A 121,896-nucleotide genomic window follows, 5' to 3' on the forward strand; every position below is an offset into this window, starting at 1 on the left:
TAATATATAGATAAAAAACCTTTGATTTACAACTCATAAGCAATCTGAGGTTGATGCTAAGGAGACAAAGCGCATCTTTAAATTGACATAAGCCAGAAAAGTGGGAAACCCAATGTCTGCGTGACTCTTTACAACAAAATCCATCTTAAATGTCTGCGGGCATTAGTCTGCATTGACTCCAGTGGAATCGCACCCGGCAGTAGAACATGTCCACGGTGTCATTTGCATACAGATGGAGAGTGTGTGAGAGTGTTGTGGAATCACTCGGGCTTAGTTCACCTCAGTGGATCGACTAACTGCAGCGGTGGATCCTGTCCGTCCTTCAAAGGGCAGGTCGCAGCTCCCACCTGTGAATGGAGAGCATTCAGAGTGGAGGGCTGGTAATCCATCTGCTGCCGTGGCCCACTAATCCAGATGGTCTCTGGAGAACACAGACATCCCATGTGTCCTGTTACAACATGAAAGCAGCGGGGACGCAGTTCAAGTAAGCGCTGGTCCACCCATCACCACCACCCCTGTAGAAGTGGACGGGTGGAGGCCAGGGGAGGATGTGTTCGTCGAACAGTTGGTCGGAGACACAATATCTGTAAGAATTTACTTTATTAGAAGCAGAGGAACTTCTCACTATTACCACCTTCATCTTGATGCTGGTTCAAAGTCACTTTCAGCTTCTCTCTAGTGACGGAAAAGTAAATTTATCGAACCCACAGTTTGTTCCAGAGTGAAATATCTCAACAGCCATTGACTGCCCTGTATTTTGGTATAAATGTGCTAACTGTAGTAATTATTACATTAAAGCTGCAGCTGTTAATTGTTTCACATCATGAATGAATAGAACAAAGAGGACAATCACCTGACTCTGCAGTTTGACCACGTTACGGCAAAAAAACGAAGTTAGGAAAACTAAACGAATTTTGTAGCCTACTCAAACTCCTAAGTTTTCAAAAGTTGTGCCAACTAACTATTTTTTGTTCAGGTAAACTACTTCTAATTTTGTTTTACAAGAGGTCTTTGAAGGCTGCATTCTGCAACTTAATTTAGTTAAGTTTGTTCAAATTAAAGTTAGCAAGTTCTTTTAACAAAATTGCAAACTTTAACTTGAAAAAACTTAATTCATTTGTGTGTTACCAATTAAAGTGTAAATAACAATTTTCTTGTCTTATGTCATTATCCCTAAAAAAAACGTTTTGACACCTTAGAAACACTTAAACTTACGTCCGACTTTATTGATTTTAATAGCTGACCCCTTAATTCTCACTGTGAGGTACCAATAAAAAAGAAAGTACATTAACTAAATAGTACAGACAAATTAAAAACACTGATATTCTTCTTAATATAAGTTTGAGTAAATAAACTTAAGACAGAAAAAAAATATTGACGTTTTGGGCATCAAACCCATTTTATTTCAACTTAATGCAATGTCATCCAAGACAGTTAGTGCACATGCAAAGTATCATATTTAAATATATACTGTATGTTTGTACCAAGTGTCATGTTTTAAAAGTTAAACATTTCAACATTAAGGTAATAAATTAACAAAATCCAAACCTTACTGAAATCACTGCCCACAATGAGTATACACTTTTAATAAAGCTTCAAATACATGAGAAATTCAGAAATGTTCGTGTTTGTACTTTTTTTTTTCCTCCAGAAAATATTTTTTTCTTAAAAACACAAATTCAGAGTAAGACACCAGAAAGAAAGAAAAAAATAAAATCACAATTGGACAAATCTCTCCATGTCTTTACGATGAAAAGAAACTAATCGTACTTCTTTCGCTTTAAAGGTATCGTGTGTATTTTCACTAAAATATGAATCGAATAAGATACACGTCATCTTTGCCTCATAGCAGCAAATCTTATAATCATCTTCCTCCTGTTGCTTCTGAATATTCAGCGACCGGTCTGCAAATGAAGAAGCAAACGTGAGCGGACGTCATCCCCAAAATCAAAAGTGCCTTTTTCCAGGATTTTATGAGCAAAGAATCACAAACTGAGCAGATCGCCGGAGGAACCTGTGAACCGTCACATCCTGGGTCCGATATCAATGTAGCAGGATAATACAGCTTCTTTAATTACAGATTACTACACATAGCACCTTTGAATACCCGACATTTTAAAATGATGAATTGTGGTTCAGCTCGTGATCACTGGAAAATACAGTAAGAAATTGTCGAACGGCGCACAAACCATTAACGAAAAAGATAACTAAAAAACAATCACAGTTGAAAAAAAAAAAAAAGCAACTACAGCAGCGCCGTGAGGGGAACGTCTAGAAAAACGTGGTACTGATGGATTTGATTTTCTGTCACAGAGAACCACTGAGCGTTGAGAATTTGATATGTCGATGCTTTAGAAGCGAACGCACACACACACACACGCACGCACACACACACACACAAGTGGTGGAGGTAGAGATGTCCGGTGCTGGGCTAATGGGCCAAATCCAGCATAAGGTAAGAATGAGTCATACGACCATTTACTTACCTCAAATGTTAATCTGCCTTGATATTTAGCACACGGCACAGTCGGACCACGTCACTCTGAACTGGCAAAGGTGCATTTAGTTTTGTCGCGGGGGGGAAAGTTCAACTCGTCACGGAGGGAAAAAGGAAAAGTTCAACATTTTCCATATCAATGTCTATATCTATTTAATTTGTGACACTGGATGTTCACACCTGAACTTGTGATTGGATCCCTCAGGACAGATGTTAACACCAGGTCTGAACAGCTTAACTCTAAAATCTAAAGCTCATTAATTCAAATGGGGTATAAGTTGCCCAAGGGCCCCATGGTAGGGACTCAAACCGTGTAGCATGTAGTCTTAACCCTTTGCTTAGTGGTACGTCTCTATAGCTTCATATTTACTGTACAGACATGGAGGCGGTGTTTGTTTTAACACCCAACTCTTTGCAAAAAGGTGAATTATTGCATTTCTCAAAAATGTTGAACTCTTCCTTTAACTCCTCCATGAACGCTGCCACGATTACTGACTTCTACGTGTCTCGGATTCAACACTATGAGAGTCTGTGGTTTGGGTATTAACTCAAATTTTAGTATTTTATGCAGAAGAACACAAACATTTGAACCTGAATAAGATAATAATAATAAAAAAAACATAACCAGCCACTTTTAAATAGCTTATAAAAGTAATAAAAAAATGTTTGAGTACAAAACAGACTGCGGGTCTGATGAAGTAGATCTCGACTCCACAGCTTGAACTAAAATAAACACACAGACCTATACTTAAATCGACATTTCCATCTTATATTTATTCTGTATAGGCCCTGGTCGAACCGGCTGAACCTGAAGCGCTGCCACACTGGTTGTGTTTCTTTTGGCAACTGAATTCTCTAAAAACAATCGAGCTTCAGTAACAACGTCAGACGTTGGGACTGGATGTTTGTTTTCCTTGTGTCAATCATTAATGCTACTGTGCGTCTTCGCACTCGAACGTTCAGATAATCGCAGGAGGAAAGGCGTGGACCGACGTGCACCTGTGTCGGCTTCCTGGCTGCCGCTGCCCCCAGATGCAGGCGTTAACGTAGAAGAGCAACACGGCCTCGTGATTCTGCGACGACGTTCCACTGAGCAAACGTTTTAGCTCCTAAGGAGAAGTCACACGGCAGCTTTCCACATTTCACAGGCACAAAGTTACAGACTGGCCTCAGAAGTAAAAATGGCTTTTTGTTTGTCACATTTTTAGGTCAAGACGATTCGAAGCAGACGGCCTCATTTCAGCCAACGAAAGTATTTTCATACACGATACACAGGTTTGATTTGTCTCCGTCAACTCTGCAGTGATTATGGCTGACACCTGTAAAATGTGTTCACGTGTGGGCGACAGATAATCAAGAGTCAAACCAAAGACAAGCGGCCACTTTCATCAGTCACAACTCAAACCGGACAAGGACAGGACGATGGAAAACTGGGAGCACCGTTGGAAATCTGTCATCAAACCACTGAGATCCGCGTTAGAAGGAGAGACGGATGAAGGTGGATGAAATAAGGTGGAGGATAAACTGCCCAATAAAAAGACATTTAAACATATTGATTATCACGATGTGATGTGTAGTTAAAAATATTGTTAAAGGACACATACGATTTCTTTCCTCGAGTGTGTTAAAGGTTTTTTGTGTATGTCAAAGTTCAATGGACAGTGAGGAAAGTGGTATTTTCTGAATATTAGAGTGTAAACCATTTTAAGTATTAACCCAAATTAAAACAATAAACATAATATGAGATTAATTTGTCTCGTCTCATTTTCCAAAGGTGCTTTCCACATTTTTCCAAAGTGTCCCGACTCTAAACTTCTAATTCCTGTAGTTTGAAAGTATTTGAAACGTTTGATCTAAATTCACACTTGATACCGACATTTATTCAACAGGCTTGGAAACCTCATTACTCCTGAGAGAATATGGATCAATTTAGCAAATGAGAGTTGTTTTGAAAAAGACAGGAACATAAAATAATGAATAAAAACAATTCAAGCTGCTCCAGTTAAACTAGAAAATCCCACATCGAGGAAATGATCTCCGATGAATAAGAAACTCAATTATTGGGCGTAGAGGGAGATAAATATGGCTTTAAGGGTTGAATGCATATATTCCTACACAGTTTGGGTGGAAATTCATTCTCAAATATTTCTCTCGGTATGTGAAACCAAGCATATTTAGTTCGGTTGATTAATTTCTGATATTTTTGTGAATTTGTGCAGATGAGAACAATCAATTTAGAGCCCGAGTGGCACCAGATAGAGATGAAACGACGCCGAGTCCTCTTCAGAGAGAACTGCTGGGAGATTCAGGAGGGACGAGGACAAACACCGGACAGCGCAACGAAAGAACACGACCAAAAAACAACACGAGGTACGATGGGTCACAGAAGACAAGTGTTGGCGTTTGATTGTCAGCTGTTCCTCAGGCTCAAAAAGCAGAAAAACAAGAAGTTAATTAATTCTCACATCAACCTTGAGTATTTCTTAATGGTCTCACTGGTTGAAGAAAAAAACCCAGTGAGTTTTGGGACCGGAACTTGTTTTAACACTGTTTTGGGATTTTAAGGTGTTATAAACATTGCACTTAAAATCCTTACAAATACTTACAAAAAAAATAATTAAAATTCACCAAACCACCAAGTTATTCAGGCAGGTCAGTTTTTAAACAGCTTCCAGTACAAACCACTGAACTGTGTCACAACTCTGCTGGTGCACGATAAGAAGATCTGAACCCTGGTTTGACGCGAAATCACCGACAAGATCTGCCAGCGTGGTTCTATTCTACTTCTACTTCTATCCGACTCTAGTTATGTAAAAAATAATGAGATGGGGGTTGTGTTGTTTTGTTTTTTTTAGGTGGGCAGTGATTTTCTAAAAACAGCTCTGCTTCAGTACTTGCATATTTTTAACAAAACGAGGAGGTGAGGGGGAATTTGTGTCTTGTCACGTTTTTTTTAAATCATAGATGAAGTACCAGCCCTTTTTGAATGAAGAAAAATACTAATACACACTGTAGTAAGAAGAGTAAGAACCTTGTCGCCTCTAAGCTGCAAGTGATTTTTTGAAATATGATAATATCGTAACATGCTGGTCATCGTCACGCTCAGAGATTTTCCCTGAACGGCCAAACGTTTGATGATTTGGACCTGAGATTTTAGACAAACTGCTGTTGGAGATTAACTTTTGTGAGATTGGTGTAAATGACGATTCCAATATGTATTGCGCTGGAACTCCGGAATGAATTATCGTTCAAGGCAATGTGTCAGAAGGTCGACTGCTTTTAAACATGCTCCTACACCTGCACTACTGTGTTCAAACCTCCAGGCTGTGTCTATATCTCAGAAAGCAACATGTCATACAGGGTACAAAAATAATCCGTCCAAAAAAGTAAAAACTGAAAAGGTATCTTAACTCGATGTCAAAGAGATTTCAGGTTGTTCCCCGACACGTTAGAGCCAAAATATCTGGTTCTCAGGAGCGTTTTCACACCTGAATGTCTTTATTACATTGTTTGATTAGTTTTGGTTTCATATCAGAATTTAGGGAGCGCATTAAATAATTTAACACACGCACGTCCTGTCGTCTTCACCTCTGTGGGCTGCGTCTACCTACACTTGACATCGAGTGGTTAGTAGACGAGCGTGTGTCTGACATCAATTCATCAAAATTAATGAAGAAATTAATTTCGTTAACTTAGTTCCCACTGTTATATCATTATAGTATTACTACCAGCATCGATAACTAGTACTCGATACTAGTTCAAATGTGCCAAATGAACGTCCTTGACAATATTTTGTTGGAGGCAAAGACGGAAGGCAATCCTGCGACTTTTCTTTAAAGTCCAAACGATCCAACAAAGTGTTTTCAGACTGCAAACGAACTGAACCATGGTTCAGTTTGATCCAGACTGAAACCAGCTCTTTCGGTCGGACTGATATTTGGTGAATCGGTCCAGAAACTGGTCCGAGGCTCCTTCGACACCGGTCAGTTTGATTTGGACGACACTGAAAAGTCTGTAGGTCCAGAACAAACAAAGTAGGTTGTGTAAAAGCGCCCTTAAAAAATAAAACCCCTGAAAAACAAAACCCACTGTAGCTTATTTTTTAATCCTATAACCGTGAATACGTGAAATAAAGTTCCGTGCGTCATGTCTTTGACTAACCTAGTACAGTACGCTCAAGATCAGGATTGTGCTCGACTACAATGACTCACTGAGAGTCAGGCCCTCGGTGCAGAGGTAGGCAGATGCTCTGTCTGAGCGGTGAAGACAGTCTGCGGATATGTCGACTGGTTAAACTTAATGAAGGAGCTCAGCAAACACTGAGGGATAGTTCAGCCCCGGGGTGCTGTGATAAGTATTGCTCAAAGGCTGTGGATCAGATAAATTAATTGAGGCATGCCTGAACAAGTGGTGGTTAACAAACACACGCCTGACTTCCCCCCCCCCGTCGATACAAGGCCCCACAATTAAACAGCATAGTCTTTGCAGTACTGGATCATGGCTTAAAGGAATACTCCACTGTTTTGTTATTTTTGCATTAGCGATAAGAACAATGTTGACAAAGCTGATGCTGTAAATTCTAAATGTTAGATTCTAACTTTCAGGTCGGGTTGAGATGTTTGAGCATGAGCGAGACTCCGTTGCAAAAAAACTAGCTCGATAAAAAGTGTCAGCTGACTGGAGGTAACCAGGAGCACGTGGCTGGTGAGTGGCTCGATGCCAAGTTCACATCGTATAGGGTGGATGGTGGAAGAGGAAATTTCCATGTTGATCCTCTTGTGAGTTCACGAAATCAAGATCGTTGTAAGATTCCACTAACACGGCGGTGAAAGAGCGCAGAGTGGAGATTAGTAAACTGTGAGATAACAATGATATAAAAATGTATACATTTATTTAATTTCATCAGAATAAATGTGATTTGAGGTGTATTCAAGGTACTTGACGTCATGTTTCCCTGACGTAACGATGATTTCAAAAGTCAGAAAAATTGTATTTACGATAACTGATGTGACGCGAGAGTTCCCAGTGATTGTGTTTTGCAGGAATGGTCCGAGTCAAGTTTCGAGGAATGATAATATTCTTCTCACAGCCAGCAACAGATTTTTAAAGGTAACATTCAAGATCCTTAATTAGATCAGTGGAGAATTCCTCTAATCAAGGGGCAAGCAAATGAAATCAGTGATATCCAGCCATTTTTTAACAGATGGCACAGTAAATAAAATAATTAACATACATTAAAAAAAAAAGAACGAAAAAAACGTGAAAAACAAAGTGCCAGAGACGACCAGCTATGGCAAATTTCTTTTGAGGGAAATGATTAAGACCACATAAAATTTGAAAAGGTTAAACGGGACAAAACTTAAAGAAACCTGCCGGCATCACGACAAGGGGCCCACCCTCCATCGCGTACCACTTAGCAAAAAGGCAACAGAGGATAAAGAGCCATAAGGGGGAAGAATGGATGTGCTGGGCCAGTGTTTCATTTAATTTGGAATAATTGTTTTGAAAGAAGGTTTTGTAAATACTAGTTACACGTTAGTTGAGATCTTGTACTTGGGAGACATGTTATTATGGAACCAGATGAAGCTAAAAATGACGCCCATGGTTTTGGGTATACGCTCGTCGTAGGCGAACGTCATGGCCTCGTGCAGCGGGACTTTGACCACCTCGATAAGCTCGCCCTCCCGTGGCTCACCTCCGCCCGCGCCCACGCAGTTGTCATCGGACACCTCGGCGTAAAACAGGGTCTGCTTGGCGCCCGTTACACCGACGCCTGACCTGAAAAACACACAGGAGGAAAAATGGTTGGTTTCTATATATATATCCAGTATTTTAAAGATAACATAGGGCTGGGTATTGTTTGAACTTCCTAAAATGACAGAAACCATCACCAGAAAGATATATTTAACTAGAAGTTGGACTTTTTAAGTTTGTCCCACCTGCTAACATGGAGGAGGCAGGGTTTACGACCTATAGTGATCAATACACAGCTGTGGACAATCGATTTGGACGTTATATACACAGTCTATGGGCTGGACAGATATATCTCTCACATTTGACATGTAGCGGGACATGATCAAACTACTCAGTTGAAGATAGAGAGCTTGAGAAGAGCTGATGGACGTATTCTGTCATTGTTTCTTTACCTTTTCACCAACAAGGCTTGAAGGAGTCGTGTATGAAAGCCGTCGCTCGCCATATTTGAATAACAACGTTCAACACACGCCAACACTTTCTCTGCCGTGGAAACCACAGAGTGTTTCTCTGCTGCCGAGACGCGTGACCTCGGTTTGCCTGCTATTAGCAGAGAGCATCCTCACGGCGTCTGCTTCTGTCGGAAACACCCCCATAGGGGTCGTGAGGGTGAAGATGATACCCACCTTCTTAACAGAAGCAGCCCACACATAACAGCAGCCATAGACGACACCAACAAAGCTGGCGGAGGCGTGCCAGTCAAATCAAAAGCAGAGTTATGAGAGGTGTCTGTCAGAGCTGCCCAGGTGCTGCTGTCTCATGTGGGACCTCTCGTCTCCCGACACTTTCAGCTGCCATTTCCCCGTCGGTTGTTAATCATGTCCCGACAAAGATTGATGGTTTCGCCGGGTGCTACTTTATCGGCTCGCTTACATAATGGCGGCACTTTGACGTTATCATTATATAGCTTCCTCCAAAATACTGTCAGCCACTGACTTGAGGGTATATATCTTTTGAAATATGATATATTATCCACCAAAGACTTTTGAAGACTCATTAGATGATTTGGCAGTGAAGCCAGAAAATGTGCAGTAAGACCTGCAATTCAACTTCTTGCATCACAAACTGGAGCCTTGTTTCCTTATTGGCTATTGTTGGACAATGGAGGAGCAGGAGTTGGGTGGTATCACGCTGGACACCTGGACATCTGGATCATACTGACAACATCTGGAATCCTTCCATCAGAAACAAAACAACAAACCTTTTACCTGCCACGCAGACTTGGGTGGAGACTAATTTTAAGACTTTAGAAAGAGGTTTTTAATGTTTCCTGGAATTGAACTTCACACCAGGAAACCAAAATAAAGAAACAAAGCTGCAAATGTTGGTTAATTCTCCCTGAAAATATCTCAGGAAACTGTAACATTACACAGGAATTATACCAAATGGGTTCATAAGAAATTAATTGTTACGGGATATGAAATCCAGAGAGACTAAAACTAAAGAAGATATTTAAAAAACAATGAAAAGCATTGTGCTAAAACATCTTTGTTTTGGGAATGGATACGATTTTTTTTTTTAAAGACCTCTATTTACTTCAGTTCAAAACGACCAGCTCACCTGTAAGAAGAAATCCTCTTCAGCTTAGCGGCAGGTATATCGTAGCCACACTCCTCCAGCACCTCTTGCCGGGCGATCTCCTCCAGCGAGAGGTCGGGTTTGTCCACCAGCCCGGCACACAGCTCGTAGGTGACCCCCGCTGAGGCCGGGGGCCACTGAGAGGAGCTCTCCCCCTCCGAGGCCGACTGGCCCTCCTGAGGCTCGGGGGCCGCGGCTTCGGCAGCGCCCTCCTCGGTTTTCTCAGCAGGCTGAGGCGGCTGCTTCTTGCTCCTTTCCCACTCACACATGTATACGGCTGGTGGTAGAAAAGAGGGGAATTGTTATAAGTGGGTGGAGGCAAGAAAAAATGTTGGCAAATATAACTTTTGTTTCATCCATTTTGCCACAAACTGTCAAAAACACTGCATTTATAATAATTTAAGGACATCCTTAAATCTAGAAAGTCAGAATACTGAAAAATATATATAATACTGACAGATACTATTCAATTTACAGAATTACCACAATGTAGTGTGCAGTTTCCTCCTTTGGGATTTGGCTATTGTACTTTTATCATAATGCTTAGTGCAGAAAATCAGCTGATTAATAAATCAATTAGTGAGAAAGTTTTGAAAATGAATGAAAAATCAAATGAAAAATTAGATCAATCAACACAATCTTGCAACAGATGTAAATAAAAATTAAGAAATTGTCTCTAATCAAGTTTTTAGAAATGTACAGAAAGTAAGACATGAACTTTTGCCTTCGAAACTGACGTCTAACATAATAAAAGAACAAACGTTAAACATAAATCGTACAATGTCCATATTTCACAGTTTTCTGTCCCCATGTACATTTGTTTTCTGGTATCAATAAACACACGAATACATTGTACACTCCCTGTTGAAAAACTCAATGCCATTCTTGGCTGGAGACAAACTGATTTCTTTCAGATAAAAGACATTTTCCTCCCAACAGCAATGAGAGAGGAGAGGAAAAAAATATATATCAGTGCCCAGACTTCCTTGAATTTAGCACAGTGCGCTGTGGAACAGTCCCTGGTGACTCCTGACAAAGGAGGTTAGGCTGCTTTGTAACGGGGCTTCTTGCAGTCTATTTATGAGTCTGCATTGTTACTCAGGGCCCAGTTGAATAAACACGGATTGTAATGCACTGCTTTTTTAGCGAAAGTGCCCACAGGATATACAACAATCTAGATCTGCGTTGGTGACAAGAAGAAAGTGAATACGCTGTACTGAACAGGGCTCTTAGGGTGGGGCGGAGGCTTACCTGGACGGAACTGCTTGACAAGGACAAAACAATGAGAGGTGGTGTTGAAGATCAGCACTGATACACTGAGGAAAAGAGGAAAAAGTTAGATTAACATCATGGTCCAACAACTTTCTCCCTGGAAAAAACGGCAGCAACAATCCACCTTAAACAATATAATAAGGATGTACTTTCATCCAATCCGAATATCAGCTCCTACTTACTTTCATTGGGAAAATGTTATTGGACAGTGACTCAAAACGGGCAGTTATGATCTAAAAATATACGCACACATGGATCTGTTTATACAACACAGCCAAGTTCACATTTGCATGGTCATAAAAGTTTGGGCTGGAACACACAGATTCCCTTTGGATGAAACTTTCATCACACAGACCTTCATGGACACATAGACGCAGAAAAACACAATCCTGGCTTAAACTGGGTCTTAAAATATGACCTAAAATAAACCGTGAGGCTAAATTCCAACTAAAAAGGAAAGAAACTATCGACCCCGGCAGTGAGTCGCGCACGTTATGACATAAACTCCTGTTGTTTTTAATGCCCACTCATACACTGGCAGTAGCATGGACACTATTGGTACTTCACAGCAATGCTCAAGGAAAGAAACGATTGCAAAAACTCTGCTTAAAACTCAAACTCATTTAATAGAAACTCTAGACGAGTCTTCTTGACTCTATCTTCAGTAAATCATCCGGAGTAATCATGCATTAAAACACGTGATCATTAATCGAATTCAAATAAAAAGTGAAGCTTGAATGACCAAGCAATTAACTGATAAGCATCCTCATTGGCAGCCAGTGAATTGTGTGCTTGCTCTCTCTCTCTCTTTGTGTGTGTGTGTGTGTATGTATGTGTGTGACTGTCGCTGCCAGTGGAGACTTGAGACCCGGGGTCTGCGCTGGGAAAGCGGATGTGTCTGAGGCGGCAGGAAGCCCTGCCCTGTCTTTCCCATGGTGAAATCGCCACTGGGTTCTAGCTGCAGCGCCAAGGATACTGATTTAATATCTATTTGCAATACATACAGTTTATTTAAAGTGAAAGTCCACGGCGTGCCTTTCAACAGTATGAAATAATTACAGTATTACAGTGATTACTTGTCATTGTCTGGCAGCTGCTGTCCAGTTGCAGTAAGAGCCTGTTCAACAACTTCCTAGTTTACTCATTCAACATGTTTCCTTTGTCGTTTAACTTTGAGTGAATTAGAGTGATTTAAATTGTCTGCTTGCAACAAGAGAGGAATGAGTCTGTTTCGCCTAAGATGCTCATCTAAAAGTTTAAAGTTTGCTCATCTATCGGTGTCTGAAACCCAATTCTTCTTGGTGGAATCAGGTGTGGAGGTGGGTGTACAACATGATGAACACCTTCAAGGAGAGAACGTGCACCTTCATCCTCCTTTGTACATTTGCAAGAGGCAAAAGAGTTTCTATTGAGAGGCCGTGGAGGCATCACAGACTGGCCTTTCAGAATAAGAGTCAACAACTGAGCCTTCAAGGTCCCACATCTAGAGCCAGTAACAGAAACACTATTTAAAAAAGGTGCTTATCTGCTGCTGAATGTTTTTTTGTCTTGCCAGGTTGTGGTGATGATCATTTTGCTGAGAACAAGACGTTGTGTAATACGCCCCCTGAGGAGCACTACTTCATCTGGGGCAGACTGGAAGCAGCAGTGACTCGCTATCGGGAAGTGAACAGACGGACGAGTTGGGGCGTCAGAAGGTGTCGAACAGAAACAGCATCGTCACAAGTATAGATAAAGTAATGTGGTAAATTTAGCCTAAAAGTGGACCACACACGCCCGAGGCATGAGAGCTGTCCCCGGAGGCAGATCTCGGTCCTGCGGTGCTGTTCCGCACCATTACTGCTGTTCTACAGCTTCCTGCTGAAAGAGAATCTAATGGCTAAACCAAGAAGCAGGCGAAACACACGCTCAGGACTTTTCATGCACTGTTAAGCTTTCTCTGCAGCACTTCTGGCTTGACAGCAAGAAAAAAAACTGGGTTATGGGCAGACATATGTGGAGGAGAGCTCAAGTGAGAACAGGTTCCCCGCCTGAAGACATTTACCGGAACTGTATCATCAGGCTTGTGATGTAAAAACTAGTTCAAATGTCGGAGATTTTCTGAAAACTCCTGTTGCCGATTGAGCATTTCAAGTAAATCGAAACTTATCCTAAAGTGTATTATCTGGCTGGATGAACGCTCAAATTACCGACATGGGAGTGAACGAAACATGAGCCGGATGACACCGAGACTTCAAACTGTGCAAATGACTTCACCGTAAAATGTCTTGCACTGGCAAAAAGCTAAACTCTCATTAGAAGTCACTTCCAGTAATAAACAAGCGTCACTATGCAAACACTCCCATAAACACATAGGTGTCGAAATACCAAAGCACTGGGACTTCAATCTACATGTGTGTGTTTTTGTTTCACATTCAGTGAAGACTCGTGACTGTGTCCCTCTCGATGGCTCGGCAGGTTCTTGGTGGCATTTTGCCTTGTTACCCATTCATGAGCAACACCTCAGGGTATAGCCAGTGTCCAGTATGAAGACTTCAACTAGCATCTCTGCTGTTTTGGCAGTTCTGTTTGTGCAAACCCAAGCGATTGAGGGACAGTATGGTGGTGTTGGCTCTGGTCCCAAAGGGATGTACATGTATCCAGGGTGAGGGTGAGATGTGGTGAGAGGTCGATGGCAAACACATCCTTCCATGGAAGAGCTGAACGTTGGGGTTAAAGAATGTCTGGGTCACCTTGTAATTTTATTAGTGGATTCACAGCCAGACACGTGGTGGGAAATTAAAGGATTGATGGATGGTGTCGAATTAAATCTTTACACCATCTGAATGTCCACTGGGACGTCAACGTTAATGTTCTTCTCCAAAACCTTCAAGGAAGCAGCTCACAGGTAACTGATCTTTGCAAAAACACGAGGATCAAGCCAAAGAATTGTTACCAAATTAAATATTTCTAACTAACTCTCACAACATCGCCACAGCCTCATGTGGTCTTGGCTCAAATCTGTCTTTCACATCTCTTGCTGGTTTATCTTTTTGTACGAAGCCTGCTGAGAAGGAACTGTTACGCACTCTTAACCAAAGAAGCAAAACAGACCTGCATCCATTCAATGCAGGCTAATGGGGAAATAACACATCGGCAGAAGTTCCACCTGAGGAACAGCGGGACGTTCCCATGGGCTGTATTCTTTTTACTGCCTTTGTCTCGGTGGTACCATTTTTCACAGGGACCTCTTCTTGGGGTCAAGGGGTTGAGGGAAGAGGGGTTAAATGACCTGAGACTTACCTCAGGGCATTACGGTACCCTGGGCATAACACAAAGTGTAGTAACCGAGCTTTTGACACAAACGTGTGAGGTTTCTCTTACAGTGTCCCCCCCTGTGAAGCTTGGACATTTATACACATTCCCAAAGAGAATAAGGGGGGAGTAAGAACCCCAAAAGACAAGGTCTGTTTGTGTTGACAGATGTGTAAAAACAACACGAGGAGAAGATGCCAATTACAGCTTCAGGTGAGAACTTGTTCCTACACAACATCGACGTATTGGTTGATCACGTAATTTACTATCTATGCCAAGGAAGCTATGTTTTCATTGGCATTTGTCTGCAGGATAAGTAAAAAACGAGTACTTGTACACGCAAGTATTCAAACAGACCTGTTTCCTATTCTGCATCCTTCTGACTTCCAAATCCACCATTGTTATATCAATCTACCGATACTATGTCTTCTAAAGGGCAGATGGGCGAACACAACTGTGATTATTCAGGAGACCAAGTACAACCCTTCACTGGGAGACATTTTTAGAGCTGTAGGCTTATTCCACATCCATCTGTCTGACATAGTCTGAGTATGCTGGTTGTATTTGTTAGCCCATTAAGAAAAATGTTTTACTGTGTGTGTGTGTGTGTGGACACAAAGAGTGAAGAGGTGCGTTGCTTCCATTCAACAGTAGTGAACAAAATGAGTTTTACCTGTCATGGGTTTGCATGAAGTCCCAGGTTTTCTTTGTGCCATTCTGTAGAAAAGAATAACACAACAATAAACAGCACGAACCAACACAATACAGAACATTGCAACCCTTTAACGACGTGTTTATTCAGTACTTCGGTGGCACTCGGTGTACGACAGCTTCTCCCTCCCTTTGATGCATGCGTTCTGAATGGCGGCATGTCAGATGTTCTGATTTATCTCCTGTGTAAACACAACATCTATTCCATAACTGATGCTTGCTTGGGCACGCGAAGGTAATATCACGAGCCGCACCTAACAGAAACATCTCCGGAAGCACTGCATCACATAACGTTCTTAACTTTGACAACTGCATAGTTCAGTAAGTACAAAACTACAGTACATTGCTTGTGTTGTGTTTAAAACTTGTCAAAAACATGAGGGGGAAAAACAACGTGTGTTGTTCTTCCATCAATTATAGAGATGATATCACTGTGGCTTACAGGGAAACCCATTAACTCACCATCCCTTTCAAACCAAAGAGTCCGACATTACTGGGCTTGTGTGAATTATAACTAATTTAATTAATTCCTAATATCTAATTGATGTTTATAGACCACCAAGGTGTATTGTGGTTGATTTCTGGGAATCTAACTCGTCCTCAGTAAGAAAAGGATGCACACTCCAAACTGTTATGGAACAATTTAGTTGCGGGGAGAGATTCCTGATGACAAATTGCCGAAACACGTCCTGCAATTATTCAGCTTACTCGACAGAAGTTGTAACTAAGTGTTTTTATGCCCTTTGGTCACATCATCGGTGCAAAAAAGCCAAGTACGCCTCCAGTAAGTTTCCAGAAGCACAATCACAATGGAACTGCCGATGCAGGTGTGAGCCCCAGTACAAAAGAGATCATGCAGGGATCTGACATATGAAGGCAGCGGCACACGCTCATCGAGTTGTAGAAAGTGTAAAAGGGACAATCGGGGAACCGCCCTGACAGTCAGGTTCCTTTCCATTCATAACAGGTGAGGGAGGAAAGGTACATACTGTTCAGGGAGCCAAACTCCCATTCAGGAAAATCTGAATCGCATGAAAGTCACAATCTAATTTCACTTTATACAAGTAGTTCTCATCCAATGATGTATACATGTCTGCAGCTGTGGCTCAGTCTGCATGAAAGACCAACAACAGACTTCAGCCCTATTGGTGACTGGTGATGTAGAGAACAAAACCAGTAAGACATCTCTCTCTCTCCCATCGTTTCCTCTCAATTAATCCAAAATAATACGCTGCTGCTCGTCTGAGCCACTGAAACAGAAAAGCATTTTACAGTATTCTTGTGACCTGTGGGCCTGGAGCTGAGACGCAGAGAACAAGGGAGTCAGAGACAAAATAAAAATCCCATTCAATATAATTTGACTTATAATCTTTTATCGTTCACATCAAATCGGCAAAGATGTACGAGTGAGAATGAATCATTAACTCAACACGTATCCCTCTGTGCACATTACATGCATTATAAATATGTTAAAGTTGGCCTATATTCTCTACGCCTGAGGAAATATGGCTTTGATTCAAATTTAGGCTTCGTCTCTTCTCCACCCACCAGATCTTTCAGACACGTACAGTGGATGACAGCTTTTACAACAAAAGGCTCGTTTCACCTACAATGGACGAGCCCCCTCGTGTGCGAGCGAAGCCTCCGCGGCTCCACGAACACCCAAGCAATGGGAGGAGGTGAAAGTGGCCGGCCAATTGCACCGATAGAATCAGACATAACAGAGCCGCTGTTGTAGCAACAGGCTCCATCGGGCCAAACATCGTGTACGTAGAGCTGCAATTGATGATGTTTGGATTTCCAACTGAAAGGAAAACACCCACGCGTGCAGTTTTAATTACATTCAGCAATTTGGCAGGAGTTTCCTTTTTCCTAAGAATTTCTGATGAGTGCAAATATTTTTTTCTTTTCAGTTTAATATTAATATTACAAAAAATAATATGTAGCCTAGTAATGTAGCTCTCTGACACAACCTGATCAAAAACTGAGGATTGCAAGCTGCAGAGGCACATGAGCTCAAACTTACATTTATAGTTTTCTTTATTAATTCATGTTTTTTTCTAATAAATTGACTATTATAAAAAGTCCCAGATCCCTGTTGTCTTTGGTTTTGTAAATAAGCAAATCCTCACATTTTAGGAGCTGTCCCACTAATGTTTTGTTTGATAAACGTCTTAAAAGAGTAATCGATTATAGAAATTGATGAATAAATCGCCAAATATCTTCAGCACTACACTTAACCTTCAAACTGTAGTACTCAAGGAAGGTCTGTTGACGTCCTTTCCTCTTGATGAACCCATAACCAGCTCCTTCCAACAACAAAGAGTTAAACAGCCTCCATATAAATCGGACTCACTCATGAGGTGGTATGATTGATAACACTTTTACAGACGTGTTAGTAGTATAATACAGTCACAAGTGCACTTCAGGAGAACGGCTGGGAAAAGCACTTCACACACTTTGTTTAATTGTATTTCATCTTCTAATGGAGACGGGGTTCATCTCTATCTGTTTCCTCCGGGCACAGAAAGAGAAAGAGAGACGCAGCTGAATGACGACGACTTTAAACCACGTCAACAAACAGTCCAGCGACTGGTGCACGACAGTTCACGACCACATGGCCTCAATGTGAAGCCAAGCTAGAATAATGCTGCGTTCATGCATCATTAACTTTCCTGTTGTGATGTAAAACGAGAGCATGAAGCCAAAGTTTGTGTAGGTTTCATGCTATGGAAATATGAGATCGTCTTTACAGGCTTCAAATGCTGCGTCAGGCTGAGACACTCTGAGAAGACTCCAGTGCAAACAATGGGCTGGAATCCAATTTTCTTGATTTCAAATAATGTATTTGGATTTTTGACATAAGCAATCTGAATGCATCTCCTCAAGTTGTGGGAAAATATAAGACGTTTTCATATTAAAAGTCCTACCAGGTATGAAACTCTTGTTAAAACACAAGAGAATGAAAAGGAAATTGAGCCATATTATTATTTGACATATTGATTTATATCATTGTAATTTAAATGCTTTTTGAGTATTTGAACTTTTGGTCAGAATAATACTGTGATGTTTGATTTATTGGCATTCCATTAATTCAATTTAATCTAACTTAATTAAAGGCTTTAGTTGCAGCCCTCAACACATAATGAAATATATACTGTATCAATAAGGAAATTTGATTTATAGATGATGCATTTTTATCCGAGTGATGACAAGCGATGTTGAGGACAGACGTGAAGCCTCGTCAGTTGTTTTCCTCTCGCTGCGAACCACCAGTGAAGCGTTGACATCGTCGAACCCCCTCGCTGGTGCAGCCGCGTCGTGAAAGATGCTCCGGCTGCGCCGCAAACCGTCGACCGGCCGAATCGCTCTGGCAAAATCCTGTCATGTCAACAAAGTGTGCGAGTCCTACAGCACATACAAGTCATTCCTCCGTGAGGCCACGCCAGCCGCGCCCCTCTCACTTTTCAACGATGAAAGAAGAACGAGTGCGGAGGCAGGCGTGTGTGTGTGTGTGTGTGTGTGTGTGTGTGTGTGTGTGTGTGTGTGTGTGTGTGTGTGTGTGTGTTTCTATGATAAATCACTTGTTACTGAGGCAGTGAAGAGTGCTTGTTGAATGTAGTGTGAGCCAAAGCTTTTTTTTCTCTGTCAATGAAGCTTTTACAGGTAAATTATGGGGTTTTTACTTTAGTAAAAGATCCTTTGTGTCGGCCCTCGTCACCAAAAGCTCTTGAATCCCATCATCTGTCTTTGTCGAGGTCTTTCATGGGGACGTCAACACTTCTTCATTCTTCTAAATGTTTTATTCTTCCAGTTTCGCATCCGTCACGTGTTAGAAACGCCAGAAACTTTTCCTGCTGTGCTCACATTGGCTTATTCAGACAATTCCCGGACATTTTTATGAGGGGCCTGGCAAAAAAATGTCCGGGGGCAACTAACTGGGAAAACGTCCGGACACCAGTGTGTGTGTCTGCAAGCAGCTTGTGGCAGAGGAAAGACAACCAGGGGGATTCCAGGGAGGAGAAACAAAATGAAGTGGAAATGTATAAAAAGCACCAACAATAACAGAGACCTGAAGTTAGTTTACAGTAATCATGTCATAAATATCACAAATAATTTGGCAAAGACGACAATTTCCTTCCTTTGAGGTAAAACCGCTCGGCATCACTGTGCCACACACACACACACACACTCTATAGTATCCTGTCATCACTCACAGATGGTGGGGTTCCCCTCATTACTCAGGCCACTTGCTGAGAGAAGGGGGGCGGGTTCAGCTTGAATGGCCCAGGGGAGATGGGGAATCATGGCCGACATGGATTACGACAGAGAGATTAGCCCATGGGGAGGGAGAGAGAGAGAGAGAGACAGAGAAAGAGAGACAGAGAGAGAGAAAGAGAGAGACAGAGAGAGAGAAAGAGAGAGAGATAGAGAGAGAGAAAGAGAGGAAGGGAAGCAGGAACAGGCTACACAGGACCTTGAAATTAATGTGGTCCCTCTGGCTTTGGGCTTCAGAAACGCTCCTGTGTGAATGGCCATTGTAGGGAGGGATGTATGGTCTTGATCTTTTAGGTGCTTTAAGTCTAATCATCCCACACCCACACACACACACCTCCTGTGCACACTACACTATAAAGCTGGCAGCTGCAGCAGGAAGAGAAAAAAAAAAAAATCAACTACCTCCTCAAATACAATAGCGCTCTTTGATTCTCAACATGCGCTCTCCAGTTTTTTTTGTTTTTTCGCTCTCTGGATTTAGCCACAGTCTCTGGCCTCAACAAAGACAGTATCATACCTGCATTCCAACTAATGATCGGCACGGTCTGGTCGTGACAATGGCAAAAGCAGGTTGCACCTGCAGGAACCGATCAGGCTGAATTACAGGATCTGCAGCATTAGAACGGTCTCGTTAGTGGGACCTATGGTGAAGTGCCAGAGCCAGTGTCAAGGACACACTCTTCAAGTTCACGCCCATGTGACTGTGTCCTCCGGCGAAATCCAGAGAAAGCGTGTACGCCTCAGATCAGATAAAGTCACTTTACATGTTACATGTCCCCACACTCACGGACGACTACGCAGCCGAACTGTCTGCAGCCTATTTCTGATTTAACCTTGTTTGAACACATCTGTCTGAAGCGCTCAAATAATTGAATAGTGATGATGGGTTGGTTAGTTCAAACATACATGATTCAGTTTGTCGCAACATGAAGTATGAGGGTTGGCAAAATGCTGAAATAGTGGATTTAGCTCTTGATTGATTTTTTATTATATTAAAATTGAGTATCTTTAGCTTGGGGCTGATTTGAAGATGAGTTAATTGACTAAATGATAAGCATATTAGTCTATTAACTCAATAATCATCGCAGTTGTAGTTGCAGTTCTCTTCGTTTTTAATTGTTAATGAGTTCTTAGTGAAACCAAAGACCGTGATGCTGTAACTAGGTAACTAACTAAATATTTAATAAAATTACTGAAATAATATATCATGAAAATAAGGATTATTTGCCAGTAGCTGGTAGAGAGAGCTCTGTTCTTTTTAATGTGTGTCAAAAAGCCCAAGTACTGATACACTGAAATATTTAAATTACTATTATCACTTAGCCTGGAAACCCGACCAATCAGCTCATGTTTAGTTTCCCACGTTAAGCATTGAGATAAAAGTTAACTTTCCTTTTGTGGCAATTTTCTTCAGACAAGGTGACTTCTTTGTTCTTCAGGGGGAAAAGTTCAAAACAAGAACTTCAATAACTCACATTTACAATTTGCTTTAAATCACTAAATTCAAACTGATTTTTATAAAACAAGAATCAGTTCCACTGAGAGTTAATAAAATGTCTCTGTGCCCTAAATCAAAGTTTGAAAACCATTATCTCTCCACCTACTGAACATCCTCGCTCTCGTACATATACGTGTCACTTCCATGATTCAGGGTCAAGCCGGTGAATAACTATTCATGAGAGAAAATGGGTTTCAATAATAGATCTCACTCTCATTGGAGGAGTGAGGGGGGGGGGGGGCACTGACAAGATATACACGATAAATAATTCCGAATGAATAATTCAAATCATTATAACGAATAAATGGGAGGCAATTATTCTGCTTTGAGTGTCAACCCGTGATTCAACGTGAGCACGAGGAAGCGGAGATGAGAGGGGTTTCCCGGAGTCAACGAGGGAAAATCACCTGCTTTGTAGAGCGAGGCGAGGGAGACGAGACAAAACACCAATAAAGACTAATGATGAGGAGAGCCTCTCACACATGGCATCTACTTATAGTGTGTGTGTGTCTGGTGTGGGTCTGTGTGGATTCCAGTTAGTGACCAGTGGCCGGGCTGCAGATGTACTCATGCACATAAGAAGGTTTAGGGGAAGAGATGCTCCCTCGGTGCCACTGAAAAGCTTTTGTGTGGAGAGTCCCTGAACCGACCCCTCCTGAGATGCACGGTAGAGAGGACGAGGATGAAAGGGACGGAGAGAGGGACGGAGAGAGGGAGTCCACCGTCATCTCTTTGTTGCCATTCTCCTGGCAAGATTACCCCACCCTCCACCTCACCCTCCACCTCACCCATCACAGGTGTTGGACTTGGTACTTGAGTTTTCAGGCAACACGACAAAAAAAGCTTTGAATCATAGTTTCTTTTATGTTCTCTCACTTCAAGAAATAAACACTGATTGGTCGACTTTGACTTCTTCAGTATCACCAGATCACGGCTGCATCTTTGCTATGTTTTTTGTTTTAAAGCACTGGTTTGAAACCATTACAATCTTCAGTCCACACTAGCGATTAAAAAGTGTGGACGACAGGTGTAATCAGTGAAGCCTTTTCAAATTAAAAACGTAGCCGTGTGGATGAAGCCTGAATAACAACGTATCATCTCCTAAGTACGATTTTCGAATGATTCTCTAATCCTGAGTTTCATCACAGCACTTCCTCTGTGCTGCTGTATTTTTGGTTCTCGCCAGCTCTATAAACCAGGAACAGAGAAAACTGCACAAATATTGTGAAAGCTAAAATTAAATCCATGCTGGACAGCTGCCTTTGTTTGGGTGAGCGAACATTTCTCACTTTGCTGGAGACCATCACAACACACGGGCATCCCACTCTGTTTCCTCCTTCGTCTAAAAACCCACTTCCAATGACAAATTCATACAAAATCAGACAAACTAACCAAGGTGACATCAACAGTTTTAGGAGTTATTGATACCTTTCTATTTCCAATATGCAAAATGTAAATCCTGCTAAACACTGATGCATTTGTCAGGAATTGTGTCGCCTTTAGAAAACAAACTCAGTTCAATCCTTTGTGACGTTTTTTGCGTGTGTTTTCTTAATTTGCAGTGTGTTGAGCTCTCTCTGCCACCGTGGATTTACCTCCGTGAATCAGACAAATGGTTTAAAAAGGCATTGAAGGAACGGTGGATCCAGAAAACGCTTAATTTCCTCGTGGATAATTATCTGCTGTCACTCCTTCAGCTCCTCACCACTCTCTAGACTCTGGGTCTAAATGATGCAGCGTTGGTACATATCGGCACGGAGACGTTCTGGCTTCATTTTCCGGACGGTGGGAGAAAGTGGAGATGCGCCCGTCTACAGTCCATGATTGGCCCAAACCAAACTTTGCAACTAGTGACCAAATAGTTATTCCATCAGATTGTCAACATAAGCAGATTTAAGAAGGACTATAAGACAAAATATATATACTTAAACTCTACTCTACTCATTCTCTCCTCACCACTATGTCGATGGAGGGGTGGTGAAGTGTTTGAAACACTTCTGGAGTCTCGGGGTAAACAGCGTCGCAGCCGAATCCAACACACTCGCTTGCGGACACTTGGACGACGCCACAGAAACAGCATGGCGGCGTCTCGTGTTCTTACTCTGTGGTTTTTGCACGTTTGAGGAATCGGTCCCCCAGTTACTTCCGTCGTATTGGATTCGACTGTAACGCTGTTTACCTCCGAGACTCCAGAAGTGTTTTGTGGACTCAAACACTTTCACCCCCCCTCCCCTCCATAGGCAAAGTGGTGAGGAGACAATGAGTGAACTTTCATTTTTGAGGTGAACCATCCCTTTAAGTAGCATAAATGTCCCCATGTTGTATCTTGTACTTTCATGATAATATGGTTTTTAGGGTTTACAGTTCTCCTTGTGATAAAATTAGCAAGTTAGCTTAATGCAAACCTGACCTGTGGAGACCTCTGACACACACACACACACACACACACACACACACACACACACAGCTCTAAACCACGTTACCCCCCCCACACCTCCTGACGCTAATGTGCAGCATGTGCTAACGTTTACGTGACGCTCCAGCCCATTAGCCTCTGCAGCAGTAGCCACCGTTAGCATGCTAGCTAGCCTGTAGCTGCCTGTTAGCCGAACCACTGGTTGTTTCGCGTCAAATGCAAATTAAAAACAAAACCCAGTCGAACCCTCGCGCGCGGAAACACCGCGAACCCAGCGGAGGTGGACTCGCCAGCGGCCGTTGCTGCGGACGTCAACGGGGGGGGGGGGGGGGGGGGGTGAGGTCGCAGTTGCCCCCATGTTATGCTAACGTGCTAGCCGCAGAATGAATGGAGGGGGAGGGTTGGACTAGCCTCCAGCGTCCGGCGGCTAACGCGCGGGGCAGCGGCGGCGGCGGCTCACCTGGTTGTAGTGCACCCGGAGCGGCTTCAGGTACTCGGACTCCGTGCACGGGCCCACTTCGACGCTGTTGATCTCCTCCATGGTTCTCGCTCGGGGCTCCGGGGAGGCGGTGGTGGTGGTGGTGGTGGCTCAGCGACGGTCACCGCACACTGACAGCGGAGGAATGTCTACGGGAGCCGGGAGAGGACACACAGGGGGGGGGGGGATGGGGATGGGGAGGGGGGGTGAGGAGCAGCGGTGGAGATGAAATCTGCAGAATATTCAAACCGCTGCATGACTGTGATCTGCAGGAGTCTGTGTTAATCATTCATAATTTGGTTTTAAACACATTTATCATCTTTTAATTATATGAGACAGTTATTCATTTATGACTCGTGGAGAAGTGGTGGGATTAAATAAGTTTGTTATATTTCTTCTGACTCCTTTTCGAAGATGTAGGTTAAATCATTTAAAAATATTTCCATGTTCGACATAAATAAAAATGAATGAATGAATTTGTTTTGGGTTTAATTGAAGTGAATAATCTTTTAACTTTCTACTTTATTCATTTTTTCTCTTGCATGCTGTCCAATTTAATGATGTTCTGGTGTTATACACACACACACACACACACACACACACACACACACACACACACACACACACACACACACAAACACACACATGTATATAGCACGCAAGAGAAAAAATGAATAAAGTAGAAAGTTAATATATATATTTGTCATGGTCAAACCCTTATGACAAAGAAATGTAATTGGGACTTGATGTTTTACTATAAACATTATTATAAATGACTACAAGAGAAATACACAATGTGAACAGCACCATTTTAAACAATGTGAACAAAATGAATTCTGTAAGATAAAGGTTTTCATATCGGTGCATGTCGGCAGAAAGAGCTCGACGCACTGCAAATTATGAAAACAACTTCATCAACTTGACGACACAAAAAGTCACAACACATTTTGAATTTGGGACGTGTGTGATGCTGCTTCTAAGACGTAAACAAGCTGTTGGATGGTCTCCACCCTCCTCCAGACTGAGAAGTGAATCATTTGAGTAATGTGGCCCCCACTGTCTGCAGGTTGGTTGTATAAACACCTGGAGCATCTGGATGAGACCCACACCGACAAGGGGAGGAAATGTTCAGCAGGGTTGGATTTTGGGTTCCAGCCCTTTTGACCTTCACGTGTGATGTTTAGTTATGTTTTAAATTACTTGACTGTTTCATTTGGTCTGGTAAAAAAAAAAAAAAAAAAAGAAGCATCACCACTCGCCGGTTTGTTTCATTACGTGTAAGTGGAGCAGGATTGTCCCTGCAGCTGTCGTCCACCTGCAGGTACCAGAGGACGTGCAAAAGAGGACAAAGACCAAAATAAATATCCGGCTTCTCAAAATACAAACGAATCTGAATCCTCGTTGACATAAATTTTAAAAAGAGGAAGTCTACGATCACACATTTTTGTTGAAATATCTGTCTCGCAGCAGAGACAGTCGACAGCTTAGAGACAAAGACGAGCCGTCGTGTTGTGGGAGCTGCGTCTCACTATTGTGGTGCTGGTATTTTTAACCTCCCACTGATTGGCTCAAGGGAAGCGCCAGCAGTAGGTCAAAGAAAGGTGACGTAATTGTTACTAATTAGGAGGAGTGCATTATTCATCAAGGGCATGGTGTTTAGTGTTTGTGTGGATTATTCTGTGTAGGACGGAGCTCAGAGCAGTTTAATATCTTAATCTGCAGGTTTAAGTGAAGCTAATTGAACAAATGAGACAAGAGGGAGTCCAGCGTTTGTTTCTTTTGTCGCTTTAAAGAGCTTTGTGGGAGCTGGGCTGACACGACACAACAACTACATTGTAATGGTTGTTTTTAAGCTGTGGGAGGCTTTACATCACAGATTACGTCTTTAAAAAAAATCGTAGACTGTGTAAAAAGATGGACGACTCGTCTCCAGTTCCTTTCACTATCCAGAAATGAAGCCAAAATATTAAAGATACTAACGTTGTTTCCATTTTGCGTATTTGGAGCCAGAGTCTGTGCAGAAGCAATCAGGGGGTGGAGCCTCGGTGGCGAGTTCCCTCAGCTGTCAATCATGATGTTTCACCCTATTTTTTATAACATCATACAGCTAATTAAAACTAAACTTAGCTTAAAAATGAACACTTGAACAAACATCAGAACAAACATTTTATTGAACGTCTACTTTGACTTTTTAAGTTTGGTCCATCTCCCGTCTGCTAACATGGAGGAGGTGGGAGATTTGACCTAAAGCCAGCCACCAGGGGGCTGCCGAGACGTGTTGGCTTCCCTCTTGGCGAGATGTCCTGTCATCCGTCGTTATGTTGAAACATGATGATGATGATGAGGTTCAGCTTCCTCACCAGGCTGCTGAGTTATGATGATGAAGGTGTCGGAGCTCTTTCTCACCCGTCCCTCCCTGAAGGGTGAGGTCGCATGATGTCACCCCCTCACATCAATAACAGCCTAATAATGGAAAACAATCCTCACAACTCCCAATCTCGACGTGGCTGACTTCCTCCAACAAACGAGCGCCAGTCCACCGCCCACTACACAGGGACAGGACGTAACACGTTTTATCGAGCTGATTTACATCTAAATAAATACAGGCCCAGACGAAACAATGCACCGACCTAAAAGAGGAACCGGCGTCTCTCTTCTGGGCAAACCCAATATAAATTGCCCGATCCGGCCAAGCTGCAGGGCACGATAAGACGGGAGGGACGGCCGAGTCGAAGTATTGTGCAGGAGTCAGCCTGCTCTGGTTTATCGCCATTCTCAGAAGAGTCAACACAAAAAAAAACTAGGGAGGATATAATGACACTGCAAGAATAAAGAAGCGAGCAAATCAAATAAGTGTAAAATGAATAATCGCCATCAGTGTTTGTCTGTGGAGGCTGATGTTGATATAATAATGATTATCTGTGCCGGGAGCTTCACACGTGCCGGATGAGAAGATCAAAAACATACCAGGAGCGTGTTTTTCCAACAACTTGTGTCCTTGATAACGTGGAAACAATCTCTCTCAGCAGCTGTGAACGTGGTTTGTTCTCACGTCTGAGTCAGTGCGGATCCAAGATGGCAACAGGTGTTCACTGCATTGCTTTCATCAGCTGCTTGAGAATGTGCACGTGACTCATTCAGTTTAAGGCCTTTCGCAAGTTTGCATGTGACAAATGCAAACATCATCTCAGTGGGACGTCTTTTATTACCTCCTTCGAGTAGGATATGTTTTCATCTGCGTTTGTTGGATTACGCAAAAACTACAGGACGGATTACCACGGAATTTCTCTTTACACCATCTCTAACATTGCGAAATGTGCGTTTTTTCAACATTTTCATTGATTTCTCAGGAAAACAATTTATGGATCTTGATGTAAAAAGAAATTCCTGAAGAGAAGTTCCCTGAGCGGGAGTCGAACGCAGGCCACGGCAGTGAGAGCTCTGAATCCTCACTGCTAGAGCACCACAGAGATGAAAAATTATTAAAACTTAAATAACAGGAGGAAAGAAAGTGAATCTTAAACTTCGGTGAACATAGAGAGTTACGTGTTCTTGATAATAAAGACATGTCTGACATCACGAGATGAAAACAGTGGATAGTAGCTCATACTTCATGGTGACAGTAAAACTACAGGTCAAAATAAAGCAACATTAACAGTATGTTATTTAGTGGCTGCATGACTGTGTGTGTGTGTGTGTTTGTGATACATTACTTCATTGTGTATTAATAAATTCATCTGAACCTCTTTCAGTGGTAGAACCTGTATTTTAGTCTTCATGGTGAACTCTCCTCACACTCGATCCTCTCCGGGGCCTCATTTGAGCATCACCCACAAAAAGGCCCCAAAAGTCTTATCAGCCTCTCATCCAGGGGCCCAATACGTATTAATCTCTTCCTTCCAGGAACATGGGGCTGCAGGATCCTCACAGTCACAACCAATTACCGCCGGCAGGCCGCTGATGCCGGCCAGACGTCCCTGAGCTTAGTGCAACGTCCAACCTGGAAGCTGCTGAGGCCACCAAACCTTCAGTGGTTGTTACATGAGATAGTGTCGTGAACGTTAAGTGAAACCTCATGTGAAACTACTTCATATCTACAACTTCAGTCTGTTTAACGATAGAAATAATTTAACGATAGAAATAATTTTGATTATCAAATCAAATTATCATGAATACCCCAATTTCTATGGGATGTAGATACATTCTAATACAACTTTGAATGATAATAATTCTTATTTTCAAACTTGGTTTCTTCATTAAGGAACTGTCCTGTTTGATGATATTCACATTATAAAATATAGATATTGCCAGGTTAATTGGATATTTATATTATGTGTATTCTTTGAACGATAACCTGAACCACAGTCTGTTTGTGTAAACTTTTGGACGAATCCTTATTCTAAAAGACGAAGCTCCCCAGTGGTCTATCCATAGCATAGTTTATCAGTCAGGGTCAAGCAGGGATTTGGGCCAGGACCTCGGAGAATGCACTTAGCCAAGGTGGCTGCTGCACCTCTGTTAGCAGGCGCAGGGTGTGGGTCAAGATGGCCGCTATCCGCCCCCGTCCGGCAGTCTGGACGTTGAGCCGCCACCCGCCTGGTCCGGGAGACGCTCCCAAATCCTCCCACGAGAGCTCGGACTTCAAAATAGCGCCACGTGTCAAAAGGGCGCTCGGTATCTCGGCACAGAAATCTGTACGTTGTGTGGCTGAGGTGTGTGAGGTGTCGATAGAGGATCCGTGGTGAAGACACGTCGGACAAGACGGTGACGGACTGAGGTCACCGAGGTCCACAAAGAAGTGATCAGACAGAAGGTCCTCACTCTGTGGCACAATATTTAAGTATCTCAGAGTTGAGACTTGAACACGAGTCGGATTTAAAGCTGCACTGATAAATATGATGATATCAACAGAGGATGAAATGAACCAACTTCATTGCCGATAGTTTCAAAATCGACAGCTCTGCTCAGCAGGCCTCAACTTAACTGTGTTGGTTTAACCTCGCTGCTCTCATCACCCTCATTCCTCGCAACAGGGCAACTATTCAAAGTGAAGAAAGCTCTAAAAATACACAGTGCACCACACAACAGACACACACACACACACACACACACACACACACGCACACACGCACACACGCACGCACATGCAACAAAACGAGTTGAAATCAGTTTAGCAAAAAGCAGTATTGCCATTTTTAAAGTTATTTTAGGGTCGTCTGAGAACTAGGAAGTCTTAACAAAATAAAGCTGGGTGGATGACATGTGTCTCACAAGCTTCACCAGTCCCTCTATTCCAAGAAGGAGCTTAAATAAGTGACTCTCTAACCCTCTGATCATCTCAAGGCCATTGCAATGGAAAACCTCCTGTCGGACCCTTATAATATTTTTAGGAAAAGCGATTGTTGTTCTGTTCCCTTGTGGCTTGCGTGCCCCAGGATGTGTTCTCCCCAGACAAGGTCAGAACTCCTGTTTTGTCATCATTATTCATTTTGCCAGAGAACAAGCACCTTGTACTCTTTATCACAATCATGATACGGTACAAACAGTTTCCAGTCCTCTTTGTAGTATTATAAATGGGAACTAGTATTTCCCTTTTCCCTTTTCCCTTTCTTTCCTTTTTGAATACATCATACTTGAACTTAAAATTTGATTTAACATTATATCCCCACAAACAGAGACTAAGGGAACATTTGAATTATTACTTCGTTTGTATTTTCTTGCTGATGAGGTGTAATTTGTTCCCACCAAATCAAAAAACCAAAGTGCATGGATGTGTTTTCTGGGAAACACTGAAGCTTGATGCTGTGGGACAGCTGCTGCGGCTCCTCCGTCCTCCTGCTGAGAAGGAGACGATTTTAACAAGACAGACCCATTGTCTTTACCCAAGAATGAGAATGTGGGGACAACTTGGGTCACTTAGGTGTGTGTGTGTGTGTGTGTGTGTGTGTGTGTGTGTGTGTGTGTGTGTGTGTGTGTGTGTGTGTGTGTGTGTGTGTGTGTATGTGTTATTGGGGTGAGGGGTGGGATGTGTCCTCGTCATTCGCATCACTATGGGAGCACATGCCACCGGAGCTAATTACCTGCCTGCAGCCAATTAAAACCCCCCGTAACGGCCCTGAACAAGATAACCTGAGCTCCACAGAAGTACGAGACTCTAATGAACATGATGGCAACAAAACTATATACACATATATACACATATTGACTCCAGTAGAATAACACTTTACAGACTTCCATAGTTTTCTTTGCAGTGGCTGATTTAAAGAAGGAATAACTCCTCTGGACCACGGGGGGACACAGTTTCCTTCTTATTCTCAGACTCTCTCATCGACAGTGTTATGTGTTGTGAATGTACAGTTCAGCCTTGAGAATGGATACATTGTGTTTTGGCTTCAATACAAAATCTCTCCCTCTGGACTTGAACTAAACTCCCAACACTGCTTTAACTGTGCTGCCTTTATCTTTCTGCAGCTGTTTGAGTGATGCGGTCACAGCTGGACTCGCCTACTCTCTTTATTCAGATAATTATGATAAAACATAAAGCTGTGAACCAACACGGGCCAAAGGAAGGGACGGACAATGGAGGAGAATGACGACAGACTGAAGGTGTTGGCAGTTACAGTTGTTGGTTTATTCTCTGTTGAACTCCCGACCTTCTTAAAACATGCGACTATGAATGAAACTGCTGCGGATGAGTGTCCGTACAGTCGAAACCTTTTATTCTTGAATAACTCCACGATGGTCTTTCAGTGGTGGGAGACTTCAACACCTCCTCCAACCCAACTGGACATTTTTGAACCGAACCAAACAATGTAGACCCCAGAATCGAGCCCTGCGGGACTCCACGTCATGAGAGTATAATGAGGCAGCTGTATTAAAACCATTATTCAGGTCTCTATTCATTATTACAACTTATCATGATCCACTATTTCAAGCAGAATTGCTGCAGGTCTCATAATGAACAATACATTTAACATTTTGTGTCCATATATAGCAGGTGTGCTTTTAAATATACTCAAAACTCTCTGGTTTACATTTGTTTTTATCACAATCGTGATTCTGTATTAAAGTTTAAAGTCTCATTCCTCAGATTTTATATTGGAACTAATCCTTGCGTATGTTTTCCATGTCTTTCTTTCCTGGATGAAGAACCATGTGCTCTTGGCAGGTGGTTGTGTTTTTACTTCCTCCTGCACAGTCGTCCAAACCCAACATTACCCCCCCCCCCCCCCCCCCCCCCCCCCCCCCCCCCCCTCGGCTGATGTTGGTGAACGACACTGATGATGTTACGCAGGTGAAATACTGCTCCTGTGTCCGAGGATAAACAAATTACAACCAGGTCGCCTGAAGCCAAATGTTCCTCTTTACAGAATTAAATCTTCAGTGCGGTGACAATGTGTCGCCTCCTTATTTCATCAAGATCTCGACTCACGGTTACATCCGTCACTCAGAGGGAAGAACGGGGTTTTATTGTACATCTCGTATGTGATGACACCTTTATGATCTTTACACCATGACAAAACAAAGCTAAATATAAAACTAACCAAAGAAATCTGTCCATATTATCGCTTATGTCGTCACTTGTTCCAGGATGTTTTGATTCATTCCATAGTATCTGTGAGTATTTATATACTGCATAGTAGTATCGATGGCGTATTTTGCATGTATGACTAAAAACACTGTGTAGTAGTTCTTGTATTTTAACCTGCTTTTCTGTACATGATAAATAAATGTCTTAAATTTCCTTTGAGATCAATTAAGCATCCATCTATCTATCCATTTATATATCCATCCATCTATCTATCTATCTATCTATCTATCTATCTATCTATCTATCTATCCATCTATCCATCTATCTATCTATCTATCTATCTATCTATCTATCCATCTATCTATCTATCCATTTAAATATCCATCCATCTATTCCACTTTTTTCACCAGAAATCCGATGTTTTGCTGAGAACCTTCTGATGTTCATGTTCCCCAGAGGATGAACCCTAAAGACGTTGATCCCTTCCCTCTCCATCTATCGACTTGAAGTTGACATTCATGCTTGTGAGTGAAAAGCTGTTATGAACTTTTTGGGTGTTCCCCTCACAGGATGTGGATCCTACAAACTTCTTTCATGTCGTCTAATTAGTCCATTTTCTGTCCACTTTGGCAAAATGCTCTCACGAGTTAAACCCCCGTATTTTCTATTGAGCGTGAAATTACCCTGAAATTACAATGATGAGGAAAACTGCTGCGATTATCATCACAACAGATCATTTAGGAGCCGGTCGTACCTGGTGCAGACACGAACATGACTTGTGACGGGCGTTTGCCACGTTGAGTCAACAGAAAAATCTGGTTGACTGCAAACTGTGGGAGGAACTTGTTGAAAAGGTGTTTAAATAAATAAATGAAGAAATAAATAAAGCCCTGGAATTATTTTTGACTTTGCCAGTGTAATAATTAGATAATTACGTAAGGAAGCATTGAGCTTTTCTCTCAACGGTTATAAAAATGGCACAAACAGGCAAACACTCGTCTACATACCAAACTTTTCACAATTTAGAAAAAACGACCATCACTTTAAAGTAGAGGTGTGTACTGTTGTATTTATGAGCTGATGAATGAGTCAGGTTCACCTAAATGGTGAAAAGTCCCCGAGCGGATCGATTGAAATGAAATGGAGTTGACCCCCCGGGCTGAGGTCAGCACAGCCAAATGTCGGCCCGGTCAAACTTAACCCCGGCCTGGACACCCTGCATGTGTCCTCTGTGTGGAGCGACAGCAGCCGCTGTTCCCGGGGGGAGGGACGGACGGAGAGAATGAGGGAGGAACTCGTCTCCCCTGATGGCTCACTCGAGGGTGACGGTTTGGAAAGTCCACTTTGACCTTTGACGTCAGGGCTTCGGGGAGTGGATAGTCATGCCCCCCCCCCCCCCTGCCTCACACACATCCTCTCAGAGGCTGTTTGACCTTTCCAACGACCCCTGCACACTGTCCATGTCAGTCATGTCTCGGCTGTTGCGGTTCTGCGTTGGACGCAGCAGGATCCTGCCAATGTTTGAATTTTGTTCACCTTTTGTGGAGCAAGATAATCTTGATGTTTAAATCTGAGGAGTTTTCTCTGCAGCTACTCTCTCAAGCTGCTGAGGAATAAACTGAGCTCGTACTTGAACATAGACTGAGGGATCACAAGGACGTCGGTGTTTTGAGAAAACTGAAATCTAAATTTAAATCTATGAATCACTGTTAAAACAATCAAAATTACATGGTGATTAACCTAAAACGATGGGAATGTCTGTTTATATATTTAAGCAAAAAAACCAAACATAAATGTTGACTGTTGCAAAACTGTTGTCTTGAAGATTTAGAAACATGTGAAAACTTTTCTATGTGACTACTATGATTATTTAATGGTTCCCAACTTGAATGTCAGGGTGTTTCTGTGTTTACTTAATAAACTTATTTTAAGTATTGAGAGCCTCTAAAATCATACCCACACAACAGCTACTTCTCTTTTTAAAAGCTGAACATTGAGATGTGGATTTAACGTAAGGATTCAGTTTCCACTGAGATGAGACAGTGGCGTTGGAGTGAGTTGTGTATTTTCTAAGACCACAGCACCATCTTAAGTCTAAAAACAGAACAGCAAGAGAGGAAATTTACACAGACGATTAAATTTGATCTCTAATTTGCAAGAAATGCTTTAAACAAACGTCATGGAAACACTGAATAAAGTTTTAGGTTCTATTATTATAATAAAACAAACACATTATTCACATCATCAATGTTTTTGCTGCAGTTCTTGTAGGGTTGAGGTGAAGAAACACAAACACACATTGATAAGGAAATTCTTTTTAATGAAAATCTTGAAAGAGATTAAAGAGACTGATTTACAGTGAGAACAAAACAACATGAAAAGTATTTACATATGTATACGACAGAACAGAGCTGGAACAACACGTGACAGATGTACAACCTTTTGTATTTCTAACCAACTGTAACGACTTGTTGTAGTAAAACAGTGAAATGTTAAACAGGCGTGTTTGCTCATGACGACCGAACGCACGGTGGAAAACAGCCACTGCTGCCGGTCTCAACACAGAAGGTGATCGTGAATCTTTTTGATGATCTTCGTCAGGAGGTTCTTCGTCGGAATGAACGACGCCACCACCTCTTCGATCTGTTGCATCCTACAAATCATCAAATATGAGTTAGTTGTTTTAAAATTCTTTATGTTAACGCAGCACATGGCTTTGAGGGAGTGCGTGTGCGTGAGTACGAGTCGTAGTGTCGGAGTCGTACTTACCCAGTGCTTCCGATCACGTTGTCGAAGCTCTCGACTTGAACGACACAGAGTTGGTCGATCAAACCGACGGAGAAAACCACCTTGAACTTGGAAAGTTTCTTGAGGCTGCTGAAGACGATGTGCACCCTAGAAGAGGAAAACAGAACATCAAGCATCATTCGAAAAATGAGTTTAACTATTTAAGACTAATCACAAAGTTTTATTCCATCTTGCTGTTGTATAAAAGTCTAAGTTATTGTATTGAACCTGATCCTTAACATATCCTACATAAATTAGTTATTCTAAACAATATGATGATAGATAATGAAAGCAGACCAGGTGCTAGGTGTCTCACCGAGTGTCCTCACAGCTGATGTCCAGAATATCCAGTTGTAGACCCCCCCACATTCTCAGCAGACGCAGCTCTTCTCCCAGCAGACGACAGCGACTCACCACCAGGCCGACGTCATGGAGCAGCTGCGTAAATCCAACACAAAGTTTCAGTCTAACTTGACTGTTGTTTCCTCGATGGTAAAAAACACTGGTTCTTGTTTATCTTTGTCCTTTGGTACAAACCGTTGGCACGTGTCTGCTCGTTGGGTACTTCTCCACCCAGGACGCTTCGCTGTCCACGTAGTGAGCGAGCAGCTTGTGGACGAGGCGGGCGTGGCACCGGGACTTCTCGTCTAGTGGGAAAACAAAATGCACAAAACTGTTTTCAGAAATAACAGGTTACAGCTATTTCCTCTATAGTGAAAAAGACTAAGGAAATGAAATGTGCCATTGCTAATTTACTATTAATACTAATTACTTGAGTAATAGCAGTCAGGTTGATGTTCTCTCAAATGAACAAACATACACAACACAGGTGAACACGGGGAAAATCTTCTCCTGACATCGTTTTCTCTTTCTCACCGTTAAGTTGAAGTTTGAAGTTGATGTGAGATATTTTCCTCTCGGCCTGATGATCAGCATCGGTTCCTTCAAAATCAAGAAAAAAAAGACATAAATAAGCATTTGTAAATGATCATTTGTTATAAATTAAAATATAAATATATACATATCTACAAAGTAAAATTCTATAGAGTTTAGATGGTAATCAATAGTTTTAAGGGCAAATCGTGTGCTGACATAATTGATTAAGGTGTGACTATAGCTACAATTTTCAGTTTACACGAAATCAATAAGTATATTTTTTTTCTCTACAGTTTCTCTACTATTTAAAACCATTAAGTCCTTATTCATTTTCTGATGAAGACCATAATAATAATAAATACCTTTTGATTTTTCATACACCAGCTGCAGATGCATGGTCTCATGGAGAAATGTGTAGACGGAGCCATTCTCCTGCTTCTCTCCAAGCTTCCATTCGTTGACCCTGAAACAAATGATTGAAGAAAAAAGTATAAACATTAACTTTATTTGTGTAGAAATGAAGAAAACAAAAGACAGAAATGAGCTAAATGGCTCATTAACGGACTCTGGAGGACGTGAGTGTGTTGAAATCTTAAAACATAAACTTGAAACCTTGTGTTCAGTCTGGCTTTAGTAGAGTTTATAGACATTATTTAACTGCATCTAGGTGCATTTAATAAAACCTGATGAAACCTACATATGCATCGCGGTGATGTGGCTCTCCAGGTTCCTCGTCTCAGTTTGCAGCCTGTTGAGTTTACTGGAATTCTGCTTCTTCTGCAGCTCCAGTTCAGCCACTTGTCTGTAACAGGCAGAAACAAAAAGAGTAAGAAACAAATCTACATTCAGGTCAAACGTTCAAGAAAGATATTCAATATTCTCAACTCACCTGTCATTGTCGGCCAAAGCTTCAGTGACTTTCTTCATCTCTGAACAAAGAAACACAACATAACTTAATGGTTGATTTAAGATTTAAAAAAACAACAGAGAAAATCAGATCAGTCCTTTACCTTCCTGACGTGATTTCAGACTTGGTTTCCCATCGAAACCTTTTTCTTCAACTGCAGCGAGTTCTAAAGGAGATAAACAAGTCAGGAGTTCAGCTGTTGTTTCAACGCACATGATAAGGAAGCATCCTAAAGGGAACGGCCACAGGAAACACCATACCTGCTTCCATGTCACAAATACAGTCGTCCAGGCTTTTTATCATTTCATCTGCTTCCTCGATGGTTCCTCTCAACTTCTGCTGCTCCTCCTGAAAACATTGAAAATGACAGTTACCATCCACATTAATAACAAGCTCCAATGTTGTCACTCACTATGTCCGTGTGAAGAATCTCACCAGATTCGCCTGCACGAGATTTGAGTAGAGGACCTCCTTCATTTCATGTGACAGAACTTTGCTCGTCTTTCGGAAGAAGCTGTTTCTCTCTTTCAGTGTTAAACCAAAAGATTTGAGCTGTGGATTCAAACAAAGAGTGAAGGTTAGAACCAAATCCTTTTACTACATCCACACAGAGCGAAACTTGAAAAGCTTTAACACAGATCCTGTAAAAAACTGAATTATCAAATAAATAATTTCTTTCTAACCTCTTTCTCTGAAGAATTTCTCATCTCGTCCCACAAAGGTTGATTCATCGTCTTCAGAGGTTTGTCAAGGTCCTGCAATCGAACCTTCAACCTGTGGACAAAAAAACAAATAACAGGCCTGGTTTAGAGCCTCATTCATAATATTTGAGTTTCCAAATGCAGGAAGTTGAGACGGCAACAAATAAAAGTCTTTGCTTCCATCCATATAAAGTTTGAACAAAGAGGACGTTGATTTTGCTGGTAGCAAAAACATGATGATATTACAGTGGTAATGAAATTAACATTGATTCATTCTCTCCATTCAAATGGAAAGACTCCTACTTGCTCTATTGACATGAACATGAATATGATCCTTGGTTCAGACTTTTAGGTGTAAGTAATGCATTAACATGGAAGTCAAGGCACAATATCAATAGATATTAAAGTATTTAATCTCAGTCATGAAAGTATTTCAACCGTCAGACGAGTACGTACCCCTCCACCTTCTCTGTGAGGCTCAGGACGTCTGTCTCGTACACCGTCTGTTTAGGACGACAGATGTGTCTTTCTCTCAGTACGTCCATTTCTGTGCGTTCTGTGTCGGACAAAATCTGCAAAAACAAAATACAAGGTTACATCACGGCATTTATCTCTTAATTAAAAACAATTTTTATTACTTTTTTATAATGAATAAAAGATGAACCCACTCTGCCAGGAAGGATACTTTGCCGAGGATTGTGGATGACAAAGTCTATGTTGAAGAGTTTCAAGAACTCTAACACTGTAATGGTGCCGTCCGCCAATTTCTGTAATTAAAACATAAAAAACTGTTCAATTACTGACATCAAGGAATGAGATTTTACTGATATTTGTTGCTTAATACACTGGAAATGTACCGTTTGTGCATCACTTGTGTAGTCTTCAAGCTGAGACTCATACATACTGTGTTTAAAAGCTGCAAAACAAAGAAGGATAATTGTATAAAAGAAAAACAAGGATGTCAGAAATAAAGCTCCTCGTCCCAACTGAGTGAAACTTACTTGACTCAAATGTAGCTTCACACCGGACGCTGGCTGTGTGGCTGCTGCTGGAGCAGTCGGTGGTGTGTGTCGTCATGGTTGGAGCCGAAGTGAGGTTTCCATCAGACTCCTCAAAATGAGACTGGGATTCCTGAGAAAAACACACAAGAAACCATGCTTTTATTGTGAAATCATGTCAAAAAGGGAGGAAAACCGTGATGGGTATGACATTGGGCGAATTGTACTTTGCTATTTAATTGTAAAAGGATATTTGAGACTCTGCAGAAACCATGATAAAAGGGTGTTTAAGGTTAATAAAAACTAAAGCCATATTTGAGAATTTACAGTAATATTCCAATGTGACTCACCATATCATTGATGTCATCGGCCTCCCCGGTGGAGGCTTTCCTCCTCTTCTCATCCTCCATATTGTTCTCATCATTTGGTAAAGGTCTCTTCTTCCCTTGGACCGCACTGATGAAGTCCTCCTCAAACACGTCTTCCTCTAGAAGCTCCACGTCGGCCTCCTGCTGATGAATCACTTTTTCAGGGATTTTCTTGGGACTTTTCGGGTTCAGCGTATCGGACACATCCTCAGAGCTGTCGAGCTCTTCGTCGAATATATCGCTCACATCGTGGTCAACGTTACTCAGTTGATTGGTGACGTTAACAGTCATGGTCTTCGTGTGCTCTCCTGCACAATTCAGCACCTTTGGATCACTGGGTCTGCCTATTTGAGGGAGTTTGGGTTTGAACCCTCCCATCGACAGTCTCGACATTAGCTGTTTAGTCTTCAAGTTGAACGGAGTGGCAGCAGCTGGGGACTCTCCTCCTCGGGTAAGATACTGATCTTGTGTTTCCTCTTCATTGTTCTCCAAACTCATTTGGAGTTCAGGCTCCACTGCAGGCAGGGGTTTGGTTTTGTCTTTTGAGTCGTCATCAAAATGAGGCAAAGTTTCTGTGCAGCTTTCCACGACGAAAGCGCCGGGAGCCGTGTTTATCATGTGGCTCAATCGCTTGACCTTTGACTGGATATCGGCTAAACTAATTCGTCTAGACTTCCGTGAACCGAACGTATCCAAGTCTTGGTCAACGGCACTGAGGGAACTTCCATCTTCCGTCTTTTGTGATGAAGTGGTGTCATTTCTTGGTTCGGGTTCTTTCCTGGTCACGATTTCGAATGAGTCAACAGATTCTGTTGAGTTTGTGATTTCCACAGACGCAGCTTCATCGCTCTGTCGTGACTTTGCCTCCGTTTGCTGTGAAAGCTCAAACTTGAGGTCCGAGTCTTGTGATGAAGTAAAACATTGAGGGAGTTCATCTGTGCAGCTTTGTCCAAAAATGTGGCCGGTTTGCGCTTCAGTCATTTCCATGCTCTGGTCAATTTCTGTGAAGTCAGTCATGGTTTTGTTTTGTGACTTCTCCATGAAAGCACTTGTGGTATCCACACCAGGCTTCTGTATTTGAAGATGGTCATTTGTATCGGCACCCTCTGGAGGGCGCTGTCCAGCAGGAGTCACTACTCTCACAGGATTAACCCACGGGCAACTCATCCTAGAGAGGGAGTTTTTAAATCCTGGATCCAGACTGCGTGCGGAAAAAGACCGGCCTCTCTTTTTCCCAATTAGATGTAAATCCACGTCCCTGTGGGCAGCTGTAATGTTTGTTTCCTGGTGTGGAAGAACTGAATCCGATGCTGATGAGCTGTCAACAAGTACATCGAGGCAGTCGGTCACATTTGTAGCGGCATCATCTGGAGACGACCTCACAGATTCCTCTCTGCAGTCGTCCTCAGCATCAAACTTGACCTGAGGGAGTAAGACATGAAATACAATAATTTTATGGAGTTCTGAGCCAAACACCATGATTCTATTTTTCTTAAAACATTTACTACACCAGTAGAAGTATAGAACTGTCTTACCTGACCAGCGTACCACAAACTACATTCATTTAAATAATAAAATGAAGAGGAAAGTAAGCAAATGTTTAAGTCACCTGAGATCTTCGCATCGTTGTCTTGAAAGAGGTCCTCAAAGATTTTTCAACACCTAAATGTGAAAATGAAAATTATAAATTATTAAAGTGATTTGAGACACAACATAAGTGTCACAGTTTATTACAATATACAAAATAAAAAAACAAGAAATAAAGCATCATCCCTAGACAGATTGAAAAATGTACTTCCACCAGAAAGCCTTTCTGGATTATATCTGGGCATTTTGTTTATTATGTTATCTTTCTATTTGTTTATTGGTCGTCTTGCTTATTGTGAAGCACTGTGTTTTGAAAAGTATGATATAAATTAGGTTTATTATTATTATTATGGTCCCAAAAGTCTAATTTATTAACAGTTAAATGAGTCAAAACAATCTTTAAGATATGTTGTTACCTGTACGGTCAGATGACCCCAGTGCTCCACTGCTCTTCCGTCCTGAAGTCATCTCTGCTTTCTTCAGATTACCACTTTGGGGGTAGATGTCTTGTGGTGGAAAAAAACACTGAAGAGGCTCGTCTGTATGTGTAATTCCTACAATCCGGCCTGTTTGAGCCTCAGTCATATCCATATCCATGCTAACATCATCTTCGTGGCAGATTGTGCCTCCATCTGATGAGTCTCTCATGTTAGAGAAAGGTGCAGCTGTCGACGTCTTTCTTTCAAACACAGGATCCACACTGGGGACACTGGTGAGGAAACTATTTGACTCTGGATCCAAACCGTGTGCTGATGAAGATCTGTCTCTCAAGGGACCACGTTTCTCACTCTCTTGTTTCTTCTCGGAAAAAAGAATTGAATCCGATCCTAAATTATTGGCAATATTTACCGTGAGGCACTGGGTCATGTCCATACCTGCATCTTTTACATTGAATCTTATCGTTTTATCTTTGAAAGACAAAGAGCCCGAATGTTTGTGACTGAAGTCAGTGCCGATGTTGACGGTGTGACTTCGTGTCACATCCATACAGGCGTCATCTGCAGAGAACCTCACCGTCTTCTCTCTGTGGTCGTCTTCAGGGTCAAACTCATCCTGGGTGTGAAGAAGAAAAGAATAATCAGTGGAAGTGTATAGTGAATAAATAAAGAAAAGCAATTCAATCACTGGGATTCTGCAGCATTCACCAAATGTATTTTTCTAGGAGATTTGATTCAATACATTGTGTATAAATATCGTTCAATTCAAATAAAGCTATAAGAGTCCAAAAACTTAGTATAAACAGGTGACAGGGACTCAATGTCCGTGACGTTGTCCGTCACGACAACAGGGCGTTTACGGCAATGGTTACGAAAACCCGATTATCCAGTTTGGGGTTCTGCGTTCCGAGTCGAGAGCTTCACTGAACTTTGAATAAACAGCTGAATCAGCTCTTTGTGCAGAAGCAGCTTCACATAATTTTCCCGCAGGTCTTTACTTCCTGTTCCTCAATTACTGCAGATCACTTTTGCATTTTCAGAAAAAAAGCTGCATCGGGCATGACCAAAGGCCAAACAAACAGTCCATTGAAAACAGGCACTGTAATAGTTCAACTATATATGAAACACAGTTTGCAGAATGAATTATACAGCTTACTTGCTGTAAATAAACACATGCATTAAAAACCTGAAGCTAATATTAGGCCCACCTGAGGTTTTTGTTCCTTTGTCTTTAAAGATGACTTCAATGAGGTTCCCATACCTAATGTGGAAATTTAAAAAAAGCAAATTAGCAAAAACAATAAAAGCTGTAATTTCCACATTCAGAAATAAACTGAACTATGGCACAAATACAGGTTTTGTGCCATACAACCTGCAGGGTGGTGGTTTACCTGTACGATCAGATGATCCCAGTGCTCCACTGCTCTTCCGTCCTGAAGTCATCTCTGCTTTCTTCAGATTACCACTTTGGGGGTAGATGTCTTGTGGTGGAAAAAAACACTGAAGAGGCTCGTCTGTATGTGTAATTCCTACAATCCGGCCTGTTTGAGCCTCAGTCATATCCATATCCATGCTAACATCATCTTCGGGGCAGATTGTGCCTCCAGCTGATGAGTCTCTCATGTTAGAGAAAGGTGCAGCTGTCGACGTCTTTCTTTCAAACACAGGATCCACACTGGGGACACTGGTGAGGAAACTATTTGACTCTGGATCCAAACCGTGTGCTGATGAAGATCTGTCTCTCAAGGGACCACGTTTCTCACTCTCTTGTTTCTTCTCGGAAAGAAGAATTGAATCCGATCCTAAATTATTGGCAATATTCACCGTGAGGCACTGGGTCATGTCCATACCTGCATCTTTTACATTGAATCTTATCGTTTTATCTTTGAAAGACAAAGAGCCCGAATGTTTGTGACTGAAGTCAGTGCCGATGTTGACGGTGTGACTTCGTGTCACATCCATACAGGCGTCATCTGCAGAAAACCTCACCGTCTTCTCTCTGTGGTCGTCTTCAGGGTCAATCTTATTCTGGGTGTGAAGACCAGCATGTTTCAGTGACCCCAGTGCTTCACTGTTCTTCTGTCCTGACGTCTTCTTCAGATTTTCACTGTGTGGATACATGTCTTGTGATGGGAAAAGGAACTGAAACGGATCGTCTGAACCAGAGATTCCTAAAATGTGGCCTGTTTGAGTTTCAGTCATCTCCATGGTCATGTCAATACCCGGACAGATCTCAACCCCAATGGAGGATTCTCTGCAGCTCCGGCTTGTATTCAGAGACCAATTTTCTTTGCCTGCATCAGACATTGGTGTTTTTAACTCACACAAGGATCTGTCCATGTTGATGGTTTTTTGAGAGGATGCTGCAGTCAAGGGCGACACTCTCACAATCCCAGGATTAACACTGGGGACAGTTGGCTTCGACAGACCTGTGAGGAAGTTCTTAAATCCTGATTCCAAACCATCTGCGGACCCTGGCTGAGGAGCTAATGGACCACGGGCAATGTTAACGGTGTGACTTTGAGTCATGTCCATAAACTCATCACCTGCAGTGAACCTGATCGTTTTTTCTGTGCATTCATCTCTGGCATTAAAGTTGACCTAAAGAAGAAAAATCGCTGTTACCACATACTCACAAAAAAGTTGCTTTCAAGTGTTAACTGGCATGAAAAAAACATAAAATTTACACTGATGCATGATAACTGCAACTCATATTAATATATTACACAAGCTGATGGTCACTGGGTTCAGTTGAACTCACCTTCCTTCTTGGCTGAGAAGCATTTCGAGCAGGATTCTTCGAGGAGGCCATATCTAAATTTGTAAATAAAAATGTAACAATCTTAGAGATGCAATTATAAGACATAAAAATTTAAATGACAGATAAGGCAAGACTGCTGCTTTAAGACTTTAAATTAATCAGTTGTTTAATTCAGAGAAACTTCGATACCTTTAGGGTCAGACTTGGTCATCATCACTTCCGCTGTTTGGGATTCTCTTTTGTCGCAGTGGGCGTACATGTCTTGTGTGGGAAAAAGACACTGAAATGGATTATCATCATCTGCGACTGACAGTATGCGTCCCGTTTGAACCTCAGTCAGGTTCATGCTAACATCAACGTCTGGACCGAGTCCATAAGACGATTCCTCTGCCTTCCTGGGTTTATTGAGTGACTTCTCCATCACGGCTGAAACGGACGCTGGGAGCAGATTCTCTTTATCCACATTAGCCTTTCGTGTTTTCATATGAGCGACGGAGATGTTTGTGTCAACAGTGGCTAAAGAGGAGGGACCACCAGGTTTGGAGAGACTTGCCAGGAAGCTTTCAAATCCTTGATCCAAACTTGACACTGATGAGGATACGTTTCTCTTCTCCACACTTAAATCCTTCTTTCTGGCAGGGAGAAGTGACATATCCATGGATGCATCATCTGCAGTGAACATCCCCTTTTTCTCTCCACCGGAGGGTAAAGCATCGTCGACTTGGAGGGAAGTATCTGCGTAACTGGCCACGATCATAGTTTGACTGTGGGTCATGTCCATGAAGGCATCATCTGTGGAAAACACCACTGTTTTCTCCCCAAAGCCTTCCACTGTGTCGAAGCTGACCTGGGGACGTTAATAACATTTATGTCAATGAACAATTTTTTAAATATTCAATCTGTTCAGCACATAATCAGTTTACAAAGCAAAGCAACAGTGGAAAGTGACTTCAAGCTCACCTTATCCTGTTGAGAGGCGTGTAGAGGAGCATTCAAGAGGGTTTCCATAGCTAAAAAAGGGAAATTTTAATTTAGTAACAGACATTTTAAATTGCAAAAACAAAAAGAAGCATTAACTAATAGTTGTCTCAAGTACAAAAAACCATTACCTGTGGTCTGTTGGATCCCATCTTCAGCAACAGCCACCTGGACCCTTGTTTGATAAAATATGTATTAGTGTTGTTAAGACAATTTTTAAATTATCATCTGAAATACAGCTGAATGGGTAAAGCATGAAAGTCATCTTACCTATTTTGTGCAGTCGCCCCTGCTGGAGAGTAACACAGGACAAAATATTACAAAGATGTTTAAATTAAAAAAAGATTGTTGCACTGAAAAAATTTAAGAAATACATACTTGCTGTCATTAATTCTTGCAAAGGACTTCGAGCAGGGGAGGGATTTTTCACATCCCTGTAAAGATAAAGTATTGATTAGGAATATAAGTTTATTTGTATATGAATATTTAAAAAGACCCAAGTGGTGTCTTACTTTGAAAACAGGAGAACATCGTTGGCAGGAGCAAAACTGACTCTTCTGGAATTCCTCTTTTCCACCGGCTTGGCACGTTCAACCTTAATCAATGTAAAAAAAATAACATCAAATATTAAATATCCTTAAAGATATTTAAAAAGTATATATGATGGTAATTAGGTTGAAATCTCCAATCAAACGATCCATTTACCACATTTTCTTGTTGCTCTGGTTCCGGGAATCTGGCTGATTTCCGTGGTGCTTTTAAAATCTAAAATAAATAATCAATTGTACATCACACGGTTGAGATTTATTAAAAAACAAATGATAAGTATACATATTCATCTATGAAGTGATTTGTCGAACTCACTGAGGAAATGCGCCGCTTGGAGAATCCACTGCCTTCACTGCAACACAGAACATGAAACACAGTAAGCTCGAACGTTCATACATGTGAGGTGATTATTATTATTATTATTATATTCAATGTGAATCCATCCCTATGATAAGAGACGTCTTAATCCTGCATGGCCTCTGGGTAGCACGAGGACAGCACATACCGTCCAGCTGTCGTTCGTCAATACTTACTCTTTCTTTGCAAGTTCCTGGGGCTCCATCTTCCACTGTGAACAGAGGACAATAAGGTTTTAATCCAGTATCTGTGGAAAGTTACGTTAATAGACATGGCCTTTCTTAGTAACATACAGGACCGAGATTGGGTTTCAGGGACGTTTGGATTCTCGTCCCTCTCATAGCACCATCGTGACAGTGAAAACTCAATCCTACGGCCATTACAACCTCAACATCTCTCAACATAATGCCATCAGGACACAAGTACAGGTCGATATGTGACGCTGTGTTGTTTGGGGGCTTGTCAATAAACTAACTGACCGTCAGTGTCAAATTCATCCTGCAGCATGTACATAAAGCATAAGGAGTTTTCTACAGACACAAGGACAACAACATCAATCTGGGAATTTATCAAGAGGAGATTATGATTGAAGAAGCCTGAAACCAACCCACTGACCAAATCACAGACGAGATCTAGTGCTGTTTCGTTTTATTGTTTTGAACTACACTTTTTGTTTTTAGAAATAAACACCTTTTGCCACCCAGTGTCTGTCACTCAACCCGATAATGAGCTAATGGTTCCTCAGTGACGTCAGTGAAACATGGGGCGGTATAAGACACACTTGTTTTAACTTCCTCGTAATAATCATTGCGTTATTCTTTTTAAAAAACACACATTTGCACGACGATAAAAGCGACACAAGGAGGAATAACAGTCAACAGACGCCATGTTATGTTCCAGCAGACCTCTTCAACACGTCGTTGATAATAATAACCTCGTAATTACATAAAGTTTGGTATCAAAAGCAAAACCGAAACTCTTAACAAATCAGTGACGAAGGTTAAAACACAGGATTTTTTAAAGTTTTTCCAGTTGACGCTAACGTCCGCGCTAGCTTAGCACTCACAATACACACGGAGACCGACTGCGGCGCTTACCTCGCGGGAGCTACGAGCTAGTTCCTCCGGCTTCCCCGCGAATGTTGTTGTTGTTGTTGTTGTTGTGACTCGTTTACGAACTCAAAACACTTTACATGTCGCTAGCGTTTGGCTGCGAACCGAAGCTAACAGAAGCTAACCTGCGAACCGAAGCTAACGTCAACGAGCGACGGGGCTAACGTCTGCAGGTTTGAATTTAGCCGCCTCCGCGCATGCGCAGTACGCAGCGTCCCAGCCCACTGACGTCGTCCACTTCTTCTTCTTCTTCTTCGTCTTCCTGCTTTTTTTGCTTTTACTGCAGCAAAGTAATTTAAACAAATAGTTTACAACGTTTTTACAACGAGTTGACAACAAAAAAAAACAGGGGTATAACTGTATTTTATGCAGTACTTGTACGTGTACTGGAAATGACGCAAAAAAGGGGGCCGGAAGTGACCACAGAGGGCGGGACGTTTTTAAAACATTTGCTCCGGCTCATGTTTTTTGGTTGTTGACAACTTTTCGTATTCAGCGTAAACATCTGAAGGTAAGCGTCGTTTATTTGCGTTATTCACCTGCGTGAAATGCGCAACTTACACGTGGGCCAACACAACTACGGCTAGTTTTCCTTCTTAATGTTGTATTTGAGGAATTTCGCACCAAACTCCATTAAAAAAAAAAAAAAGCCAATTTCTTTACGATCCGCGTATGTAAGGTTTGGCAACTCGTTGTAGTTAAACAGCTAATTCGGTTAAACTAAACTTAAATTTAACTTTTAACTATTTGTCATCACAGGTCAACAATGTCTACAAAGATTCCCAGAGGTGAGCAGAGTCCTTGAGAGGCCACTGAGTCAACGTGTGTGTGTTTTTAATTTGGTAAAAAGTCAAACACAGCTGATGGTTGATTGTGTGTTTTTCCAGGTTTGCAGGTTCCTGCAGAAACTAAGAGAACAGGTCGTAAGTACGAATCCAAAGACCCAGCGAGCGCTGCCCCAAAATCCGATGGTGTCCTCAAACCTCAGAAGGAAAACACGCAGAGGTAAGAAAGATGTCACTTCCCGTGCTGCTTACACCATATAATTGCACTCAAAAGTATGATTTGTATTTATTTGTGTTTTTATTTTTCTAAATTTTACAGAACTTCACACAACACACGTCAAACGAGTGAGAAATACAACTGAAATAATAAAAGTAAATTTAAAATTGTAGAGGGAGATAGATTCACGATACATATATTTACAGTTCACAGTTTGGTTCATAGGGATGATTGGCTGTCTCCACTTCCAGCAGATATAATCCATTTACCATTTTACGAACATGTTTTTAGAGAAAATTCAAATGCCAAATGGATTTTGCAGGAAAATAATGGAAGTGAGTTCAAAAACCATCATCGGTACATCACCAGAATCACATCTTCACAACCGCCCATCTTCTGCAGTCTGTCTGGAATTATTTTGTGTCCGTACGTTTGCCTCACAGCTATTAAATCACATCCCCCCCCCCCCCCCCCCCCTCTTTTGTCTTTCAGGAAAAATGTTGTTCCTAAGGTTCACAAAGGGTAAGTCACAGACTATATTGCATATCCGGACCATGAGGTGGACTTCATTTTTTACAACTGAATATGTTGCACCCTTCCATAGAGTCTCCACTCGTTATGGGCAAGAGGCAGAGCTCAAGGAGCAAAATCAGCATTTGATGACCGTTAATGAGGAGCTTCAGAAAAACCTCACAGAGACACAGGTAACAAAATAAAGTACTTATATTAATCCTTAAGAAGTTATACATGAATATATGTCACTTTGTTTACGTCCTTGTTGTATTGCAGCAAAGAGTCGCTGAGTTGGAGCTGCAGTTCAGCGACATTGAAAAGGAAAATACAGATGTACAGAAAAACCTGAAGAACTGCCATGTTCTCCTTGTCGCAGCGAATATAGACCCAGGTGAATATGTTTCCTTTCCAATTTCAAAAACGGGATTTTGCCCAGTTTTACTGGTTGCCTGATGGAAATTGATGGAAATATATTGTCCAGTTTCAGGAGGAAGCGTTGGAGAAGCTGCACAACAAAATGAAGATCAACGGAAAGAAGCAATGGTAGATAAAGTTTTTTTTACATGCAGCGTTTTATATATATTTCATGTTTCATCATTAAAGTACATTTGAATCAAACTCCCACACTAACTACAACCTGCAACTCAGAGGAAATTCTAAACATGCACACAAACCTCATAACCCTACAAGTCCTGACAAAGAAAGAAGTTGCCTATTTTGTGTATATGTAATGTGTATATGTATAATAAATCTATATTTGTATTTCACACATGCAAAGGCTTTCAGTTGTTATAAATAAAATAAAATCAACTCATCTTTTTCAGAGCGTCTCCGCAGACCTGCTGAGCGAATTAAGGACTTTTGGTGACGCCGCGTCTCAGCAACGTTCTCGGCTGGAGGTGAGACAAAGTCACTCCCCCTTTCTGTCTCGATCAATTAGTTGGAGATGATGATGTTAGTGATGTGTGCAGTGTATTTTTGAAATGTCCCATCTTCTACACTCTTGCAGGAAATCCAAGCAACGATGACAGACCTCGCTAAAGCACGAGAACACATGATGCAGGAAAGGGAGAACTTCTCGCTGGAGGCTGCTGAGATGGAAAAAGCTCTCCTGGAAGCCGAGGCTCTCTTACTGTGATAATGTACAATAATATGTCCATTTGAATTGAGTTTGTATGAGAAACTTCATGTGTTTATTAATGTTTAATTTGTGTTTTAATGTAAGAGTGACTAAAAATAAAGAAAGGATTTCCTCACGTTCCTCATCCCTCTTCATATTTCAGTCAGAACATACGATTTCCCACTGGTATTCGTATGGTTAAAGCAGGATATATATATAAATAAATAAAACGATTCATCGGTTTAAAGCTTTTTTATAATATTTTTTAAGAGTCTGAGAATTCTTGATTTAAATTGCATGAAACAATCCTTTCTATTTCTAATCCAAACCTTATTGTGATCCTAAGATAATAATAAAAAAGCACTATTAAAGCTATATACTAATGTCAGGATATACGCCTGTTATTACAGCACTATGTTTTACATCCGTACACTCTCCAGTTAATTCCCTGCACTAGCTCGAAGTCTGTTCTTGGAGCCGAAGACTTCATCACTCCTCAGTCGTCCTCTGAAGGCTAAGGTTTTTACTTCCCTGGCATGTTGGAGTAGGGGTTGTCGAGTCCGAGCAGATCATTTGCGACAGTGGTGGTTCGACTGGCGTTTGATGATGAGTTATCGCTCGTGCCGGTGTTCGGCGCAATGTTGCTTCTGCTTTTGTAGTAGTAGATGAAAAGGAAGAAACCTACAAGGCAAAGGAATTTGGTCAATTGCCTGCAATTTGTATTGATGTTCAATTCAACACAACTTTATTTGACGAATTGACAGATTATTAGTTCTACTAGATCCGAACTGATCACAGATACCTTGAAAAGAATTGAGGACGGTGAAAATGTAGTAGGAGGGAATCCGGAGGGCACCGTAGGCGAAGAAGGCAAAACCCCACGTGACACCCAGCATGCAGCACAGTCCCATGATAGTCATCAAGCTTATGCCGCTTTTGTTAACTTGCTCGTTGTCCTTTTTGGTTCTCTTGAGAATACAGAGCCATGACACCATGATGGTGAAGGTGCTGAAGGTGAAGAGGAAGACGATAGCATAGTAGCCGATGTTGACAATGTAGTGGACGTTCCCGTCAGTTATCCAGCACCTGGGAACAGAAGCTTATGTCAGTAAAGAAAAGGAAACATATGATCCGCAGACGTCAGGATTGTTTGACTCGCTTGACTCACATTTTCACATTTTCTGCAGGGTTATCAGTGTTTATGACTTGTTCACCATATTTGCCCAAGATGAGCAAGACAACCACGATCACACTGGGTGTAACTGGAAATGGAGGAAGGAAAATAAACAAGTTCATGACTGAACCGCAAAAGTCTGCCTTGGGAACTATATAAATCCAAGATATTATTATTATGAACTCACCCCAGCTGGCGATGCAGACTTTGAGCATGTAACGATTGATCACAATGTTGCCCCCTGTGTGCATCTGCAGGCAGAGGTGGAAGGCCTGCACAGCGAACCAAGTGAAGGTGGTCAACATGAAGTAATGCATGAGCGACGCCACGATCTTACAACCCACAGAGCTATTCATATCGGCCACCGAGCTGTTGATCAGGAACAGGAGGTTGAGCAGGCACATGGCTGACACCAGGTGGATCAGGATCTTTGTGGAGTCAGTGGCCTTGGTCCTCCTGTGAGACGAGATGAACCGAGACATCGTGTGATGCTGGGGTTTCTTAAGGGTTCACAACCTTTCGCTTTTCATGTTTAAGTTTAATAAATAAAAGCACCAAATATTTTCTGCCTCCAATCATTGACTGTATGTTGAACAACATGACGGCTCCTCAAAAGTAAAACCAAGGCGTCTTGATCGCCACCTGCTGACAGGCTGCAGTATGGGTAATAAGGCCTGCCCCCTCCATGTTAGTGGATGGGACATGGGCCAAACTAAAAAGTCAAAATACATTTTTCTCAACTGTTCATGTTTCTGATAAATTTGTTATTTGATGCTATAAGAAATGACGTGAAACGTTATGATTGACAGCTGACTGGCGATTGAGTTACTCAAATACTGCTGGCTCTATTCAAAACTGGACCCATATAAATAATATTTATTTAAATATTACATAATCATGCGCTGTATTGACAAAGGATTATCTCACCATCTTTGTTCTTTAAATAATGTTTGTTTGCAGAAGTTGTCACAGCAGTGATAGTAAAATCTTCCTGTGACACGGTGAGAAAAGGGTAAACACTTTTCCTTTGAAACAATGAAGCTACTATTCAACAGTCTCATTTCCCTGCTGTGGCACAAGCCACCACAGTGTCCAGTGGCTCTGTGGCGCCTCCTTATTTACATCAATGTTCACCACAGTAACGTCAGTGGAACAAGTTGTTGTTTTTCTGATTTACATCAATTATGTATTGTTACCGAGGCTCAACTCTGCTCAACTCTTTTTACTTTGACTTCAAATTCAGATGACAAGCATCAAGCTCTATTTTCATGCAAGCACTTGTAAATGATTAATGATAAATCTGTCGTGAAGCACGTTGTACTTGAATAGAAAATGTCCCTTCAAATAAAAAGAAGGAACTAAAATGTCAATAAAAGTTACATACAGTTCCATTATTGTTACCTTATAAGAAAGTGCATGAAGAGGACGATGCAGAGGAAGAACATGGACAAGCCGCAGCCGACTTTAGTGATGATGGTGAGGTTTTTCAGATCAGTATTAGAGATGGTTTCATTCAGGGGAGCCTGCACAGGAACAGGGAAACGGTTTGGAGACATTTTGGGATTGATAATCACGATGGATTTTAGCTGATAAAGTGCAAAAGGAAAAGATGGCCGTGCAGAAGACCATCCATCACACTAGGAAAGGAAATCAAAGGGGTGAAGTTTAGTATTAAATATTACAAAAGAAGTCAAACAAACCAACAAGATGGCGAAAAACGTCAAATGTGAACACTGGCATGTGATGTCGGTTCCATTCGCCTGCGTCCAACACCCTTCATCGGTCCAGTTTGGTAGATTGCCTGCATGGGAACAGTGCAGAGCAGAAACTGGAGGCTTCATCAACGTATTTGAATGAAGACAAAAGACCTTAGCATCAACTCGGAGTAGATGAAAAGCATTTGCGGCCCAGTATACTTGTAGCCCACCACAGTTTTCAGCTGCATTTCATGTTGTATTAATCATGATAAATAATTCCACTTTATTTCTATAGCACTTATCTAAGCAAGGTTATAAAGTCATTTACAAAATACTGTTTTTTTTTTTATGCCGGGGATGTGGACATATCCAAATTGTCATCATTGCACATTTCTACGCGCGTCTTACCTTTACCGTTCCATGATTGACAAGATGGAATTCCGCTCTGTAAACAAATCAACAGAGCTGCACTGAAAATGTGCTCTTGAATGGTAAAGACGTACATTTAACTATGCACTTTATTTTTTTACTTACGTAGGTCACGTTGCGAAAATTGATGCCTATGCTCTCTGTGAGGTTGGCGACCATGGTCCCCATTTCCACCCCTAAAACCTCATTACCAAAGACAGTGCTGTGCTTCTTATCCTGAGAAAAACGGGATCATTACAAGCTCTTACTGTAATCGTATATATAAAAGCTGTGTCCATCATTGAAGGGGGAAACTGTTTTTATTTTGTTCTTACCTGAGCCAGATTAGTGAATCTGATAACAGCTATGAACGGGACAGTGAGGTTCGCGTTGCGAGCTTTATCAATAGCTTCTTTTGACACCGAGACCGATCTCGAAAAGCTCTGCAGGTAAGCGTTGTCACTGATAATCTGCAGGAAAGAGCAGAGGAGATTTCAGGGGGAGTTGCAAGCTTTCTTGTGAAGCAGCAGTTTTTCTGTTCTGTGCAACATCTCTGCCAATATCATAAAAGTTTTATGATAGATGACCACAGGTTTTAGTCTGAGGTCATATCGATATCTACGTTTTTTGTTTGCAGATACGAAAACTTTAAATTCACAGAATAAACAGCGTAGAAAATATAAATAAATATAAATATAAGAACATAATATAAAATAAAAAAATTTGAGTTGAAAGTTATATAAATGTTTTTTGTGTCAAGGCTGTTTCTCTTGTGCATCCAGTCTTTGTGCAAAACTACATCAAGTCACTTTTATTTTAATGACATTGCATGTGTATGAAGGTCAAATGCACTTACACTCAAGCTGTCTTTTGGAGAATCATAAGCAATGGAGACAACTTCAGTCTCTGTGATCTTCATGATCAAGCCCTTGACTCCTTCTCCTGCAGACAAGGCTGCTGAAGATTCGTTCATGGAGGAGGCTATTCCGTCCATTTTTTCCATGGTTTTACTGTTGACAGAAGAACAAATATTCATGTTTCATATCAGCCATCATGGAACTCTTTAATCTGTACAGCTCCTGACTGAAATGAAAAATTACCTTTCCCTAAATAACTCTTCATTTAATAAATTCACGTGTTACCTAGCTGCGGCTGGGTCCGTTGTTCCTTCATCAGTCGAAGCTGTATGGTTCACTACGATTTCTTTTTTTGGCTGTTCTGTGGGGGGTTTACAGTGGTAACAGTTGTTGTTTGTTGCTGTTACGTTGATGATGTACTTGTCTTTGATCCCTGGAGCCGAAAGAAGAAAATCTGGTTATTCAAAGTGTCAATTCTGATGGAGCACGTTATTATTAAGTTATGTGCACATCTGCAGACATTTACTCCTCCAACAAAGTTTCTTTATATGTGACACAAAAAATGATGTTACTCACTCACTCACTCATTCGATCCACTCAGCAAAATAGCCAGAAATGTTTGAGCTACAGTACTTCTACTACTGCTACTACTACTACTACTACTACTACTACTACTACTACAACAGAATAAGAATAAGAATAAGAATAAGAATAAGAATAAGAATGATAATAAGAACAAGAATAATTATTCTTGTTCTTATTATCATTGTTGTTATTATTATTATTGTTTATTTTAAGGGAACTCACCAATGGCATTGCACTGTATTTCATTATAAACAGCGTCATGACATAGCTTTTTGGCGCAGACACGTCTAACCCGGCAAGGTCCTTTTAATAGAAACAGATTTTAACATCTATGCACAATCATGAAGAAATATAACACACAGAATAAAAACTAAACTAATAAAACTACACTGGATTTAATTTAGTCTTTGAAATGACTCATTCGAGTTTCTTAACAAATATTTAATTACTTCATTAAATCAACTGCAAATAGAACATTCACTATATTGTCATTACAGTTTTTCCATCCCGGCCTGGACTGTTTGAGCCAGGCCGTATGAGCTTACCTTTGTCAGTGTGGTTGAAGACATAGTCTGAAATCTCTTCACAACCTGGATTATAAAAAAAACAAAAGAATAAATGTATATCATCAGCTTTTATGTTCATTCACATCACGAGCCCGCACAGATCTAAATCTGTAGATAATAAAGTGAGTGAGAGGGATCTATTGGCAGAACTTGAATTTAGAATAGTCCTAGTGATGTTTCACCCAAATTGTACGAATTGTTGTTTTCTTTACCTTAGAATGAGCCCTTTATATTTAAATACTTCATATTTACATCAGGAGCGGGTCCACTCTACGGAGGCTGCCATGTTTTTTACAGTTGCCCAGACTGGAGGCTGCCACAGGTTCTCTTTCATGTTTGGAATGGGAGGGTGAGGTGAATTTCTAATTCGACTTTATTGTCATTACAGTTTTTCCTTCCCGGCCTGGACTGCTGGTGATATGAACTTACCTTTTTCAGGGTAGTTGGAGGCTGGATTATTAAAAAAAATAAACAAAAAATATATCATCAGCTTTTATGTCTCATCACATCACGAGCCCACACACATCTCAATTTGTAAATCATGAAAAATAAATGTCAACTGCAGTTTTGTTCAATCACCTGTGAAGTTGGATATTGTTGAGCAGCAGTTCTTCCCACTCACGACATACACCATATGATTATTTTTAGTGTACCACTTTGACAGGTGCAGCAGATGAGAAGAACCTTTTTTCCCCATTTGAGGCAACGAGTTTTGCGAGTTTTCTGGTAATTAAAATAAAAAATACAACTTAATATGGCTGAAAGTTACGCTTTAATTTTCAAATTCACAGGCAGTCTCCCATCCAAGTACTAACCAGGCCTGACCCCTATTATAAAACAATACACCTGGTAAACAATAGGTGGTAACGTTTACATATATAATAAACACACAGATGAACACATAATTCATAAATGATATTGTCTCTCTTCTAATAACCAACTTAAATCAAAATCATTTATAGAACCTCAACAGAAGAAAAAAACTACTTCAAAGAATGAACAGCTCATCGCAATAAAGGCCTGAAGACGGAAACTCACAGGCCAGACAAACAAACCAAAATAAAACGATTATACTCATCAACATGACAAATAAATAAATAAAACACCAAACAAAATGAATAAATAAATAGATGAAGATCCCCTCTGAGAAGGAAGCTATCAGGCATGTTCAGGGTCTCTCTCTCTCTCTCTCTCTCTCTCTCTCTCTCTCTCTCTCTCTCTCTCTCTCTCTCTCTCTCTCTCCCTCCCTCTAGAGCTGCGGGATCCAGATCCAACACTATTATTATTATTATTATTATTATTATTATTATTATTATTATTATTATTATTATTATTATTATTATCTGGTGCTGGTGTCTGACAGAGCTTAAACATGGCGCTCACACAACTGTTCCTGGTCTCTCTCTCCTCTCTCTCTCTCTCCCCACCCCTCTTCTCCACTCACCTCTCCTCTCTTCCCCATTCCTCCCCTCTCACCCGACCAGTCGAGGCAGATGGCCGCCCTCACACCGAGTCTGGTTCTCTTGGTTTCTTTCAGTTAATGAGGGAGTTTTTTTGCCTCCGCAGTCGTCAGTGCAGAACAGTTGGGTTTCTGTATAATACTGTAAGGTCCCCACCTGACTAAGTGCCTTGAGATGATGTTGTGATGCAAATAAAATTTAAAAATTGAATTGAAAAGTCTGTACTCACTGTCCACAGTAGCATTTTCCTTCATAAATAGGATGCAAGCTGTGAAGTAGAGTTTTTTATTATTATTATTATTACTAAACAAGAGTATGACCAGAATATACTGCTCCATATAATCAATCTTACATCTCTTTTACGCAATACTTTACAGCTGTTACAGCAAAGCAGAATTTAATATCTTAAGGAGTCACAATATCTTTACAAAAATCCCACCCTTATCTTCAAAACGATTCTTACCTTTTCTACACGCTGCTTGGTCTAAAAAACATCAAACCATATGCACATTATAGTTTGTCATGAATCAACAATTACTGTAGTGAAAATGTCTGTTGCATTTTTGACTTACCTCCGGACCGTCCACAATCTACGTTAGTTTGGTTTGATGCAGTGGTGAATAGGTTGAAGGTGTCAGCAATAAAAAATATTTTCGTATGATTCTTCATACAATCTCTCAGCTCTTTGTCAATATTCCGTTTTCCTTGGGCTAAAACAACAGCATCAAAACGGAAAGATTAACATTTCTCAACATTATAGGTTTACACATTCATTTAACTCAAGCCTGGATGATAAAATCGATCGATAACAGCCTTTTACAGACATATAAGTATCTTATCGTACATATAACTTATTCTACAGAATGAACAGTAACGATAAGGATCATAGTTGTGCCGAAGACTTTAAATTTAGATTTCTTAAAAGTGTAACTCCAGCAGAGAATTATACAACATTATACACAGACTGAGCCGAGACACAAAGCCTCCAATCAATACGTGAAAATTGATTCTACTTACAAGCAGATAAATTCCACAGAAGGCCTGTGAGCAAAACCCACGTTATCCAGCACTTTGGCGTCATGTTCTTCTGAAGGCATTAAGAGGTGTGGTCCATTCACTGCTACACTAGATGGATAACAAATATTCCTTCAGTGTGTATTTTCTATCAGGTCTCATCAGACAAAAATGCACTAAGTATTTCAGTTCTTACCTCCTCTCCGCTTGAAGTCACATCCAACCACTGAACATGAGCAGCAACACTACGTCAGTAAGCTGACTTCTCTCAGCCGCCCTCTGCAAAACATTTGTCTTGCAAATTTTTCCTGGAAGAGTCGTAGGAGAGTTAATGCTGATGCCACTGTCCTATGCAAAATCAGCCAAATAACATAGCGCTTGGATTAACATGCATGGGAGCTGTAACAGTACACAAGGAACATGCTTGTATACCTATAGCACTATTGCCTGCGTGAAGTAAAATGTGATAAATATATTATTACTTGACTAAATAACGCACAAAAAACTTCCTCGGGAATCCAATTTCTCATTCTCAAACATCATAAGTGAGTTATTGTGTGTAAAGTAAATGGCAAATAATCAACAACTCCATGTTGTTACAAGGGTTTTGCAGCTGAAGCAGGGAAATGACCACTGATAAGATCGAGCTGCTGGAGTATTTATAGCATAGAGTGTGAGAGAGAAGCAGGAAATCAACATTTTTATCAGCAGCAACAGTGGAGCTGGTATTGGTGTGTGTGTGTGTGTGTGTGTGTGTGTGTGTGTGTGTGTGTGTGTGTGTGTGTGTGTGTGTGTGTGTGTGTGTGTGTGTGTGTGTGTGTCTGTGTGTGTCTGTGTGCAGGATGCAGTCACGAATACATGTTAAGTGTATGTGCATGCATGTAAGTATAAGTATCATAGACTGTATATAAAGATGGACGACATGACAGCTCCCGAAAACAACACAAGTGCTAATAAACAGTAAGAACCACAGCTTCCACTACTGTTGATCTACAGAGGGGCCATTTTTTCCAGTTCCTCCGACCTTCCGAGTTGAAATTTCCGACTTTAGGCTGCGCTCCAGTTGCGACTTCAGACTCTGGGGTCGTAAAAATTCCCAACTGCGAGGTTCTATGAGATGGCATAACGGCAAACAAGGAACGACTTGCCTGTGTACTTCACTGAATCAGGAGTAGCGCACGGATGGTGAACATATACTTGTTCCCTCTGTGTAAACTGTGGCCCCTTTATGGCCCCTGACTTGGAGTAATCCTTGATATGCAAATCTGTTACATAATAAGTCAGCGGCACGACAATGGTACGGATACATATTAAAACCATAATACTTGTACATCCCAGTAGAACCTGAAGAGATTCTGGTCTGATGATTTTGTGTTTTCCTTATTTAAAACGTTGTGTGAAACTTGTCCTTTTTTTTCTCCCCATGTGAACTGTCTCTGTTTTCCACCTCTCATAAATGAATAAACAAATAAACAAATGATAACTGTGAGCTGCAGCGTCAGAAAGCACCCGGTGAGCCTGCGTGTCCAGCTTTGACCACAGGGGGCGACCCTGTGGTTTTTCTTGCATAATGTGTTGGTTCTGATTCAGAGAAGAAGAACACAGCGGAAGTAGCCATGATTGAACGACATTGACGCGCAGTGAGTAAAAAACAACACAACTGTTGAAAAACAAGCGTGCGTTTAATGACCCACGTGATTTGCGTTTATTTATATATATATAGTATTATTTTGGGCCGTTTGCAGTAATATTCGTAACCCGAGGATGTGTTAAAGTACAATTACACGTCTGTACACACCTGTGCACACCTGTACACATCTGTACACACCTGTACACACCTGTACGTGTAGGACAACGTGTAGCGTGTCGATCACAGCGTCATTCATTCAGCCGAGTCCCTGGTCTAGATGATTGTAAACGGATCTTTCTGTCAAATCCAGACTCCGCTACAAAACCTCACAGCTAAGAGTTCACACATTTATTACACAACAACCGAGGCATGATTCATGTGCTGGAATACGTTTACTAAAGCATCGAGGCTTCGTCATCAGTTCGGCATTAACTTTACCGACTTTACTACGCGTCTGGACTCATTGTTCAATGGTCACTACGGCATCTACTGTCTATCGTGCACGGTGTTTTGGCCACAGACGTGTGAACCAACGCGGTTAAAACCCGAATTAAAAAACGTGTGTAAAACTTCTACAAAAAGAATAAAGTGAGTGTGGTGTTAACCGAATGAAAGAGTTGAGCCAGAAGATGTGAAAAAACAATGTCTTTAACATGTGTGTTTGTGGGTATTGACGGATAAGTTAAATGATCTGTTATTAGCTAATTTGTGAATGGAGGCTGGTGTGGTGGGGTGTGTGCAAACTGACAATCTGTCAAAACTAAACCTATTTTCTGGGATTAAAACCAGAGGTTTCTAACGATTTGCATCTTGATTTTTCATTCTCCTCCTGAAACCACATTTAAATTCACCACTTTCCAGAAACATCAGTCCCCTGGACGTGCCTGATATTTCAAAATCAAGATCCATTCATTATTCACTGAAGAAGGGGGGGGGGGGGACTATTCTTGAAACCACCCCCTGATCCGGAGCCGCACCAAAATGTAACGGGTTCTCTCCAAACCCAAACCGCATCCTTCCACCAAGTTTCGTGGTAAGCCGTTAAATAGTCTTTGTGTAATCGCGCTGAACAACAGACAATAACAAACAAAAACACCCAGACGATCTCCTTGGCAGATGTAACATCTGGTCTAACTCACCTGTGCTGTCCCGAAAGGAAACAAAGGATTAATTATTTAATTAATTATCACTTCATGTAATCACATCAGGCAGCTCAACTGACACCCTCTCCTTTTATCCAGGACATGTCTGCAGGTTGTATGCGGTGGGTGTTGAACCACGGCGTCAGAGCTGTGTGTGGCGTCCCTCCTGGCTCCCGGATCGCAGCATCGCGGTTTCTCAACTGCGGTGACAGATCAAACATCGTCTCCTGGAGCTGCTCGCCGTTCTCGACAGCGGCAGACGATGCAGATAAGACGCCTGCACAGAAGAAGAAAAAGCAGGATCCCAGATCTCACACCACGATCAGCAGCATTGGCCGTAAGATCCCGCAGAAACAGATACAGGTGATAAGCGAGACGGGCGAGGACATGGGCCGAATGCACCGAGCAGATGCGATCAGGGTCATGGACGAGCAGGGTCTGAAACTGGTGCTGCTCAATGAACACAACGAGCCTCCCCTCTACCAGCTGATGAGCGGCAAACAAATCCACCAAGAGCAGCTGAAACTGAGGGAGAAACAGAAAGCGAAACCAGGTGTGTGGTCCCCTGAGAGAGAGGTTAATTCACATCTTAGTGCCTCCTCAGCCCGTGAAGACAGTTGTTCAGTGTCCTGTGTCGTTCTCGAGCAGCTTTGTCAACTCTTAAAAAGAATCTGTTGTCAGATTAGAGACAACAGAAAGACTTCGGTACACATCTGGGATGTGGAGTTCCAAAGATGCAGGCGTCTAATTTAAGACACGTTTTTTTTATTCACCTCACAGGGTGAAGCACAAGTGAAGCAATATCATTTAAAAACCAGCAAGTAGAACTGGTGCTTTTGCAATGAACTAAGAGTTGCATGATGGGAAATGTCAGATCCAGTGTTTTTGGAGCTTCAACTATGACGAAGTCTAAAAGTCAGGATGTCTTAGCCTCGGCATTTTTGATAATAGATGTTATTTTCATTAACAATCCATCTATTATCATTCTCTCAAATTAATTGAGTAGTTATTTGGTAAGTTGACATCTTCCAATGTTTATAATGTAATTTTCCATTGTTTCAGCTCTGCTCACTCGTCCTTCGACTTAAAACGTAACAATAACTTACTGGACAGTCCCCTTTTCATTTGAATCTGTGAAACACGGTGTAACATGTCACGTGAAAGAGGCGACTGACTGTATTTCCTCCGCAGCGTCTGTGCAGGTGAAGGAGCTCAGCTTTTCATCTATCATCGCATCTCATGACCTCAGCACCAAGCTGAAGCAAGTGGACAGCTGGCTGGAGAAGAAGCACCACGTTAGGATTACTCTGCGTTTGGCACGCGGAGCCCCCCCAGGCAACCTGGTGAGGATGAACACACTTTGTTCCAAACTTTTTCAAGTTCTGTCATTTTTTTAAGGGCATATTTTGGCCTTTTTTTTATGACAGGAAGAGACGGCAGGATGTGAAAGGAGAAGACTGACGTACTGTTTAGTTTGTGGTCGGCCTTCAGGGTTTCCAAACACTCCAAATTACGTTGCATAAACAGCAAATAATGCTATTAACTCGTATGGATAAGGATACGTAACAAATCAGTTCCTGATCTTCATGACCACGATGACAGAAAATCATCTTGAAAGAACCTTGAAGCAAAAACAGCTCAAACTACAGAGATTTTCATACGATTACACTCGTTTCACCATATTAGAACTTTTTGATGAAACAGGTTATGTTTTCTAAGATATGTTTGAGGGTCATGCAGATTAGTTTTTCATCTGTCAAATCTAACCCTTTAAAATAAACAGCTCAAACTAAAGAAAAGTATTTTTAGACTCCGTAAAGTAGAACATGGATTTTAAGATGCGTTCGAGGTAATTTAGAAATGTTGTCATGTTTATTAATCTGTCAAATCAAACCCTTTTAATCGAGGTTCCATATCTTGGTTGCAAATTAAAGATTTATCAATCAAGCTTTGAAGAAAAGACGGATTTCTTGCACGATCTTTTTTGTTATTTTTTCAAGTATCGGCATCTTACACGGGGACATCTTCTTTCCACAGGACACAACTTTGGAGCAGATGGTGGAACAGTTGGAGGTAATGGTGGGATTTGTTTCCAAGCCGACGGTCATACGCGAGGGTAGAGGAGCCACGTGCATCCTCCGCCCGGCTTCGGCGAAGGAGATCGCACAGAAAGTAAAGAAGTCTGCGGCGCCGCAGTCGGACGCCTCCAGGTCCAAGGCCGCCCGGAGCCAAACGTCGTCCGTTAGCAGCGAGGACGCGACAGAAGGGTCAATACAGCCGTGATCTGATCAAACATTTGCCGCGTTTCATTGGAGGGAAAACGTGTCTCGATGTGAGGAACATTTCAAACCAACACTTGTGTTCATCTTTCTCTGCTTTATTCAAGATTCATCTTTATTTTTTTTTATTTGGTAAAAAATAAAAGTAAATTTTGGCGCACAGATACATTCACTTGTCACAGATAAATGTGTTCGCTTGACTTAAAAGTGTCAATTCCACATTTTTTGTCAACACCTTCCTCCAACAGCAGAGATCCTGTCCTGGGACTTTGATTTATTTATTCATTTATTTTTTAAAACTAGAATCATTCTCTTTTCTTATACATAAAAAATAAAAGCGTGAACTTAAAACACATAAAACCACCATGAGGCCCAAAAAAATAAAATCTTTCCTAGATTGTGTTAGAAAAAAACCAACGTGAACTTGAGCAGCCGTACGAGCATGCACACACAACATTTGTCAATAAGCCTCGAGAACTTTGTAGGAGGAGAAGGGTTTAACAAAGTGATAGTCCAGGTTGCCGCAGTGAGGGCACTGCTGGACGTTACTGTACTCGGAGAAATACTGCATCCCGACTCGAACGTCCACCACCGGCTTCCCGCAGTGCTTGCAGTTCAGTCGAGCCTGAGGATGCACAGGGAGGAGAGGGGACGCTGGTTGGTTAAACTGCATGTGTGATAAAGCAATAACACCTATAGCTTTCCAAGATTAGGAGGAAATAGGCCTTGGGTTCTAGATTTTAGTCTGAAAAAATCTCATACTATACATGTTTCTGTCAGTACTGCTGCCGATACATCAGCTCGCAGAGACGAGAGTTTCTACCTGGCAGCACGGGGAAGCAGCCAGGATGTCGTAGGTGTACATGGTGCCCAGTTGATGCCAGCTCCCGTCCCAGCGTGACTTGCATTTGATGCAGACGATCTTGTGGACGCCCTCTAGACAGTCCACGCAGATGGCGTACAGGTGCATTAACCTGCCTGTGAGAAACACAAGAAAACGCAACTAGTAATGCAACGGTGTGTGAAAGAAACAATACTGCATAAAGAGGAACATATTTTTTTAGATTAGCATGATGCCACAATTCTCCGCTGATGTGATTTCATTTCCTAAACTACAATGCCACTCAGTGGTCGCTTAGAGCCAACCAGGCTGCACCGAGTTACACACACTCACAAATAATCAGCTTCTTTACAACGAGATAAATAATTTGTTCCCTGGAAAATGTGTGAAAATGTTGAAAAACGCCCAACAACAAGAAAGTGATGAATAATTCATGGACCTGTCCCCAGATCTGGATTTACTCCCTGACCCATATTGCATCTCTCCACTCAGTTTTGTGTTAATCCATCATGTTATTTTTGTATAATCTTCACAATATAGGAACAATACAAAACATGTAAATCATAAAAATATTAGTTCAGATATTAGTTAAGTTCTCGTTAAATTCCGGCTGGGGCCTGTTCTACTGAAAACTGTGTAAATGTAAAATTGTGTGAACCCAATAAAAAAAACTGAACACATTGTCTCGAGAAAGATTCTGCTGTGATGAAGATGATGATGAAGATCAAGTGGATCCAGTTTCATCAATTGTGATTTAGCGATTTAGAGAAACTGAAGTTTTCATACTGATCACTTGACAGAATGTTTTTATATTTCGTCCTGATTTGCTGCAGGTGAATTTTCCGTCGTTGTTGCAGCTCAAAGTTGAGATAGAATCAAGTAAGTACTTTGTACACAGAGAAAATCTGAATTCAGCATCAGTGAGGAATGAGTCAGTTTCAGTAACTGGGTCCATGTGTTGACTATAACTCAAGTTTCCTCAGTGTTTTCACATAATTAACGTTCAGTTACATGTCAATCATGTTACAAATAAAGTCGAGACAACATGTGCCGGCAAAAATCACGTCTCCTATGAAGGTACTCGGTCAGGAATGTGTTTTAATAAAACTCTAACGTTGCTCGCTGTAACAGTTTCTTATCTGACTGTGTTTAATCTCCTCGTATCCGCTCAGAATTAACGTGCAGCCTTCCTCTGTGAAACACTGCTATTTGCTGGGTTGTTATGGAAACGGACTTAACAGACCAACTTCTTAACCAGCTTTGTAGAACTGTTTAACACTGAGTCACTGAACCAGGGTTCGTCAACCCTGACTCTCTTTTCAAACCTAGAGTTAAATCAAGAGGAAGTTGAACCAGCTTCGTAGAACAGGACCCAGGTCAAGGACGAACATTTTGAAAATATTACACATAAACACCTATTGTATTGTCTTCTAACTATACTGAGACTGTGAGTGCAGACCCCTGGGTACATGTTTACGTGTTTTCCTATATATTCATCTTTAAGATCTGTTCAACATAATGTCAGCTCTGACCTTGGAGGTGACAGGGGACGTCGTACTCGATCTCGTCGTGGCGCGAGGGGCTGAGGAACAGGGTCCCGTCCACCAGGGGGAACTGCTCGAACACAGGCAGCGCCCGGTGGCACAGCGCACAGTTGACCACGTTCCTCTGGCTCGCACTGAGGGCGGAGAGGATGAACCTACAGGACAGACGACGGGGACAAACTTAGAAATAATGAAAAACGCCATCATCACGTCTCCTACACTAGAATTATCCTTTTTTTCACTGGTCTGGTTTTAGCTCATCTTTAAATCTGTAATCTGTCAGTTACAAAATGTTCCTTCTAATCTCTTCCACCTGTGACACAGACGATTATCAGATGTCGATATTAGTCAAAGATTAAACCTCTCACCTCAGACATGAATGTTGAATTTTGCTTTGTTTGCTTAAAGCTTCAATAATATGCTGAACCTTGTCTTTTGAATAAAACCGTTCAGAAGATGAACAAAGACGGAAATTCATAAAAACTTTAATTTGGCTTTTTCCTACGATCTGAAACTTGAATATATCAAATCACTGATCACACATGAACCGCAATCTAGATTTAAACTTTAAAAAACTGTAACAATCAAGTTCATATTAGATTTAATTTGTGAATCAGTCATTAGAAAACCAATGTCCCTGGAGCTCTACCTGCGCAGCTCCTCCCCCTGTCCTGCCTGGGCGTCGTCCTCCATGCGGACATGGTAGGTGTTGAGTTTATGTCGGGGGACGTGGGTCAGGAGCTCCGAGAGGTCCAGCCTCCTCAGGAACTGAACCGGATGAGAGTGGGTGCCGTCGCCCACACTGCCCGAGGTGAGGCGGTGGTGGAGCGGCAGGGCGAAGGACAGCGGCAGGGGAAGAACAGAGCCGGGGTCCAGGTGAGGGCCCCCGCCCCCGGAGGCTCCCACAGAGCAGCCGCCGGCCCTGCTGAGGGCTCCCCCGACCAGGAGGTGTTTCCTCTGCGGGTCCATGTGGACAGCTGATTTGAGAAACTCTCCCAGCTGACGGGAACCCCTCAGGCCGGCTCCCACTGATCCGGGAGCAGCAGTGGGGGAGAGGGAGAAGCCGGTAGGAGGAGATTGTCCCGGAGAGTCACATGGAGATTTCTGAGGAAGGCCCAGAGGAAAGGGTCCTCCCAATGCTGCTCCTCTCTCGGAAGAGTTCTGTCGGTCCACTGATTGTCTGCGAGGTAAATCCTGACTCGAGGCTCGGTGGCACTGTTTACCTCCTCCTGCTCCTGCTCCAGGTGTCTTACTTTTCTTAGGCTCCTCAAAAAGCCCGTCCCCGGACCCCACAGACCCGCCACTGGCCCCAGTCCTGCCCGCGCTCCTCTCAGACGGCTTCTTTTTGCGCTCGTCCTGCATGCGTTTCACCTGGTACCAGTCGGTGTCTTTCTTCAGGTGACCCTGGCCGCAGCGGCAGGAGCAGAACCTGAAGGCCAGGTCATAGCCCTTCTTGGTCCACATGTTCTGCCGGCACTGCTTCTCGTTCCAGGAGCGCGCGCGGCCGATGCAGTTGAACTGGACGAGGATGGAGCTCTCCCACTCGTAGAAGCACTGCAGATGCATCCAGTTGCCGTAAGGGCAGAGCTCGTTGTTGCAGAGCACGCGCTGGTAGTCGTCCTTCTCCAGGTCGATGGGGCGGCCGAGGCTGCAGCCGAGAGGCGTCGCACACTGGCACTCTGAGAGAACAAGAGGAGAGAGAGGAGGATTTTAATGTGTTTCTCATGAAAGTTTCCCTAAAAAGAGCCTTAGGTCTGCAAATAATGATTCTGTTTCTGGGCAATCGGTTCATCAAAAATGTGTAAAAGCTACGTTTTGAAGTGAATCCAGCAAATGTGTATGCAGAATCATAATTTTGGTGATGAATCATGTCATTGCAATTAATTTAATCAGGCAAATATGTCATTTGCTGCTTTTCTTTGTCCTGCATGATTGTAAAGCGAATTTTGGGTGAAGTTTAGAAACAGGTATTTTGAATATTTGACTTTGGAATCAAGGGAGTTGTGTGAGTGTGATTCCTTTTTCACTTTTTACATGCTATTGACATTTTATGACCCCAGAAAATGAACCCGTTGACTGTGAAAATAACGCACAGACTAATCCGTAATCAACATTTTCTGTAAACTGACAAATCAAATAATGGATTATTGTCGTAGAGCAGCTTTAAAGCCAAAATGTGTCTCCATCAGCAGTTACATCATCAACGTCATTGTCATCATGAACCCACCAGATGAGATTATTAGTCAAAGCGAGTGACTCCGGTGTCTTTTCTGCCTCGCCGCCATCGATTTATGGAATTCAACTAGGCCATCGGAGCCTGTGAGCGGCTCTATTCAAGCCTCGCCAACTCTCAAGTCTGGATGTGAATCAAGCAAATGTGGGCACACAGTCGACACAAGCAGCAGCTGATGATAATACTCTGTGGGGGTAGTTTCCTTCTTCCTTTTCCTGTGCACTCTCGGTGCTTTCATACAATGGAGGGGCGGGGGGTGGGGGGAGAAACTTGAGAAAGTGCTGCACTGGATTCACACTTCAGCATGAATGAAAGTTGGAGAAATTCTCGGTTTTAAATTCACTTTCACATAATTTACACTCCTGAAAAGTCGATTTATTTCCATTTCACTCAAGGCTGCAAGTGCTCTTATCATCTGCTTATTGATTATCTTTATCAGATGCTCATCACAACTTCCCAGAGCCGGAGATGTCGTAATAAAATTGCTTGTTTTGACAGAATGAAATGAAAATTTGAGGAACATTCTTTTTAACATAATGTGAGACATTAAAAGAAGCAGGAAATAGTCAAATATTCAAGACAATTAATAGAAAATGAATGACAAGTAGTTTCCGCTTCGTCAATTACCAGTGAAGTGACTTGTTTCAGCACTGCTTCATAGTCTAACATCTAATTATTATTATTATTATTATTATAACTGCTAGTTAGCTTACCTACATTATGATGATTATCTCTGTGATTTCAACATTCAAATAAGAGAAATGCACTGATTTGTGTTTACTTTGCTTTGGCCTAGTTGTAGAAGTCGTATTATATTAATATGTAATAACTAGACACGGCCTGTAATACTGCACTACATCCATAGATTACATCATAAACTGTCTGTATTTATATTTGCTTTACATAGAGTCTATGATATAAGAAGAGAGGTGGGTTTTTCAAAGTAAAAGTCTGTTTAAAACCATATTCTTAGTAACGATCAGAGGGTGAGGAGGCAAACAGGAAGACTTTCTCTCTGCATTTCAAGTCTGTTCGGGATGAAGTTGAACTTGAGTGCGCAGACAAGCGGTGAGGTGTCAGTATTACCCTTGAGGAAGAGGAGGAGGAGGAGGAGGAGGAGGAAGGCCACAAGCAAAAACTGAGAGGATAAGGAAACAGTCAAAGCTGAGGCCTGCACACTACACGTTCCAGCCATCGAGCAGCAGCGTGGATGTAAACACGGATGCTGCACGTTTGACAACAAGGGTTATTATTTACAAATGGGAATAATCCTTGTGATTCAAGAACCAAACTCAATCAACAGTTTCCACAATTTAAGGATTTCCTGCTCATCGGGAAGTATCAGCTCATATCCAGACGCGATTTCACGTGTTAACCCGAAGGAACACAAGTCGCTGTTTAACTCGGCTTCCTTGAAACGCACCAAACACCCCCCGCTTCAAAGCCATTTTAACTTCTTCACCTGCTGCTGCCTGTGATCTCCTCGGGCCACAACACAACAACCCTGCGCGTCCAAAATCCGCGCAAATCAATCGCATTAACGGGGGATTTCGGGTGCAGGTGGGTACCGGCTACTTGCTGGTTCACGGAAACACCAGCGACACGCACAAATAACCACGAACCCGTGCAGGGCCTTCGGTCGTGATGGAGCCGTGCAGCCTGCAGGTGGAGATAATGGAGGCAGCGGTAATAAACAGCGACATTTCTCATTGAGGTCCGGTGCGGTCGTGTCTCCGGCAGCTGCGTCGCAGTGCACGGATGCCACGGACCAGCACCGGGGCTTCCCTCCGGTCGGGAAGCAAAGGTGGGCACCGTCGCCCCCCCCCCAAAAAAAACTTCCCCCGCATCCCCGGAGCCTCTCCTCCGCGTCTTACCGCTCGAGCGCTCGCTCCGGGGCGCAGCAGCAGCCGCCGCGGCCGCCGCTCCTCCGGCTCCCGCTGCAGCTCCCCCCGCCGCCACGGCCCCCGCTCCCGCTCCCGCTCCCGCCGCCGCCGCAGCAGCCCCTGCCGCCGCCGCCGCCGCCGCCGCACAGGCTCCGTTCTCCTGCTCGTCCCCGCTGCTGTTGGTGCGTCGGCTCCGCTTCCCCTTGCTGCTCTTCTGGTTCGGCATCGTGCGGGACTCCGGGCGCTTCTCGACCTCTACGAGCGGCCGCGGCGGGACGTGTCCGCGGACTCCATTAGCGCGGCGGCTCCGGCGGCTCTCCGTGCGGCTGTGGCGGCAGAATGAGACGCAATGAGCGGCTGTAACCTCAGCGTCCGTGTCCCTGTCAGTGTCCCTGTCTGTGCCCGCGTCCCTGTCTCTGTGTCTGTCTCCCTGTCTCTGTGTCTGTGTGTCTGTGTCTCGATGAGGGCGTGTCCGTCTCTTGTTTTGATTCCTGCTCTGCTGTTTTCTTCCACCCCCCTGACGTCACGCGGAAACGCCCCCCCGCCATTGGCTGTCAAAAGATTCACGCTGCGTTCACGCACCCGAGAGAAAGCTCAGATTTTAGCACTTCGAATACCGGCAGAAGTTTTAATTTTTCAATTTTCAAGTTTTATATACAATGAAAGGTGTTGGACAAACCGCTCGGCTCAGCAGTGCAACAGTTCAATTAAAAGCAAGGTAAAAAGAGCTTACTATAAAGAGTCAAGTGCAATACAATACAAAACTAAGACTATATACATTCAAAGGTGGTTGGACTTTAACTGGATGGAGTGTGTATGTACAGTTTATTGCACCGTGTGTACAAGTTCACATTTCCAAATAAAGTACAAGGCAGTTGTATATATTTAATATATCTTTCTTCTAATCAATGTTGTAAATACTGTTATTTTGCTGATGTACTCTGTTACAGCTACTTCTGTCCGTCCTGGGAGAGGGATCCCTCACGTGTCTCTCTGAAGTTTCTACGAAGTCTTATTTTACAAGAAAAAAGTTTTTACAAGCATGAAGTCGTAATATTACGAGAAACAAAGTTGTACCTTAAGAGAACAAAGTTGGTATGTTATAAGTCATATTTTAGGTTACATGTCATTTTATGGAGGAAATATTACAAGATCAACCTGTGTTAAAATGTGAAATGAGGCACATCATCTGAAGACATACTTTAGTGCAGGTTTCACAAAATACTAAATACTCCATTGGCACATCTGGTTCTCTTTGCTGCTTATTTCCAAAACAGGAAAAAAATCATTCACTTAATATTGTGATTTTTTTTTTCTTGTTAATTTATGACTTTGCTCTCGGTGGCATCTTGAGAGTTTTCAACAATTCCGGGATGCTCAGATATTCCCACAGCACATGAAGGCAGCAGCAGAGTTTGAGCTGCAGTCAGAAGATGAGAAGAAGTCATGAGTGTCAAAAATGTGATTCCCAGGTCGTTTTGAGATCAGGGAACATTAGAAAGAAACAGAAAGCAGACTGAAGGTTTCAAGTGTAAAGATTTTATTCTTTTGTTCTGTATTCCACAGTAACAGACACCTCTGTTCTTTCAGGAATATGTTATTGCCGATACAAAAGACAGTAATGACGCACTTGAACACGTTGTGCAGGCATCCCGACCCATGAGTTGACAGAAATGGCTTGAGTTATTGGTACAGCTCAGATCATAACTTTCTCCTCTGACCAAATACCGTCACACAGCGAGTGCAGCAACAGCAGGTTGATCTTGAAATCCAAAATGACAGTGATACAAGCAGCAGGTTTCTTCCTCTCTCTTGCTTTTCTCCAATGTCCCCACAACTTTTACCGAACCCATGATTATATTACACACGACTGATCTTTTCTTCTATATTCATTGTCATTCCTAATCAGAATATAATCAAGCTCCTTCTCTTGATTTCACCAGATTTTTTTTGGTCCATCTATGCAACAAAAACAAAGTTAAGAGAACCGTCATGAAGCAGGTGAATGACCTCTTACACCGATCAGAAAAATAGATCAAGTCAAACTCAATCAACAAACCAACACCTGAAACACAAAGAGTTTGGCTAATACAACAGCAGTGAACATTAAACGAGCCTCAGGAAACCTGCAGACCAGGCGTTGATCGAGTCACATCAGAAAATAATGATCTGATGTGTGAACATGAAGGAAAATGTTTGATATTATTCATGTGGGAACAACAGCTGCCAAGTAGAGGTTACATTCATTAAGCAAAAATCTGTTCGATTGCTGGTCTTTCATGTGCATGTAAATAATTACCACTCTATGGAAGCCCAAATTAGATAGATATTAGATAAATGACAAGTAAATACAGATATATAAATTTACCCGTAAAATAATTAAACATTTTTAAACTCGCTTAATGAATATGAAATCTGTTGCACTCTAAAAATGATATTTCTCCATTTTATTTCAGCAGGGTTTTTGTGTCATTTATTCTCTTGAGTGATATGATGCAAATAATGCACAATCAGTATTAATTAATATGCTTATTTCATATCATATTTATTTAATCTGGACTACTTTGGGCATCCATACTAAGCAATGATAATTTATTTATTGATGGTGATTTAAGCTGGTGGGAAATGGAGCAAACTGGTCACGTCTGATCTGCAAGTTTCATCGGACCTACAGTACTGAATAAAAACTATAAATCTACATAATGTGTTACAAGTATGGAACCTAATTTAAGCCATAGCAAGTGTTACTTAACATATTTTGGTTATGTTGATTTGGTCCTGAGAATCAATACAAATCATCTTTTGCATTTGGCACCAATCACCCTGTAATGAAACAGCAACACAAAAAAAAGGCACATAAAGAAAAGGTTTCTCCATTTGTTAATCAACTATTTCTTATGAAAGGCAAGCTCAGGAGTTTGTTGAGCAGAGAAAGTTCATTCGAGACCACATATAAAAAAGATGGAATAAAAACTACTCTTGGAGGCTGCAGCTGATACAAATAGGTGCCACATTCTTAAAATGCAATTGCCTTTGTAGTTTCCGTGAAGGAATTGTTGAATTTCCAACAGCACTGGTCCTTTCAAGTCTTTTTAAAAAAGTCCACAAGAGGTAGTATTAATGACTCATGTAAACAATAAATGGAGCGGCCATTAGGTGACACTGTTGGTGGACTCACACTCGCGCTGCTCTAAAGCTGCACTAGATTAATATGTGAAAACAATCATTACAATACATGATTTTTGAGCATTTAGGTCTTGGTTAAACTCCCACTGCCACTTGAGGCTGATGAAAGGGAGAATTTGCTAGTGCAGTGCTAAAACTAAACCAGTATCTTGCCATTTTCATGATACTGGTAACATCAAAAGAGGCATTTCGTTGTGACAATTACCATATACTGTAATTTACCCAAAAATTAACAAGAAAACCCTGAATTAATGTGTTACAAAAACTATAACGTTCCCAATTTGTGCGTTTGTGACATCACAGACCCGTGGTTGATAGCAAGGCCGCGCCTGAGAAAGAGAGAAACTCTACTTTGTCATTTTTAACTTTGAATGTGGCTGTTTTGCCAGCCCATGAAAACCCTAAAATATTCTCTAAATTGGCACAATTCAATCTTATGCCGACCTGGCAGCTGGGTCTGTTCAACATGGCAAACTGTGAGGAGCAATCTGTGCGTTTTGACTTCAAATATTGAGCCGTATACATGGAGGAGGATGACTGGAAACAGAAGCTCAGGGACAAGAAGCTCAGAATTTGGAAGGATTCAGTGAGACCCACAGTTGCTGTAGAAAAGCGCCTGGTCCAGATTTCCGTCTCATTCTTGCAGCAGGATGATGTCGACTTGGTCATGGACGCCCTGCAGGAGCAACTCGCCCTCGAAGCTGATAATCTTCTTCCTCTTGGCAGCTCTCAAGGTGCCCACCAACGCCTCGAAGATATTGGCACAGCGGTCGTCGTTAAACAGCACGCCGAACTTCACCGTACTTTGACCGAGATCATCTGAAATGAAAAGTAAGTAACAACGCTGGTAAATAAAGTAATTTTCCTTTTTAAAATAAAAATACTTGCAAAAACATGCAAATGATCATGATAAAATTTTATATTTGCACATTTCAATTAGAAAAAATAACCAATCAAGTTTCAAAATTGTTGATTATTTTGCTGTCAATCAACTAATTATTTAATTGACTAAATGTTTTTGGTGCCAAGTGGCTTTGCAGCATTCTTCTTCTAAGTGTGAGTGACACATGTGTGGACATTCCTACAGATAGTTACAGAATGTTCCATGATTCTGACACCGGACTCACTTTTACTGCCGAGTCGCTGAATCTCCCCCACCAGCAATTCTACTTCATGGGCCACATTCATTGTCGCTAAAAGGGGGGGAAACAAAATAAAGCGAGATTAGACAACACATTTGAACTTTACTACATTTAGCTTTAAAAAGGGTCAATACAACTCATGAGATGGGAGCGACTGTCTCTGGTTCACTCCACTGAGGAGCAGGGAGAGTCCACCGAGACAAACTCTACTCAAGAGTGAGACGCTTTAATTGTCAACGAACGCCTTCTTACAAGTAGAAACTCATCCATTCTTCAAACCGGCAGGAACGTGACCCAACAAGGAGAATTGGTTTCAATTAAATGTTCAACTTCCTTATTGGACATCATGTGCACATTGGGCAAAGCAGGGGGGATTTGGAGACTATTGATATAAATCTAATTATTCCCTGCTGGGTGATCTAATGGAAGCCGAATGCTCCAGAGGGGGGAAGTGGTTCAGATTAAGTCATAACCTTAATTCATCCCATTGTTAAATTGGATTAAAAGCAAGGTAATGTGAATTATGACAGTTTTCTCAAGGGAGTCTGGGGCTGAGATTTTTTTCTTCCTTATAATAAAATAAATATTTAAGACCAGAGAAACAACGCAAATGCTAATTTCAATCCTCTTCAACCAAATTTATACGAGAACAACCAGCAAACCCGCCACACGTGATCCCTGCACAGTTCACTCGAAGGTAACACGCTCCAACATGAACAGGGCGGACTGTCAATGCGGAAGTGGAGGGTTAGCACCGGTTAGCAGCGGCTAGCATCCACACTGACGCTCTTCGTGACTCGGCCGTCGAACAGACCGAGGATTTGTCCACGTGTTCGTGTTCGTCCTCGTGTGTCTGTGAAGTTTCTCCCGAGGAGGAAGGTTTTTCTCCCCCCCCTCGGGAGCCGGAGACGCTAGCTCGCCGGTTAGCCACCGGCTAGTGGAGCTGCAGGGAGACTGGAGTTTACCGATAAACGGATTAAATACGTGGTCGGTAAACACAATAATCCAACTGGACCCCGCGCAGGATTAGAAACTTTTCTATGAACGTGTTTACCTGGTTTCTCTGATTGTTTCCTGGGTTGTGAACTGAGGAGTTTTTTTAAAGAATCGTCCTCATCCACCGGCTGGATAGTGCTGCTGCAGCTGCTGCGTTCAGGGTCCGCTCGGAGGGGTTTTAAGCACTTCTAGGCAGGGGCGGATTTCCCGGGGTGGGGTGGGGTGGGGGGGGGGGGGGGGGGGGGGGGGGGTTCGGGACAACACCCCCCCACCCCAAAAAAGAAAATGCAAAGAAGTGAACTATGTAGTCGGACAGGCCAAACTGTCCATTTAAAAAAAGCAGGTTAAAACCAGATAGAAAATGTTGCAGGCGAGGAGCTGCTGGTGGAAGCCAGAGTCAGAGCGGAGGACTTTACTCTCTGATGGAAAAATGAAGAAATTAAGTTTTTGTGTCAGTGGTGTTTGACCAAAGATTTTGGTTCTGTTGTGGGGGGGGGGCAGCTGCTTATTTATTTAAATTATAAATGTGGTTTGAAAAGAAAATCTCTCTCTCTCTGTGTCTGTCTGTCTGTCTCTATTACCTTCTTGGTGATCTAATATAAACCGAATATTTCCAATTAGGGCATTGGTTCAGATTAGGTCTTAACTTTAATTCGACCCATTGTTACATTGGATTATAAGCAAGGTAATGTGTTGTATTTCCTGTGTGGCCAAATTTCCCATAACACGCGAAGGCACCGTAAAAGGCTCATCTGACTTCATTGTGACAGATGTGTGATTCTTGCAGGCTGCTGCCCCATATATGGCAAAGAAGAAGTACAGGAGCTCTTGTGCTTGTTTTCTGCTTTTAAATAAAGTTTTACCTTTTGAACTCATGTCAGAATGACGCATGTAACCGGTTACACCGATGTTCAATGAGCAAATATGCAAAATTAAAGAAAAAAGCTCTTGATATCAGGCCCCAGAAAACTCACAAGAAGTTTGCAACCGATTGTATTTGTGTTACATTCTAAGCAAAATAAAACTACAAGTCACTTTTTTGTGCTGAAAGCTTCGATCCCCTTTCCTCCCACTGTTAACTGCATCTATTGGTTTCTGTTTCTTCATCATTTCTTCATCATTTCCTCAACATCCTGTTCATTTCTGTTCTCGTGCCACAGCAGCCCCCAGCAACAGGCCTGTGTCATAGCAGACATGTTGACTTGTCATAGTAGGAAAAGCACAGGTGTACATTGGTCCACAGTGCATCATTCAATGTATTAATCACACCGGAGTGCTGACTTTTTCAGGTACAGTGGAGGATTTATCTTTGTTTGCACCATTCATCTCTTTTCATTTATATGAGGCACATTTTGTGAAATAAAAAAGTTATTTCATGGTTGTATCCAATGGTTTTGTAATATTTACCACCAGCAATCAAGGGCTGTTAGAGTTACAGTAATGTATCTTGTTATTTATTTGGCCAATAATGTTCATTTGCAGATTTAACATGGCAGGTACGTTGGCAGGTGTATGTCGAGGTTTCAGTGAATTCTTGAGGAGCGAACTGTGCTTGAAAACTCATGAAACTTGGTAAACTCACATTCAGGGACTCAGCGCAGCTTTTATTTTGAAATCACTCATCCGGGTCCCTGCAGGCTGAGCGAGCTCGCGCTGATGTCAAGTTAGCCACAGGTCACACGAGACTGTACCGGAAGTTTAGAGAGTTCCACTTCAGAATAAAAGCGAGCCTTTGTGTTTCAGGGGGACTTACAATGCTTGAAGAAACTTTTATTAGACAAGTGTTACGAGCTAAAGGGGGGGGCTCCCACTGATCTGTTGCTTGTTGTTACTTTGTTTAACACAAACTTTATTTGGGAATATGCTCCATACAGTTCTCCCTCTCTGACAGACAATAGGTACCACCCACTGGAAGGTTCTCATTGAATCAGTTTCTATTGTGATTATACACATGTCCAATTAATCAAATTACCACAAACTACACAATATATATACATAGAGAGATTTTAAATGTGTGTATCCTTGTTTTTATTTTTGATAGGTGCTATATAAATAAAGTCATTATTATATAAGGTGCGTGTGGGGCCCCACAGGAACTAAAGTATTCACCCTTGGCTGCAATACAATCACACTTAAGATGTAAAGTGAAAGTGATATTGGCTGCGTGTCTAATTATTTTATTAATAATAATGTAACTGACACACTGAAAATACTGAGGGCACTTGACACGGATACTAACTTAAATTAAAATACACATAAATATGAACGTTCATTTTAGTTCAAGCAAATATGAGCGGGTCTCTTAAAGGTACAGTGTGTAGAATTTAGTGACCTCTAGTGGTGAAGTTGCATGTTGCAGCTGAAAACCCCTCAGCTCACCCTCCTCCTCCAAACATGAAAGAGAACCTGTGACAGCTTCAGTTGACATAAAAACTCAAAAGATGTTTAGTTTGTCCAGCCTGGGCTACTGTAAACAAACAAAACATGTCTGCCTCCGTAGAGAGGACCCGCTTCCTGATGTAAATATAAAGTATTTAAATTTAAAGGGATCATTCTAGGGTAAAGAAAACAACAATTCGTACAATTTAGATGAAACACACTAGTGAAAACATCACTAGGATCCTTTTATATTAAATTCCTGCCAGTAGATCCCTTTCAGCTCAATCTTCCACACTGGACCTTTTAAGTTGAAGACCCGAGGCGGAAGTGTGGTGTTGTCTCTGGGTGGACGGACGGACGCTGGCAGCAGGAATGGCGGCTCCGATCACCAGAGGAAGGAACCCGAGGACCCAGAAACTTTGCGTCTGACGGCCCCGCACGGGACTTCGCCCGCAACGAAAACGCAGAGAGCGCGTCCGGGCAGCGCTTCACGCACAGACAACGCGAGGGTGAACGCGACGCGTGTCCGGGGCGGAGCGGGGTCGCTGGTTAGCTTGACGTCGGTGCCTGTGTGCACCCAGGTAGCCGTTAGCTCCGCTGCTAGCCAGCTGTTGGCTCCGGTGGCCCAACAAGTTCTCAAAGTGTCTGGAAACGCGCCGCATTTCCGCCGCGAGGAGGCGACCGGCTCCCGCTGCTAGCTGCTGGCACCGGGGGCTCCTGCAGAGAGCGGTGCCCGCGCTGCGAGCAGCATCACCCCCGCTAACCTCCGCGCTAGCTGGTGCACCGACGCTAGCTAAGTTGGAAATCCTGAAGTCTCGCCCATTTTTTCGGGATCCTGCCCCGGCCATTGGCTAAGGGGCTAATCCACGGCCGAAACTCGTCTGGGGTTGTTTTTTTCGGCTGCGATTCGGTGCCACGATGGAAAGTCTCACGCTGACCGACGTCGAGCAGAAATACTACTCGGATCTGTTCGCCTACTGCGACACGGACAACACCAAGAAAGTGGCGTCCAACGGCAGAGTTCTTGACCTTTTCCGGGCGGCCCAGCTGCCCAGCGAAGTTGTCCTGCAGGTAAGCTAGCCTGAGTGTTGTGATCACACTGTGGGGGGGTGAGGCTGCGGAGGGGGCGGAGGTGTCTCACAGACGTGCCCGGCTGTCAGAGCCGACCTGTCAGCCAGGGGAAGTGGGGTTAGCCCCGGTGGGGTTAGCAATGCTGCGCAGCGACGGAGACACACCTTCTTCTGGCTAACGTTAGCCTTAGCCCAAAGAGAGAGATGAACCAGGTTCTCCTCCTGCTCTCAGGACAGAACATGATCTCAAAGTGTCTGCTGCTGGGTTGGTTCTGATCAGGGACATGTCTCAGCTGCTAAATTGTCCTCAGCTGCATCACGTCCAGCTCTCTCCTTCCATTTTCACTTCAACATCTGCTATTGTGGTGTTCACCAGGTCGTGCTGACATATTGGGAACGTAGACAAGATGTCATCAAACCCAGACTGTCTCAAAAATACACGTTTAAGAGAAGACACACACACACACACACACACACACACACACACACACACACACACACACACACAGAAAACCACTATCTAGGCACTCTGTAAAGCACATACATCCACCAAGGCCTGTTAGTTCCCTTAAATTCAATCAAGTGGCACTAAATTGCACACATTTAGTTCCCTAAATGTGTTTTATTCTTCTATTTTCATCAAGATCCCAAAATCATTCCCTGAATCCAGAGTCGCAACAGTGTTTCACATGTTCTTCCCTGATGCGTCCTTCAAGTTTCATGGAAATCTGTCGAGCAGTTTTTGCGTAATCCTGCTTCCAAACATACAAAGCAAACCAGCCAACAAGCGAATGGACAGGGGGGGGGGGGGTGAAAACATAACCTCCCACCCAGCCCCACCCCCCCAGCTGACAGTTACCAGCAGTCAAACAGCAGCAGCTCATTCTGGGGACTTCAGGTCTCCCAGCAGGCCCAATCATTGCAGTTTGTGACTCAGCATCATTTTCAAGGTCAACAAGGGGCGAGCTGTGTTGTTGTGTTGTTATCCTCTACTTTCCGATATGCACACTGAACGCTGCTGTGGCCTGTGAGAGACAGAGGGAGAGAGGGAGGGAGACGGGTACGGCTACAATGTCGTGTTGTAACAGGCTGAGAATAGTGACTGGTACTTTGTATCCCCCCCACCCCCCACCCCACACACACAATCATAAGAAAGTTCTTTGTCAGCGAGAAAGGGATCAGTCAGCCGTGGTGGGTTGTCTGTGTTGTGGCTCACGGGGCTGAAGGCCTCCCACTTAAAGGAGTCATAATAATGTGTATGAAGTTTAATTCCCTGTGTATTTTACTGTATCCACACATCAATAATTAAACCACACATCATACGCTCTTACCTTTCTCTCACCTTTGTGTTTCTGTGCACCTTTCACTGCTCAATCTACCAGCTTGCAAGAAGCCTGTTCAGATATTTAGAAATGTCTAGGTATAATGAGGTATAACGTCTGCAAGTGAAGACCAGTTCCTCCTTCCTCTTTATCAGAAATCGTTCATATCAGAGTTTCAGGCGAAGGCGACCTTAACTGTTCCTTCCTGTCCTCGTCTGGGGCTTTAGATCACAGAGCTTTGTGGAGCAACTCGACTGGGTCACTTCGGGAGGAGCCAGTTCTACATCGCTCTCAAGCTCATCGCCATCGCCCAGTCCGGGCTGCCCCTGAGGGTGGAGAGCCTCAACTCGGGTGAGTCCACGGTGGACTTTGAATCATTGCCACTGTTTTTGCCCTTTTCTCCTGCTTTAGATTGGACTCTTCACACCAGAGATTCACCAGAAAATACCATCGCATAACGGCTGACCAGGTTCTCTGGCCACCTGACCTTTCTTTTTTATTTAAAATCTTTAAGCACATAATGGTGCTCTCCTCTTTTTGCTTTCTAGAACGGAACAAACCCCTCATCTTAATCAGTTCTTCATTAATCCTTGAGCTGATGATTTGATCCCAAGATCCTCCTGCCCACGTGTCCTTTAGCAAACCCAAATTGCTGTTTGAGCGTATGGGGAAAAATATTAATCACCTTGAACAAGAACATCTAATCAGAAATTAGAGCCACTGCTCTTTCAGCACTTCAGGTCACTGTTGCCCAACGTTTTTATCAGGTGCTTGACAATAATAACAGTTTAAACTAGTTTCTATTTCCTAACTAAACAAAGCTTCTTGTGTAAACCCTTCGAGAGTTTAACTGCAAAATTGTTTTTTTCCTGTTTGCCTTTGGTGTGACTGCTCTCAAAAAACACAAGGGAAGATGTCACACACTGTTACTTGTTTAGGGTAAACTAGTACAAAATGAAGTTGCTGAAAGGATTGCATCACTTGATGTGTATATGCTCCAAAAACTTCATCTTAAGCTGCGAGATTACAAGTTATAAGCTTGAAAGAAACGGTACCAGTTCTCAGTCCCGTGACAGGAGAGAAATACAGATTCTTTTCTGTTTTCACTTTTTAGCTCTGACACTCAGCTTCATACAGTAGAAGACACAAACACCCATTTTACTGCAGCGACTGGAGCTTTCAATTGACCAGTGTTCAGAGGTTTGTATTATTTTGAGGAAGCAGCTCTACTCTCGGATGAGATACTTTTACATTGCTCTCATTCTACAGCTGGCACCTTCTGCATGAACACATACAAACCACAGCTGATTGCAACAAGTTAATGCTCCGTCTCCAGGCATTCTGGGAAATGTAGGTAGTCACTCAGTGAAGTAAAGGAAGTAGAGATTCTACTCTGGAAAACTAAACCCAAACAGCAAAAACCTACTCCTCAAATCCACTAAACTTCACAGACTGATGATGTTGGAGTTCTAGCTTCATTCCTTAAATCAACATGAAACAAATCTCTCCTCTAATCCTCTGAATGGATTCCCGTCTCTCTAGTCAAGGACCTGGCACTGCCCCGGTTCGTGGTGGGGAAGAACGAGGCAGAGGCGCGGCACGCGGCGCTCTATCCAGACACCGACAGCCAGGGTCTGTACCCAGCTTCTGCTACTGCAGTAATACCCAGGCCACCAGCAAGGGGACTCCAGAACAAGAAAGGTCCTGCAACCTCCATCGCACTTCCTGTCCACGAGGTTATCCAGCCCCTGGCAACAAACATAGAACCACAGGTGTGTTATTCCTTTTAATTATGATAAATGAGGCATAGTTTAAGGCTGCGGGTTGAATTATAAACACATGTGCTGTGTTTTTCCACAATTAGTTCTGTGATAACTGCATTAAATCAGCCATAATACCATCATATATCTCTTGGGGAGCATTGCAGACACATGCTATTTCCTGTCACAGTTGCAACCAGTGTTTATTAAAGATAAGCCACTGGAATACAGCTGCATTTCCTGTGTTTCTTCCTGTGTCTGTTTGATTGCCTCCAGCTCTTAATACTGTCTGAAGTTTTCTGATGCAGAAACAGTCAGTGTGTTTGTGTAAAGGCATCTTCCTCAGCTCTTACCTATTTGCATCTATTGTGACATGTTCATTCACTGGTTCCTTCATCATCCCTGTAGCATTTAGTGGCCTTTATTTGGCAGTTCAAAATTCATAGTTTTTTTTTACCAGAACCTATTTTCACTTTTGTTTTATGAAAAATGAGTCAGACCACTTCCTTTTTTCTTTTATATGTATATTATAAGAACTAGACAATCATGTGTAGGATTGTTTAGCATTGTTTTTGCCATTCTAGTAGAATTTGAGATGCGATCTGAAAGCTAACGTCTCTTTCTTCCTTTATGTGTTGAATTAAAATGTTTAATTATATTCCTATCCATTAGCAGCCTGAACCGACGTCTCCAGTGGTCTCCCCTGACCAGTCCCCCCCCACTTCCCCTCACTCCTGGAGGAAACACCAGCGGCAGCACAGCGGAGGAAACGCAGACAGACAGCCGGCGGTGGTGGCGGCGGCAGCTGGAGCCGTGTGGACGCAGTTCAGAGAACCACCAACGGGTAACATCCTCTGACCTACATTGTTTTAAAATAAACGTCCAGCTACAATGAGTTGTCGATCAACAAACCCCTCCCCCAAAAAAACAAGACAATCTTGGATGTTTTTCCTATTTCAACAACATAACAAAACCCCACAAACAAAGTGAGACCCTGACTTATTGTTACACTGATTCCTGGGTTCTGACATTAAAAACAGCATCAGTCTACATGAAAGACTCCAGGTGTGGACAATGGAAAGAGAAGTTGTCACTAGTGTTGATGATCTTGAAAAAGAGTCGTGTGAAGCATATCAGTTGGTTTTTACTTCCTGCTGTTTGCCGCTCGTACACACTATTAATAATTCTTGCTGAGTAAGGCAGTTACTCATAAAGGAAACAAAGTAGACATCACATGACCTGTGCTTTACTTTTGTTATGACAAAATGTGGAGGAGATGTTAGGTTAAGGCAATAAATAGAAAATGAATCGCCTGCTTTTTTCCATAATCCATGTAATTGATAAAGAGATTTTCCTAGTTTAAATGGCAAAACATTTCTGATTCCACTTTCTGAAATGTCAGAAAATTCAAAGCTTGTCTTTGTCAGAAAATACAGTAAACTGAACATCATTGAGTTTGACACAGATTGGTCACTTCAGGGTTTTTTAGCTTTTAAAACTTTTAAAAAACTAAACATTTCAATGGAGAGTTAGTTAGTTATTGTTAGTTTCAGCCTTGATCCTTTCCTAATAACACAGTATTTGTATTTGTGTTGCATTGGATGTGACTGTACTTCTCAAACTCTTCCTCCATCCAGGTCCAGTTCCGGCTGAGGGCATGTGGCCGTCCCACTCGCCCCCTTTACCGGGTCAGGAGAGTTGGGTCAGTTTCACAGCAGACACCCCCCCATCCAGCACACTCCCTGGAATGCATCCCTCATCGGCCCAGGTAGGCCACTGCTGTGCTTCTGTCACGGTCTCGAAAAGATCTGCCTTTCACCGATAAACGTACACATTGGCGAGGCGTACGTGTCGTGCCTCAGGACGCACCAGTGACCGACTGGAGATTAATAAGTAAATGTTATCAGAATCGCAGATTATGGGATTGACTGTAACGTTTGTGTTTTAACGGTAAACATCATCAACCTCTAACAGCAGATGGAAAGTCGCCGTCACACACTGCAAACATAAAGCCGGAGATATCACAGTCCCCACAGGGGCACTTCAAACATCCGCCAAATTTTTACATCAGTGCTTTATCTGCCGGCGTGAAACTGACGCAGCTTGTTAGGCCTTGTTCAGACAAATCAAGAAAGTGTGAAGGCTCCTGTACCCTGTGACGAGATAAACACTCAGCCAAGGAGGTTATGTTTTCATTACTGTCTGTATGTCTGCCATCAGGATTGCTCAATAACTACTGAACCGATTTTTAATTAAATTATGTAGAGGGGTGGGGCACGACCCAAGGAAGAACACATTAAAGTTTGGAGCAGATCCAGGATTTTTTTCCACTTTCTTAAACACAGCGAGGGAGGATATTAGCCTTGGCAGAGGTATGCGCTCTCCGAGTGCCCTTGATTCTAGTTTCTCAGATAATGTTATTCCTCTCAGACTCCTCTGTCGAGCTAGTTCAATAGCTCAGAATTATTTAGAGTCTAATAAAAATAAAGAAAACATTTCGCTACATCACCGTTGTATTACATTATTGAACGAAACAGAAACAGAAAGATGCAAGCAGTAGATACCATCACTGAAGAAACTGCACTTTTTGTCCTAACCTGCTTTCATGAATTATGTGTTTTTAATTATGTCGTTTTAACAGGGACTACTTTCCTAATAGTTTCTGCCAATCTTCCACGTGGTTTCTCACAGGATAACACAACGATACGAACTGCGGCCTCGGCAGGGTCGACCAATGAGATGCAGCGACAGTCCAGCGGCTACGACGATCCCTGGAAGATCACGGACGAGCAGCGACAGTATTATATTAACCAGTTTAAAACCATCCAGCCGGACCTCACTGGCTTCATACCTGGTAGGAAAATGCACAAACACACACACACGAAACAAACAGGTTATCTGTAAAAACCTGGACTGATCATGTTTCTTTGTGTCCCAGGTTCAGCAGCGAAAGAATTCTTCACCAAATCAAAACTACCGATTTTAGAGCTGTCGCATATTTGGTGAGTTTGAATCCTGAAAGTGTCGGTCTCAGCTGTGTTCGTCCGTCTTGAAGAGATTGAAGTGCATTGTCAAGATGTCTGAACCATCTGTGCAACTGTTGCTGCACTTGTTGACCATATGTTTAACCGGTGATGGCTTTTACAACATGGAAGGTTAAGACAGGATGAAAGGAGAAATGTCTTTACTTTGGTAACTGGGTCAACTTGATATGGGGAACCATTAAAGGTTCTAGTGCACGGGGCAGGAACCTGTGACTGGTTCCTGTCAGAACTGATCTAACCCTCATCATGATGTTGCACAGCTCTTTTATGTGTAATGGGAAACCCCCAGTCTATCAAGCTGCCATTGTTTTGAAGGGGAAATAAAATGTTCCTGAATAATTACAGAGTTAATCGCTACACAGCCGTCGGCTCATGTGACCAGTCTTACAGGCCTGTTTGCATTGGTGTGAGAATTCATTTAATTTTTCCGGATCATGAACAGGACTCAAACGTTACTACTCGGATCATGAGCTTCACACACTACATGTCGTGTATAAAAGAAGAACCTGCATAAATACTGATGTTCCCACTCTGATGCACCCAATAAAACAGAACTAGCAAAAAGCTGAAGTTGACTTTTTGAATGATGCTGTAAAGACAAAGGCCGATTCAAAGGCTGCTGATCCATTTTGAATAAGCTCACTGCTGAGCTGCAGACTCACTTGTGTGTGTGATTTGTCTCTGAAGGGAGCTGTCAGACTTCGACAAAGACGGAGCACTGACCCTGGACGAGTTCTGTGCCGCCTTTCACCTGGTGGTGGCCAGGAAGAATGGCTATGACCTCCCCGAGAAGCTGCCCGAGAGCCTGATGCCAAAGCTGATTGACCTGGATGACTCAGCCGGTAAACTCTCTCTCTCTCTCTCTCTCTCTCTCTCTCTCTCTCTCTCTCTCTCTCTCTCTCTCTCTCTCTCTCTCTCTCTTTCCTCCCTCCCTCCCTCCCTCCCTCCCTCCCTCCACTCAACCTCGGGTCTCATAAAATCTGTCAGGTGACAGCGCTGCAGCGTGCAACACTTGCCCTCTTGTGGGTTGTAGGTCGCTCATTTGACAGGGCTTTACTTTTTCATGCTCAAGCCAAGTATCCTGCTGCCAGGCAACATGACGTCCACTCATTAGTTGATCCCCATAATTAGCATGATGATACATGGAAGGAAGACTCCAGTGGAGCTCATTGTATTTTAAGAGTTGTAGCTTCACATGATGCTAAATCCCTTTTTTATTTGAGACAAACACAAAACCTTTGGTGATAGATAATCAAACGGAACACATGCAGAGTGTGTATCACTGCTGTTGCCAAAAGCTGCTGTTCCTAAAACTGCTGCTGATAATATTACATCCTCTATTTGTATTCATCTCAGAGAAATTGCAGATACGGAAGCTGATGCAACAAATCAGCAGCTTCAGTAATTCATTTATTTCATTTCTGTCGGCCACGACTGCCTCAGCCCGCAGAGCCATGCTAACCATGCAGATGAGTTTCCAGGTTGTTGTTGCTTCTCTGTCCTACTTCAATTTGCGATCGTTAAATGTAAATTAATTGAAGATATTGGTTTTTCTGCTGCTTCTCCTGCTTCTGCACCAAATCTCCCTGTTATTTAGAGGAACAGTCTTTACAGCAGAGCACTGACACTTCTCCCATCTGCTTGATATATATGACACCACCAGCAGCAGCCACTAATCTTCCCTTGAAGCCGCAATGTCCAGTGAAGAGATACACTGAGCTTTTGTACGGACCAAACAAGGTGTATCCTGTTTATTAGTGAAGGTCCGTTTGGTTCGTTTTACTGACAAAATATTTGTTTTACTTGTTACTTTGGTTGAAGGAAATTGCAAAATCACAAGTGGAATATTGCATGTAACTTCCAAAAGAAACATTCCCAACAGTCATTTGTAGTCAGTGTGTTTTGCAGTTTATTTATCACATGTGTTAATTATCGAAAGCTTCATACAGAAGGGTCCAAAAGTCTGAGACCGCCTCACCATTCATTGGCCGCCCCGCCCCCCTGTGTAAGAGTATAACCTGTTTGTCCTTTTCTGACACAGAGGTCCCAGAGACAGCTGCTGACGTGGGATACTCGGGCTCTCCGGTGGAGGACCCCCCCAACAAGTCTCCCTCCATGCCCTCCCTCAACCAGGCCTGGCCAGAGATGAACCAGAGCAATGAGGTTCACACGCGCACACACAAGTCACTTATTGTATTTTCACACGTACTGTAAACTCTGCGCCTGTTTGCTTTTGCTGTGTTTGATTCATCTGACGTAATTGCTGAGGGTTAAATGGGCCACGCGGCATTTTCTTCATCCATCATCCGTCATGTATCGACTGCCGCTCCATCCTCTTCATCATCAGACATAATTACTGATAATTCACCACCTCTTCTCTCGCTTCCTGGACTGTGGTGGTTCTGTGTGAAAGTCGGCGACGTCTGTTGTCTCCACGCTCGCCGACCACGTCCTGTCACCACGTCGTCAGTGGACGACGGGTGACGTCACATTTACGGATGACGGCGGCGACGGCGGCTCAGACTGATGATGTAAATGTGTGATGTCACTGCACTGGCCGACTGACATGTTTTTTTTCTCACTGTCTGTCTGTCTCCTGCAGCAGTGGGAGACGTTTAGCGAGCGCTCCTCCAGCTCACAAACTCTGACCCAATTTGACTCTAACATTGCACCAGCTGACCCTGTAAGTCAATCACTTAGTAATGCATGGTTTCACCATTAATGGACAGACATTAACCTCTCTGGATCTCTCTCTCTCCCCACTCTCTCTCTCCTCTCTTTCTTTTTATGTCTCTCTATCTGTGCATGAAGTTCTTTGTCAGTGCAGTCTGCTGCATCAGCAGTGGACGGCGTGTGTTGTGATCTGGCTGGCTTAGCTACTCTTGGACATCACTTTTTATTTTCCTACAGTGACATCCACCAGTTACTAGTGCATATTGTGTCTGCTAATGTTTCCACATATGGTTGCTATAGGTTTTTTAAAGTACTTGGTGCTGCTGTCCAAGTAGTAGAAAATTGTTTTTGTCTCTCAGGCAGAATTTTCTCTCCCTACAGCAATAATTGCCTCTGGGAGACTCAACATAATTACATAAGTAATCTGATGAAAGTACAGTATTGGCCACCACAATTTGCTTTACTGCATCTTCTCAAATTTCTTTTAAGTGCTCTGTATTTCTGGGCTGAAATCCCAACATTAAAATCACTTAGCAGAACCTGAATGGTGAAATAAATCATCTTTTAATTTATAACTTTTTCCACCCTCACATTTTGGAATAGCAAAAATAAATGATGTGCAGTTTGGAGTTTCAGACGGTGGACAAAGAGCGTCACTACAACATGAATTTATGAAACTGTTATTTAAGAATCAGATTCAGTTAATGATGGAGACGTGAAACATGTCTACCTTCCCGTCTCACCTCCTGTCGCCTTGTCTCTTCTGTCGTCCAGGACACAGCCATCGTTCACCCGGTTCCCATCCGGATGACGCCCAGTAAGATCCACATGCAGGAGATGGAGCTGAAGAGAACTGGCAGTGGTGAGAAAACCTTCAAGCCTCATGTCTGACTGTGAACATCCTGATTTATAATAATACATCATTATTAAAGGAATCAGTTTCTAGCATAATGTGTAAAGATATATACAAATATATAATATATGTGCTGATACGTCCTCTAATAAAGATTTCACTTCTCTTTGGCATTGGCTTTAAGTCATGATGTTACGCTGCACTATTCATGAACATGCAGCGGAAATCCTTATCAGATTTTGAAACTGCTGATCCGACCTCAGACTCACGACGTTTCCTTTAACCTGCAGATAACAATCACCCCACAAGTCCTCTGCTCACCCAACCTCCAGAACTGTCAGAAGAAACCAATCTGCCCGCCTCCATGAAGTTTGTAGCCGCCAACTCTGGGGGTAAGTCAACCAGGGGCTGCTGTTCCAGAGGCTGAGTCAAAGCTTGTGATCTATAGATACTTTGGGCTCCTGAAACTTTTCAGATGCATCATAAATTGCATTAGGTATATTAGCAATGAAGTCCATTGTTAGTTTTGCCATTTTGTACTGTGTTGATGTTGTATATCTGTATACTTGAAATGTTATTTAATGGTTTATACGTGAGTAGGTTGACGGTGTTTTTCTTTGTCTTGTGGAGGTGATGGGTACAGCAGTTCAGACTCCTACACCTCAGACCAGGAGCCAATCACAAGACAAAGGTCAGTAGATAGGACTTCAATCATTTATTTTAGTTTTTATTTATTTATTGCTTTATACATCAAAAAAGGAATCGGCAACTTCTCCTATGGCAAGATTTCCTTTTTTATTTTGTCGTATTTCTTAACTAAAGTGATTAACATTCACTTTGGGCTCTGAGGGATTGAATATTATTTTGTGTCTTGTGCTCAGGTCTCAGTCGGGGACGTCTCCAGAGACTCTGCAGGTGGTGGCCCCTCCTCCCCCTCCCCCTCGGCCTCACGCCTCTCACTCTCGCTCCTCGTCTCTGGACATGAATCGCACCTTCGCCGCCGCGTCGGCCCCGGGACAGCAGCAGCCCTCTACGATAGCTTACCCGCCGGCTGTGCCTCCTCGACCGCTGCCCACACAGGTCAGACTGACGGCTACACAACATGTGAAAGTCACTTTGCATCTCATTTATATACAGTTCGCTCAGTCTTAGGTTTCAGGGATAAAAAGGCTCTTGACTCCTTTTCCACAGTCATCCGCACCACATACTGGGCATCGTGTGGAGGCAGAGGCTGTACCAGCAGGGGGCGCAGGACTCACCACCACCTCGCCCCAGCAGATTCCTCAACAGCCCAATTTCGCAGACTTCAGTCAGTTCCAGGCCTTCGCTGCCTCGGAGCAGCCTTCCAGTCTGCCGGAGGTCGACAAACACAGCGAGGCCGGACAGGTCAGTTCTCACCTGGACTGTTGTGTCTCTATTTCAAGGTTCACTCGTGGTAAATATTTAGCAAATGATTTAAAAACTCTGAAAGCCGAGTGGGTCCCGTTGCTTGAACGTACAACGAGAAACGCCCAAACTCTCTGAAGACAGTTTCACACAGACACCTTTTTTATAGCCCGTCGGCGATCAAAGGTTTTACAACAGAGTCGTTGGATTACTGAGTCATTAAATGCTTCATCAGAACCGGTCGGAGGTTTTATTTACCTGAAACCTTATCGAACATCCACACATTGAAAAGCCGCCTCACATAAACCCCTTTTAAACTGTTTGTGTGTTTGTGTCCACAGGTGGAAAAGGCACCAGAGGGCGCTGGTCCTTTAAGAACAGTGAAGAGTGACGGTCAAGCAGATGAGAGAACCACGGCTACTGTGAACTCTGTATGTGAACATCTGCTGAGAAACCACTGTACCACACTACAGAAGAAATGATCAATCTACTTGTTACCATGACGAAGACCAATGCTAACGAATGTAATGTGTTTTATCCCACTCACTTGCATATGTTAATTTTTGTCTGTGTTTTCTTTTTTCCCATCAGGCCAAAGGTGCATCTGGTCCACTAGCTCCGCCTCCCAAACCCGTGCGTCGGAGGTTGAAATCTGAAGACGAGCTCCGACCAGAGGACGAGCAGCACGGTCCACAGAAATCCAACATCATAGCTGCTGTGCTCGCCACTCAGCCCTCCATCCCCAGGTAGGAAACACACTTTGGAAGGTTTGGTTAAAGGCAAGTGGTTAATTTTAATTTGTGTAACTTAAATAAAAAGCTTGTATTTGTGTCTTCAGGTCGGTAGGAAAAGACAAAAAAGCGATTCAAGCTTCAATCAGAAGAAACAAGGAGACGAACACAGTCTTGGCGCGACTCAACAGTGAACTGCAGCAACAGCTGAAGGTACCGAGGCTGAAGACTCAGATGTTCTTCTTCTCCTTTAGTAGAAAATATAACGTTAACTCCAAACTGGTCTTTCCACAGGACCTGCTTGAAGAGAGGATATCTCTGGAAGTCCAGCTGGAGCAGCTCAGACCTTTCTCTCATCTTTAGAGGAAAAACCTGGCTGTGGTTCATCTGAAGCAAAGCTGTGGCCCTCGGTGTGAATCCCTCCCTCCCTCGCTCCTTCCATCATCCCGGCTTTCCCTCGAGGCTCCGACCTGCCCCAGGGTTCTCCGTTAAAACTCTCTCACTTATCAATCATCAACCCGGCGGACCGGAGGGCACAGTCTTAACCGAGCGGGACGAGGCGACGGGGGGCGCGCAGGGGGGTTTCACAAACTGGCACTTTTTCAATCTTCTCTGAAGAGAGGCGAAGGTGAGGACGGCGGTGAACTTGAGGAATGGTTCCGGAGAAGCGGACGAGACGCTGCAAATGCTGGCGTCTAATTAACTCTGAATGACTGAAGAAGAAAGGCGGAGTGTGTGTGTGTGTGTGTGTGTCACGTGTTGGTGCGACTGTTTGTGTATTTGTGTTCCTGTTAAGTGACTTACTTGAGGCTAGCATCAGTATGTTTGTTCCTCTCTTGGGGTTACAGCCGCGCCGTATTAAGAATCTGGCATATTTAAAGAAAAGACCCAAGATCATTATCAATCTTAAGTAAATATATTAAATTTTGCAGAGTTTGCAAGTGTTGAACAACTTTAATTGTCGTCTCGCTTATTTGGCACAAGTTCTGTCCAGTTGCCGTCAATGAGGACATTTAACGACTGGAAAAACAGGACTTCAGCTCCAAATACCATCAAAGATAGTTTGTTCTTGTCGACAGGAGCCTGTGTCACTGGCTCTCCAATATTTCAAAAACCAAAATAATTAAAAATAGATCACAGAAACATGCTGCAGCACATTTGAGAGGCTGCGGGGAAAAATGTAGAAAGTACAACAGGAACCTACATCTGCCAGTAAACGTAAGAAACATTTTTTCCGACTGGAGTTTGCTGTGGTTCGATTCCCCCCCCAGAGAACATGCTACGCTCCCTCTGGACAGGACTCTCGTGTGTGTGTGTGTGTTTTTGTGATGCATTTAACGGCTAAATCATGGTGAAGGCTTTTTTTGACTCATCCTGTGACATGAATTCAGCCCTCACCCCTCTTCTTACTGCCCCCCCCACCCCCCCCACCCACATCTGCGTGTGTGTGTGTTCGGCGACAACATGAGATAACGACCGAATGCTTCTCTCCTTCGCGTTGCAGTGGTTTGGGTTCGATGTGACTGAATGGTTTAACTTTAATGCCAAATGACTGAACTATCACTGCTCTCTACTTCTACTCAGACTGTGTGTTTTCTTTTTTTTTAAAGAGATTAAAGAAAACGCAGCTTTTCTCTCCCTTCCTTTTTTGTGACGTAGCCGTGGCTCAACATTTCAAACGCTTCAAAAACCTCATCTTCTCGCTTCCTGAGGTTGTTTTTCCGGTCTTTAAGAGAGCAGACATTCACATGAAGGGTTTGAAGACTTCTTTCTTTTTCCAGCTGCTTGACTGCAGGAGGCGGCGTTTATGAAGAATTGTGTTGCTGAGGGAGAAGACGTTTTTCCTGTGATTTTTGTTTAGGTTTTTTTTTACTACTCGGCAAACACGTGTGCACAGATTCAAACCAGTGGTGCAGATAGAGTCTGATTACTGTTTTCCACCCGGGCGGTCGGCACTATGCAAGTACGGGCGATTCATCTCCACAGACCAACTCGACTTAGCTGTTTGTACTATGATAGTAGCAACTGTGTGAACAGTATACTGATTTTCTTTTGTATCATAGATCTTCCAGAAACAACATCTACTGTATGTATCATTTTGCCTTTTTTTGTTTTTGACGAGCAGTCCACTCCCCCCCCCCCCCCCCCCTCCCTACCCCCAGCTCCAGAGAGAAGTAAACTCCAGATCAGTGTTTTATTATCGGGGCGATTCTCACCTGAAACCTGCAGGACGAAGCTCAACGGATGGAGACCAGTCGACAGAACGGGAGACCTGAACGACCCGACAGCACTTTGACCTTAACTCCCCTTATTTCTGTTGTTCTTTTATTTTGTTACGTCCCTCCTCTTTCTTTCTTTTAACCCGCATGTTGTCGTCCTTGTTTTTTTTTGTCTTTCCCGTGTATTTAAAAAAAAGAAGATGCTTTAAGATGAGAGACAAACTGAACCACTCGAGTTTTATTTCGTCAGTACAATCTGGAAACTAAGGTTTTTTTGTGCCAGTATCCTAAAATATCCCATCTTGTGTGGTTAATCTTATTTTTATGATTATTATTGTAAAATGTTTGGTCCCTGGAGCTTTATGTGTGTTGGTGAAGAATCTGTCTTCTTCTAAGGCCTTACCCCCCCCTCCACTGGCGTTCAGGTTTCCACGGCGACTGACTGGACTCCCTCTTCCTTGTCGTATCAAGGCTCGCCTTCTTTTTTCTGCTGTTGAGGACGATGATGTACTTGGTGTGTGTGCGAGCGTGTGTGTGTGTGTGTGTGTGTGTGTGATATTGTTTTCCAGACCTGGAACTAATACCATTTAAAACCCTATTAAACACCTTCATCTGGGATCGATTTACGTTTGCAAGCACAACAGCTCCCTCCTCATCCCTCGAACCCCAAAGGCAATCCAGGCAGGCAGAAGCAATCGATAACAAAATCTTTGATGGGATTTTGAATGGCTATTCGCTCCCAGATCTGTGCTGTATATTGTATATGATACACACTTTTTTGGACTCATGTAAATTTGCATTAATTGCTGACTAACAGCGAAAGAATATTCTATTTAATTCCTTCTCTCTTGGCTGTGGGATCCTAGATGTTTAACTGCATGGATGTACTGTATCTCTGCAGAGTCAACTAGCAGCTGTGTGATTTTTACACAAAAAATAAAAACGGCACAATATTTTAAACTCTTGCTCTCTGCAACCGACTCCTTTGTCAAGCTGCTTCCGGTTTGGAAAAGTTAAGAAACAGAAGCTTGGTTGAAGAAGAAGAATCACTCGTTTGTATTCAAGCAGAATCCAGGCGTGTTGGGACAGAAGCTGTGAAACTTATTATTGTTATTGTGCGACGTGAGAAGTGTGGAACTGACTGATACTCGCAGCTTTAATTGTCAGAATCCGGTCTAGACAGTTGAAGGGTAAATCTAAACTCTAGATCAGTTATAAAGACTTAGAAAAGTTATTTAAAACCAGAGTTTATCTTCAATATTCAGCAGGAAACTTAAAATGTGAAGATTTAAGTGGATTTGTTACAGCTCCCCTGGTTCAGGAAGCCGGGGATCATGGGTAATATCCCCCTCTCCTTCATTCAGGTCAGTGAGTGGGACACAGAGCCTCACAGAATTAATCCCCACCTGTGGCTGCAGAGGGCGCTGTTGCTCAGTAAAAGTTACATACTGTACCTTTAACTTTAGTTTTCTCCCCTTTTAATTGTAACTGGTGCAAAATCTTACTTTGAATTTACTTTTACATTCAACCATGTGCAGCAGACATGTTTTGAGTAAATGCTTTGTATAAATCAACAGTCTCCTTGAATTCAATCAAGCTGCATCAAGTTACACCCACTCGTAGATATCACTTCTATAAACACGCCTGGTTATGTTCATCATTGAGTTCCCTGAAGAATCCCACATTCAGAGGAAAAACGTGCACAGAGACGCAGTAGTTTGAGCAGGTTTTATGAAATCTCTATGCATTGCATCATGGCTTCATGGTTTTTACAGAGCAGCTCCAAGACGTCCTGAAATATCAACAAGTTTTATTTCTCCGATCAGTGATTTTAACTCCGGCAACTTACTTCAAACCAACTCGGATAAAGACTTATCAGAGATCTGTAGAGTAGATCAGGTCATTAAAGTCACTGAAACAGCTTGAATAAACTTCCTATTTCTTTTATTCTTGCAAACAAATCGATTTATTGAATCATACTGAAGAAAATAGTTGAATTTACGTGTGTGAGAGAAGCTGAATGCAGAGAATAAACCATTACAGAGAGAATTTTTTTGGCTTTTAAAAGGAAACTTCATTGAAATGCTGCAGCCTGTTTCAGACCAGCTCACCAACACTATGATATAAACTGCAAAGGCCTTAAAATGTTGGAGGCGGATTATCTAGCAAACACCTCCTCTGACAGCAGGACACACGACGATATGACTCTCTGAGGTGAAACTGTTTGCAGAAGCAGGACGATCAGAGGTTTTACATCAGGATCAGTGCAGAGTGAAGGGGTTTATTTCACCAAACTGTAAAAGAAATCAGAAGAAATACAGAGATTAGAGCCTTTTAATGGTTTGGTTGATAATATACTGGTCGATATGAGCCTTTCACAGACGTATTGGTATCTGTGGTTATGATTGCCGATATCAAAACTTTTATTTTACTGAATAAGTTGCTAATTAAAATTGTTTTACTCATCTAAATCTCAAATAAACACATTTCCTTCCATAATAAGTTGAACTATTCCAGTAGACGTGTGTTTCCTGCCGGGGCCCGGTGTGACACTCACACTGCGGTTCCCTTGTAGCGGTCCAGCGCCTCCTGAGCCACCACCTCGGAGAACTTGGGGTCGGTCCAGGGGATGTCGCCCCGCACGCTGATGTTCATGGTGGGGGAATCGAACAGCTGCAGGGACACGTCGGTTTCTCTCGGCTTCTTCTCCTCATCGGCCTTCTCCTCAGAGTCCCTGCCGACCACCTGCAGCACAGAGACGGTTGAACTTCACACTGTTGTCCTGCTCGTTATAGAACCAAAACGTTGATGATCATTTTAATCTAATTTCCTCTTCATTTTAATGAATTTTACAACTTTATAACTGCAACAAACTGCTCCTTTATTACTGAATCTTCTATATTTCCAATAGTTTCTCTATTTCTAACAGGACTGCACATTTCCAGCTCCCACAGATGGAGACACGTTCGTACCGTCTGAACGTGGAAGATGCCGTCCTGGCTGTCGGTGTTGTTGGCCAGAGACGACACCCAGCCGAACTGCCTGTTGAACAGGTCCAGGATGGAGGAGGTGTTGAACATCTGCTCCTCGAACCTCCTCAGCAGGGAGTTGTACTGCTGAGTGAAGCGCTCGGCCATCGCCAGAGCCTCCTCCAGGTCCTCCTTCAGGGGGCCCTCCAGAGGCTTCCTCCCAGAGCAGTCTGTGAGGAAGGACATCATCATCGTCCTCATCATCATCATCATCGACGACATTATCATCATCATAATGGAGGATACTCTTACTTATTTAATTATCAGTTGTGTTATTCATGTTCTATGTATCTGTTAATTTAAAGTATTGCCCCAGTGATGCTCCTGTGTTATTTTGCCACATTTTGGATGAAGAGTAACATCCTGTCACAGACGCCTCCACAGAGTTCTCCTCTCACCGAGGTGCTGGATGTCTTTGCACTTCTGACACTCATCTCTGAACTTGATGCAGCCGGCGGAGTTTCGGCGAATCTCTCTGCAGGTCATCCTGCCGGTGCCGAAAGGCTGAGTGATCATCACGTCCTCTTTCATACTCCCGTCTGCAAGCAAATACACAGAGAGGAAAAAGATTTAGTATGAAATATCTCTCTTAATTCCCCACTTATTGTGTATTTTTAGGTTTACAAGTAATCTAGTTTGAAACTAACCACCAAATATTGATTTAAATTGTTGTTAAAAGCATCTTCACTTTATACTTTTAGTGCTAAAAACCTTTGAACAGTACTTTACACTTTGTTAAAAAGGACTTTGTACTAATTAAACTCTCAACCACTAAATTCCAGTTTGTCGTACAGTAACATGCATTTATCCATCACATCTTGGGACTTTTAACTTGTGAGCTTGTTGTTGCATTTTGATTTGAATGGGAAATGTGTTAGTTCTCTCCCGTTGCTTTAAAACCTCACACAACAGACTTCTGTTACAGCCGATTAAAGACAATAAACACTGTAAACATGCACATGACCGCATATGAATCCTTGTGGGAGTATTTCAAACTGTGATTTAGACACTTTAAAGTATTTTTACTGTCATGATAGGACATCACTAACATGTTAAAATGTTTTGTGCTACTAAATAGTGAAAAAGAAATAACAATAAACTGTGAGTTTAGATTCAAACAGTAGGATGCAGGATTTCTTCTTCACCAGTTGTGATTTTGTTTGAGGTTTTCTTCGTACCTTCGTTGGAAGCAGTGTCAGTGTCCATGTCCATCATGGAGTCCATAGATCCGAAGAAGTTCTTGCCCATCCCCACCATGGGGGAGAACAGGCTCTGGAAGCCCTGGAAGGGATCGTGGAACAGAGAACGGACACTTCTGCTGTGACGAGTGAACGGGCTCAAGAAACTGGGAAGAAAGAAGGATGGAGGGCTGTAGTGGACGTGATCGGCAACCTGAGAAAAGAGCAGAGATGATCCATCACAGCACTGTTTGTATTCTCTATGTAAGTGAACTGTTATCACATGAGGCTCTAGTTCATCTGTGAGATACACGGCACCTTCATGCTGTCTGAAAAGATGCTGTCCACGCCGTCGGCCATCACAGTGTATTTCTCCTCCAGGTTCTTGAACTCTTTGTTCTGACGCCGGTCCTCCTGCTCCAGGACGTCGATTTTCTCCCCGTTGATCCAGATGGAGAAGGGAGACGTCCTGTTCAGCACGTCCTCCAGCTGCAGGAACACAGATACGTCTTTTAAATCATCTTCCCTTGGTTAGGAGAGGAAAGCACTTTGTAGCTTTGTTTTTGAAAAGGGAAAAGTTTTTATTATCATTATTAAAAGTGATGGGAAAGAGGGATTTTAATCTTGTCAAGAGAAAACATTGTCCAAATACTTATACTCATAATTGCCAGATGTACTGATTTCTGGATTCTAATGACAAACAGGACGTCCAGTGTGAGTCTCACCTGACGTCCCACCAGCCCCGACCCACTGCTGCAGGTCCTGGAGTAGTATTTGACGCAGGTGTTCTTCAGACAGGGCTTGCACTCCTCCCACAGAGTCTTCATGGTCTCGTTACACACCTCCTCCTCCTGCTCCAGCTTGGTCTCCATCTCCTGAGCCGTACGCAGCGCTTCCTGCAGCAACACAGGGACGTGTCACATATCGATAAAGAACAGTAATTGGATTTAGGATTCTGCAAGTGTGGAGCAGTTCATGTATTCTCTCTAAATAAAACAACAGTTAGAACATCTGTGTTCTTTAAGTTCCTCCATAAGACGTATAAACCACTGGATGTTGGACTTTATGGTTTCTTTGCTATCTCGGAAAAAAGCACATTAACTCTTCTACAGTGATCGGACAGCTCCACTGAAATAACAAGTCCATTCCTTTCTGCAGTCGATCAAAATCCTAAACATAATTCATTCATCTGTCATTTGCAGATTCTACAATACAAAGAAAATCCGTGCTGACGTCTGTATCACTGTGGTTATCAACGTACGTCTTTCTGCTGCTTGGTTTTCTCCAGAGCGTCCAGAAACTTCTTGTGGTCCTCTGAGGATTTCTCCATCACGCTCTTCATCTCCTTCACTCCGTTCACGGCGTTTTCAACCTGCTTGGCCACATACTTCTCTCCCTGAAGAGAGAGCTCTGCAGGGACAGGACAACACAACACACGCTCAGGGTCTCTGTGACCTCACTGATCAAACAGATCTATTTTTACTGATGGATTAAAAATAAATTACATATTTCCAGCATCGGCTTGTTTTTCATGAAACAATGTGTTACACTGCACAATCCAAAATGTTACTGTTTTACACATTTTTGGGAAGAATTAGAATAAAGATTGAAAAGACACAAATGTTTATTTTTGCTATCTGAGTGATCGGACACTGTGTATTTTTCCGGTGCTGTGAAACCTACGGTTGAGATCCTCTCTGGACGGAGGCAGGATGCAGTTGGCTGCGGCCAGAAGAAGAGCCACCACAGTCAGGGACTTCAGCCCCTTCTTCTTCATCATCATCATCATCATTAACATCCTCTCTGACTCTCACTGGGCCACCAGGCAATGGTGAGAAAAACCTGGAGACGTAATAACACACAGGTTCAGTTTTGGGGCCTCCTGACTGTGCTAATGTCTCTGTAATGTCCCTCCATCACCAGTAGAGGACGACGTCTGCTGCAGTGACCTACGCAGTGGAAAATGGACGCTGGCTCAGCACTGACCTCAGATCACAGACTGTGTCCTGTTACACAGCAAAACAGGAACCAATCAATACTTGAATACACCAGAGTCACGCAGAGTGAACGGATCGTCTTTCTCTGACGCCAAACTGACGCCAAACTGACCTCGGATCAGTGTTTCCGGTGACTTTGACTGGTCTGACATTTCTATATATAAATGCATATATAAGTATGTATATATATGTATATAAACACACACACACACACACACTGGCCCTCTCTCTCTCTGCAGTACAAATCTCTCTATGAGTCTAATCTCTGTTAATTATTAATGCACCAGTCGATTTGCCCTTTACAGAGATTTACACACAAACACATGTTGACTGTCCACATGTCATTGGACGGTCATTTTGAACAAAGTACAAAGTTTATTTTTTTAACTACTTCTAATGAGAGTAAACATTTGTTCATGTCCTGCATTGATTTCTGAGCACGGTCCCCTCATCGCCCACAATCTCCTGTTACTATGGAAACAAGCAGAGTGAATCAAATGTTGGCTTTGGCAGCAATTTTTCCGACAAATAAAAAAAAACAAGATTCATAACTTTTAAAAAGATTCTGTTGTTTAACCCCCTAACATGACAGCTCCTCATAAGTGAAGCCATCTTGATTTCCCCCTGGGTCATAAACCCCACCTCCTCCATGTTAATCCATAGGACACTAAAAAGTCAAAAAACACGTCAAATAAAATGTTCTTAAACATGGTTTCTGTCATTTTAGGTAGTTCTTATCACCATAATGTTTGTATATGTCAATTGTTTATTGAATTTTTCTGATAAATTTGGTTTTAATTATCCATTTGATGCCATAAATACATGGTGGAATGTCATGATTGCTCCAAAATCTCTTGAATCTCTACTAAGATGAAGCGATTCTATGTTGTTCAGCAGGATTCAAGTTGTCTCTGGTATCTGTTCTCATCACGTAACAAAGTCAGGGCAACAAAGCTTCGTCTAATAATGTCACCAACTGTTCCAAACCCTGCAGGACTGCACCCCCGCCTGGGACCTAAGAAAATAACCCACTTTCTCCTCGCTGCATGAGCACATGAGTTCCTGAGTTTAGCACCGAGCCACGGCCGCTTACACAATGAGTTCATTATTCATGTGACGATAAACCCCAAGCTTAATTACAGCGAGCCGGTAGGTGGAAAGCTTTGTAAACACGGAGATTTCTTTTTTTTTAATGAGAAAAACAGAATGAAAGAGGTTTCGACGTCAAAGACCGAGAAAAACAAAGTGAGAGAGTTTAACGGGGACGGAGGAAAAGGTGAAAGGAGTGAGAGTGAAATGGAGAGAAGGTGAAGTCATTGACGCAGCGGAGGTGGAGCTGGGTTTTTGTGCTGAACAGCAGCTGCTGGGATCCTGGTTACACAAGTGAAAGAATGCAAACTGACCAGCAGCTCTGATCCAGATGTTGCCGCCTGCACGGCCTTCATGAAAGTTCAGCTTCAACTTCATGAAGTGAAACACAGAGATGAGAGGAACATCTGTCCACTGCATCATCATATCTAAAACCATTTCACATTGCTACATATTATATCAACATTATATTATTATGTATTATTATCATAGACTGTATATAAAGATGGTCAATGCACTTCCACTTTTCCCTAAATCCAGAAGTGAAGCCCAAATATCCCGGATATGAACGTTTGCACATTTGGAGTCTGCGCAGTAGTGATCGGGGGGGGGGGGCGGAGCCACGATATTGAGACCATGACAAGACATGTTCGACCAATCACGAGTCAGTCTCAGCCGTCAATCATCACATTTCACCTCATTTTTATTGACCTTGAACAAACATCAACGCGATAAGAACGATCTAATATGACAAAAAACATCTTTGAGAAATATTTTATTCGATATGTTCTTCGACGTTTTAGTTTGGTCCATGTCCCATCTGCTAACATGGAGGAGGCGGGGGTATATGAGCTGTCATGTCGTCCATCTTTATCTACGGTCTATGATTGTTGTTATTGTATTTAGGGCTGAAACGATTAATCAGTTAATCAGTTAATTCGTTGGTCACTGGAACATTTGTCTGTGATCATCGATTCATTGGGTTCTGGGCTGTTGACAAACAAGAACATTACTACCATATATACTGCATTGTATTATTACTCTATAATGTGCATATTACATACTGTCAAATGTACTGTCTATATTATTATTCTGTTTTTATTCATTGTTCACCTTGATCTTTATTGTGTTATGTTTCAGTCTGTCTCTGTCACCGACGTCTTATCTTTTCAAACGTCTGTGTCTGAAATACCAGTCACAGAAAGTGTGACTTCCCCTGGAGATGCTGGTTTTCAAATACGTACTAATGTATTTTTCTGCGCCAGGAAGGGAAGAGGAAGGAGCAGTTACCTAATCTGGATCATCCAGGCTTCCCATTTACAAGAAGTGGGACACTGGAGCATGTGGCCTCGTTTCAGCCTCGTTTCAAGTGTGTGGGGATGTTTGACCCCGGAGGATTCACCTGTCACATGCAGCTGTGCTAAATTCAGCTCAGGGTCAAAACAGCAAATCTGCAAAAATCCCTAAAATGTAGCCTGCGCATTACTAATATAATCAAATAGTAATTTGACAGTATTTATACTTGAGGATAGGACAATTGAATGTGAGTTATTACTAAAATACTAAATGTGAATCTGATTAAAAATCCTTCCTGCACGTATCATCCCATCCATCAATCATCAAATAACATGTGTATAATCTTATTTTGCAGTAAATTCTGCAGCAGCGTCAGAGTTTAAATGCTCCTGCGTATGAAAGTGAACCAACCCACAATGTCATGATGTCATCAGCACTAATCCTGTTGTTTTTATCCAAAGATGGAGGTCACACCCATGAGCAGGCAACACAAACAACAACAACCCGCAGCCGTGAGGTCAGCATTTCTGCACCGACATTTAACAAAACAACATTAAAGACACATTATGGAGATGAATCAGAGTTAGACATGTTGAGATGAATCTGGAAAAAATGCATCGTTCTATTAATCATTCACATTTAGTTAGAATTATAAAGCATAAAAACATAGTGAATCTAGAGAGGCACTTTTCCTCTGAGCATCACCGAGCTGCAGACTGAGAAGATAAACAGAAACCTGTGTGACTCACCTCTGTTGTTTTCCTGAGACTCCAGACTGACTGAAGCTGCCTCTGCCTCTCTGCTGCTCCTATTTATACCAGTGGATAACGGGGACGGTGCAGACATGTGATTCACTGGGCAGGCATGCTGGCTGCCCCCGCTGCTGCAAGCTGCTGGGAGAGGACAGCCTGTGTCCTGTGCTGCCCTTCAAAATAAAAAAACACACAATGGATGGGTGGGTGTTATAATATGTTTGCAGCAGCCAGTTGATCTACAGGTTGTTTATTAACCCAAACAGCTGAAGGGACCAATGCATGAATCAAGAAATATCAAGAATGAATGATTACAAAATTAAATTAAAGATAAGATAAGATTTATTGATCCCATGTGGGGGGAAATTCACTTGTTACAACAGCAGACAAGAGAAAAGTTCAAAATAGAATAAAACAGGCAATAAAATTTAGATGGAACCTGATAAATGATAATAAAATATAATATAATATAATAATACAGGGCTATATAAAGATGCACTATGGTAAAAATAGGTGCAATGTGTAGAATATATACTGGGAATCTCTTTCCTTGTAATGTAGTATTTATAATGCTAGTATTAGTACTTATACTTGAGTACAGGATATGAGTACTTTTTCCACTTCTGGCTGTTGATGTTTGAAAAACCTTTACCTTAAAAAAATGAGCTTGCAGTGTTTTTATTCAAACTTTGAGCTATTATTTTGAAATCAGAGTGTGTTTTCCTGTCGACGTGCTGTCTCACTGTGTCTGACTCGACGCTTCTGAGCCGGACGACTTTTCCAGAAGTGATGTCAAGTGTTGGCAGCAGCACCGAGAGACACAGACGTGTATTCATCCCCATCGTGACTCAACATCTCACAACTTCACTTTCACCTTCACGTTCATCTACATGTTTACCAAGAGAGTTTTTATTCACAACAAGACACATCCACAGAGAGGAGGACAAACACAAAGGCAACAAATACAATATAAAATACATAATGCAGACAATTAAACAGTGAACCATTAAAAACAGTTTGATAGATGCTGCAGAGCCCCCCCCGGGTGTTCACCTCCAAAAACAACCACAAAGAAACACACAATAACCTCAAAGTGACTTAAAATCACCACAAAGAAATGCAAAAAGACTGCAGATGCAAAACGTCCAGGAAGAGACACACAAAATACAAAAATAACCAAAACTGCAAATAAGAGTTTCAAAACATCCACATGCAATAATCATACAGTTATATAGTTTTTTATTAAAATATCTACTGTATAACCCAAATATTCCTATACTATTATTATATGTAGCCTGATCAATGCTGTTAAAGTTGTCATCATCCAATTTCTAATGAACTTAAAGCTGGATGGAGACAGTTCCTCGTTGACGAGGCTCGTCTGAGACTCATTCATCTGCAGATCTGCTCGATGTCATTGGTTCAGGTCACTGAGCTTCTTATTGTTTTGAGTGAAAAAGAGAAGCTTGTACCAGCAAGCGACACTTTCCCATCAGCGTGAGTGAGGAGGCTACTGGGAATTTAAAACAGCAGAGGGAGGGGTCAACATGCACGCACACACTGACCTGATACTGGGGGGAAAACAAGAAAGAAATAGTAACGTCTGTCAACAGGAACATGAATATATCAATAACACATATAAGACTTTGAAAAAGACAATTTAACGTTATTGATTTTATCATTTAAAACACGTCTAGACTATAAACAGGCCAGTCCCGGCTTCTGTCTGGACAGATGTGAAGTGTACGCATGAATAAAGATGAGCTTCTGTAACAGAGTGATCCTGCACAACAGATGAGTGTTATGTCCGTCAGTGTAAAAGCCAAACGTGACACTAGGAGGCAGCACCTCCGCTCTTCATCCCATTCTGAACACTGTCTACTTACATCATGTAATGTTCAAGTTGTTATGAAGGTCACAGACAGAGAGGTTATATAGATTTGGTTATATAGAATATTTCATCATCTTTTATAATTGCAACACAATCATTTTCTGATAAGATCATCATGTATATTATTGTATTATCATATGTGACATTTTTCAACCAATTTTCACCCATTGGCAGAGTTCAACTCCGCCCCCTTGTGGCTGGCTGCAGTATAGGTCATACAACTTGCCTCCTCCATGTTAGTGGTTGGGACATGCCGATTAAAAACTTGTTTAAATGCCATTTTTTCCCAGTAAGTTTGTCGTCGGCACAAGATGGCAGAATTTGTAAACAGGATATTTTGGTTTCATTTTCTGCGAGAAGAAGGGGAGACGTGTCGTCCATCTTTACGTGCAGGCGATGTTTACATCCCAAACATGTGTGAGCACATCTTGTGTCAAGCTGCTACAGTGTTAACTCGTTCACCATCTCAATTGAAACCATGCAGCTCTGCAGCCAATCCTCAACCGACGGCATTGATTTCAACATCTCGGCACAAACACATAGAGAAAGAGAGAGAGAGAGAGAGAGAGAGAGAGAGACTCTACCTCCTCCGGCTTCTAAAACAAAACATGATAATCAGCAGCTTTAATTGGACCCATCGGTGGCACTGAACGACCTGTGGCTGACAGATGAACTTCAAACATTCCCAGGATTCTGCTTTCAATTTAGGGGAAATTGGGAAATCGTGTTTCTGCGAGTGAGTGGGAATGCGCACGAACCGAGTCGATTAAGAAACGAAAAGGCTCGTGGTCAAACAGCAGCCAAGCAACATTAGTCTTGAACTTACTGGAATTCTTATTTTTCACAGGAAGAGGAATTTACTGTTCAGGAGAAGGAGAAAGAACAAAACTTTCAGGGACGTAAACAACAAGATGTCGGTGGTGATGCAATGCAATCACAGAACAATCTGCCGATAAGAGTAAAGTAGTAATCACAGTGAAGAATGTCCTTGAGGGTATTTACGAGCGTTTGCTTCTGGAACGTGTTTGTCTGAGTAGTTTCTCGTAATCGGTCGATCATTATGTCAACTTGACCAGTTTCAATAGCTTCCTCAGTAATTTGTATAAAGAGCCACTACAGGACTGTGACCTTCACCAAATCACCTGTTGACTCCGGAAATGTTTCCAGGGTTCTGGACGTCTTGTTTGTGTTCATTATGTCCTGTTTACTCTGAAACTTCTTTCCTTGTGTGTGTCTCTCTTCATCACTTCCTGTCTTTGTGTGATTTCCCTGCTCCTGTGATTGTCGGCACCTGTTCTCATGAGTCACACCTGAGTTCACTTATCTCTATTGACACAGAGTGTCTCTGCTTCTGGTTTGTTTCCTGAGTTTGTGCAATCCAATAATAGTAAAGTATTTATTTTCCATTCATAATAATGATAAACTTTATCTAGATACTTTAAGAGACAGACAAATTGAAGACAAATAATAGGAAACAAATAAAAGCAGTTGGAAATAAAACCCTAAAGATGCAACAGATGGAAAAAGAGTAAAAACAAAATTACAGCTTGTTTTTGTCATTGTAATAATCTGACGCATTTAATTTGATTTATTTGTGAATATTTTCACTGAAGCAGAAAACTGTCTTCACAGTTTGTGCACAAGTATGAATACAACCCACCAGAAACAATGATATTCATCCAGCATGTTATTCTGTGGTATTTAACTTTATTGAAAACATCATAGTGAGAACAAGAGTGGAAATAAATGAAGTGAAAACACTGGGATTCCAGACGCTGCCTCTGTGTGTGTGTGTGTGTGTGTGTGTGTCTGTGTGTGTGTGTGTGTGTGTTACACCTGCCAGTCGAGGTGAGCGAGGGCAAACCGGTGCCACAGAGGGATTATCGCCATTTTCCCGTCTCGCAGAGCAAGGCCACAGATTTTCAAGGTGCTCGCTCCACAATGTTCAGACATTTGTTAGCAATTAGCCTCGGCCACAAGGCAAGACTGACTCTCAACAGAACACAGCGACCTTCCCTCCCTCCTTCTCTTCTCGCTCTCCTTTCTCTCTTGTTTTTTTCATCCTGTCCCCTTTCCAGTCCCTCCCTCATTTTCCAGTTTCTTTGTTCGGCTCCCATCTCTCTCTCTCTCGCTCTCTCTTGCCCCCCTTTCCCTGCCACTCTTCCTCCTTCTCGTCCTCCCTCCTTCTCTAAAGTTGCACATGGTTTCAGTCGGAGGAAGTTTAGTTTTTCTCAGGCTCTGGATGGGAGAGGGATGATGCCAGAGAGCTGCAGGCAAACACACATGTTCGAAACTTAGAGGAACTTTTTTTGCCAGTGACCTTCAGCTCTGATGCACTTGTTAGAAATCTGTGCATCCTTCTGTGCATGTGACCGAATCCTTAATTCAAGTGTTCCTCTCTGTGGAAGTCATTTTTTGGAACTTTTGGACTTTTGGTGACAAGTGGAAAATGTTGCACAAATGTTTCTGCTGACACCGCAGGGGTAATTTGCTGATTACCTTCGCTGTGTCTGGACACTTGCTTTGTTGGGGGGGGGGAGAAAGTCAGGTGAAGACTGAAGCATCACCTGCATCATCATCACGCTTGAGCTTCAGCAAACTGGACGAGCTGCTTATAGAGGATTCTTGAGGCAGGAATCATGAAAGGTAAAGCATTTGTTTGTATTCTGACCAGCTACCAACGTCTTCCTTTGTCGTGCATGAACCTAATGCAACAGTTTGGAGCAGAGTCCGTCACGGTGGCACCTGCACAGGGCACCAGGGACCACATGTGTTTCTCATCTGCTCTGGATCCTTGGCAGCGAGGATCCTGAGAAAGTGGGCTTGTTGTTGTTGGCCGAGCGACTTTGATCAGTCAGCGTTAACTCTCCGTGTGTGCGCACTCACCACATCCCCGTTTCGTGAAAACATTCAAATGTTATAGCTGCCAGTCGGATTGACTTAATATCCTCTTTAAAAAGAAAACGGAGGCAGAGTGAAAACACAACCTTTTGAATTTGAGAGTTTGCACAAGATGGCATGAAAGGAAAAATCCTCCAGTGGCTTTGAAGAGGGCAGCGGCTCGTCCATGTTTCAGAGAGAGGAGTGAGAGGCTGACAGAGATGGAAGGAAACAGTCAGAGAGGATAACACGGAGGAATGAAACGCACCCACATGTGGGTTCAGAGCTGCAAGATGTTGGGACGTGTTGACATGTTCATGACAGTAATTTCCATGTGATTGATTTAGCCCTGTATCTATTAGCATATAATGAATAGAAATATAATATATATATATATATAATCACAGATCACTTGTGAGTCTTGTTTTGTGTCTTGCTTTGGATTTCGGTTCAGTTTCTGTGGTGCTGCAGTTTCAATTGACCGCTGAGTAAACTCTTCTCCTAAAGAGCAATTGCCCAATCACACTCTGTAGTTCAGACTCCAGCCAACATCACCTGAAACATTACGTCAGCCAGTCATCATCCTAACAGCTGCTTCTCTCCAATATAAACTTTTATACTAGTTCTAATTAGTCGTACGTTTCTGCTCCTTTGCTCGGTGTGAGCGGAGGAAACTGACTTTTTGCCAGGGACCTGTTTGCTTTAGCCTCTTTCTTGCACGATCATGCATATGCAGTGATCAAGTGCACATTTAAAACACATTTAAAAACAAAGTCGGCTGGAAGCAATAAAAAGTTCGTCAGACTAACGATAGAGCTGATGGCACGAGAAGTGCTCACTTGTGCCACCTAGTGGTGTCTCCAGGTTGAATATTTTTTTACTTTATATAGCATTTTTCTTAAAGTTTCAAAGAGCTTAACCGAAAGGAAAAATAGAGATTAAAAGAACAATCAAAACGAGAGAAATAATCAATGTTTTTGGTATTGATATGATATTTTTGCTTGGTGTCGACTCTGCAGTGTTGTTGTGGGTCATGAATTGTGTTAACGTGCAGAAAAATGGTCCCAGGGATCGAGTTTAATGAGTCGGTTTTGCTTCTTGTTTTCATATTGTAAACACACTTGTATTACAAATCTAGCCTTGAAGTTTATATACAAATAAATCTAAATTAACTGTGCAGAAGAAAAAACGATACTAATCAGTGTTAAGTATTTGTTTCCTTTTTTACGTGGGTCCTACGTGTTTAATTGCAGTTTGTCTGTTGAATTACTTGAATTCTATTTCATTTTATGAGTAAAGACAAAAACAAATCAAACTCCCCTTCAAGTAAGCGTAAACATCAGTGTCTCTGTTTCTGTTTGAGCCTCCGGGGGGGGGGGGGGGACTCTGCCATGAATCACGAGGCGACACAGCAAATTAACTCCCAGAACATATACAGTACCCGGCAGCACAGGAGGTCTGTTGATGTGGTTTCCAGTCTTGCAGAGAATGAATCTAGCCCAGCCCGACCAGAACAAAACATGCTGCCTCATACATTCCTAACGGGGCCGGGGTGGGCTGGGGGCGGGGAGAGAGGAGGAGGAGGGCGGCGGAGGAGGAGGAGGAGGGCGGCGGAGGAGGAGGAGGAGGAGGAGAAGGGGGGAGGAAAAGAGGGAGGAGAGGAGACAGGTGTATGGTTGGCAGAGGACGAGGAAAGAGTGAGACGCAGGGGAGGAACAGAGAGATTTCTGCTGTGCCAGCTTCGGGAACTGACATTTTCAGTTTGGACAGAAAGAAGAACTTGTTCTCTCCGTGTCCACTCGGCACCTTTTGGTTTATTTTTTCTCCCTCAGATTCATTATCGAAGCGTTTCTGCTCGACTTCTTCCTGTTTTTACACGGACGCTGAAAATGTTGAATGTGCAGCAACCAGACACTTATTTAAAATAGTGATAATATCATTGTTACTCCTGCATTTTCATCGTTTTCTTCCATTTGATGTAGATATTAAGCTTTTATATTGTTATATTTGAGTTGAATTATTCTATATTGACTTTATGACTTTGTGGTGTTTTGGTTCCCTCAGTTAAGAGACATGATAAACCACAAAAGTGTCAGATAATTGTGCGTCTAATTTGTGGTAACAGCTCGTTAAGCTCCAACAGGACAGCGCCCCCTGTCCACAAACCCAAGATTGCGTCAAACTGACTTTTTCGAAAAAGGGCTAAGCTCTTAGTAACTGCTACCTACTTTAATTTAGAAGCTATTCTAGTCAATTAAGTTGCATGATTACTCCTCCCTCAGTGAAATGTCTCAGCAGACTTTATCAATGTGTATGTCGGTTGATGGAAATCCACTGTGCGACCAACCATTAGCATCACGTAGCATCACAAGTTGTAGCATAACTTCAAAACGTAACGGTACAAGGAGCCAAGTTTATTTATAGATAAATACGAGGTAAATATGTGTTGGTTGGTTGTGTTCATGTGATTCAGATTGTGCAGAGAAAACCTGATCGTGCATATGTAAGAGTAAAATTTGGAAAACGTGTCTTAGTATTCATCTCTATGGAAATATCATCTAAAAGGAGGATTATGTGACCCTTTGAGTCCAAGTAAAAATTCCATAAAAACCTTCAAATAAAGCGTTGGAGAATATCGTCCACACCCTTTGGCCTCACAGGCCTGTAAACCCAACCAGGCTCGTCTCTGTGTCCCGGCCTTTTGCCGTCCAAAGCAGTTTAATCCAGAGAAAACATGATGCGTTCATGGGACCGTGACTCTAAAGATCTCCCCTTTCACAGCTAAACCACAATAAAAGAACATTCCCTTGTAATGGCTCGTCTCTAACTGCAGCTTCGCAGTCCGCAGCAACACATACCAGGTGTTTATAGTTGTGTGAGGAGACCGCACATTCCAGTCCGAGGGCACCTAAATGACTTGGATGAGGTCAGAGGTTTTGGAAAGGGATTCATTTGGTTTTACGAGTTGTGGTCAAGACCCTCACTCTCATCTGGAGCAGGGCCCTTCAATTCCTGGTTTTGTTTAAGGCTGGGATTTGATGGAGAGGCTTGAGGAGGATGTTTCTTTTTATTTTATCCATCTTTAGGAGGGCCGTCACATCACGGAGGGACGCGGCGAGGTTGAGGGCATCTCGGGCACGTTAGGAAAGCATCTAGCTCCAGCCCCCCCTGGCCAGAAGCAATGTCCAGAGGGAGAGGGTGGGGAGGGCGAGGCTGGGGAAGGGGTTTGGAAAGTCCGAAAACTCCCTGATGCAAACCACCGAAGAGCAACCACAGATGTAAAGTGGCGCTGATGGTTAGCTGAGTCAAGTAAAGCCTGGATTCCCAAACACCAAAGGTCTGATGGCTGATTGACTCCATGTGGTTGAAGAGCAACATCCTGATATTTGAATTTTTTATTTCTTAGATTATCTTAAAGTAGTTTCCTGTAATCCAGTGTTTAATCCTGTAATTGATACAACTGGTTAGACACAATCAACATTGTTTGGGAAAGCTCTGTGTCTGTCTCGTGTCCGGTGTCTGTCTCGTGTCCTGTGTGTGCTGGTTTAACTTGCTGCTGAGTGATATTTTCATAGGTGTGCTGCTGGCTAACCACTGCAAATCCTTCTGAACCAGCAACACACAGTACAGCATACACACTGGGCCAAGACACTGACGTTCACTGGAACCACCTTCAGCAGAGCCACTGGGCCTCATGCAATAACACTTAACCGCTTTGCTCGTCTCACGGTTCTCAGGTGGTAACGGGACACTCAGAGTGCGCATCAGCAATGTCCTTCAGTTTTTGTCTCGTCCTGTTTTCTGGTGGTGGAAGAACTTGATTGGCTCACTGACCTCCAATGAGCTGATCACCTGACATCAGCGTTGGACACATACACTGCACATAAAGATCAATCGTGACATTTCACCTCGTTCTTAGTACTTGAACAGACACAGCGTGATAAGAACTTACCGAAAATGACAAAAAGAAAAGAAACCACCTTTAGGAAAAGTTTATTTGACGTGTACTTTGACTTTTTAGTTTAATTTCCCCCAGTCATCCTGTTGCCCATCGTTCCAGTGGTTGGATTTCCGGCCAAATAGTGAGTAGCGAGGTGGAAAGTTGGAGGTGAGGAGGTGAGGCCGGTGGGTGGGCATGGAGCTCATGATCAGAGTTTTGTTTCCCATCACAGGTCTCCAATTATTTGACTCTGGATTAAAGAAGAACCACAAGCTTTCCCTAATCTTCACCGCGTGTCTGACCAACCTCAACACGAGATATTTGCCAATGATCATGATGTATAAACCTCTAGCTCACATGAAATGATCTGGAAATAAGAGAGAATAGTTGCTAAAGCCAGTGTTTCCCAACCATTTTGGCTGGAGACATTTAAAATGTATTATGTTTTCACCCTCGCCTGTTTGTCTGTGAACGGGATTACGCAAACACTCCAGGACGGATTTCCACGATACTTGGTGGAAGGATGGGACATGTTTCAGGAGAGAACCCATTAAATTTTGGTGCATATCAGATATTAATTTCTTTATCATTGCCAGATTTAACTTTGTTTTGACATTTTCACCATTTCCCTCGGATTAATTCATAGATTTTGGTGGGGAAAAAGATCAGGCATATATCCAGGTGACTTCAATCTATGAGTTTGGTGTATTTCGTGCAGCTTGATTGAATTCAAGGGGACTGTTGGGCTGTGGTGGTTTTTGCAGAAGCCATGGAGGGGTAACATATCCTGTGAAGTGGTTAAAATAAAGTCTGGTAAAGTGAAAGTAATTTCATTTGGCAGTGACGTGTTTCTGAAGCTTTGCTGGGGTCCAGTCCTGCAGGTTGGGTTTGAGTTTAACTCCTGGCACCGGTTACTTCTGACCTTTTGAGGTGGTTTTCACCCTTAATGCAGTTTTTTCTTTTGAAGAAACAAGAACACAGAAATCCAAAGCAGTTGCGGGGGTGGGTTTGCGTGATCTCATCACAGCCAGTTACAAAGGAAAGTGTGTTATCTGTTAAACATGTCAGCAGCAGTTTGTGAAGAGGCTCCATGTTTGTTTCATTTGGGAGAAAATCCTTTGCTGCGCCAAATGACCGACACATTCAGCGTTTAACGACGCTCGGGAAGAATTTGACATTTGAAAAACAAAAAGTCTGTGCACAAAATTCTGTACGAACCAAATACAAGTTTGGTAGTTTCTTTTTGCCTGTGCCCTGAGTGTACAGGCGTGACCTGGTGGAGCCGTGAAGTGCTGCTGTCAGATCGGCTCTGTTCAGCTGTGTGTGTCTGTGTGTGTGTGTGTGTCTGTGTGTGTATGTGTGTGTGTGTGTTGGACTGGTCAACTTCCTCACTAACGAGACAGACATGAGGGTTTTTTCCACAGAGAACTGAAGAAAAAAAAATACTTGGAGAGAAAAGAGCAGAAAAGCCGGAGGGAGGGAGGTGAAAGGGGAGAAACATAAGCGAGGGGGTTGGATGGATATTTGAGGGCAGATATTGACTTGAGATATTTTGTGCTGACATTCAAACATTTGAATTTGACCGTTTTCGTGCCACAGAAGCTTAAAAATGACAGGAATTCAGTTTTCCCACAGAATCAGGGTGGGGAAGCCTGAAAAGATGAAAACTCTCACACACAACTACCAGTGCCTTCATTCTGATGTCTCGAGTTTATGTTTTTCTTATTTACTTTTGGAAAAAAACATTTAAAGAGGGGAAATGTATGTTTTTGGCCACTTGGGGGCAGCAGAACAAGGTGTGAACACGATGTTTACGTATTTTCACCTTACAAAGTTGATGTTAACAAACAGTTACAGAGTGTTTCAAGGGACTTTGGGGGCCCCAGGCAAAAGGGACCCTACATATACATTCTAGTCTCCAACCAAATCAAAATTACGAAACTTTTGGCAGGCAGCTAGTCCTACGGGGCCTCGTTAGGGGTTTTGGACCATGGGGCCATTGCTGTCTACTGTACATCGTAGAATTTAATCGAGTTTTCTCAAAATTGGTTCTCAGGGGTCCTTCTCACCTCGGCAGCCCCAGACATTTGCCTGATTTTCCTACCCTGGTGGGACGCCTCTGGTTTTGGTTTTGGATTTTTCTGAAATTTCTTCTACAAAACAATCATGACACTCACTCTGTCTTTGTTTTTCTTTCCTTGTTGGTGTCTTCTATCTTTTCTTTGTAGATGTTACCTCCACCTCTTCTGTCTCCTTCACCTCTCCTCCCTCCATCATTATGTCATCCTCAACATTCAGACACTGGTCCACTCAGACCTGACCTCAGCTGTTCCACCAGCGACTCATAGAAACACTTCATTGTGCCATTTTTTTTACTCCAAGAGAACTTTGTTCAAACTTCACTTTGCTCACATTGCGCCGGGAGCGTAATCCCTGGTCAATGTTTTCATTTGCTTCACTTGAACCTCAACTGGTTAAAATGTAGTTTCAAGCCACGTTTCTCTGGTTCTCTCTCGACAGCCAGACTTCCCTTTGTGATGAGCTGATTATGTGGTTAACCACAGAGAGCAGACATTTTGGTTTCAGGAATTTAGTAAAAGCTTTTGGCTTAAGATAAGAAACAGAAAAATAAATAGAATAAAATGTATTCTTATACTGAAAAAGAACTATAAACAAGTATATTAACACCTACAGTACTTGCATAAAAACTCAACATTGAAACATTTGACTGAAAGTCTCCACCAATTGTTTGGTTAAACTAATGAAAAACCTGTGTTGTGAGCACAAAACACTCATCAAGTCTCTGAGAAGACTGCAAAAATGATTCTTGAAATCAGAAAGTCTACAGTAGATAGCAGCAGTCACCAGCGAGCAATTACTATGGGCCCCAAGCTGAGAGGAACCCCCCCCCCAAGAATGGCTGATGACGTTAGTCAAGAGCAGCAACAGTTTTGTGAGAACCCCCTTAAAGATTCTATGATCCACTCGAGAGACGTAAACACCAGACCAGAGACCAGAACATCTGAATTTGTGTGAGTTTGTCCTTTGGTCCTGTTATAATTACTATGACGGCTCTGTAACTAGAACATGTGTGGTTTCTGGGTAATTGCAGAAACAACTGTTGTTCTTCTTCTTAGACGTTTATAGGATTGGATCAGACCATGCTGTAGGATCCAAATGCAGGTATGACATCAGGGCTCGGCCTGAGTTAAAGACATGTTAAAGTGCCAAAAAATGACTAGACCTATGCTATAAACTGCATATTGTTGACTTGACTGTCGCTAAAGCTCTACAAGTAAAGCGCAAACACACAGGGGAACTGAGGGACCCAAGAAATGGTGGTGAAGACAACTCCCATAATCCCACGCTGCTTCGCAATCTCATCCAACTAGGTCTTATGTCATTGTTTTAATTGAAAGACCCCTAGTGGCCCAAGTACCACACTACACGTTGAGTTCTATACGACAAGGTAACACCTTTAAAGAGGCACCTCAGGAATCTGTCTGGAGTCGGTCAGCACATCCTCCACATGTCGACACGCCAGAAAGTGTTCAGGTGTAAAGATGAAGTCTTCAATACGCCGACATACATTACATCAGGCCGGTGTGAACTGTGAGTCCAGCTCCTTTTGGCAGCGTCAGCACGAGAACCTGTCCGACTGCTTCTCCTCAGCTCGTCAGCAACCTGCCAAACCCCCTTTTCCCTGAGTGCTTCCCTTCAGGAGCCCCTTCCCCTGCTGTTCCCCCCCCCCCCAAGTGTTTCTGCTTCCTAACGTCCAGCTCGGTACCCGCAGGCCCTCAGGGGGGGGTGGGGGCCGGGCACTGGTTCGGGTGGTTTACAGTTAATGACGTGTTGTATAAAGTCATACAGTCATAAAAAAAAAGCCCTCTGGTTATATTTTCTACTCTCGTGCTTACTTCTGCCTTTTTAAAATTTTTTTTTTTGCCCGAGTTGTGTGTGTGATGACAACCTCCTCAGCCACATGTGCACACGTGACACTAACACAATCCTCCCACCAGAGTCACACAAAACCAACAACCGCCCTCGTGCTGTGAACCACCACGGGACTGGTTTCTCCTGAGCGAGCAAACAGCTCAGGAGAAACCATGTGTGCAGAACAATAACACGACGGCAGCTTCACCCTGAATATACTGTACAGCGCAGAGTCCAGGGTGGAAGGGTGGAGGGATGTGAGGCAGCTGGTTTCTGTGATTTATGACCGGGGTAATAAAATGTGTTCGTGGCTCCAGCAGAAATGGTTTCATTTTTCTTTCTTCTTCTTCTTCTTCTTCTTTTTTCTTTGCAGATAACTATGGAGGATATGAGAACCAGCTTTTCAAAGGTAATGATGGAGCCGCTCTGTCGTCCCACGTGATTGTCTGTCGCGTTACAAATATTATTAAACTTACACTATTGAATCTACACAACCTTCCTTCCCTCAGTTGTCTCCGTGCACACAAGTTGTATGAGAGGAAAGTTTTTAACCATGAACGTGCTCCGGTTTCATTTTTCCCTCATAAGAATCAGCTTGATTGTTTTTATTGCGTATAACATATATATGAGTTAGCGGTTGTAATCCCACATAATTACCTGCTTTTGACTGATGGAAAAACATTTTAATGACGAGGAAAGTTTCAATAAACCAAAGTGTCTGAAACCAAACATATCAGCTTGAGTCTGGTAATTAAACCCTAACGTGATGGATATGGTTCTGTAATGTTAACGCAAATGATTTCATAAACATGGTTTTATTCAAGGTTCAAAGGTTATTCTAATATATCTTAAGTCCATATTGTGGCAGATGGTGATTGTAGATTATCTTAAACTGACAAAATAAACACTTTATCTTAATATCATGTTTAAAGATTTTCATGTTTACGATCTTTTCCTTGTCTTGTTTTTCCAGAGGAGGACCTCACAGGAGAGGAAGAGGAGATGCCTTCCTTTAGAGGTGAAGGTCACAAATACACACGTACACAACAACAACAACAACGAACATATTATAGCATTATAGTTTTTAATCAGCCACTCACTCACACATTCATGTTGATATTGATGTGTTACAGGTCGTAGCAGAGGAGGCTGTGTGAGGTGCCAGCAGAGCAGCTCGCTCCAGCTGGCCGTCAAGGTCCTCTATGGATTCGTCGTGTTCCTCATCATCACAGTGGCCGTGCTGGCATCACTCGGTGAGCTCAGTTGGATTTTTACTTTTTCACCATCTCCTGCAGCTGGATGCAGTCAGAGGGCAAAAGAGTTCAAGATCTGTATATTCAGCTAATTTCCTGGAACGTTTTCTCACAATTTCCTCTTTAAACTTAGCAGGTAATTAGCTGTGAAAGATATTTCCAAGAAAGGCCAATGCAATTTGGTGCAAATGGGGAATGGAGAAAGTGTTAGGTTCTATAGCTACTGAGAATATTCATTCAGTGAAAAAAGAGACATTAATATCGGTGATATTTTTATTACAGAACAAGTCGGTACTTAATAACTAACATTTTCTGTATTTTCTTTCATATTTAATGGTAAACTGCACAGGATTTTCTCTGAAATATACAAGTAACTTACAGTGAAACATGAGCTAATCACAATTAGATTATGAGGAAAGTTTCCAGAAAGTTGTACAGAGAATATAAGAGGTGTAAAATAAAGCTTTACCAAAGTAAAGTGAGAAATAAGTTTGTCGTGGGAGCTGGTCGGACTCTGCTGTGTATCAATGTGTCTCAATAAAACTCAGGTCCATTTACAGAAGAAATGAAAGTGGCGCTGGGTCCTGAGTGCCATGTTCTACCTGACAGCTGCTCCACGTCAACAGATGCTTTCCCCATTAACGTGACTCTTTATTGGGTTTCAAAGCCATAAATCCTCCACTTTTACTACTGTTCAGGGTCTCAGAGGAGAGAGTGAGGGGCGTGGTGCAGTGGTGCAGAAACCACACAACACACACACACACACACACACACAAACACACACACACAACACACACACACACACACACAACACACACACACACACACACACACACACACACACACACACACACACACACACACAAACACACACACAACACACACACACGCAAACAGACACACGCAAACAGACACACACACACACGCAAACACACACACAAACACACACACACACAACACACACACACACAACACACACACACACACACACACACACACACACACACACACACACACACACACACACACACACACACACACACACACAAACAAGGTTGCATTCAGGTACAGAGAGTTAATAAAGTCTGGTTTCGTTCAAGCTGTGAACTGTGTGGGGGCATTTCATACACATATATGGTGCATGTGCTGCAAACATGTCCACATGCATGTTCATAGTTTGGCACTTTCACTGTTTTGTTTATTACCTAAGGAGGTAATGTTCAATTCATCAGTGTTTGTCTGTGAGTTAGAAGCATTGCACACAAACTACTGAACGAATGATGATCATCGAAACTGGTCGGAGAAGACGTCCTTACATTTTGGTGCAGATCTGGTTAAGAGGGTAGATCCTGGATTGTCTTGTTTTAACATTGTGAGACGTTTTTTATTATTCGATGCAGCTTGAATTGAGACGCACATCATTTTCAAAACAGTGGTTTATCCCCGACACTTAATCCTACATTTTATTAAAAGTTCTAGTTGATATTGTTCATTCTAGTTGCTTCATGAATCATTTCATACATAAAATCATAGTTTCAGAGACACGAGAAGATTAAAACTCTGGAGGAAACATAATCATAACGTGTCAACATGTTTAAACTGTCTATTTAAGTGTCAATTAAATGCACATCAGCATTCATGAACCATCATAACACCCACACACACATACTGTTGCTCTTTTGTAACGCTTCATACACAGAAACAGCTCTGAGCTCGTGGTTTTTGTCAACTTACAGCTGTACGACACCAAAGCATCGAAAAACTTAGTGTCAACAGAAAAGATATTGCACTTGGCTGCAGCTCCTAAAATGTGCTGAAGGAGAAAAACACCAACCTTTGATTTTTTTTCCCTTCCCGGCTGAACATCTGTTTTATGACAAATAAATGATTCTGCAGAAATGTGTTAATTCAGAAATGAAGTAACTTGTTTTTTTCAACTCTTTGCAGAATTGAAAAAACATTTGTCAAGTCTTACTTTACTGCTGGAAATGTATAGTTTCTACGTTTAGGTTTTTATTGATTCTTCACCACCCTTTTGCACGGAATGCACCACGAGCCATGTTCAGCATCATTGTCACTGCAGCTGATGCAGCCGAGCGTGTGGTACGTGTCCCTAAAAGCATGTGGAAGTATTTATTTGTGCAAACATGCTGTGGAAGAGACCTGCATTAACCCCCCCCCCCCCCCCCCCGAGTCAGAGAACGAATGTGAGCAAACACATTATACAAACTCGCACTGTCTCAAATTCACAAAAAACTCACACTCACTGAGTTGTTGTCGCCCTCCTGGGAAATATATCAGCGGAGCAGGATGTGAGCCGCTGGTTAAACCACCATATATCAGTGTTTCAGTCCCATTTGTCAAGGTTTTAAAGATAATTTCCTGTTTTTACTCCTTTTAATACTTCCTATTTCCTGTTAACACCAAGGAACCTCTGATGTTTTTCATATCTGCATCCACTCGGCAGCATTATTGTTGTTTTATTAGTTCCCTGATGTTTATCTGTTATTGTTTTACCTGTTTAAAGTGTAATAGTTTTACTCCTCAGAGGGAAACAGTCTCTATTCTTTAATGAAGAAATAATGTGTTTATTAAATGTTCCCAAATTAATATTTATTTTATATTTATTAAACATTTACCTTTAACTCTTTTCTCCAGTCTTCAGGAAGGTGGACAGGATGTCGGAGGAAGAGTCCGTCTACCACAGTAAAATCACCAAAGTTCAACAAGGAATCGATGGTAAATTATCTAGATTGTGTTGTTAATATTTAATATTTTACAACAGCTCATCAGTAATAATTTTTTTAGCAGCTTCTAACCACAAGAGGAGAGCAGGTGTTATAGAGAATATATAGATTATAAAGAGCTCAAAGTGTCATTACAACTTTTTCTCCATCTCCACTGTCTCTGCTTCATCTCCTCCTCCTCCTCCTCCTCCTCCTCCTCCTCCTCCTCCTCCTCTCAGACCTGAGCTCTACCTCTAACTGCTCAGGCTGTCTGGATGTGACGCTGTACAGCGAGGAGATCAGCCGGCTGAAGAGAGAGTTCGAGGACATCCAGAAAATGATACTGGGGCAAGAGCAGGTGAATCAGATATTCTCTGAACAATTCCAAACCCAAAGATCTTCAATTTGTAATAAGATAAAACACTGAAAATCATCAAATCATCACATTCTTTACATTTATCATATGGTTCATATAAACTTTCCTCATAATTACCTTAACATTAGCTTGTATTTAGCTGTACATTTATATATATACACTTCTGATCACTATTTCTTGATCCAGGTCCTGGACCAGGCGTCCCAGTCCCAGGCCACTCTGAAGACCACCAACACCCGGCTGATACGTGATATGCAAAACCACCTGACGATGATCAGGTTCCTCAACCAGTCCCTGGAGAGGTACCTGGATCGGGTGGAGGCCTGGAAGGACGTGATCGAGGAAAGTGAGGAGAAGATGAACACTCTGATGGAGGATCAGTACGACGTCAAAGCCACGGCGCATCAGGTCAACACCACAGTGGCTCTCAGGTGAATGAAAAGCTGCGTGGAGAAACAGATAATATACTTAAACTGTGGGCCTATCTCGCAATACTGGACTGAAGTGCGGGGCCGACGGACGGGCGTCGCTTTCCATAGAGCCACGTTGCTAGCAAGACAGAATAATGTTTTATCCACTGCAGCTCACAGGTCTTCTGCTGTGTTCCCCTCTGCTCTTTAGTACAATGTGGATCAACGCCCTGCAGAGAAAAGCAGACGAGGAGACTCTGGTCCTCCAGAAGCTGACCAGCGACTGGCAGAACTACAGCCGCGTCCTGACCGCCATCAAATCCAACACAAGCATCACCACGCAAAACATGCGCTTCCTCCAGAACAACATCGCTGCAGACCACCAGAGGATCGCCATGAACACCGAGGTGTACTACGCCCTCACTCAGCAGGTCTGTGTTTATTCAATTGAAAAAACACTTTTCTTAAATAGTCAAATTGGCTGATGTGGCAGCAATGAAGAGCAGATGTTTTAGTGGCATTTTACATGCACTGTTAGACACAGGTTATAGAAAATGTGAGTTGAAGTTACTGTAAATAAAGATGGACAACGAGTCTCCTCTACCTCCTGTTGTACAAAAATGAAGCCAAAATATCCAGGATACGGGTGCAGCCATCTTAGGCTTTTGGGCAGTGGTGGTCGGGGTGTGGATCCGCACCATTGAGGTCCCGTCGATACACACACTCCACCACTCGTAGTGTAGATAAGGGCTCAGAGCGAGACCACAGAGCTGCAACGTGTATCTGTGTGTTCTCCAGGTGATGAACCTGCAGATGCAGCTCGAAAATGTGACGTCTTTCATGGATGAACACGAGGAGAACATGCATGACCTTCACTACCATTCCAGGTAACACACGTGCCTAATAGATTCCACAATAATACATTGCGACGAGTGACATTAATTCCCTGGAGGATTACCCAGAGCATTGTTCTGTATAACCAGCCTGATCTGTCTTCTTCAGGTACTATGAGAACCGCACAGGTGAGCGTTTCTCCGCCTTGGACGGTCGTCTGAACTCCATCTCGATGGATATCGACACGGTCTCCTCCAGCATCAACGCCACCGTCTCCCACGTCCAGAGCATGTACAAGTACATCAACATCGAGAGCTCGTCCTGCCAGAGCCGCCTGGGCAGACACACAGAGGATCTACAGGTTGTAAACACACTAGAACTCAGAATCTTTTTATAATTTGCTGCTGATAAATCAATCGACCAATATGAGTAAACGCAAGATGCAGAATTATAAAGCAGCTAGTGTACCTCACCATGAGTGCACTTGTCTTGTCCGTGAGCCAAATATAGTTCAAGATTAGACCCATTGTGTAACTGCCAGTTAAAAAAACACATGCCGTGACTGTACACTTCTTGACACACAACCTAGACTGTTGTTAAATATGACTTATGTCTCCATCTCTTTTTTTGTCGCCTTGTTTTTTCCTCTGACTCTTCATCCTCACAAACCTTCTGCAGAATCTGAACAACACAGTCTTGTTACTCCTCCACTTAGCCGACACCCTGAGGCAGCAGAACATGTTTTTGAGTGGGCGACTGGACATGGACGTCAGGAACCTGTCCATGGTGATGGAGGAGATGAAGCTTGTGGACCTTCACCATAAACAGCTCATTACCAACTTCACTATAGTAAAAGGTACAATATTGTCACGTTAAGATCTCCTACGTGTGCACTGTTCTTTTTAAAAACTTCATCTCACTGTCTTTTATCCACAGGGGCTCCTGGACCCCCGGGGGCCAAAGGAAACCGCGGTGAAAATGGTCCAAAAGGGCCTTTGGGACTGACTGGAAGCAAAGGTGACAGAGGCGTCTTAGGAAGTCGTGGATCCGCTGGAGAGAAGGGGTCTCTTGGTCCCGTAGGTATTCGAGGTGTGGTAGGGCCCCACGGCAGTAGAGGGACAGTAGGGGTCAAAGGAGTCAAAGGTTCTCTTGGTACACCAGGGCCAGGTGGTGAAAGGGGCCAGAAAGGTGACATTGGTCCCTCAGGTAAAGACGGTCCTCCGGGACACTCAGGGTTCTTAGGGATCCAGGGTCAGGCAGGACTACCAGGCATCATTGGGCCAGCAGGACCAAGAGGAAAACCAGGGCCAGTAGGGCCAGCTGGACCACCAGGAACCCCCGGACCTCCAGGCTTGCCATACCCACATGACCAAATCAACACGCAGAAGCAGACCATGACGCCTGACGCTGGGTCGAAGAGGCAGTAGAGAGGTGGATGGAGATATGGACCAGAGGAGATTCGTCCAGTGCTAAGAAGCTTAAGAATCATAGTCTTAAGGAATATCATCCATTGTGACTGGAGATGTGACAATCCATTTGTATGGGATGTGCAAGACAATGGAAAACTTTATGAACAAATGCAAACACATCAAATTGGAGATGGGGCTTTTACAAGAGGCCCGTCCCAAATGTAGTAACACGGCCACAAGAAAAGAACCAAGAGGAAGAAGGTAGAACTGCAGCCGTGGACTGAACTGCTGCAGAGGGACACGGGAGGACTCAAGTCTGGAAGTGGACTGTGTTCGGAAAGACTTTTTCTTGTATTAGGTTCAAATACAACAGACCTTCCCCGCCTGGTTGTCCATATGCAAACAACAAAGTACAGAATGAGCTTATGGCAGAATTAAATACTCGTCATAGATGATGTGAGTAAAAGGAATAAAAATAATCCGTCATTGTATTTGAAGTCTTGCCTATAGTTGAATGTACTGGAATTAAAGAATGTGCAAAACCTCACGGGGCTTAATGAATAGGACAGATGTTAACCACAGGATTAAAGTGGTGTTTTCTACTCGAAGGTTTACATTCCCATGCACTACTATATGGGCACAGATAGACTAGCTTTGTGTTTTTTTTACACATCATGTACACCATTACATATGCTTTCTCTGGTGGATAGCACTTTATTGGTTCTTAAAGTGTAAAAATTAAGGTCTGTTTGCTTTTATTTCAGTTTGTCAGAGCAGGTACTCTGAGGACTTTGTTTTTATCTACTGGGCAAAGCTGTCATTTTATGATCCGCGTCTGACGAAGTTAAGTCGCAGAGCGGAGCTGGAGCCAGGAGGTGCTCGGCATAAAGACTGGAAGGAAGGGGGAAACGGATAGGAATTACATGCTGTAACTATTACTTGACAAACTAAGTCCCTTTAAAAACCACAGATTGTCATTCTCTCTTACAGAAGAGAGTGAGGATACCCAACCCGAGAGAGTCAGGCCCAGTTTGGACAAGAATTATGAAATATTCAGGTTCTGGTCAGTTTCGGTCACTTTGGCTACTTTTTTAAATGTCGATCGTGCCTGTAATCACGAAAAACCTTGGGCTTGTGTCAGCTTTTAACACAAAACACAGAATGCCTGTCGGATTTGGATCCGGCTCAGCTAATTTTCTCTCTGGCTCAGTCAGGTTGCTTTTGGAGAGAACCCAAACTTCACAAGAAAGCAAGGCTAGCTGTTTCCCTCTACTTCCAGTCTTTATGCTAAGCTAAGCTAACCACCCCAGCTTCATACCTCGCTCACTGACATGAGAGTGTGTCTTCTCATTGAACTCTTGAAAAGAAAGACGTAGAGAGAAGAATTCCTGTAAGAGACATGACGGAGGTCGATGAATATTCAACGTGTAAAAAGAAACCTGCTGGTATCAAACTACCGGTCAATCAGAGTTTGATGTTGTATCTTCCTTGGTTTCTCCTTTTTGAATTATTGTGATTGTGGAGCAATGACTTTTGAGAGTGTTTACATACATAAATAACCATTTACACTTCAAGCTTTACAGAAAAGGGACACATGCTACTTTTGTAAACCTGTGTGTTGTAATGAAATGCGACTGGCTTGCATCGAACTTCAATAAATGCTTTTTCTTTTGGAAACGGTCCTTTTGGTTGTGAGTCTCCCGCTGTACCAGAGCAGAGGGCTGCTGTGGCCCCGTGAAAGAAAGGGAGTGGTCCTGTCATTAATTCAAAACACATGTCAACCCCTCCTGTTACATTTTTGAGGTCCACTGCCTCAATATTCAATTGTCTAGATTTACCCTGTTGTTTTAACATGGGCACTCCACCAAGAATGTGGCCTATCATTTTATATTTTTGCTCTTGTAGTGTTCACAACAATTATGATTAACAGGCGTGACGTACTGGAAATCACAGTCTGTGACTTGTGCAGATGTGTTGTTGTGAGTAACTGATAACTTCCCTGCAGCTGGATGACACTTCCACAGAAGTTCTCTCACTCAGAGCTGGAGTGGGACAGGGTTTGTGGGACGTTAGAAACCTGATCTCCAGCAGAAACTTCCATAAAGAATCCACCCAAATCCCTGATTCCTGCAGCCCCCATGGCTGTTAGCTATGAGCACGGGAAACATTTGCTCTGAATCCCTTGCTGCGTTCGCCTCAGAAAACCTGAAGCAAAGGGATAAAATCCCTGAAATGAAAAATATGACAGTCTTCTATATGCAAGTGTACTTAGTTGGGCTGTATTTGCACTGTAGACATCCTTCAATCTGACTGGCACCATTAGCAGAGTTGTGGTGAGAGAACCTTCGATCACAGTAATATTTGCACATGTGGAACCATAAATCACCAGGGCTCTCGTTGAGCCGTTGGAGGACAGATTTGCTGGGACACGCTATCGTAGATCTTAACACGTCCAACAAAGTGAAACAT

At 42.5% G+C, this 121,896-nt stretch overlaps 10 protein-coding genes and 1 long non-coding RNA gene across 23 annotated transcripts; 4 read left to right on the plus strand and 7 right to left on the minus strand.

Moving 5' to 3' along the window:
* Positions 1-7,418: 7,418 nt before the first annotated feature.
* Positions 7,419-23,939, minus strand: nudt14 (nudix (nucleoside diphosphate linked moiety X)-type motif 14). Its single transcript, XM_034579589.1, has 5 exons — positions 23,759-23,939; positions 15,069-15,112; positions 11,081-11,145; positions 9,812-10,106; positions 7,419-8,275 (listed from the first exon to the last, which is right to left on the minus strand). Exons 1-5 carry the CDS (start codon positions 23,837-23,839, stop codon positions 8,026-8,028), a joined length of 735 nt encoding a protein of 244 aa, XP_034435480.1. The 5' UTR covers positions 23,840-23,939; the 3' UTR covers positions 7,419-8,025.
* A 9,844-nt stretch (positions 23,940-33,783) lies between these two features.
* Positions 33,784-46,029, minus strand: knl1 (kinetochore scaffold 1). 4 transcript variants are annotated; one of them, XM_034580109.1, is made up of 33 exons: positions 45,711-46,029; positions 44,790-44,824; positions 44,572-44,611; positions 44,413-44,472; positions 44,220-44,302; positions 44,086-44,141; positions 43,978-43,999; positions 43,839-43,882; positions 43,690-43,739; positions 42,919-43,576; positions 42,730-42,782; positions 41,668-42,569; positions 41,360-41,634; positions 41,177-41,229; positions 39,948-40,584; positions 39,554-39,606; positions 37,927-39,366; positions 37,580-37,709; positions 37,436-37,494; positions 37,247-37,345; positions 37,035-37,150; positions 36,561-36,651; positions 36,313-36,429; positions 36,138-36,225; positions 35,981-36,043; positions 35,860-35,899; positions 35,668-35,772; positions 35,333-35,433; positions 34,971-35,036; positions 34,632-34,741; positions 34,411-34,532; positions 34,077-34,202; positions 33,784-33,960 (listed from the first exon to the last, which is right to left on the minus strand). In XM_034580109.1, the coding sequence occupies exons 2-33, from the start codon at positions 44,816-44,818 to the stop codon at positions 33,864-33,866; spliced, it is 5,985 nt and encodes a 1,994-aa protein (XP_034436000.1). In that variant the 5' UTR covers positions 44,819-44,824; positions 45,711-46,029; the 3' UTR covers positions 33,784-33,863. The 4 variants fall into 4 exon arrangements, with proteins under 4 accessions (XP_034436000.1, XP_034435998.1, XP_034435999.1 ...); XM_034580107.1 differs by having other exon boundaries at positions 41,360-42,569; XM_034580108.1 differs by having other exon boundaries at positions 41,360-42,569; positions 44,572-44,608; positions 45,711-45,943.
* Positions 46,030-46,116: 87 nt separating this feature from the next.
* Positions 46,117-48,500, plus strand: knstrn (kinetochore localized astrin (SPAG5) binding protein). Its single transcript, XM_034580113.1, has 9 exons — positions 46,117-46,236; positions 46,485-46,513; positions 46,613-46,730; positions 47,220-47,249; positions 47,332-47,431; positions 47,517-47,631; positions 47,722-47,783; positions 48,065-48,139; positions 48,250-48,500. The coding sequence occupies exons 2-9, from the start codon at positions 46,492-46,494 to the stop codon at positions 48,376-48,378; spliced, it is 651 nt and encodes a 216-aa protein (XP_034436004.1). The 5' UTR covers positions 46,117-46,236; positions 46,485-46,491; the 3' UTR covers positions 48,379-48,500.
* A 53-nt stretch (positions 48,501-48,553) lies between these two features.
* Positions 48,554-52,815, minus strand: LOC117758435 (adhesion G-protein coupled receptor G2-like). The gene is made up of 11 exons (XM_034580111.1): positions 52,782-52,815; positions 52,496-52,649; positions 51,975-52,109; positions 51,766-51,876; positions 51,640-51,676; positions 51,235-51,335; positions 50,936-51,057; positions 49,722-49,990; positions 49,529-49,622; positions 49,163-49,446; positions 48,554-49,041 (listed from the first exon to the last, which is right to left on the minus strand). Exons 2-11 carry the CDS (start codon positions 52,640-52,642, stop codon positions 48,884-48,886), a joined length of 1,458 nt encoding a protein of 485 aa, XP_034436002.1. The 5' UTR covers positions 52,643-52,649; positions 52,782-52,815; the 3' UTR covers positions 48,554-48,883.
* A 2,864-nt stretch (positions 52,816-55,679) lies between these two features.
* Positions 55,680-56,385, minus strand: LOC117758402. The gene is made up of 3 exons (XR_004613280.1): positions 56,318-56,385; positions 56,125-56,232; positions 55,680-55,817 (listed from the first exon to the last, which is right to left on the minus strand). It is a non-coding gene; the product is annotated as an uncharacterized LOC117758402 (long non-coding RNA).
* Positions 56,386-57,646: 1,261 nt separating this feature from the next.
* On the plus strand, positions 57,647-61,338 carry mtif3 (mitochondrial translational initiation factor 3). Its single transcript, XM_034580504.1, has 4 exons — positions 57,647-57,761; positions 58,993-59,446; positions 60,085-60,236; positions 60,931-61,338. Exons 2-4 carry the CDS (start codon positions 58,996-58,998, stop codon positions 61,174-61,176), a joined length of 849 nt encoding a protein of 282 aa, XP_034436395.1. The 5' UTR covers positions 57,647-57,761; positions 58,993-58,995; the 3' UTR covers positions 61,177-61,338.
* On the minus strand, positions 61,259-68,166 carry heca (hdc homolog, cell cycle regulator). Its single transcript, XM_034580500.1, has 5 exons — positions 67,665-68,166; positions 64,207-65,236; positions 63,546-63,712; positions 61,996-62,150; positions 61,259-61,797 (listed from the first exon to the last, which is right to left on the minus strand). The coding sequence occupies exons 1-5, from the start codon at positions 67,897-67,899 to the stop codon at positions 61,633-61,635; spliced, it is 1,752 nt and encodes a 583-aa protein (XP_034436391.1). The 5' UTR covers positions 67,900-68,166; the 3' UTR covers positions 61,259-61,632.
* Positions 65,665-99,917, minus strand: clu (clusterin). Of its 5 annotated transcripts, XM_034580503.1 has the most exons (13): positions 99,773-99,917; positions 96,325-96,483; positions 95,903-96,051; positions 95,367-95,537; positions 94,960-95,130; positions 94,642-94,855; positions 93,862-94,002; positions 93,407-93,633; positions 92,992-93,179; positions 92,701-92,728; positions 73,194-73,200; positions 66,990-66,996; positions 65,665-65,676 (listed from the first exon to the last, which is right to left on the minus strand). In XM_034580503.1, the coding sequence occupies exons 2-10, from the start codon at positions 96,437-96,439 to the stop codon at positions 92,716-92,718; spliced, it is 1,389 nt and encodes a 462-aa protein (XP_034436394.1). In that variant the 5' UTR covers positions 96,440-96,483; positions 99,773-99,917; the 3' UTR covers positions 65,665-65,676; positions 66,990-66,996; positions 73,194-73,200; positions 92,701-92,715. The 5 variants fall into 5 exon arrangements, 3 of the variants coding, with proteins under 3 accessions (XP_034436394.1, XP_034436393.1, XP_034436392.1); XM_034580502.1 differs by lacking the exons at positions 65,665-65,676; positions 66,990-66,996; positions 73,194-73,200 and adding exons at positions 73,241-73,260; positions 89,700-89,706 and having other exon boundaries at positions 92,689-92,728; positions 99,773-99,916; XR_004613338.1 differs by lacking the exons at positions 65,665-65,676; positions 66,990-66,996; positions 73,194-73,200 and having other exon boundaries at positions 92,149-92,728; positions 92,992-93,201; positions 93,304-93,633.
* On the minus strand, positions 69,197-73,195 carry abracl (ABRA C-terminal like). The gene is made up of 3 exons (XM_034580506.1): positions 73,056-73,195; positions 71,987-72,052; positions 69,197-71,678 (listed from the first exon to the last, which is right to left on the minus strand). The coding sequence occupies exons 2-3, from the start codon at positions 72,045-72,047 to the stop codon at positions 71,494-71,496; spliced, it is 246 nt and encodes an 81-aa protein (XP_034436397.1). The 5' UTR covers positions 72,048-72,052; positions 73,056-73,195; the 3' UTR covers positions 69,197-71,493.
* On the plus strand, positions 75,667-89,151 carry reps1 (RALBP1 associated Eps domain containing 1). 5 transcript variants are annotated; one of them, XM_034580495.1, is made up of 19 exons: positions 75,668-76,447; positions 77,996-78,119; positions 79,311-79,540; positions 80,201-80,372; positions 81,166-81,296; positions 82,220-82,382; positions 82,467-82,530; positions 83,260-83,414; positions 84,614-84,735; positions 85,178-85,255; positions 86,020-86,107; positions 86,389-86,490; positions 86,729-86,789; positions 86,980-87,178; positions 87,290-87,484; positions 87,826-87,915; positions 88,076-88,230; positions 88,323-88,428; positions 88,510-89,151. In XM_034580495.1, exons 1-19 carry the CDS (start codon positions 76,295-76,297, stop codon positions 88,576-88,578), a joined length of 2,457 nt encoding a protein of 818 aa, XP_034436386.1. In that variant the 5' UTR covers positions 75,668-76,294; the 3' UTR covers positions 88,579-89,151. The 5 variants fall into 5 exon arrangements, with proteins under 5 accessions (XP_034436388.1, XP_034436386.1, XP_034436385.1 ...); XM_034580494.1 differs by having other exon boundaries at positions 80,204-80,372; positions 85,175-85,255; XM_034580492.1 differs by having other exon boundaries at positions 75,669-76,447; positions 85,175-85,255.
* scara3 (scavenger receptor class A, member 3) lies at positions 93,658-120,159 on the plus strand. Of its 2 annotated transcripts, none has more exons than XM_034580499.1 (13): positions 93,658-93,676; positions 104,237-104,312; positions 112,793-112,828; positions 113,393-113,437; positions 113,553-113,672; positions 116,331-116,411; positions 116,638-116,756; positions 116,961-117,205; positions 117,396-117,615; positions 117,983-118,071; positions 118,187-118,379; positions 118,697-118,874; positions 118,955-119,445. In XM_034580499.1, exons 2-13 carry the CDS (start codon positions 104,306-104,308, stop codon positions 119,443-119,445), a joined length of 1,824 nt encoding a protein of 607 aa, XP_034436390.1. In that variant the 5' UTR covers positions 93,658-93,676; positions 104,237-104,305. The 2 variants fall into 2 exon arrangements, with proteins under 2 accessions (XP_034436390.1, XP_034436389.1); XM_034580498.1 differs by lacking the exon at positions 93,658-93,676 and adding an exon at positions 119,673-120,159 and having other exon boundaries at positions 103,826-104,312; positions 118,955-119,639.
* Positions 120,160-121,896: the final 1,737 nt, after the last annotated feature.

Source organism: Hippoglossus hippoglossus, chromosome 24 (genome assembly GCF_009819705.1).
Source record: "Hippoglossus hippoglossus isolate fHipHip1 chromosome 24, fHipHip1.pri, whole genome shotgun sequence".
In the NCBI taxonomy this organism is placed as follows: Eukaryota; Metazoa; Chordata; class Actinopteri; order Pleuronectiformes; family Pleuronectidae; genus Hippoglossus; species Hippoglossus hippoglossus.

What these genes read in the sequence shown, in the direction of transcription:
- nudt14 (XM_034579589.1), bottom strand. Translation starts at nt 23,839, where the DNA reads ATGGAGGAGATCAACAGCGTCGAAGTGGGCCCGTGCACGGAGTCCGAG. An exon ending in TCCGGGTGCACTACAACCAG is followed by an intron (nt 15,113 to 23,758) that starts GTGAGCCGCCGC and finishes TCTTTTCTACAG; the next exon opens with AATGGCACAAAGAAAACCTG. An exon ending in TTCATGCAAACCCATGACAG is followed by an intron (nt 11,146 to 15,068) that starts GTAAAACTCATT and finishes TCTTTTCCTCAG; the next exon opens with TGTATCAGTGCTGATCTTCA.
- knl1 (XM_034580107.1), bottom strand. Translation starts at nt 44,818, where the DNA reads ATGGAGCCCCAGGAACTTGCAAAGAAAGA. An exon ending in GATGTTCTCCTGTTTTCAAA is followed by an intron (nt 44,142 to 44,219) that starts GTAAGACACCAC and finishes TTATCTTTACAG; the next exon opens with GGATGTGAAAAATCCCTCCC. An exon ending in CACATCACCGCGATGCATAT is followed by an intron (nt 35,434 to 35,667) that starts GTAGGTTTCATC and finishes CATTTGTTTCAG; the next exon opens with GGTCAACGAATGGAAGCTTG.
- knstrn (XM_034580113.1), top strand. Translation starts at nt 46,492, where the DNA reads ATGTCTACAAAGATTCCCAGAG. An exon ending in GTTCCTAAGGTTCACAAAGG is followed by an intron (nt 47,250 to 47,331) that starts GTAAGTCACAGA and finishes ACCCTTCCATAG; the next exon opens with AGTCTCCACTCGTTATGGGC. An exon ending in CGCAGCGAATATAGACCCAG is followed by an intron (nt 47,632 to 47,721) that starts GTGAATATGTTT and finishes TATATTGTCCAG; the next exon opens with TTTCAGGAGGAAGCGTTGGA.
- LOC117758435 (XM_034580111.1), bottom strand. Translation starts at nt 52,642, where the DNA reads ATGGAAAAAATGGACGGAATAGCCTCCTCCATGAACGAATCTTCAGCA. An exon ending in TTCATGCACTTTCTTATAAG is followed by an intron (nt 49,991 to 50,935) that starts GTAACAATAATG and finishes CTCGTCTCACAG; the next exon opens with GAGGACCAAGGCCACTGACT. An exon ending in CCTGCAGAAAATGTGAAAAT is followed by an intron (nt 49,447 to 49,528) that starts GTGAGTCAAGCG and finishes TTCTGTTCCCAG; the next exon opens with GTGCTGGATAACTGACGGGA.
- mtif3 (XM_034580504.1), top strand. Translation starts at nt 58,996, where the DNA reads ATGTCTGCAGGTTGTATGCGGTGGGTGTTGAACCACGGCGTCAGAGCT. An exon ending in GAAACAGAAAGCGAAACCAG is followed by an intron (nt 59,447 to 60,084) that starts GTGTGTGGTCCC and finishes TTTCCTCCGCAG; the next exon opens with CGTCTGTGCAGGTGAAGGAG. An exon ending in GAGCCCCCCCAGGCAACCTG is followed by an intron (nt 60,237 to 60,930) that starts GTGAGGATGAAC and finishes TTCTTTCCACAG; the next exon opens with GACACAACTTTGGAGCAGAT.
- heca (XM_034580500.1), bottom strand. Translation starts at nt 67,899, where the DNA reads ATGCCGAACCAGAAGAGCAGCAAGGGGAAGCGGAGCCGACGCACCAAC. An exon ending in CCGGAGCGAGCGCTCGAGCG is followed by an intron (nt 65,237 to 67,664) that starts GTAAGACGCGGA and finishes TTGTTCTCTCAG; the next exon opens with AGTGCCAGTGTGCGACGCCT. An exon ending in CGTCCCCTGTCACCTCCAAG is followed by an intron (nt 62,151 to 63,545) that starts GTCAGAGCTGAC and finishes TGTTTCTCACAG; the next exon opens with GCAGGTTAATGCACCTGTAC.
- abracl (XM_034580506.1), bottom strand. Translation starts at nt 72,047, where the DNA reads ATGAATGTGGCCCATGAAGTAGAATTGCTGGTGGGGGAGATTCAGCGA. An exon ending in TCAGCGACTCGGCAGTAAAA is followed by an intron (nt 71,679 to 71,986) that starts GTGAGTCCGGTG and finishes TTTTCATTTCAG; the next exon opens with ATGATCTCGGTCAAAGTACG.
- reps1 (XM_034580492.1), top strand. Translation starts at nt 76,295, where the DNA reads ATGGAAAGTCTCACGCTGACCGACGTCGAGCAGAAATACTACTCGGAT. An exon ending in GGTGGAGAGCCTCAACTCGG is followed by an intron (nt 78,120 to 79,310) that starts GTGAGTCCACGG and finishes CCGTCTCTCTAG; the next exon opens with TCAAGGACCTGGCACTGCCC. An exon ending in GCTGAAGAGAACTGGCAGTG is followed by an intron (nt 86,108 to 86,388) that starts GTGAGAAAACCT and finishes TTTAACCTGCAG; the next exon opens with ATAACAATCACCCCACAAGT.
- clu (XM_034580503.1), bottom strand. Translation starts at nt 96,439, where the DNA reads ATGTTAATGATGATGATGATGATGAAGAAGAAGGGGCTGAAGTCCCTG. An exon ending in TCTTTTCAGACAGCATGAAG is followed by an intron (nt 94,856 to 94,959) that starts GTGCCGTGTATC and finishes CTCTTTTCTCAG; the next exon opens with GTTGCCGATCACGTCCACTA. An exon ending in TGACACTGCTTCCAACGAAG is followed by an intron (nt 94,003 to 94,641) that starts GTACGAAGAAAA and finishes ATTTGCTTGCAG; the next exon opens with ACGGGAGTATGAAAGAGGAC.
- scara3 (XM_034580499.1), top strand. An exon ending in TGAGAACCAGCTTTTCAAAG is followed by an intron (nt 112,829 to 113,392) that starts GTAATGATGGAG and finishes TTGTTTTTCCAG; the next exon opens with AGGAGGACCTCACAGGAGAG. An exon ending in GGAGATGCCTTCCTTTAGAG is followed by an intron (nt 113,438 to 113,552) that starts GTGAAGGTCACA and finishes GATGTGTTACAG; the next exon opens with GTCGTAGCAGAGGAGGCTGT.